This window comes from Colossoma macropomum, unplaced genomic scaffold (assembly GCF_904425465.1).
Source record: "Colossoma macropomum unplaced genomic scaffold, Colossoma_macropomum, whole genome shotgun sequence".
In the NCBI taxonomy this organism is placed as follows: domain Eukaryota; kingdom Metazoa; phylum Chordata; class Actinopteri; order Characiformes; family Serrasalmidae; genus Colossoma; species Colossoma macropomum.
In genome coordinates this window covers 4,858,689-4,980,584 of record NW_023494802.1, presented here as the reverse complement: position 1 = coordinate 4,980,584, position 121,896 = coordinate 4,858,689, and the positions used below count along the sequence as shown (strand labels likewise).

The 121,896-nt window shown below is 38.6% G+C and overlaps 4 protein-coding genes and 1 non-coding gene across 7 annotated transcripts; 1 reads left to right on the top strand and 4 right to left on the bottom strand.

Annotated features, from left to right (window-relative positions):
• Positions 1–10,041: 10,041 nt before the first annotated feature.
• On the top strand, positions 10,042–34,448 carry LOC118822722 (solute carrier family 41 member 1). Of its 3 annotated transcripts, none has more exons than XM_036591963.1 (11): positions 10,042–10,140; positions 12,494–12,803; positions 20,779–20,886; positions 21,636–21,707; positions 23,347–23,491; positions 24,969–25,115; positions 27,331–27,475; positions 28,599–28,678; positions 30,396–30,530; positions 31,508–31,656; positions 32,981–34,448. In XM_036591963.1, exons 2-11 carry the CDS (start codon positions 12,504–12,506, stop codon positions 33,152–33,154), a joined length of 1,455 nt encoding a protein of 484 aa, XP_036447856.1. In that variant the 5' UTR covers positions 10,042–10,140; positions 12,494–12,503; the 3' UTR covers positions 33,155–34,448. The 3 variants fall into 3 exon arrangements, with proteins under 3 accessions (XP_036447856.1, XP_036447857.1, XP_036447858.1); XM_036591964.1 differs by lacking the exon at positions 10,042–10,140 and adding an exon at positions 10,912–11,030; XM_036591965.1 differs by lacking the exons at positions 10,042–10,140; positions 12,494–12,803 and adding an exon at positions 16,204–16,413.
• A 1,822-nt stretch (positions 34,449–36,270) lies between these two features.
• On the bottom strand, positions 36,271–79,477 carry si:ch211-236h17.3 (carbohydrate sulfotransferase 11). Its single transcript, XM_036591550.1, has 3 exons — positions 78,923–79,477; positions 47,630–47,712; positions 36,271–41,292 (listed from the first exon to the last, which is right to left on the bottom strand). The coding sequence occupies exons 1-3, from the start codon at positions 79,014–79,016 to the stop codon at positions 40,447–40,449; spliced, it is 1,023 nt and encodes a 340-aa protein (XP_036447443.1). The 5' UTR covers positions 79,017–79,477; the 3' UTR covers positions 36,271–40,446.
• A 23,967-nt stretch (positions 79,478–103,444) lies between these two features.
• Positions 103,445–112,129, bottom strand: ndnl2 (necdin-like 2). Its single transcript, XM_036592307.1, has 10 exons — positions 111,770–112,129; positions 110,942–111,061; positions 110,611–110,674; positions 108,753–108,832; positions 108,572–108,666; positions 108,398–108,477; positions 108,099–108,141; positions 107,947–108,009; positions 106,692–106,806; positions 103,445–104,124 (listed from the first exon to the last, which is right to left on the bottom strand). The coding sequence occupies exons 1-10, from the start codon at positions 111,821–111,823 to the stop codon at positions 104,050–104,052; spliced, it is 789 nt and encodes a 262-aa protein (XP_036448200.1). The 5' UTR covers positions 111,824–112,129; the 3' UTR covers positions 103,445–104,049.
• On the bottom strand, positions 107,404–107,526 carry LOC118823133. The gene has a single exon (XR_005008511.1). It is a non-coding gene; the product is annotated as a small nucleolar RNA SNORA11 (small nucleolar RNA).
• Positions 112,130–115,917: 3,788 nt separating the features above from the next.
• Positions 115,918–117,179, bottom strand: LOC118822704 (DNA-binding protein inhibitor ID-1-like). The gene is made up of 2 exons (XM_036591926.1): positions 116,764–117,179; positions 115,918–116,273 (listed from the first exon to the last, which is right to left on the bottom strand). The coding sequence occupies exons 1-2, from the start codon at positions 117,100–117,102 to the stop codon at positions 116,238–116,240; spliced, it is 375 nt and encodes a 124-aa protein (XP_036447819.1). The 5' UTR covers positions 117,103–117,179; the 3' UTR covers positions 115,918–116,237.
• Between the last annotated feature and the right edge of the window lie 4,717 nt (positions 117,180–121,896).

The window sequence follows — 121,896 nt, the reverse complement described above, 5'->3', positions numbered from 1 at the left end:
CATGGAAGCAGTTTGAGGCCTACCTGAAGGGGGCTCTTATCAGGTAACATGAAGGGAGGATCCACATCCACACAATGCAGACTCTCCACTGGTGTCCTACAAGGGTCCTCTACTCTTTTCTCTTTACACATTGTCTCAAGGTGATGTAATATCTGCTCATGACTTCTCCTACCACTGCCATGCTGATAACACTCAACCTGTCCTTTCCTTCCCTCCATAGACTGGAGTCTGTCTCCCTCCATCAATACGCTGCACTGTTAGTATGATGCCATGCTGAGCCATTTCCTAAACTCAGTGTAGTACTAATGTTCTGTTTGGGCTCCAGTTTAGTATCTGTTCTTTTGTTTGGGTTCTTGGGTCAAAACGTTTAAGAGCCCCTGCTCCATACCTGCTCTTTAAAAAGACTTCCCCAGACATGAATGTCCATACCAAGAGTGATTTAAGATTGTACCTGGTCATTGTATTGTTATTGTTTAAAGAGGGTCAGGGGGATGGACGTTTTGCTTAGAGTAATCTCTGCAACATTATCCCCTACTGTCTGTCGGTCTTTAGGAATGACTTCAGTGTTTGACTGAGATTTGAGTGTTGTATGTTTTTGGCGTTTGTCTGACACTGAGGAACCAATGAGCGTCAGAGTCTGCAGTCAGAAATGATGTGTAAAGAGTGGAGGCTTAGGCACGGCTCAGGGACGGCTTTAGTGTGATCATTACGGGATTCCTTTAGCAAAAGATGATTTTATCCCAGTTCAGTGACTGCTGATAGTACATTCTGCTAGACCAGCAGTCTGTGTGTGAAGAATAAATGGCATTTGTACATTTTTCAGTTAAGGCACGCTGTCATTATGTCATCTGTCATCATTGCCTTTTCTGAAGCGTTTTCTGCTGTTTTGCCCATAGGATTTGTATAAAAGTAGTAGAGAGAGAGAGAGAGAGAGAGAGCGCAAGAGAGAGAAACACAGACTAAGAAAGAGTAAACAGATACATAGCCGGAACTAGCTATGAGGACATCAAGGTCCGAACCTCGATAGTTTTAGAAGGGTTTTTCACTTCATTCATGAGGTTAAACGTAGAAACAGCGGCATTATGATAATACATAATAATTATTATGCTGCATTTCTGGGATGATGAAGTTTGATCTGTTTTCTGTGAGCGCTCTCACTGTATTATAGCCAATTAAAATCTGCCAAGCTCTGCATTATTTCTTCAACCCTCCAGTCACTGCTTAGTAACCACTGCTATACGCAACTGCTTCAGTACTTTAGCAGCACCTGTCATGTTTGTGACTAGTGTTCAGACACCAAGCTCCTCAGAAGTTTCTGAAGGGTTTTATTAGACTCATTGTGGAAAAAGCAACAAAACTACACAGTGAGTAGTGAGAGGTTCTCAGCTGACCTCAGAACAGCTGTGTTTTGGCCTTAGACTGAACTGCCCACTCTGTATATTACGCAATTAGGCAAAAAATGAAAACTGTATTTTGTTACCTATACATAACATACAGCCAGCATGAGAAAGTTCACTGTTAACTAGCATATTGATGGTATAGTATCATGTAGCTATACATTATTAAGAAACCAGCAGGTAAATGTAGAAAGTTAGAGAGAAAATAAAGAAAATGGGCAGAGAGATAGTGTGTGTGGGAGAAAGAAAAAAAGCACAGCGGGAAAGACAGCAAAGAGAGAGAGAGAGAGAGAGACTAAGAGAGTAAATAAAGAGAGCAGAGAGTGAGAGACTACAAAAGAGAAAATAAAGAGAGCAGAGAGAGGAAGATGGCATGAAAGAGTAAGAAAAGAGAGAGTACAGTGTATGAAAGAATAAGTAGAGAGAAGAGAGAGAAAGTATGAAAGAGCAAGAGAGAGAGAAAAAGAAATATATATATATATATACATAGAGAGAGAGAGAGAGAGAGAGGGAGAGAGAGAGAGAGAGAGAGAGAGAGAGAAAGAAAGAAAGAAAGCAAAGACAGAGTTAGAAAGTACAGAGTGAGAGAGAGCAGACAAAGTGAGGGAGCTGAGAGACAGAAGCCAAATTGAAAGCAGTGAAAGAGAGCGAGTTCAGCAAAAGGAGTACGAGAGAAAGAGAGAGCGAGAGAGCAAGAATGACAAAGCGGAGAAAGAGAAAAAAGAAAAAGAGTGAGAGAAAGTGAGAGAATGTGGGAAGCAAGAAGAGAGAGCAAAAAGAGGGAGTGAGAAAGAAAATGTGAGAGAGTGTAGAATGAGAGAGAGAGCAAACAGAGTGAGACAAAAAAAGGTAAAACAAGTGAGAGTGAGAGAAAGAGTGAGAGAGCAGAGAGAGAGTGAGAGAGAAAATGAGAGAATGTAGAGAACCTGAAGCTTATGAGAGAGAAAGTGAGAGAATGTAGAGAATGAGAGACGGAGTGAGAGAGAAAGTGCGGGTTGTATTGTGTGAGAGAGAGAGCTGTTGGCAGAGGAGCTGTGTAAGTTGAGCTGGTCATCAATCACTCTCAGTAATGTTATGTAATACAGTGAGTGCACGACTGGAGAACGACGAGGAGGCCCACATGAGCAGCTGCTACTTCTGAGCAGCTCCGTCAGCGACAGCACTGTTGTGGATAAACTGTGCACTGAAAAACAGTGATGCGTCAAATGTACTTATTTCAAACGTGGACATCATTTCCACACAAATAAAGCAAACTATGACCATGGCTAAAAGAGACACTGTGGGCCCTGGTCCTATCATCACCACTACTGTAAAGCAATCTGCAGTTTTTACATCAAACCATTCTCAGTTTACATTTTAATGAGTGAATTATGTAGAAATTTTTGAGAATAATGGTGAAATTCCCCTTTAAGAAATCCACTCCAACAGAGTTTCTTACAGGACAATAAATACAAAGATAATTTTCACTTGTAAACACATTCTCTCTGACCACACGCTCGCCACAAGACAGACACTGTATTTTTTCCAGTGAGAAGGCGTCGTTACAGTATAAACAGACTTAACGTGATCCAAGTGGGTTTCTATATCAAGCTTTGGCATCTACCATTATGAACTGTTGCAGCAAAACAAGCCTTTACAGACCCAGGCCATGTCCTGTGTGGGAGATGATTTGACAGCAGCACTTATGTGATCTTTATTCACAGTCTGCTGTGGTGCTTGTTCAGACAGGGATTTCCTTTTGCAATGTGCGTCTCGCTGTCAGGACACAGCACAGCAAAAACAGCACAACGTACAGTACAGCTCTTTCTAATACTGTAGACTGCTGGGATCAATAGAGTGCTCTCTTTTAAAGGGATTTTCTCTATTATCTTTTGCAAAGGCAGCTGTGAAGAGCATAGCCCAGCGGTCAGCAACCCAAATGTTAAGAAGAGCCATTTTGTCGTTTCAACAAAAATCAAACCACCATGGGAGCCACAACATTTTATGTCCACTTTACCATCTTGGATGTAAATATGTCTCAGTATGTGCTAATGTACTAGTGCAGGCTAAGAAATATAAGTAATATAAAGTAATATAAACGAAAACGTAGAGCTACTTTACTCTGCTTTAAGCTTTAGCACAGCTTTTCTCGCATCTCTGGCAGGAAACTTTTCTGCAAAACTAGAGTAGTTTCTTGCAAAATGTCTCTTAATGTTCCATTTTTTACGAGGCTGAAGTCAGCTTCTCATTCACCAGTTTCTTGTTTGCTTTTCCAGTTCCACGTTAAATGGTGCCTTCGGCGCCAGAATGTACCATTTAAGGTGGAACAGAAAAATTCATACAAGAAGCTGACTTCTTTTAAGTGTTTGACAGTTTCTCGTTCCAGCTTAAACATATCAGGAAACCAGCTGAGTGCTTATAAATGAAACTAAGTCAATTCATCTTAAAGTTATCGATGTTTCTTTTTTGTCTTTTCGTTAGCTACTAGCTAACAAGAAAAAGTCATATAGAGTAGTTTGGGGCAAAATGTTCACAGCAGTAGTGATAAAAACCAGACGTCTTAAGAGAATAAGGCCTCAAAAAGCTCCCTCCCAGGAAGTTAAATACATTAAATGGTTATGGATACTCAGCCTGATGTCTGAAACATTGTTTTGCAGTAGTTTTGAGATACAGTTTTGGCCTAAAACATATTTTAATCAATTTATTCTAATCTGTTCATGGTGGAGGAATACATTAAGGGTGTTCTAAGGCAAAATAGTTTCAATATATCAAATGTTGAAACTGAGAAATTTTATTGTTTTTTGAAAAATATATGCCCATTTTGAATTTGATGCCAACAACATGTTCCCAAAAAGTTGGGACGGGGGCAACAAAAGGCTGGTTAAATTGTGTAATGCTAAAAACATCTGGTGGTTAATTGACAACAGGTCAACAGAGTCTTTCAGAAGTAAAGAAGAGGAGGGGTTCACCACTCTGTGAAAGCCTGCACGATCAAATAGTGCAACAATTCAAGAATAAAATTTCTCAACATAAAACAGCAAAGAACTTTTGCTTTTTATCATTTATGGTATATAATTACATTAAAAGGTTCAGAGAATCTGGAGAAACCTCTGTATGTAAGGCACAAGGCCAAAAAACAGTATTTGCTGGCCGTGATCTTTGGGCCCTCAGGAGGCAGTGCATCAAGAACAGACATGATTCTGTAATGGAAATCACTGCATGGGCTCAGAAACACTTCTGAAAACCACTGTCTGTGAACACAGTTCATTATTGCATCCACAAATGCAAGTTAAAACTCTAAAATGCAAAGAAGAAACCATAAATAAACAGATCCCAGAAACGCTGCCACCTTCTCTGGGCCTGAGCTCATTTAAAATGGACTGAGGGTAAGTGAAAAAGTGTCCTGTGGTCTGACAAATCAAAATTTGAAATTCTTTTTGGAAATCATGGACACTGTGTCCTCCAGGCTAAAGACCACTCAGTTGAAATCCAGCTGAAATCCTACATCAAACCAGAATGGAAAACATTTCACTTTCAAAACTACAGCAATTGGTCTCCTTAGTTCCCAAACGCTTACAGAGTGTTGTTAAAAGTAGAGGTGAGGATACACAGTGGAAAATATGCCCCCGTATTTTTTGGAATATGTTGTTGGCATTAAATTCAAAATGGGCATTTATTTTTCAAAAACAAAAAAATTCTCAGTTTCAACATTTGATGTGTTGTCTTTGTAGTATTTCCCTTTGAAAATATGATATACATGATTTGCATATTATTGCATTCTATTTTTACTTACATTCTGCACAGCGTCCCAAATTTTTTGGAAATGGGGTTGTAATTTTCTAAGTAAAAATAAGTTAACACATCGTCTATATAGAACACACTTCCGTAGGTTTTAATTCACAATTACTGTTTATTTGGTGAATTTAACATTTTTTTCAAAAACACATAAAATGTGACCTGTGCAAAAGTTATGGCATAGTTTGTGTTTTATTATTTCTTTTCTCCAATATGTTAAAATCAGAAAATAAACAGAAATTCGGCATCTAAATTAGCAGAAAATAACATATTTAAGTGTGTTCCCTTATTTTCACTTAGTAAATCAACAAAGCAAATCATTTGACTGGGGTGTTCATATGATTGTGATTCATATGATGTGTGTTTTGCATATGATTGTGTCTTCAGAAACTACCCTGGTTGCACAAAAAGACATAAGTGCAAGTACATGACATTTTAACACATGCAGGATTATTTTTCATATAAGTGCTTTTTAAAGAGATAAGTTGGTATTTGACAACAGAGAGGGACTCCAGACAACCAGTGGAGTCTTTTTGTCATTTGACATTGTGTGTAATTTGCTTGCTTATTTGCTATTGCTAAGATTTTACCAAGTTAAAGGTGTAATGTAAGCAAATGCCTGAAGCACATTATTAAGTTATAAAGAGTTGTAGGTGTGAAATTGCACAAGTACCGATAAAAGAAATCAATAAAGATAGTAAGGGCATCATCACCATGCCCAGCCTCTCCCAACGCTACAGGCCCCGGTGCGATTTTACTGTCAGTAGTTGTGCCATAAACGAGAGTCATGGGTTTATCTTTCCATACCTTAAGCAAATTTTGGATTTACGTCAAAAGAGACCAGTAGCTTGACTCAGAACACAGCAAGTTGTTCCTGGAGCTTATGGCAACAACCCGAGCTAAGCTGTGTTGTCTGGTACTTGTTAACAACACACATTTTTGTTGTGCTTAAATCTATAACTTTGTTTGATGTGACAGTTTTATTAGGTACCCCAGAGCTGATGTGCACGGTGGAAGCAATTAGCCATAAGACCCTCTCCAAAAAACACACAATAACAAGATGATTTTGCCTTGCAGTTGGGTAATAAGACACTAGTCAGCTTCTGCATCTCTGTCTTTGATGAGGTTTTGCACCCTTAGAAGTATGTATCCCAATGACGTGATTGCAATGTGTTAGCCTTTAAATAATGTTGCATGGTAAGAAAATGAGAGGCAGCAAGGACGCTCGCATGAGATTCTCATGACGTTTGTTCAGCTTTCTAAGCTTTGAAAAACCTGCAGATATAAAGAGGTCTGCTGTGCACATTTTAGGCAATCCCTCCAGTTCCTCATTGGCCATCTTTGTTCATTAAAGGTAAGGACTGGCAAACCAGTAGGAGAAATGTTATTAAAAGTAAGTTTCACTGCTCAAGAGGGGCTTTATATCCCTCTAGCCTCTGCCTTGGGCATGACTCTGTTAGCAGGGCCTTTCTTGGCTTTAGTTTGCATGCCTGCTTTCTACTATCTCTTCCTTGTCTTTCCAACCTTCTGTGTGATTCCTAAAGAGAACAGAGATTTTGACTGCAGTGTCCAACCACATTCCCAAAAGATCAACTATCCAATGAACAAATCTATTTCGAGCCTTGCAGCGCTGTCTGCATGCTGTTTCCTCCACACAAAACTTTGGCTTCCTGGAAGTGAACCATGCCTTATATGCTGCTTTGCTGTTCGTAATAAGACACCTTCCTCAATGACACTTCTATGGCTCGTTCTGTGGTATAGACTTAACACATCCTGTTGTGTAATACTGCCATCTAGTGGAGCACTCGAACACATACACCACAGACATGTCTGATCCTCATTTGATATGCATGTCTGAAAGAAGGCTTGAAGTGTAATTCCACCTATTTTTCAGAATTTCTGCACAATTCAGTGGTTGAGATGTAAGCAGAGTAATTCAAAGTGGTCTGATGTGAAATTTATATTGTAGTGTGTATTGTAGACTCTGATTTCTATACAGTGGTGGTGAAAGGAACCAGGGTCATTGTCTACAACACAAATATAGCCATTTTAATTACTATCCAAAATGACCAGAGATCCGATATATGTCTTCTGAGTTTTTATATGTAATGTTGATAATAGTAAAACAGTGGTAAATCTGAAAAATATGTTCTAGGGCCTTGTTATCCCTTTGTGTCCCATTGCAGCACTACTTAATGACCTTTCCTCACATTCAGCACTCAATAACCTCAAATCCGATACATTAATATAATTTACCATTGCCAAAAAAGTTATACTGCTGAACTGGAAGAAACAGAACCAAAATTTCAATAAAGCACTGGCTTAACCTCCTCACAGATCACTGCAACTGTGTAAAAAATAATACAAAACCATTCAAGGAAATCTGGTCACAATTTTTGTTGTTGTATGTCTGTCCTGTCTTGACCAGTTTGTCCATTGTCTATTTTATTGTCTTTCTCCTTCTTTTTCTGCCTTGTCTCTCAGCTATCTCTGTCTTTCCTTTTATTTAAAGGGCTGGGATAGGTGTGCAGAGGGGCTATGGTGGGAGAGGGAGTGACTGTAGGTGGAGGGGGATTGGGTGGTTATGGTACATGTTTTATCCGTATGATTATTATTAAACAATGAGTTGTGACATTAAAAGTGAAGCAAAAAAGAAAAATTAATGTACCTGTAAAACTTGAAATTAAAAACACATGCGATGAATTGGTGTAAAATGTTTTTTAAGCCAAAACCTTCACATATCTGACATAAAACAATGTTTCAGACATCAGCCAGTATATTCATAACCATTTTATGTAACTCTCTGTAAGGGAGTTTTTAGAGGCATTAAGTGCCTGAGACGTCTGGTTACCATCACCACCACTGAACAATTCTGACTAGGTAAACAGCTGTAGAATAGAGCATTTTACATCCAACCACTCAGAATGACATTGCTTACAACGTAAGTAATCTGCAGAATTTCACAGACAGATAGAAAGATACATAGATACCTGTTCATCCCACATCTCCTTCACACCTTGAAATTGAACAGTGCACAAATATTTTTAAATGTAAGATAAATACATACACAGGACTGAAATTCATGTCTTTTTTGTGTCACAACTAAGAATGGGAAGGTAACCCCTTCTAATGATATGCCACAATATTAAACTTAATGTAGGGCTGAAAGATTAATCGTTTTTATATCGAAATCACAATTTGAAAGAGTGCAATTTTCAAATCAGAAGAGCTGCAATTTTATTTATAGTCTACATTATCAACAAGTTTAAAGTGAGGAGGTTTAACCTCATAACACAGAGCTTCTCAACTGCTTTTAGATGAGATAGACCAATCAGAAGCAACCAAACACTCCTGGTGCTGTGACATCACAACCACAACAAGCCAAAAATAGTGGAAATGTTAGTGGTTTTGGAAAGGATGGACATCAATTCATAGAAAACAATCGGAATACTGGTCAGAAAAAACACAATTAGATTTTGCCCAAATTTTTCAGCCCTAACTGAATAAAAATTTTTACTGTTTCAAATTTCTGCCAAGCACACTTTATAACAATATAATATTAATAATAAGTTACTTTTATACAGTGCCTTTCACAATCCCAAAGTTACTTTACATACAAAAAAAAAACTCTAGGAGTGAAGGAGTAAGAGAAATGCTCCTGAAAAAGAAAAGTCTTGAAATCAGATTTGAAGGTAGAGAAAAAAGAGCAGTCATAGAGCAATTGATGAAGAGAGTTCCAGAGTTTGGGGGCCATGGCACTGAAGGACCTAGCTCCTGAAGTGGAAATACTAACAATGGGATTAAATGACCTACTGCTACAGTTTTTCCTGCAAAGTACCAGGACAACACATATCATGATAGTTTTTTTATACCCACACACATTCCTAGTCATGACAAACATAAGTTTGCGTTTCTGAAACGATTAACTGTCACTTCACCCTCTTAAAGAATACTTTAGAAAAGAAAGAGAAAAAGTCAAGAGACCACCCATCATTTAACTTCTAGTCAAAACAGCTAGTAATTACAAGTAATTCATTTTTCAGTGTTCTGTTAAATACATATTTATCAGAAAATTACACAAAAGCCTCAACAACCAAATATAACATCAAAGTGTTTAGTATTTATTATGTCCTCTCTACCTTTATTACAGCTTCCATTCTTTTTTAGTGTACTCACTTTCAGTTTTTCAAAGAAATCTGCAGGAATGTTTTTCCACACCTCTAAAGTTTAGTCTCAGAATTTGGTTGAATTTTCTGCTTCTCATAAAATTCTGTAGTGCAAATGTTCTTTCATTCTAGTCTACCTCCTTTTTTCAGCGACAACTATACATCCTTTCAGACCCATAGCGCTGAGTTGTCTTCTCACAGTGGAAGGATGGTCAGAACAGACAGAGCTTGATTTTCTCCTCTCCCTTTTAAATTATGAAAGCTCTATTTGCTCTTTATCTGATGGGGACAGTTTTGGTGGACTTGCATGGTTGTTACGAGTACCATTGTCTCTGTAGATGTTAATACATATTTAAACTCCAGTTTTAGAAACTTTTCACATATTCTTTTACTTTCCCCTTTCTTATGCAGGTGGATTATCTTACATCTAATCTCCTAATAATTATCTCCTGAAAGATGAATGAATTAATGGCCATTCTGACTGGAATTTAAATAAATGAAGGGTGGTCTCTGACTATTGCACAGCACTGTAAAGCATGGTCAGCGTAAAACGCTTACATGAACGCATGGACTACAGTGACTGCTGTCGACACCACTCCTCTGGAGACTGTTTGTGGCAGGCAGGCCAGGGGTGTCCTGCCAATCTGCCAACGGGTTGAAATTTAAGAACCCAGACTCCCTCCCTTTTTCTCTTATCCCCTCTCTCACTCCTGCACACTTCACTCAGATCAGTTATTCTGGGCGTCTGCTAAGATTTATGCCACACGCTTGAATCTGTGCTCAAGCCTGAGACAGCTGGATAGGTAAGGAGCTTGAGTGTGGCCTTTGCATGGAGTGGATATGATGAAACCTCAACTTTCAATGTGTTTAAATGTCATTTTTATAGTAGTTTTGGTGTATGTGGAAAAAAGCCTGGTCTGAGAGATGCATGGTGAGCATGCTCCTGAATTAATTCAAAGTGCCCCTATAAGTCAAGTCTAAAGTACTTGAATATGCAGCTGTAGTAACAAATATGTACCACCACCTAAATAACTGTATTGGTGGACTAAATCTTAACTTCAATCTTTTTGACCTGCAAGATAAAAAATAGAAACTCTGGTGCTGCAAATAGCAAATCTGGAGCAACTAAAAGTGCCAGGTAGCTTGCAAAAGTGCTTACATAACAGTAATACTGAAATGTGATATCAGATAAACCGTAACAGAGCTTATAATGTGGGACTTGAAGGCATTAGTTTAGTTAAATTGAGCTTAAAATAGAGTAAAATATATTAGATTTGTCTGCACATGCACTCCGGTCAGACCCACGTGGAAACCCTTCGGGCAGGACATGCTGACGACAGTAGTAGATCACATGGCGCATGCGCAGACGCAGGCCTGCGCCCTGGCACAAAAAGCAAAAAGTGGCTGTGTAGTAAGGAAAACCCAGGCACAGACTTGCATCCTGAAGACTTTTAACACCTGCAGTGTGCCCTGTGTTTGGTAAATACCCCTCTGCCCCGTAAAGCATGACAAAAGCAGATCAGTCCTCGGCAGTGCACGCGGAAGCTCGCGCCACAGCCTGGCTTTCACTTTCCGTGATTTACGCCGATTTCGGATGATCACCTGATTGTGAGCTCGTCTGTGATCTCCACCCACAACGCAGACGCACGCAAACATCTCAGTGCAAACACAAAAGAGTCTCTAATGCAGAACGGTAGGCTCCCTCTCTGTGCGTTTGTGTGCATGCTGGTGCAGAAACACGGGGGATGGCTGGATGCAGCTCTCATCCCCTCCACTGCTCTCCTGTCTGTGCTTAATGGCAGATGCTTTTCGGCGCATTGCTAATCCGCTAAACGCTACATCGCCGTTTGTAGTTTTGAAGGCTGTAGAAGTTACAAGTAATGCTAAAACCGTTAGAGAAATCTTAAATATTAGTTGGTAAAGAGCGCTTTGAGGACGTTGGCTGGCCCTTGACTGCACTAACCTGTTGACTGCACTGACCTTTAGTCTGGTTGACCGTTTGTCCATAAGCCAAAGGTATTACTCTTAAGTTTAAAGCAGTGCAAAACATCAATGATGCTGGAGGCTGACAGCCCACTGCCTCCTTCAGGTGCAAAGCGAGTTGTACCAATATGTTGGTTAAAGGGGAACTCCACCGATTATTAAAATTTTCTGCTTAATTAAATAATTAAGATGTAAACAGTGTCTTTTTGACTGGTTTGATGTGAATCTGAATGCTCATTTCTAACACAATGAAGAGTATAATGCCTCTAAAAGCTACATTACAGAAAGCTGTTACAGCCTGAGGGCTGAGACGAAATTTCTAGATAATTCAGTTTGAAACAGTCATTCAGAGTTTGATGTGAAATGAGGTTGGTGGTTCATTGTAGAGACATTTTCCAGGTTTCTTTACAGTGTTGGTGATAGGAACCAGGGGTCATAATGTCTACAACGCAAATATAGCCATTTTATTTACCATCCAAAATGATTAGGGAACCTACGTGTGTCTTCTGAGTTCTGACACATAGTGCTGATAATGGAAAAATAGTGGTAAATTTGAAAAAATAGTAAAAACTGAATGTATCCGTCCACCGTAAATGCATTTTACAAAAAACAATGTCTCAGACAGCAGGCAATATATTTATATCAACGTCTTATAATAACTTTCTCTGAGGTAGCTTTTAGAGCCATTAAACACTTCTTAAAGAAACGTCTGGTTCTTGTCATCACAGATGGCTTGGTAGGTTTCTCTAGAATGGAAAGCAACCTGAATGATTTTGCTTACATCTTAACTATACAATTCTACAATTTTAAAATTTGGTGGAATTTCCCTATCAAGTCAACATGACTCTATAACAAATTGTGAGTGAGTCACGGTATCAGGGTTTCTAAGCCCGCTGAGTGTTTTTTCTTTATGATAGGTAGGGTTGGTGGGAGGGGGAGGTAAGCCATGATATTATTGGTGAATATTCTTTCCCGTCGACTGGTGCCTGGTGATTTAATCAAAACTCACAAGACATTTTATAGGCAGCCAAAACATTTTGAAACAAGAATTTGGTCTTTTATATGATTCCAGGTTGACTTCTAATGCTTAGACCATATGTACTGTACTGAATCTGTAGCTCTGTGCATGACAAGTGAACCAAGGTGACGTGTTTGGTGTTCTGTTTCTGGCAGAGACTTCACCATGCCCGCAGACGAGGTCCGCCAGAGGAAGGGAGGAGGTCGGAAGAAGTCCAAGAAGGGCAAGGGGAAAGGGCAGGGTGGCAGTGCCAATGAGCGGAGCAGCAGTTTAAATGGACATGATGAAGCGCCGCTGCTTCCTCCCATTGTGCCACCCAAGAAACCTGTGGAGGAGAAGAAAAGGACCGTTCAGGCCAAGACTGAGGAGGAGTCATCCATGGCCATCTGCCTGCAGGTGCTCTTCCCCTACCTGCTGGCTGGGATGGGGATGGTAATGGCAGGCATGGTGCTGGACAGCGTGCAGGTAGGACCCTTTCTGATGCTACTGCTGCTTGAATTTTATACTGATAGTGAATATATCGTTGCCGCCACAGCAAAACCTCATGGTCCCAGCTTTGAATTGAAGTTAATTGAACAAGATTTTTTTTCCAAGTCAGGATGGATCATTGTATTGAAGTTTCAACACAATATAAAGGGCAGCTAAAAACATTTTTGTTCCAACAGCAACTATGTAATATAAATAAACAGAATGTCGTTTGACTAGAGGTGCACAGTTTTTTTTTGCATATGACTGTATATGCAGGTCTACAAGAGGAGACAATACTGAAATAACTGAGGTTTTTCTGACTCAATTTTTTTTTGTTTTTAGTTCAAACCACACTTGGATGCATGTTGCATGTGTTTGCACAAAAACAGGAATTCTGTTTAACCCTTTAAGCTTTTAAAATTGATAATACATATAAAGATAATGATAACAATAGCTTTATTTAGATAGCACCTTTCGATACATCTCAAAGTTCTTTACAAAGAATAGAGCTACAATAAAAATCCTATACAAGAGGACAGCAGAAAATAAAAGCACAGAAACTCAGTGGGCCCATATGTGCTCAAACTTCAGTACCTAACTGTATTAGTTAGTTACTAATTACTTTAGAATCCATAATAACTAGTGTGTCTTATAATAATGAGTCTTACAAGCCATTTAGGAAACTTGTACAGGGAAGTGTTGCCCTCTCGCTCATGCAAAAGCCAGTGCAATGAGTTCAGTGAGAACCTTTTAGGCCAGATGTCACTGGGTTCGGCGCAGTGGAGTGGACAGAGGTTGTTATAGACTGATGTGGATGTATAATAGATGAGAGCGGAAGTGGTGGGGTGGTAGAAGGACATATGAGGATTGGATGGAGAGTTTGCTGCGTCACTGTTCTGTCCCAGGGCTCCCTCTGTGGAGCTGAATCATGTCTTTCTCTTTCTCTCTTTTTTTCCTCTTCCTTTCTGTCTTTCCCCTTTCTTCTTTTTCTCTGCCCTGTGTTTTTTATTTCTCTTACCGACACTTTCTCTCTTCTTTTTTTCTCCTTTTTCTATCTCCTCTTTTTCTCTCTCTCTCTCCCTCATTCTCTCTTTCACTCTTCCTTTCTCTGTCCTTTTTCTGTCTCCTCTTTTTCTCTCTCTCTCTCCCCCTCACTCTCTCTTTCTCTCTTCCTTTCTCTGTTTGCTCTCTCTGCTTTCTTTCTGTCCTTTTTTGCCTCCTCTTTCTTTTTTCTCTTTCTTGTCTTTTCTCTCTCTCTCTCTCCCTCACTCTCTCTTTCTCTCTTCCTTTCTCTGTTTGCTCTCTCTGCTTTCTTTCTGTCCTTTTTTGCCTCCTCTTTCTTTTTTCTCTTTCTTGTCTTTTCTCTCTTCCTCACTCTCACTTTTTCTCTCTTTCCTTTCTCTCTTCCTCGCTCTCCTTTCTTTCTCTCTCCTATTTCCGTCACCTCTTTCTCTGTATGTCCTCTCTTTCTCTCTCTCTTGCTCTTATTCTATCTCTCACTCTTCCTGTCTGTCTGTCTCTCACCCCTTTTGTGGTCTCTCACTCACTCTCTCTCTCTTCTCTGTCTGCCAGTAATCAGCCCGTTTACTGCCGATAAGACAGAAGTGCAGGCAGAGCGGCACGTCAGCCCGAGCTGACACTAGCACGGCTAGTAAGCTAACAGTGAGCTAATGCTGAACTAATACTGAGCTAATACTGAGCTAACACAGGACCAGTGGTAGGGGACAGTGAGGAAGGACAACAGCACAGACTGAGATGGCTATCGAGTACAGAAAGCGGTAATAGAGAAGGAGGGAGGAGGAAAAAGATGGGAGGAGAGGAGTGATTGGTTGGGGATGGAGGGGGCAGAACGGCTCACAGAATGGAGAAAAGAAAAGAAGATCTCAACATGTGTTTCTGTCAGCTGCTGAAGCTGCTGGACTTCTGAGCAGAGAACTGAACTACAGTGGGCGCATGTGAAGAGCTGAAATGGAGTGTCTGATGTGGAAACAGTGAGTCACGACAGCAGTGACGAAGTGAGGATGCCACATGCGGCACACAAGCACACGCGCATCTACCTCAAGACTGGTGTGCTCACACGGATGGTCGTGCCAGCTTGATGTTCTAGCAGCAGTCTGGGACTCTGAGGGAGCATCTCTGGGCACAGTTGTGTCCAAAAGACACGGAATTCAGTTCTTCACAGTTCTTTAAGGCTTGAATTCTTCACACGTGGAACTGTCAGCGTGGCATTTGACATCTGAGGGGAAATGGTCACGAACCAAAACTCAGGAGGACTAACAGACACACAGTGACTTACAGTAGCAGCTGTTCAAGAAGAGACTTTGGAAGCTAATGCTAGCAGCTATCAAGGCTTGATATGTTTTTGCTCGTTTTTGTAAAGTGAAAAGCTAAGGATTGTGAAAAAAGTAGCTTTACTTTTTTGTCCAGTGACAGCATAAGACATTTGAAGGGAAACTGTCAAAACTGGAAACCCAGGCTACTGACTTTGGGAGCTAGCATTAGCAATTTTCACTTGTATTTTGTAATGTGAAGAACTAAATGTTGTGAAAAAGTATGACATTTGAAGAGAAATTGTCATGAATGGAAACTAAGGGGGACTAACTGACTCACTGACTTTAGTTAGAATTTAATGAAAAGAGTTAGACGGCTAATGTTAGCAGCTAATAAAGCTGTTTATGTTTTCACTTGTACTTCGTAATGTGAAAAACTAAAAATCTGTGAAAAGTATGATATTTGAAAGGAAATTTCAAAAAAAAATCAGGAGTGGAAACTTGGGAGTGACTACTGACTCATTGACTTGCTAGCTGATTGAGAAGGACTTTGGAGGCTAACGCTAGCAGCTAGGAAGACTGCACACATTACAGTTTAGAATTGTCACTATAAGCTCATTAAGAGGGACTTTGGAGGCTAAAACTAGCACCTAAGAAGGCAAGGTAATTTTTTACTTTGTTGAAAACAGGATTGTAAAAGGAGCTTTTTCCCTTTCATTAGTCAACAAGTCAGCGTTACGTCGTGCATGGCTTTAGTGCGTGATAGAGACAGGAATGACCTTTAAATGCCTTAGTGGACGCAGCCCTCCTCATACCATCATCTGACTTTTTTGGGCCCTGTTCTGCCGATTGTACACTGTGGAGAAGAGGAGAAGGAACTGCTTCGTTTCATCACTCTCGGAACATTGTGTTATTTCATGGGAACACTGAAATCGTCTATTGGCTTTGCAGGAGTGACGCTGTCCGGTGTTAGCTTCTGCAGTTAGCTCACAGCTGTCATCAAAGTTTCTCCTGGTCAAGTGGGGGCTGAGCTACACTGCTTTTAGTTCTGAGTGTTCTGACCAGTTCCTCGAACCACAGCAAATCTTCTCTGAGCTTTCAGACCCCTGAGAGTCGTCTGTGCTGGGGATGGGGTAGCAGCGATGGTGGTTACACAGTTGGAACTGGAGCTGTGCTACCAGGGGAAGAAGCTGCGAGGCTTCACCTGTAAACTGACCCGGTCAGCTCATGGCTTCCTGCCGGAAAGCTCCTACCTCATCGCTGCCCAGGTCATCCTGCCCTATCTGGTCTCTGGGCTGGGCATGGTGGCGGCCGGACTCGTCATGGACGTTGTTCAAGTAGGGCTATTTTACAGTGTTTGGTGTAGTTTTTGACTCTAGTTGGAATGTCAGTACTGTAGTGCATCAGTTCTGGAGTAGCTCTGTCCTGTATTTTATGGTGTTTTATCTGTTTTAATACACCTGAGCCAAATAATCAGCTCATTAACGAGCCCTTTCAGCAGATAGATGTAGATGATAAGCGGGCAGGAACCAATTATACATTGTAGTTTTACATTTTTTGCCTTGGTAATGATCTTAGTAACTTACACATTATAACTGTACTGTACTTTTCAGTGTCAGGCCTGTCACAATAATTACATAATTGTCTGATTACAACTTTTTGAGGAGATCGCAATTATTTCCCACAGTTGTTGGCTTTCATAGTTATATGTTTACATTGCAACAAACATAATGTGAATTGGGTGCGTTTTTAGCTGTTACCAAAAAACATGTGAATTAGTAATGTTTGTTTACTTGATGACACCTTTAAAGGGTGGAAGTGAGTAATGTTTGTTTACTTGATATTTGTTAATAACACCTTTAGAGAGCAGCAGTGAGTAATGTTTGTTTATTTGATGTTTGTTAATAACACATTTAGAGGGCGGCGGTGAGTAATGTTTGTTAATAACACATTTAGAGGGCGGCGGTGAGTAATGTCTGTTTATTTGATGTTTGTTAATAACACCTTCAGAGGGCGGCGGTGAGTAATGTCTGTTTATTTGATGTTTTTTTAATATACCTTTAGAGGGAGAATAATGTTTATTAGAACTTGAGCTGTTTCTCTTGTCAGTTGGGAACTATTTAGTGTCCACAGCTGGGAAGCAGGAGATCTAATCAACCAATTTGGCTGCTTTAGGTTTGTAATTTAATAGTGTCATACAACAAATTAAAAGCAGACAATTAACTTATTAGTAATCTGTCAGTTATTTATTCAGTTATTTATATGACAGTTGATCCTCTGCTAAAATTGTATTAGCATTACATTAAATTTCTGTTTGTATATCCACTGATATACAAGCTTGTTGTCAACAGAAATGATTTTCTGCTCACCTCGTGCTTGGTGCAGTAAGCTTTTTGGAGCTGTTGAGGTTTGGCCTCCATACTGCTCATGAACAGTGTTGTTGTGTTTACATTGTATACCCAATCAGCTATTTTAATATATTTAAATCGAGTCAGTGGCTTTTTGGCTTTTAATTAAGCAATGTTTGTTTTCTGCTATATTGTGTTTTACAAGAGTGTGTATATAAGTTTGCTATATATAGATATATAGTTATGCACTGTGCAAGAGTCAGATAAAAGATTACATAAGAAAGGGAAAAGTTCAAAATGATATAGAGAAAATAGGCCTCCTATCAACCTGGTAGCTTTGATTTTTGAGAGAGAGGAGAAAATCAAGCTGCTTCAGATCTGAAAAAATCCACAGGTTTTTCTGTCCATCTTTACACTGTGAGAAGACAACTCAGCGCTATGGGTCTGAAAGAATGTGTAGCTGTCAAGAAGTTTCACTGAGAAAAGGAAATAGATAAAATATAAGAAATCAAACAAAGAAGGTGCTGGTGTTCTCAGAACAATGGACTGACCACCCCAGAGTCCAGCAGCCAACTTCAGATAAACCCCATCAGATAAATAGTACTTAAAGCTTTCATCTTTGAAAGCAGGAGACAATCAAGCTGCTTCAGATTTGAAAACCTCTACAGGTGTTTCTGTCCATCCTTCCAGTGTGAGAGGATGACTCAATGCTATTGGTGGACTGTCAGAAGCACAAAAAAGCAACCAACTTCTAAGACTGTACTTTGTAGGTGTGGAAAAATATCCCTGAATATTTCTTTGAAAAACTGAAAGCAAATCTCCCAAAAAGACTGGAAGAAAGACAAAGAGTGGACTCAATAAATACTGAAATTATTTATATTATTGTTAGTTTTGAGGCTTCAGTGTAATTTTCTGTAATGTTTTCTGATGCTGAATAATCAGTGGCTTCTACTTAATGGCTGTTTTGATTGAACATGTGATAAATGAAGGGTGGTCTCTGATTTTTGCACAGTGCTGTATATATAACTATGGGCCAAGTTAAAATGACGCGATATAACCTAATAATACAACAGTGTTCTAACAGCGTTAGGCTAGACTGGACGCTAGCCTTCGATCTCATTACAGTCCTAACAAGCTCGAGGTGAGGGTTTGTCTTTTGTGCCTGTTGTTTATGATGTGTGCGTGTGTGAGAGGAGGCAGGTGGTCTGGGCACCGCTCTAAGCCTGGTAATTGAATTGGGAGTGAGAGAGAAGAGAGGGAGAGTGTGGCCTGCGTGAGGAGTAGAGATGGGGGAAGTGCTGGCTCCCTGAATGAGGCTGGACGACGATGACGTTTCAGCAGCCTCATTATCAGTCCAGGACGCTGAGTGGGTTATAAATACCCACACGCTGACTGAGTGGCACCACATCCCTTATCTGTTTATTTAAACATCAGGGTTATTTTTAGAGGCTAGATTGTGGAACAGAGAACACTCAGCTCACTGACTCACACCTGCCAAAACAGTCAGAGCAATTTGGAGCAGACAGTTTAACATTTATTTACTCTTTGGACTGTAATTTTTTTGTCTAATGTGCGGTAGTGCTCTTCTGTGGACCACAGACAACACCATTAAGGTTTCAACAGCTGTTTAACAGATGTGTTTTTTCTGATTTGCACAGCCAGCTGTTGAACATCTATCTGAATATTGTGTATTGTGTGACATATGAGATCCTGTATGAGGTACTGTGCAGAAGTCAGACACCACTCTTCATGTGTTTAATTTTCCGGTCTAAATGGGCATTACTTTATTATTTATTCAGGAGTTAATTAAGGAAAATAAGCACATTTCTAAACCTGGAGTTCAAAAAATGTTTAAACGATTACTGAGAAAATGGGACTCCTAACCATGCAAGACGTGGTGGACCTCCAAACCTGTCCCCATCAGATAAACAGCACTGAAAGCTTTCATTTTTTAGAGAGAGAAGAAAATCAAGCTCCACTCTTGCTTCAGATCTGAAAACATCCGCAGGTGTTTCTATCTGTCCTTCCACTGTGTGACTGAAGACAACGCAATGCTATTGGTGGATCGTGAAAAGCACAAAAAAGGAACCAACTTCTAAGACTGAACTTTGGAGATGGAAAAAATATCCCTGCAGATTTCTTTGGAAAACTGAAAGCAAGTCTCCTGAAAAGAATGGAAGAAAGACAAATAGTGGACACAATAAATACTTAAAATATGATATTATATTTAGTTTTTGAAGCTTCGGTGTAATTTTCTATTATGTTTTCTGGTGCTGAATAATGAATGACTTCTACTTAATGGCTCTTTTGATTGAAAATATAATAAATGAAGGGTGGTCTATGATTTTTGCTAAAACCAAAAACAAGTACCCGGAAAAAAGTGGAAGCTGTAATAAAGGCAAAGAGTGGACACACTAAATACTAAATAAAGCTAGTTTTTCTGGCTTCTTGGAAATGTTATAGTATTTATGTTTTCTATTTTTTCTGACACTAAAAAATACTTAACAGCTGTTTTTGACTGGAAATTATATAAATGAAGGGTGGTCTCTGACTGACAGTACTGTATATTTTGGACATATACCCCATATATAATACCTCATATATTTGTGTATGAGGTGTATTATAGAAAATCTCCATTGCTATCATCTTTAATGTATATTACTAAATTGAGAGACCTGGTGCAAAAGCCAGGATGAACACTTGGCTTTAAAATGTCATAAAACATTGAGTTCAAGAGTTTCAAGAGTTTCAAGTAGTGTTCGACGATATAGCACAAATATAATGCAGTACTTGATGATACACGACCCAATATGCATGAAGATATTTAGCTTTACTAAGGTTTGATAAGTTGGAAAAGACTTATGAACTATGAATACAAAGATTTTTACTCAACATTTTGCATACAATTACACAGGACTAAATGTGTTCTGTTTGTCATGAAATATGCAGTTGGTCAGTGATCTTTATTACTGATCCACTGTGTTCTCTAAAAGGGATATAATTTGACAAATTTGTGATGTAATTTATACTAATGATAAATGGTAATTTTTACTAATGATAGTAAAAATATCATCATATTGTCCAGCCATAGTTTCACTCTGTATATTGCATGTTCCACAATGCGCAATGCTTCCATAGAAACAAAGGGGAGTTTTTGTCCTGCTTTTAATTTTAAGACGTTTTAAGTTTTAAATATATGAAGGCTACAAACAAGCCAGTGAAATTTATCCTTATTTTAGAGATGTGAAAGCATAATATTAGAATGATATATAACACACTCAGTATTGCTGAATTGACAGGACATTATATGCACCATTTTCCTCATGAATATTGTTGTGTGTATATGTTTTTCAGCACTGGGATGTGTTTAAAGTCATCACTGAGGTGTTCATCCTTGTGCCTGCTCTGGTTGGCCTGAAGGGGAATCTGGAGATGACCCTGGCCTCTCGTCTCTCCACTGCTGTAAGCTCTTTTAAAACTGTTCAGGTTTTAATTGTTTTTTTTATTTTGTCCTTGTTTTCGTTTTGACTCCCCAGTAGAAATAAATAAATTAATTAAAAATAAGCTGTAAAAACAGAGGGTTTGGGATTCATAATGGTTGTGATGTTACAAACATGAACACCTTTACATATAACAATCTGTTCAGCCTTCTTTCTCAGAAAATGGTATTAAACCGTCACTGGGGTGGTACCCTCAGGGATACATCTTCAGTGCATTTAGTTAGGGACAATAATTGTGCCATATTCCATTGCAGTTTATTTTTTCAAGATATATTTATACTGTGCACACTGTCTTGTCTCCAGGCTTTTAATTTTATCATACAGGTATGTACCCTTCCCCTGGGAAAAAAACTTGGAAGTACACGATTGGACCTTTGCTGTACCATTGAGAATATATTTACATGGTTTACCATTGACAGCATACAGTTATTCATGTTGAAGTTATTAGGAGTGCTTTAGCCCAGACTGCTTTTTGGACGACCAATACAGGGCTGAACAGGGGTCATACACATATATCAGTCTTAGAGACACAGTAACAAGAACAGCCTGTTTTATTCAAGGATTAAGGAGAGATTGGAAAATGGTCATAAAACTAAAAATAAAATAAATAAATAAATAAAATGCAGGAAAGATTCTGAATATTGGTCCTTTCACTCTCAAATCCCTTTTTACCTGCTGATGTTTTGTCTGTTCCTTTGTCCATCTGCATAGGCGAACACTGGACAGATGGATGATCCTAAGCAGCAGTGGTTAATGGTGTCCAGCAACCTGGCCCTCATACAGGTAAGTTTAGTTCCACAATAGTCAAGTCTTTATCTGCGTACAGCCACAGTGCTATTCATATAAAAGCAAGCACTACATCCTGCTGAGTGAAAGTGAGTGCAGCAATAGAAAGTAATCCAGAAAGCACTGAACTGCATGGCTGAGATTAGTTGTTCCATACTAATTGCCAAGTTACTGCAGATTTAGAAGAGTCCAGGTTTATTACAGCGCAGAGCTGCGTATGCTCGAGAACAGACGTTTTCAAAGCAGTGACATCGTGCAAGATTAAAAGAGATGATGGAGTACATCACACAGCATAATTTTAGATCCTGCACCCAAAATAATATCAGGAATGCTTTTGATGGTCCACTGTAAGTGCTTTAAATACCGTTGTATGCAAAGATTTGAACACATCTGGTGAAATTAAATGTTTTATTAAGTGAACACATCCTGTACAGAGGACAAATGTGTATGGACCAAATTTTCATTTATTCATATGGATCCTAAATTTCAACAACTTTACATTGTTTATTTAATTTAATTTTTAAAGAACTTTTTATTGTCTTGTAAATGGAGTTGAAAGATTTAGATTGATCATTATTTCAATTTTTAAATAAAAGAAAGTGCTGTTTCAAATTTTCATGTCACTACCGAAACACAAAAAGTTTTAGTGTGTAGGCGGAGCCTTATTTTAGCCACGCCCCTGTATTTTAGAGCAGGAAGTGAGGCTGCATCCCTGTCCCTCATGGCCACATGGTGAAGAGTTAGATCCCATTATTTCAAAGTAAATGTGTCCCAAAGTCTGAAAATCAGTGTGGCACATTCAAAATTTTAACTCTCGAAACACATATTTTCTGCAGTTAAATAAACCTTTTTGTGTTTCACCAAAAAACAAAAAAACTGTAACGATTTTTGTGTACATCTGTTCAAAGCTGTGTTTGCAGGTCATGTACTGGCTAATGTTTTGCTGAAAATGAGCTAAAATTGTCACTACTGAATATCACTGCTATTACTGGAACACTTGGTAAAGTTTTGGTCGTGTTATGATTGTTTTAGTAGTGACAAAATGAAATGTATAATCATTTGTTTTTTTATAGTTGATGACTCAAAGCAAAAGGGTTTTAGTCTAAAGTCCAAGTCAGTTAAAAGTCTGAAATGTGTTTTGAACTCTTTAAACTAACTCAGTAGCATGATTCAAACATGGAATTCTTCTGCAAATTATTGTGCAAAAGTGCAAAGAACTTCACTTAGAAAATTGACAAAGCATCAGGTGTGTTCTTCTGCACATGGCTGTATATGCTCACCCTGTTTTTAGCAGATGTGTAACTAAATGTCTGTTAAATTCACTTTACTTTTATATAACCCTAAAGCTAACACTCACTCTACACCTAACTTTACCCGCAATCCAAAGCCTAAACCTAGTCCTGCTCCTAACGCTAAGGTTGACTTACAGCTGACAGTTTTGATAGTGAGATTTTAAGCTCTGGGGGACCAACAGCATGAAGTGTGAGATGGAACAGGAGCCTCTTTTTCTGCCGAAGGGCAGAACGAACCAACTAAAAGCTCAGTCATGAGTCTAAAAGAACACTGTATGGTCATTAGTGGTCAGAACCCCTCTCTGGTGTTGAATGGTAATTTAATGACCTGCTCTGTCCTGCAGGTGCAGGCCACTGTGGTGGGCTTTCTGGCAGCACTGGCGGCCGTGGCTCTGGGAGCAGTGTCCAGGGGAGGAGTCGAACTAGACCAGGCTGCTGTTCTCTGTGCCAGCAGTGTGACCACTGCCTTTATTGCTGCGCTCTCGTTAGGTACTGTAACAATTACTACTGTACTCACTGTATCCACAAATATTTGAAATAAAAAAAATCTGCCAGAGGAAAGGCAGTTTTACCTGATAACAAATAAAAAATATAGAAACAGGTTAATTAATTTTACAGTATTCTTTGAACTTCTCTAATAATCAGAAGTATTAATCGTGAACTTGATTTAAGATCATTTCACACTTGCAATGTGATGTTTACATAAATGTCCAACAGAATAAATAATAAACACATTAATACAGAGCACAGCCACAAAGGGAATACCTATACCCAGCATTTTCAGGTTAGAGGAGAAGAAAAAATAAAACGTGTGAAATGTCTACTCTCTATGTGTGGTTTTATTAGTAATTATTATTATTTTAACAGTACTGTGATGCACTCAATGGCTGAAAAGACAAATCTGACATTAAAGGGGAATTTCATTGATTTTTTCAAAATATATGCATGATTTATTCGTTGAAATGTAAACAAAGTCATTCCGAGTGGTTTGAAGTAAAATGGTTAATTGTAGAAATACTAACTCAGATTTCTTTACAGTGGTGGTGATAGGAACCAGGGGTCACATTGTATACACACATATAGCCATTTTATTTTATTTTATTCATCCAAAACCACGGCTCGTCTTGTGTCTTCTGAGTTTTTTTATATACCGTGCTGGTAAAATAATAATAAATCTAAAAATAGTTCTTTTGGGAACTAATTTGCTTTACTACACCCTGCATGTACCTGTCCAACATTAATGCATAAAAAAAAACAAAACAAAAAAAAACAAAACCAAAGGTTTAGACCAAAACCTTTCTTACAATGAGTGTGTTTACATGTATTCAATAATCCAATCATGATCGGATCGGATTTGTGCAGATATCTGATTATTCAAATGGTCATGTAAACAGCATACTCCAGCATACTATGTGTTTGATCGGAGTGATGTCTAGAAATCTGATTAAGAGAGCTGAATTTTAGCTCAGTACTGAGATTTTCTAGATGATGTATGTTTAGATTTTCAGCTAAAGTGGCTCGATGCAGCATTAGGTTTGAGTTTTACATTACGTTTACGTCAGGTCTTAATCTGTGAGTTTATTGGCTGGTTGCAAAGCAGAAATCTGATTACTGTTCTGACTCATGTAGTTTGCCATTATCCGATTACTCAAGTGTATGTAAACACGTTGATCAGATTACTGACAAAATCTGATTTCCTGCAGTTATCAGATTATTAAGTGCATGTAAACACACTCAATGTCTCAGGCATAAGGCAGTGCCTTCATAACAACTTAGGTTTCTCTAGAATGTAGCATTTCACATCAAACCACTCTGAATGACTTTGGTTACATCTTAACTATTTAATTACGCAGGAAATTCCCTTTAAATTCAAGCTCTTGTGAATCACTCATTGTAATATCCAGTATAATTGTTCATAATGTCTTTATTATTCTATTGGTGTTATGTAACACTGCTGTCTCTGCAGGGCTGGTAATGATTGGTGTAATCATTGGCTCCAGGAAAGTGGGCATTAACCCAGATAACGTGGCCACCCCGATTGCTGCCAGTCTGGGAGACCTCATCACCCTCTCTCTGCTGGCCGGGGTCAGCAGCACCCTCTTTCACTACAGAGGTAAACAAATGCATTACTTAACTCAAAACAGCTGCATTCAGTGTTGAAGTGGCATAAACATGATTTTTTTTTTTACTTGAAATGTGAGATTTTTTTTCAGGGCCACCAAAAACAAATCTTTTCCAATCAGACTTGAACTATTTTCATATATGCTACTAGAACAGATTGATGAATTCATACAAGGCCATGTGAACATAATGAGAATAATCAAATTTGAATTCTTTTGTCGACCAATTGCTTTTACTTCATTTTGAAACATAGAATCGTCTTATGTACTGGAAAAAGTACAAATATAAAAATAAAGAACAACAAGACAAATAGTATTAATAATTCGACCAATTTCACTAAGTTTCTGAAGAATTAAATCATTAAAGTACAAACAAATCATTCAGAGTGGGTTGATGTAAAATGCTTTTTCTATAGAAATTTACTGAGGCAGAATTTTTCACGGTGATGGTGTTAGGAACCAGACGTCTGTAGAGTATATAATCCCTCTTAAAGCTCCCTCACAGAAAGGAGAAACATTAAAAGGTTATGAATACGCTGCCAGATTCCTGAGACATTGCTATACTTCTGGTTTGCAATACTTCAGATCTCTGGTTCCTATCACCACCACTGTAAAGAAACCTGAGTTCCTAGGTTTCTCTACAGTGAAAACCATTTCACACCAGAGCACTCAGAATGACCTTGTTTACGCCTGAGCCATTGAGTTATAGGTAAGTACAGAAGATAAGAAAAATATGCTTCCTTTAATTCTTTCCTCTTTGCGCACTTCACTGCCCATGTGCTTATCACCGTGGTCATCATCTTCTGTGGGCAGCGTGTCAGCAGTGGCTAACTTGATGATAAAATATGCTGTGCGGGTCCTCTAAGGGCATCAGTGGCAGATATGAGTCACTCACATGGGTTCACGTCTGTGAACTGTCAAGGGAGAAAGATCAGATCTAGGTTTAAAAAGGGAAGCTTGAAATGTGTATTTAGCAAGTGGGTTCTTATTGTAGTGACAGCAAGGCTCCAGTAGAGGGCAGTAGACACATATGTAGGTTGACCATGACCATGGTCCAGTGTGGGACTGATGGGTTACACTAATGTAATTACATTTATTAGACTATATATTTTCAATCTAAAAGGTTTTATCTTTCCTTCACAGAAAGAAGCTGCATACACCCTTTCATTTTACGCATGATAAGTCAATCACCTATGATTCCGTTCTACATTCCAGTCCCAGAAACACTTTCCTCAATTTTTTTTTTTAAGTGAAGAAAATTTATTTTTCAATAATCTTTTTTTTTTTCAATAATCTAATCCAGTGATTATCCACATTTTTGGGAATGTTAGAATTTTACTTTCAGCACAAAAATCCTTATTCTGAGCAAAGTGTCAGCAGCACTGCTTAATAAGCTGAAATACAGGACACATTAAATGGTCTGGTTCGTGCAGTTTGAACATAAACAGGGCTGTCTAGCCCTACTATTGACATGTTTCAGTTTCTTATCAGTGGTCTGATATCTATATTTCAGATTCATTTCTGGCTAATTCCACGTTGTTTAGGTGTTCTTCCATCACAGCTGCTGACTGAAAAGCTTGCTCAGTGGTAATGACAGTTTGGGAATTTAGTGTAGTCTCATCTTCAAAGTCTGACTAAATCACAATAACATCACGGTTATAACACTTCTCAACCAATCAGCTTAATAATTTCTAAGAGGATGAGAGAGAGGACATGACAGGATGGGAGAGCAATGCCACCTGAAGATAAAGAAACTGCAGCAGCAGTATAGAAAAGTAGTACATTGGCAACAAAATGAATATGTTCATTTTTCTCCATTCAAACAGAAAAGGCTTTCAGACGCATACTTTTCAACAAACCAATCAATGTCGAGTATAGGGAGATGCAGCTCACATAGGTGTTGATGACACAACGTAGATTTGCCTTGCAATTTTTTTACTGCGCTTGCAAAATTGCAATGTGAAGCCAAAACTATCTGGCTCAGTTGTATACAGTGTTAGAACAACATGAACCTTGGTTTGGACCTTGGTGTGGACTTTCAGGTGTTAAAACACAGTAAGATTCAGCCTTAGATTGATATTTTTATATACTGAATTCTTTCACGACAGTGTACTGTGTTTGAGTCATCCATGTTTAAAAGGGATTCTAAAAGTTTGTGATTGTTAAGAGTGTAGATTTGTATTACTGTCTGTATGTGTTTTGCTGTAGATATCTGGTACCTGTCTCCGTTGGTGTGTGTGTTCTTCCTCGTGCTGATCCCACTGTGGGTCGTGATTGCTCGGCGGAGCCTTCAGATCAGAGAGGTGCTGCGGTCCGGCTGGCAGCCTGTTATAGTGGCCATGTCCATCAGCAGGTATACAGTAGTATTTTATTTAGTTCCATATAAAAGAGAATGTAGTCAGTGTCCAAGGTATCCAAACATACATTGTTGCTGTCAAATCAAAATGTGATTACTTTTTTTACACCTTGTGAGCCAAGAGAAATTATCATAAATGCCTTACAATAATATGTTGTTACATGAATTTACATTAAAGTTAAGAATGTTTTTTCGCTCTCCTGTGAAGTTACTATCTTGAATATACACGGTTTGTTACAACAGACTTTATATGAGAAGAGAATAATCAAATTGTCATTTGATTCATTTGGTGTATAAAAAGAGGACATATATTTCATCTCATGGGTGAAGAAAGCACACACTCATGCAAAACATTGTTGAAAATAAACTATACATTCTCTACAGAGAACACACCTCTGCACATTTTAAAGTACAATTACTGTTTACTTGCAGAATTTAACATACTGGAAAAAAAAAACATAAAATGCGACTTGCGCAAAAATTGTATTATGTCTTTTATATGTTATTCTAATAATTAGAAATTGTGAACCACAGTTTGCAGAAAAATGCCGTATTTCAGTTAAATATATGAGCCCAGCCCAGCTCGCTGTTTTTCCTGTTCTTACTCTCCAACTAAACCAGACTGATAACTACGCAGGAACCCAGGACCAGAGTTACCCATCTTTCCCTGCATAGTGCACAACACAGGTCTTAAAATAATGGCTCAGTTTTACAGCGATTTCAGTAAAGAGTCCTGACACAGAGCTGCCGCTCTTTTCGATTTCTAACAACTAGCTGAAACCTGGTTAGACTACAGCTTGTGTTCACAGTCAGTGACGTATCTAGAACTCTCAGAAGGCCTAGAGTGACGTTTTTTCTTGGTCCCACCCACTACAGTAGAATGCCATTTTTAAATTTGTTTCCTCTGGAGAATGTTGAATTATATTTGACCAGGGGTGTTCAAACTTTTGTATGCATACACAAACATTCATCTAAAGTCTCAATCCCTGAAAGGCTGAAAGCTTTGAATTTGCCACACTGTTTTGTGTTTTATGGCATTATTCCACTAGAATAGGCCATAGTTTACTTTTTAATATCACTGTGACTCACCACATGTTTTTCTCACTTGGTTTCTTTCCAGCTTTGGTGGCCTGATACTCGACAAAACGGTCAGTGATCCCAACTTTGAGGGCATGGCTGTCTTTACACCCGTCATAAACGGTGAGTGGGTGTCAAAATATAAATGATTGTTTTAGATATTCACTTGTGGCTGCACATATAATACAGTGATGCTTAAAAGTTTTCTAAGCCGCTTATCCTTCAGGGTCGTGGAGGGAGCTGGAGCCTATCCCAGCGGTCATTGGGTGGAAGGCAGAAAATGCCCTAGACAGGTTGCCAGTCCATCGCAGAGCATACAGAAAACCAGTGTATATTTATGCAGAAATATAAAAAATTTTCACAAACTTTCAAGCACCAAAGTGTAAGCTTATTGGAAACTATGACACGCTATTTCTGTGAGTCCTTTGTTCTTGCTATATCTGCATCATACAGCCTGTACTTCTCTTTAGATGTGTGCCATATCTAGATAATGTCCAGATAGGATTTATTTACATTCTGTTTGTATCTGCACACATAAATGCCTCTCTGTTAGAAGTCTGTTTTGCATGTGCGGTCCCACGATACATGCAAATCCAAGGAATTCTCTTCTCTGAGCTCTGTATACACTACTGATGCAGTTCTGTTTGGAAGGGGTGTAGATTATGGACCTGAATAAACATGGCATCGCTGTTTTAACAAAACCTCTATATCCTAAATGCAAACTGTATAGAAGAAGGAAAGAGTGTTCCTAACGTTAATGTATGTCAATGTCACGAGATCTTATTCCAAGTAATTTTGGTCTGAGTGACAGCAAGTTTCTGTTTTGGCCAAAATGAACGGCCCTATACTTTGAAACCCTGCAATAAAGTGTCCTCAAATGTGCAAATTTCAATTGTCTGTAGAATGTAGCTCTTATTTTTAGAAGTAGTCCAAAAGCTGGCATGAAACACAACCAAAAAGATGCTGTTTAACGCAGTGGCCAGATGTTTTCTGGCCCAGGCTGTAGAGTCATGCTCCGCTGCAGGCTGCCTAGGGCTTACAGGGGTTTCAGTGATATATGAGTTGTGGTGAATGTTTGGAGTCAACAGTCTGGTTTAGATTTCCCTTCCCTGCTCGACTGCGTCTCTCCTCTGCCACACTCTCCAGCGCTGAGGCAGAGTGACGCAACGTTATCACTGTGGAGATTTCATGCTTTTTAGAGAACAGCAAAACAGGCGGGTAATGGCAGGCGATAACGCGGATGATGAAGACAATGATGTCTTTTATTCTTATTATCTTGATTTATATATTTTGACTTACGTTTGTTGAATTCATCTTCTTGTTTGTTGATTTAAAATTTTTTATTTACTGTTTTAGATTTTGTGAAGGTGCAGAAGGTTTTTGTTTTGCACTTTGCTTTAGACAGATAGTTTTTCCAGCTCATTTATAAAAGACAAACATTCTTCACAAACATAAGGAAAGTGAAGTGATGATGATTGAATAAGGCATTGATTTGATACCTCATTAATGGCTTTTGTGCTCGCTGAGAGAATGCACCGCCTACTGCTGCCAGCTTCACTTCGGCTGAATCAAAACACAGAAAAGCTATAAATCTTTAATTTCATACTTTGGTGGTGATGAAGAATGTGGAAAAATGTGTAAATGAATAATTATATCCTCCATAATCCCATGAAATTGCTTGCTTTGGATTTTGCAAACACAGTCGTGTGTTTTATTGCCATCATTAAGAAAACCTAATTGACTGTCTCTGAAAACTTTTATAGGAGAAGAGAGCAATGCCCTAAACTTAATCTGTTAATACATTCTGTTGTTTAAAAAATGTGTTTTCCATGCCTCTCAGGTGTTGGTGGGAACCTGGTGGCCATCCAAGCGAGCAGGATCTCCACCTACTTGCACTTCTGGAGCATGCCAGGAGTTCTACCCTACAAGATGAGGCAGCACTGGCCAAACCCCTGCGTGACCTTCTTTTCTGCAGGTCAGTCTCTCTATCAGTCAATTGGTGCAAAACTGAATGCCAAGAGAAGCTAATGTGTTCTACTCTGAATCCTCCAGGGTCAGATTTAAACCTGTTTAAACGAGATTTTCTTCACATCCAGACAATATTTCATTACATAGTGCTGTTTTCTTTTTAATTATCTGACATTATTTCATTACACAATCCTGTTTTCAAACAGTCAGACAATATTTCATTAAGAGTGCTGCTCCTTAAATTTCATATAACAAAATCTTGTTTTTTGTTTTTTTTTTAAAGATTAAAACTACATATTTTGTTGATTTTTTGAAAATAAATTAACACATACTGTACAGAGAACATGCTTAAATATGGCATTTTCTGCAAATTTAAGTTCACAGTTTCTATTCATTTCCTGATTTTAACATCTTGGGGGAAAAAAAACATATGTGTTTCAGTTTTTCACAGGGCACATTTTATGGTGTATTTTTCCCGCTGATATGTTAAATTCAGGAGATATTGTTAATCAACAAAACATTTGACCAGGGGCATCCAAACTTTTGCATTGGACTGTATAGAACCATAACAATTTAAAGAACCATTTAAATGTTGAAACTGATGTATATGGTTCTTTAAAAAACCTTTTACAGTGTAGCACCACTGTTGTTACAAGTCAGAGATTAGGTGTATTTATACAGCTATTACAGGGATCACCTGCCTGGTCCTGGAGGGCAGAGGTCAAGCACTGTTCTGTGATTTCTCTGCTCAGACACATTCGCTAAACTTCTTAAGCACTAAAACTGAGTACCTCTGGAGGAGCATTATTTTATATATGTTTGTATGCGTGTTTGCTTTTATGATGCTCAGGCGTAGTTCATTGACAAAGGTCCCATCAGGGACAATAAAGTATATTCAATTCAGTTTTAATCAAATTTAATTGTGGTTTTGGACAAAGAGGGACAGTTATGTGTTTAGCAGTGTATTTTCCTGCCTTTTCTCAGGAGTGAACGCAAAGTCAGCGCGAGTACTTTTCCTGCTGGTGGTGCCGGGACACCTCGTCTTTCTTTTTGCCATTAAAATGCTGCAAGGTGGCCACACTGCTATCACACTGGCCTTCACCTGCTGCTACCTGTGTGCTGCTCTTCTCCAGGTCAGTCCAAATGCACACACATAAACACATTAGAGCTGGAATAAATAGCTGCATTGACAGTTATGAGAAAGTGTGGCATTTTATTGTCAACATTGTATGAGGAGAAATACATTTGCATCATTTATTTTTAGCACTTTTTACGACAGGAGTTGCACCTTCAGAGCTCTTATAGAGTTGGGGGTAGGAGCTATTTTGGCAACACGTGGGGACCAACAGCAAATTAGGCAGGTGGTCGTAATATTTTGGCTTATCCGTGTAAAAAATGGCAGTGGTGCGATGGGGCAACGTGAGAGGAAACGGCAGAAGGTGTGATAGATTAGTTGAGTAATCATTAAGATTCAGTGATTATAGAAATAATCGTTGCTTGCAGCCCTCACACACACATATTCTTGCACTCTGTACCAGTATGTCACAATGATCCATCTAATTATGCAATTCAGTTTGGCTTTAAGCTGTGGAGTCTGGACTTTTAACATGCTCCGAAAACAATTCCTTGACATTATTAAAGTGAAAAAATGTGCCCTGTGGTTGTGTTCCTCATTATTTTGCACCACTGAGATGTGAGTGAGGTCCAAGGCTTTGTAATAAATATGTTGATGCAGCTGTTGAAGATGTAGCAGAGAACAGATAACCCTGGTGCTAGGAGAGAAGTGCTCTAACGTTCAGAAGTTTGGAATCACGGTTCAGTAGTTTAGAATCAGTATACTTTTAATCATATGAACTAATTCGGTTGCAGATAAAGGAATAAAATGATTATATATGCTCATCCTGTTCAGAGGTTTCATGTAATCAGTAGGGCATTAGAAGCTGTAAATATAAAAGACAAAATATTAGATGTGTCCAGAATGATGAACAGAACTGTAGAAGATTCTAGTGACAGAGAAAGCTGCAGAACATCAAGAATTACATTTTAATATCATATTTCAAAAGTGAAGCTCTAATCTCAAGGCAAATAACTTGACTAAATGAATGTAAATAGATAAATACAGTATATTACATATCATTTTATTTACTTTTGTCTTTGAAATATTGATTAAACATCTGTAAAAACATCTAAAACAAAAAGACCTTTTAGCAATTTATTATATTTAAATCCACTTTGTATGAGTAACTATTGTATATATAAAAAAACCTTGATATTATAGCATCTTATTCCAATTTTTTGAATACTATGCCAAAGAAGAAGGACTTTAGATTCTGTTTCAACTGAGAGTTCTTTAAGGAACCCAAAGTGATTCTTCTTCTGCATTACATCAAAGAAAACTTTCTGGCACCTTTATTTCAATTAGTGGAGTATGATTGATTGATCGATTACCATCCTCAGGTGGGCATCCTGCTCTATGTGGCTGACCTGATCGTCCGGCTGATGTGGAGGAAAGGCCTGGACCCGGACAACTTCTCCATTCCCTACCTGACTGCTTTGGGAGATTTGCTGGGCACTGGATTCTTGGCCCTGTGCTTCCGCCTGGTCATGCTAGTGGAGGGGCTGGGCCTATGAAAGGTAGCCCATCACCCCCAGGCCTTTAGTTGTACTCCATTAAAGCAACATCTTGTGGGCTAGCACCGGTGGTCACTGGGAGGTCAAATACGGGGGGCCAGATAAGAAAGGACAAAGACCACTGTTCTTGTGGGCTAGCCGGTTGTAGATAAATTTTCCTTGGGGACATTTGAAGGTAAACTTTGACTGACAGAGCGACTGTCTGTGTTAAACTTATACTGTAATAACTGTTCTGTGGATGTCGTCCTGTGGCCTTTGATGTTGCCTTCACACATACATCCACCTACAAACGTTGCAGGGCTTTTTAATCTAAAGGACTACAATAGACTATAGGGACTGTATCTGGGTCGTCCACTCATTCACTGTGCCACGTGTTAACTGAGCATAGTAGTGTTTAAAGTTGTGAGGACTTCAAAGGATTTACAGATTTCCATGAGTTGAAGGGTTGATGGCCATCAGGTCTGCCATCGCTCTCTCTGTTTTGGATAGTTTCCGTGATGGAAGGGATACTTAACCGTTAACTGAAGAGTGAAGAACGTTAAATGATTCAGAGCTGTACTGAAGCTCATTCCAGTGCTGGATTGAATTACAGAACAAAATAAGATTATTTCTCAAAGGGACCTGACTGGATGGGGGAGATTTGAGGTTTTGCTGCTAAAAATGTCACCATGAAGACTAAATATTCAAGTTTTTAGATTTCTTGAATATTCCACCATGAAGATGAATATTTTGAGTGTTCTTGACTTGCCTTTCAGTGAATTTATCTCACTATTTTTGCACAACTGAGAACTTCTATAAATTGTGACTGTCAGTCATTCAGGTTTTAAAGGAATGATTCACCAAATTCAAATATACACAGTTGTCAACTTTCCCCAGAGGTAGTCCACCAGCCAGGACGTGTCCAAGTTTTGCTTGTTTTGTGCTGAAGCTGCAAAGTTAGCATTGCCAGCAAGCACTAGAAGTCAGTAGTCACCCAAATCTTTTCTGTAGATACATCCCCAAATCTTCTCTCAAACCGCATCCAACTCCTTATTAAGGTTATGCAGACTTGTCAGTATGGTTTAAGAGACAGTACGACTTACTGCAAACTACAAAAATGAACAAAACTTTGTGTAGGCAGGTGTTGTGTCAATTTGACTCTCAGAATCAGTGACTCCAACACATGCATGCACATGGGCACTAAATTATGTTTGTGATTTATGTTTATATTTAACTTTAACATCCAAGATCAAACACACACACACACACACACACACACCATCTAAACTGCTTATCCTTCTGGGTCGCAGTAGAGTGCTGGAGCCTATCCCAGCTGTCATTGAGCGGAAGGCAGGATACACCCTGGACAGGTCGCCAGTCCATCGCAGGGCAGACAGACAGACATACACATTCACACACAGGGGCGATTTAGCACATCCAGTTGGCCTGACTGCATGTCTTTGGACTGTGGGAGGAAACCAGAGGAAAACCATGCAGACACAGGGAGAACAAGCAAACTCCACACAGAAAGGACCCTGGTCGCCTGGCCGGGAATCGAATCCAGGCCCCTCTTGCTGTGAGGTGACAGCGCTACCCACTAGCCACTAAGAGCAAACAGTTATTCATAAAAAGAAAACTCGAATCACGTACGTTATCTGTGGCATCCACATACCTGTGTACACACAAAGGGGATGTTTGGATTTTCAGTTTTGTCCATCGTTCACAGTAAATCATCATGTGAACCAAATACACCTTACAAATAAGTCCAATCGACCTTAATGAAGACCTGGATGCAGTTTGAGTGAGTTGAGAGAAGTTTTGGGGATGTATGTATGGAAAAAAATTGGGTGACTATTGACTTCAAGTGTTAGCAACATTAGCCTCGTAGCTCCAGTTTAGAACTAAAGAAGCAAAATTTGGACACAATGCCTTGGCTGATCAGCTACATCTGGGGTAAGTGGAAATTGTGTTTATTTAATTTTTTTCCCTAATTATTCCTTTAATTTTTACTAGAACAATAAACTGACAAATGCTTAGGGTAGATATGGCAGTTTTATTTCAAACACCTTAACTTGAATTGAAGTACAGGTAACCTCATTTGCATGCTTTTGTACAGTTTTATTGCTGCCTTCCAGTAAGGTTTTAATAATTTCACTGTTTAACTTATGTCTGTACAAAAAGTATTACATTTCACAAACTGAAATGACTTAGAAAGGATCACTCTAACACAGCGTCTGACAGTGTTCCCTCCAGTCCTTATAAACTGCGATGAAATAAAGAAAAGCTCTAAACAAAATCCAGATGGTTGATTTCTTCACTTTAGCCACATTTCAAAATAGGCTTACTGATAACACAAATCAAGATAACTACTATTTTGTGCTGGCTAGTGCACACAGCCATTCAGTTAATATTTCAGCTCTCATAATGTGTGCAAAATGTGCAATTTCTGTTAATAATGGTTTGTATTATTGCTCCAGCACAGCTCCAACTATCAGTGAGATCATGCCATTTAAGTGAGCATTTCTGTGACATCAGCCCTGCGAGTTGTTTGAAACAAATCCTAACTAATGACGTTTTTTTCTCTGTGGAATTGGTCAGGTAGCTTTCCTCCTCAGCTGGAAGAATTATGTGCTGACTGTGAGTCACGGTTGTAAATTTACGGCAAGAAAACAAGCCAAAAGTGCTTACGAAGCCCAGTTGGTACTGCACCTGCCAGGCTACAAGCACCCCACGTTCTAAAACATGGTACCGGCTGTTAGGCAAGGTTATCCATTTAATTTCATCATTTTGAAGACTTGTACAAACTTGGATATAAAGAATTAACCCTGCATCCCATGCAGAGTAACTGGACAAGGGATGGGCCAAAAAACTCCAAAGTTGATCTAAAAATGAAAATTTTCCAGTATTATTTGCAGTATTGTTAAAATATATAGGGAAAAAGCTGTAATACACATAAAAATCATTTCACCATGTGTATTTTATTGTTTTTTTAATGGACCTCTTGAGATGTAAAGAAAGTCATTCAGAGTGGCTTGATGTGAAATCATGTGAACCATGAGTCACAATGTCTACAACACAAATATAGCCATTTTATTTACTGTCCAAAACCACCAGTGAACCTACACGTTTTCTATAGTTTTATATGTAATATTGACGATGGTAAAATAGTAATTAAAAAAAAAACACACACACACACTTGCTTACAATGCCCTCTATGTAGCCCTCCTCCTTAAATGGCTTTTTAAAAAATGCATTTTAGGTCAAAATCTTATCGTTACACTAGCATAAACCGATGTTTCAGGCATCAGCCTGCATATTCATAATTATTTCATGTAGTAACTTTCTGTGTAGGAACTTTTAGAGGCATTAAACTCTTCAGACATCTGGTTCCTATCACCACCACTGCTATCAATAATGACTCCTTAAGTTTCACTACATTAGAGCATTTTACATCAGACATCTGTGAGTGACTTTGTTTATATCTTAATGATTTAATTATGCAGAAATTAAGAAAAATCAGTGGAATTCCCTTTTAATATCAGTCAATTTAAATAAATATAACTATCACCACCACTACTACTGTTTACTGTAAACATGCATCATGCTGGCATGTGTTTCACAAGGACACTGTAGAAGTATTTATTTCCGCATTTATTACCACTTTGCAAAAAGACAGTAATTGTACACCATTATTATTAAAATTTGAAACTCATACCACGAAATATAAAACTGATAAGTATTTTATCGCTAGAGTCAAAAGAAGATGACTGACCGCACCGACCGTCACTTTGTGCTCTCACTCTCTGGATTATAAGTATTAGGTTGCATTTTGACCTCTAAAGCAGGTCTTTAGGAGTAGTTGACAATGGATGTCAGTGGATTTGTGCACTAAAAAGTGATGCACTGAATTTACTTGATTTAAATGTGTGCATTTGCACATGAATGATATATATTACATCAACACAGTTCTGTTTTTCATTTCACTTTTGGTAATAATTGTGCTAATGTAATATATTTTATTCATGTGGAAATAGTTTGAAGTAAATTCAGTGCATCACATTTTTGAAAGAAAAAACAAGACTAAACTCTTCATAATGTCTTGCTTACACCCACTAATTCTTCTGTTCAGTTACGTTTTTAAAAAGGCAGCTTTTGAAGAAACGTGTTTCTTTCTGACCTGTAGTGGCCGGTAGCTGGCTTGCACCTTGGCCTGGACGCCGTAGCTTAACAAGGAGGGCACTGACAAGGGTCTCTGCTCACCCTGACCACAGCTATGCACTGTTTACCCAGCCTGATGCGTGCTAAATGAAGAGGTGACTCTGTGAGAAAGCCAGCTTTTACCGTTTTTAATTCCAGAGATGATGGACTGCCTGAGCAATGCTCGCCAGCTTACTTCACAGAAAAAGCAGTCTGAACTTATACTTCAACAACAAAAGTATCTGAAAGCAGATTATATTACAGATGGTTGTGGTTGTGAACTTGCACTGAAAAAAGTGATGCAATGAATTTGATTTAAATGTTTAGTTAATTTCCATGTGAATAAAATCTGTTTAACAGTTTTGTCTTTAAAGGGACACTTTGGCCAAAATAAAAATTGCTACAGCTGTTGTAAACATGCCTTCTCGCGTCTTACAGCTGAGCCTCAGTAGCCTCTAAAGTGAGATTTCCTGGTTTAAAAATTAAGAAAACCACATTTTGATGACGTATCTTGAAAGGATATTTTGAAACTTTGTGGGGGACACTTAAAATAAATTATTATTTTAACAAAGAAAAAAGTTTAACTTATAAGTGAGTGGTTAGTTCTGTGTCACACGCTGGATGTCTGTGAACAGTATTTTGTTAGTAGCTTGCTAACTGGGGCTGGAATGTCCCGAAACTGTGGGTTTTTTGTGGTATTTCAAATTTCCGCCTCAGGTTCTCTGCCCACCACAGACTTTCTGATGTAAACTGGACGCTAAAATTACTGCAGCTCTGAGTCTCACCTTTCACAGAGAATTTAAACTGGCCCCGGCTATCCATTCTTCTGGGCACTGGTTTATCAGTCTGATGGGAAACAAATGTTTATCAAGCTAAATGCTAGTAGCCATCGATATGCTAGTTACAAGACTGTATTTCAGTGCTGTCTTACGCAGCTTTTAGTAAAACTTAATCTTGTGTAGTATTTCCACACTAATAAAATAGTCTGGGCTTTGTGTTCAGCACAAAGCATATTTCTATTTTCTTCCTCCTGCTTATTTATTTTATTATTTTTAGCACCGCTGCATTTCAGACACTGTCCACAACTAGTCAGCTTCTGCCCATAGCACTGACAACTTGATTTATCAGTCAACTAGTCTACGTAACCTCCATAGATGTATTTATTAGCTTCTAGATCAGTGGCTAGCAGTCAGGATCTGTTGGGCACCCTAGGGTAGAGTTAGGTGGTACAATGGTCATATGGTTATACCAGGGTATTTAAAAAAGATATCTGAACTGCCAAATACACACATTCCATCCATTTCTAATTTAGAGCTCACTGATAGAAAGAGAGAACCAGGAAAAACCTTTAAAAAATGAATCATAATAGTGGCTCAGCGATGGCTACGAGCTACACACACCACAGAACGTGTTCAGCTTTCAGTCACTTGACTTCGTGCTTGCAGAAATCCTCTAAAGAGCTGCCATTTTAGCATCAGTTAGCTGGAAGCTAACTTGTGCTGTGGTGTATGCTACGCTTGGCCTGCTAAATAATCTATTGTTAGCTTAGCTACATTTCCAACCACCACAGAACAGGTTTGATTTCGGCTTTCTGTCACTCCAACACCAATCACTTGACTTTTGCTCTCACGAACATTAGTTTTTATCATCAGCAGAGCAGCAGTTAGTCAGAATTAAACCTGTACTGTGGTCCGTGGCCCTGTTTGGGTCTGTAGCCTGCTTGCTAAGCTAATGTTGAGTTAGCCCATCAGGCTACAGATCCAAACACCACAGAACAGGTTTAATTTTGCCTTTTTGTCCCTTCAGCGCCAGCTGCTCAACATCACTCCCTCAGATTTGAATCATTATTATCTAAACTTGTATCTGTGCTTTAGTTAGCCGGAATTTTACGTTCTGTGGTGAGCAGAGCTGTTGTCATGCTAGCTAAGCTAATGCTAACCAGATCTGTCTCAGTTTGCAGCACAGTTTAACATTTAGTAGTTGTTAGATGGGTTGACATTTATTGAATGATGGCTTGAAAATCTGGCTCTCGTCCCCATGAAAGCAAACTAAAATACATTTTTTTTAAATATTTGGAGGTAACATTTGGAGATGATTTAACAGTATGAAACAAGTGGATAGTGCCCAACTCTATTGTAGGAATTCCAAATGGTTTTATGATGTATTTGTGTAATGCATGCCTGATACTGTAGTGAAAGAAAACAAGAAAACAAAACTGATGACAGAATATTTCATAACAGCAAATAACACTGAATTGTATTTTTTGGCTGGAATGCCCCTTTAAGTTCAAGTTACCCTTTAGCAATAACTGTTTTGGTTTGTTTTTGATTGAATGAAATATTCATTTGTATCAAATAAATTCATTTCATCACTTTTTTCAGTGTTCTACTCAGCTTCTGGAAGGAGACGCAAAAAGATTTAGAAGGTGAACTGTTGTTAGTCAAGATTTTTTTAAAGAATGGATTCACAGCCTTGAGTAAAATCTCTGCTGACTTCAGTTCAGGAGCAATTTACAATGTTTACAATAAATATTTCAGCAAAACCTTAAATATAAAACATGGGACTGGACATTAAAAAGTGAGGGGGAAAAGCTCTGCATTCGTGAGCTAATGAAGAATCCCGCTTCAATTAGTCAACTTTCAGAGTCAAAGGCACATAGTTGGGCGTTCAGTCAGTACCTAACACGGCCAGAGGTACTGTGGGAAAGGCTTGGGTGGATGCAGCACCTTGCCATTAGTAATCTGTTCTCGGCTATGCATTTTCACCCTCAGGGAGAACCATGGCTTATTCAGGGCCCGTCCCCTCCGAGCCCCTGTCCAGCAGCACAATCCACTCAGGAACGCACACGAGTGGAATTTAAACACCAGCACATGCTCAATGTGATGTGCATATGAGCACACAGTCTGGAAACGACCCACTCGCAGTGAAATAAGAGATGCATTGGGACTGCTAGGTTCAAATAAATCATTTTTACATGAGTGGAATATCTCAACACAATTTTATCCTTACTTTGTGTTGTTTTATATTTCATTCATGTAAAAATGATGGATCAAGTCGATTAAATGCAACACTTTTTCTGCACACATCAGCACATGGCTGCAAACTCAAAATCCATCTCATTTCAACTTCAAGTAGGCTGGTGTGGAGTAGTTAAAAAGCAGGAAATCCATTCTGTAAAGGTTGAAGAGTTTCTTCTGATAGAAGGGGCTGATGTTGTCGAAAAATTTGGCCGCCATGTCTCCAGTGGTCCTTGTGCTTTTGGAGAAGACTGGAAACTGCACCTCCTGGTCAGCGCCGGCCAGTTTAAGCAGGTACTGGGAGTCCTGCTCTAGAGTTTCATACTTTCCCACCACGTCATAGTGGATTAGGCAGGGATGACACAGTGAGTGAACCCTCTCCCAGTGCTCATTAAATGGCTCCTCCTTTTGAGTCCGTGGGTCCACCAGGTAGTACACAAACTCCTCAAATGTAACGTCATTGCCTTTCTCCTGCGCCTCTGGCTGGGGGTTGACCCGGTGCCTCCGGATTATCTTTGTCCCGTAGCGCTTATGGAAGGCTACATTGTAGTTGCGGGTGAATTTGTTCCGGTATGCGGACACCAACCTCTCGAAGGGTTCCCGGACGAAGACAAATTTGAGGTAGGTGCGCAGACGTAGGTTGATCTCAGCCTTGGTGTACTCGGAGAGCGAGCGCAGGCGGCCTGGCACGTGCGCCTCGTTAGCCGGGATGGCCAGCGGCTCGCGGTACCGTCCGTCGCCCGTCAGCACCATCATCACCCGCTTCCAGTTGGTGCAGGCCACCTTGGGCACGTAGCAGTAGAGCAGGTTGTGCTTGTCGTCCACTATGAGGTGCCGCAGGTCCTCAGGGGTCAGCAGGCGGCGTTTCCGGGTGTGTGAACGACACGCCTGCTCCAGAAGCTCCCGCCGACCCTGCAGCACCGATGCCACCGCAGACTGATCCAACTGTGGAGAGAAGACAACAATGATTATAAACAGAGCAGTAATATTGTGAATAATACAGTATAAATGTTCCAAGGCTTATTTCAGTGGACTGGTTTTTCTCATTTCTGGTTTTCTGTATTTCTCACTTTCTGGCTCTTTGTTATTCCCCAGTTTTACCCCACTGAGCCCATTTACAGTCAGTGTGGGCTATTTGGCAAAAACATAATATAAGGATACTACAAGGCATTTTCATTATACACGATATGCGGCAAAATATTTCATTTTTTGAATCAAGTCTATTTAAAAAAAGGGAGGAAAATTTTAGTTACCCTTGATTTGGGCCCTGTAAGTACTAATGATATCCATGTTATGCTCAAAAAAGCATATTGTCAAGTAATGTCACATTATTTACAATGACAACGACAAGTATCGTTGCCAACTCCTATTTACAGTACTGTCATACTGTACCAGTTAGGCACCTTAGGGCAGCATTCTTAATCGGATTATAGCTATTTTCACAGGATCTTTCATATATTAAAATGCAGGCCAGGTAAATACAACAGTAAATCAGTGTAAATAAAATGGAAGAAAATACTGAAAGTACAGAAGCGAATATGTTTTCAGCTGCTTCTGAAAACCAGTGGTACCTGACAAATATGAATAGGTGAAGAAAATGACAGTGGTAAAGTCAGCAAATTGGAGTGGCAGAACCACTCTGAGAGCACAAATGTTGTTCAGATTGTGCCTCCAAGTAATATATAATGGAACAGATGTAAACAAGCCCTGCTTTCTCTGGGAAAAACTGCTGTGTCTGCGAGCAGCAGCACAAACCAGAATGCAAGGACAGATGGTTCAAGCCAGGACTGGGATATAACAATGAATTTAATATCTTGCTTTCCGAGCTGTTTCAGCTTGTTTTTATCTGTTTATGTTTATCTGCATTATCATAATTAGTGCTTGTTGTACCAGACCTTCAAAATCTGTTTATTTGTATCAAAGGGGAAGACAGAAATGAAGAAGTCAAGATCCTGACTAACAATGACATTTCCCATAAACTGGCTCTGCCAGCTTTACAGGAACTTTGACACAGGCATTACAACACAAAGAAAAACACATGTGGCCTGTTTAGCTTGTATGAACCGTACTTTGCACAGGGAAATTTTTTTTGAAAAACAGATCTGAGAGTGAACTTGCTACAGATGCTTCTCATGGGAACAGGTCTGATTCTGGCACAGAAAAATAACAGAGCAAGAAATGAGGGATAGGAGGATACAGGAACGGTGGTATGTTGCATGTGTTTACCACCAGGCAGAGATGGAGACTCAAGTCACATTCAAGTTGCGTGCTGGCTCGTGATGTGACTCTGAATCTGCCTTAACAGTGTATTTTGCAACAATTAGCAACTCTTGCTATTAGACACAAAGATGAAATCTGCTATCCACAAAAAAAAACTGCTAGAAAATTACAAAATTGTTGTTGCCGTTTTATAAAAGCAATAGCCTCTCAAGGCTGTGTGTTACAGGACATTGGTATATGTCATGGCAGCCCACAGCCTCAAGCTGCTTGTTGCTTTTATAAGATAAAGATAACCTACACTATTTGGCCAAAAGTATGTGGACACCCAACCAGCACACCTATATGACCTTGCTGAACATCCCATTCCAAAATCATGGGCATTAATAAGGAGCTGGCCACCACCATGCAACAATTTTTGTCCGAGGTCAGACACTGATGTTGGACGAGAAGGCGTGGCTCACAATCAGCGTTCCAATTCATTCCAAAGGTGTTAAGTGGGGATGAGGTCAAGGCTCTGTGCAGGCCACTGGAGTTCCTCCACACCAAACCCATCAAACCATGCCTTTTTGCAGCTCGCTTTGTGCACAGGGGCACATGGTCATGCTGGAATAGGAAAGGGCCTTCCCCAAAACTGCCCCAAAACTGCCAAAACATTACTCTTCACTGGAATTAAGAGGTCCAAATCCTAAAAACCAGCCCCAGCCCATTATCCCTCCTCCACCAAACTTTACTGTTGGCATATGCATTCCGGTAGGTAACGTTCTCCTGGCATTCGCCAAACCCAGATTCGTCCATCAGACTGCTATGGAAACCCATTTCTTGAAGCTCCTGACATTGTGCTGATGTTACTTCCAGAGACAGTGTGAAACTCTGTAGTGAGTGATACAACAGAGGATAGGTGCTACGTGCATCAGCACTCGGCAGCCCCGCTCTGTGTGTTTGTGTATTGTGCCACTTTGTGACTGAGCTGTTGTCGCCCCTAGACACTTCCATTTCACAATAATAGCACTTACAGTTGACCAGGGTAGACGAAGCAGAGCAGAAACCTCACAAACTAACTTGTGGCAAAGATGGCGTCTGATGACTTTGTCTCATTTAGTCACTGAGCTCTTCAGTACGACCCGTTCTACTGCCAGTGTTTGTCTATGGAGACTGCAAAGCTATGTGCTTGATTTTATTCACCTGTTAGCAATGAGTGTGGCTGAAACACCTGAACTCAGTAATCAGGAGGGGCATCCACAAATATTTGGTCATATAATGTACAATAAAACACACAAATCTTCATTAATCCCTGAAATGGCCACGTCCAAAATTTTACTACACACTTCTGTGAAATAAGAATAGCTCAGGCAGTTGCACTGTAGTCAAAGTATTTACTGAATAATAAGCCTTAGTATGTAATAATACAGGGATTTTAAGAAGTTAAATCTTTTAATTTCTTATTATTGGGGACGCAAATTTTCTTTTAGCTAATAACTAACGTTTGTCAGTGATTTACTGTCAACTGATAAACCTAAAAACACAGAGACAATCCATGAAGACATCAAACACAGCACTGTGTTTCATATAAAAATGATTTTAGGCTTTATAGAATAAAAAAAACACAGTCTGATGTTTAACAGATAAGACAGCAACATAATGCAGTCTACTCACATTTACCACGTATTATTAGCTCAAGTTAACGAACATGTATGACCTGACTGGGGCTGGCACAAAGTTTACATGAATAGTTCAAACAACAGGTAAAATAAAGTTGTTAGCTCGCAGCTTTTAAGCATTTTTTGTCATGAGGCTAACTACATAGGCCAAGCGTTAGCTAACAAACATGGCTACACTCAACAGAAACAACGTTTAAAAGTCAGTTGTAGCCTAACTTAGTACTGTATCACGTGGCTAAATGACGTGATACGGTTGTAAACTATATTTAGGACAGTTCAACCTCTGCTGTATCCCTTTATCAACAGCTCTGGCGCTAAGGGTTAAAATTAAGTGGAGCCGAGGAGTTGAGAACGTCAACCCGGAGTTCTGGATCACTAAGTAAGGCTATTGGGACAAGCTGCACTGCTGCACCCTCATCCGTACAACTCAATAACAGCTCTCAAGTTGAGTGAATAACCTGCATATTTAAATATCAACTGTGAAATCAAACAACCTTTTTAACAGAAAGCATTGGTCAAACATGTATGTTTGGGGTCATTCTCCATTTAGAGTGGGAAACCATGTCCAACAGATCTTAAAAAGATGCTTAAAATATTTGGCACAGCTCCAAAAGTCAGTGTGTACATTTACACAGTTGACTTAAGATTAAATAACTAATTTCCCTTATGATTTTTTTTTTTTTAAAAATTATCTTTTTTAATTCTGTTTCATATTCGCTCTGCATATGTACAACAGCTCATCACAAAACCAATTTTCAACATTTGAGAAACTATTTTTAATATAAAACACTATTTTTAAGAGGTTTCATTTAGGAATTTGTATAAAATACATTCATATTTACTTTATATATCATTAATGTTATATTACATTTAAAAAAATATGTTTTTTATATTAGAAATTCTGAAAACTGAGATTTTGGTCACTAGTGTTCAGGACTCTTATGTTACATTTTAACACAGTATTTTAACTCTTAAACCACTTTTTTTGGGTCAATGGTCATCAGAGAGGAAGCACCTCAAGGCATAAGAAGGCGAGTCCATACATGCTCACTATATTTCATTAATTTGTTAATAATTTTATTTATCAGGCAGCACATAACGTGTCACTGGTGTTATGTGCTTTAATGGCTTGATAAAATAATAATGCCATATATTTTTATTACTGATTTTAAATAGTTGCACAAGGTCATCTGATCGCCAATGAGTCAGCCAATTTACAAAATCCTCAATTTTAACCAGAATGTCACATGGACTGTCACAGTCACTGGCGTTACACCATATTCATATAACACCAGTGACGTGTTGTGACACCAGTGACTAATGTTAATGTCATGAATGATCAGAACACTTGAAAAACTAGTTAATACAGAATTTTTATCTTTATCTATATTTAGGCCCATTGGTGCTTATTTTGTTAGTTTCTACTTCGGGGGGAGTTCAGCCAAACAGAGGCAGAGGCCGTGTAGACAACGTACAGGTTCAGGTAAAGCTGGTTGCTTGGCAAAAAAAAAACAAAAACTTACCCTTTTCAGTCCTGAGACTGGACAGTTTAAAAACAAATAAAGTTTTGTTATGAAACATGTTCTCTGCTTAATTTTTCTGTTTATTGGGAAACATATTTAGTGTCCAGTATACGGCACATTTGGATGAAATGTAAGAGATTTTGAAAAAATAACGTTTATAATCATCAGCATAACAAGACACAAAGCAAGCACATAATTTTTTGTGTTTACTGTATGTATATTTGTGTGAAAAAGTTTCTGAACTCTTGGAACCACTAGACTTCTGCATGAACAGCTCCTAAAATATTAAACACGTTTCACTGGTGTTAGGTTTGTTATGATAAGGTGTTCTTTTTGGTTAAATATTGACTGTATTAAGAGTAACTTACCTGAAATGTTAGAATATTAGAATAGAATATTTCAGTAGTTCAAATTTCATGTTTATAATACAATGATTTAATAATTCTTTTTACAGAATAGTATATCACTGTTGTCAGAAGAAAACCTTGTATCTCTAAAATGGTAACTTCACAGGAAAAGAAAAAAAAAACCTACTTTATTTTTAAAGTAAGTTAATGGAACCAGATTTTTTTCCAAGTAATTTTGGGCCATTTCTTTTGGTCCATTCATCATGAAATTTACATACAATGTAAAGGGCAACAGGCACTTTTGAATAATGTCAAAATCTGAAAGGCAAAAATAGAGATACAAGGTTTTCTTCCCACAGCAGCGATATGGAGGTATGTTAAAATAAAACATCTGTATTTTTAATTTTTTGTGTATAAAAGAGCTTTGGTAACATGATTATTCAAATTGAATTTCTTCAATAAATACAGCCACATTAAATGTAAATGAAAAATAAATGCATTTAAGACAAAAAGAATGCCTGATTAAGGGGTAACACCAGTGACAAATTAACAACTTAACCAAAATACATTTGGAATTAAGCTCTCCTTTTTGCCTGTATGACAATAAGAGATGTTAATGGACATATTAAGATTGTTTAGAGATGAAAGAAACTGATTTTGTAAAAATGTATCCACCTGAATTCCCACTCCAAATGGAGAATGACCCATTTGTCGGTTAATGATTAAGCATCCCTAATCACTACAGTGCAGCTGGAAAGAAAATTCATCATTTGTAGACCAACTTTCTGTCTTACAGTCACACTGAGCTAAAGAAAGAGCTTTGCCCTTTTGCTGAGAAACGTTATTGAACGTAAATATATGCAGCCCCTGAGAGTTCTCTTGTAAGAACACTGAGCTTAAAGAGAACCACACGTGGCATGTTCTTGCATCAGTTCTTGTGAGTTTCTAACGGTCTGAGTTCACCCAGCGGATGACGCTGCTTTCCTCCAGTGGTATGGGGTTAGAGATGGTGGGCAGGGGGTTGAGAGGGTGGTCCTTCTGGAATGTATGGGGGCTTGGGGTTTTATTTTCTTAAGAAACTCAACTTTCCCCTGTCCTGAAGACAGTCCCTTCATAAGCTGAGCCTGAGGAATGTGTCCTCAGAGCTTAGCTTAAAACCAGAGATCCCCCCCAAGGCAACTCAAAACCATTAAAACAGGGAGAGAAAGCAAGAGGTTTATGACTGAGATTACAGCTCTATTTGCATTCCTGAGCATGTTAACCTCATCATGGAGCGTGATTTAGGCAAGCACAATGCTAAATGGTGGGGTAGAAGCTTCTACTACTTGTTAGCTACATCAGCCCTGTAGCAGCAGTGCAAATCTAAAGAAGCAAACCAAACTACATTTTGAGTAAGTGGGGAACAAAAAGCTTTGTCCAAATGCTAACAAGTGGAATACAATCCTTCAGAGCTGACATTAACTCAGAATTCAAATTTACTGTATCTGACAAAGCTGGCAATGCTGACATCTTGCTGACAGAGTAAAATAATCACCTGATCACTGTCGTAGAGCGTCTGCAGGGGGCTTCTTCTAGACTTTTCTGGCAAGTTGGTCCTTCCCAAAATCTGCTCTGTAGCTACGAACACACAAAAATACAGGAAAACACATTGAGAAATAAATAAGAAATGAAAGATCAATTCTAAAGACTATGACCTTAAGATTGAAGAAGTAAACAGAAATCTGGTACTGCTGTTAGTGAAGGTCTGATCACCTGTTTTCCACACATATTTTGTTGCATTTCGCCAACTTTGGCAAGAGCACAAAGACGGCAACAGGAGCTATATATGTATGTATACATGGGATGCATGTTGGTTAATTCAGCTCACTGCAGTCATTATGCTAAACATTTGATTCACATGATTTCCTTTATTATATGTAATTACATAGATCCATGATGAATTGTGTTTACATTCTGTTTATAACATTCTTCTGTTATAACATTCGTTATAATTTGTTATAATTTCCAATTTTTTGGTATTTAGTTTTTTTTTCCTAGACTGTATACAACGAAAACTTACATTCACTTCAAATCATAATAAAACATCCCCTCTTTTCCTTAAAACACAAATTTGATTTATTGAAAGTTTAAAATCTTCACTTTTGAAAAGATTTCCCCCACTTTTTTAAATTCAGTACGATTTAGAAATCATATTTGCCATTTTTATCAGGTTCATTCAAGTTGCCTAAGAAGAGTGCAGATTTAACTGTCTTTAATGACAAACTAACTACTTTGCGTCCGATTTATGAAACTTTCATACAACGTGGAAACAAGTAGAGATTGAGTGCAAACGATGAATCAGCTTCAGTGTGTGAAATCAAGTGCCAGCCTATCAGCATATCATTTACATGATACATACCCCAATTCATGCAGATGTTTGGCAGGGAGCCAAAAAAAACAACAGGATTTAACAGCTCGAGAGCCAATGGTTGTGCTCATAGGTGGACTGTGAGGTCAAGCAGTGAGGGCACTGATGTCCTACTGACCAAACTTTAGTGTTAAATTTACAATGACTGGAAAGAATAAAATGTTTTTTAGGATGCTGGAATGATGTGACTGTGTAGTGAGATTATTTTCCTAAAATGACATATTTAAGTGCTGTATTACTGCAGGGTATGAGATGCTTCTGCACTTTTTTTGCTTTTCTATTTATAATATTCCTATTGTTAATTATGTGAAGCTTATCTTATCTGCGTTTTGTAATGTTTATTTTGTGGGTGGAGTCAGTGGTATAAAACAAAAGCATAGTGTAATATGCCTGGATATGAATATGCAGCAATTGTTTATACTAATCTGTATGTAAAATAAGTTCATCCTCTTTTGTACTGAATTGCCATGAGCACAAATTATTCGTTTTATTGTTATTTTCTAGTTTTATACATATTGTGAATATTATAGACTATATTAAAAATGGTTTTGCTTTGATACTTAAAGGTGCTTTAAGGCACATATGCCATGTGAGAGGATCAAGGAGAGTTAATGAAGTGTTTCTTTTTTCGAATGTATATAATTTACAGTCTTGTTTAAAGTGCAGATGACAGAGGGACAGTCTACATGACAAGGCTATTATTGGCACAAAGTTGAGGTTAGTGCTGTTAAACCGTTACTCAATCTAATGATTACAAAATGTATGTTAGTTTTGAAATAGTCACTAAATAAGTCACTCACTGGAGCTGCTGAATAGTAAGTCTTGAGATCAAATAAATGGCTGTTGTAAAAAAATCACATAATTTACAGTTTTCCTCTTACCCCAGTGTAGTCAATTAGTGCACAAAATGTGCTTCTTTTATTTTAAACTAGAGCTATATGACTACTGTTGTTTCTCCTCCCTTTCATATGCATGCATTTAACACAGACATTTGGATGCTACAGATTATGTTCAATATTTCTGTTGTTTCCTTTTATAAATACCTTATAACAACAGAAATAAACAGAAACAACAGAAATCATGAATGTAATCGGGCGTCCAATCCAGGAAGCAGAATTCACCACAACACCTGTTGTCTAAATTAGCCTGCAGCGTCCAGCTACGCTGTGACGTTTTGTTTTTATTTACATTTTTATGAGCCTAAGTAACATTGACAACATTCAATCGTACGACTACTTACTTCTTGTGCTTGTTAGCAATGTTAGGCTTGTAACTCCAGAACTAAAGTAAAGAAGTAAACCTTGGACGTGTCTTGGCTGATTAGCAATATCTGGGATAAGTGGCAAGTTGTGTAAATTGTAAACTTCACAGAACCTTTACTTTAATAACTGAATAACCAGCTGACGGCTGAACGGGTTAAAGCAGGGCAGCCTGAAAGCTGCAGGGTTTCAGCCCAGTTCAGTACAGCCACCATGGAGATCAGCCATAAACTTCCCTCTTTAAAGTGACATGCACTATAGGAACACTGTGTTCTCTCCAGCAGTCCAAGTGTTTCCCCCTCACTCCCCTTCTCTCCCACCGCTCATACACACTACTCACTACTGGCCTATTGGCTACAGACAGGTCTGCGCTGGGGCCCACGCTGACTGCACAAGTGATTGGTTTTGCACATGTGCCAACAAAGTCAAATGGGGGGAGGGGGGGCAGAGAGAGAGAGAGAGAGAGAGAGAGACAGAGAGAGAGAGAGACAGAGAGAGAACAACAGAAAGAGAAAGAGTAGGCATAGAGAGAGGGACAAATGGAGAAAGAGGGGAAAAGAAAAGCAAAAGCAAAGAAAATAGATGGAGAGAGACAGAAACAGAGAGAGGGAAAGAGAGATCAAAGAGAGAAAGAGAGCGGGGGGAGTAAGAGAGAAAGCAGAGAGAGGGAGAGGGGAGAGAAAGAAAGAAAGATGGCAAAGAAAGAGAAAATGATGGAGAGACAGAGATGGGGGAGAGCAAGAAAGACAGAAACAGGGAACGGGATCCAAGGGGGAATGACATATATATGTAAAGAGAGAGGGAGAGAGAGAGAGGACAGCAGTAGAGGAAAAGAAAGCAGAGTAAGAGAGAAAGAGGGAAAGCGAGAGGAAACAGAGAGAGAGATGAAGAGCAAGAGAAAGATAGAAGGAGAAAGAGTTAGCAGAGAGGGAGAGAGAGAGAGAAAGAGAGAGAGAGAGAGAGAGAGAGAGCAGTATAGAGAGGGGAGGGAGAGAAAAAGAAAGATGGAGAGAACCAGAGAAAGACATCAAAGAGAGACAAAGATAAAGAGAGACACAGAAAGAGAGAGGGGAAGAACAAGAAAGACAAGCAGAGAAAGAGAACAAAGAGAGAGAGAGAGGGAGTGAGAAAGAGAGAACAGTAATGTAAACGGGAAAGATGAGAGAAACTAGGGTAAAGTTAAAGTTAAAGACGGAGGGTAGGTGGACGTGTTGGAAAAAAGCCCACGTTGACAGAATAAGGGCGAAGAACAGTAATGAGATAAAGAAGTGAAGGGGACGAAGGGGGACGGACGCAGCTGTAGATGTGGACCATATGCTCTGGTGCAGAACGTATAGAGAGCAGCACAGGCGGCCCATGTGGCCCAGGCTGCAGTGCTGCAGTGCCCTCCTCCATATGCTTCCATAGAGTTCATGCAGCCAGACAGAAAGGCCACAGGAAACCAACAAGCAGATGCTGGCTGATATATAGACTGAGGGGGGGGTCACAGTATAGGTTTATGTGGACTGAGGCGTTTTTCCCAAATGTTTTCAGTGAGATAAGATGCCACATCCTTTGTGCGGAGCGCTCTGGAGGTGAAAAAGATTAACTCAAAATTTTGAAGTAACCTACGTCATAAGTGTTTTTTCAGTGCTGACCAATCCAGTCAAAGTGCAGGCCTTCAGTGACGGTTGTGGAGGAATTGGTGGCTGCAACTGCAGAGTACCCTAAACTGCATTAATTAATGTATATAACTATCATGATGAATAAAGTTTAGCTTGTTTTTCTAGCACCACACGAAATGTCCTAAAAGAACAAGCTTTTTGTCTGTACATATTGAAATGATAGCTAGCAGCTCAAAGACAGTCATGACGCTAACATTATATAGCAACATCCAGAAATAGCCCTGAAAAATCATAAAACAAGAAAAAAAGATGCTTCACATTTTTCAACCTTTAGACAAAATGTAATGTGAACTCCCCCAAACAAATTTATAGATTCATTCTTTACAAAAAGGCTATTTTTTTAAAAAGCTAATATTCAGCAAAGTCTAATTTACACAATTTTCCTCTTATACCAAATGTAGCTAATCACACAAGACATGTTTGGTGTCTGAAGTCTGCTTCTTTAGGTTTGTACTGAATCCACACGGCTAATTTAGCTAACAATAACTGAAGCTTATATGCTACCAGTTACCACTGTTCAATTAGCAATTAGCTTATCTAGTTATGAAAACAGAATACTGCATAAAAATTGCAGTAGCCTGAATTTGATCTACATTTTGCACATAACCAAGTTCATTTTAGATTACTTAACCACTCAGCACAGTTTGGTGATTTAAATGTGCAGTTAGCACCACGCTATATGCTAAGTTATAAGCTTCTAGTGCTAACTACATTAGCCTTGTAGCTCCAGCACAAAACTCAAGAAGGAAACTTCAGACACTAAGTGTATCTTGACTAACTGATATGGCAGAACCTGATTAAATGTTAAATTCTGTTGAACTGTTGGTTTATATCCTCAAGCTGTGATGAAAGCAGATGACAACAGGTTTGGGTTTGGGTTTGGTTGCAGAATTTTTCTAGCTCAGACCAAAAGATTTCAATACAGGGGCCAAACTGAGGGATCCAAACATGACTCACTTTTGTGTTTCTCCATATTAGCACACTCCTTCATTCAGCTCTAAGAAATGGAAACAGATAACAACTCAAAATCTGAACCTAAATAAAAAATCATGATTATTGAATAAATTTACTGCATGTCATGCTACACGTCTGGCCTTATCTTAATGAGTTTGCGCAAGATTGCGTATGTTAAAGGCTGTGCAGCAGTATGCAGAAGAGGAAATGGCTTTGGTCGGGTTTCACAACCACGACACGGCACCAGTGGCAAGCTTCCTTTTTCACAGTGCAGAGTTTGTCACAGGATACACTTGAAAGAAGCAGCGGAACAAAATCTCTATCCAGATCACAGTGAAAAAAGTCACTGGGTGATGCATGAAGGGCTGCAGCAATAGTTCAGCCAAATATTTCCAGTTTTCTGATTATTCCAAATGTATCTCATCAGCCATGCCAGGTTTGGTGTCTGACGATTACTTCCTTAGTTTTGCCCTAGAACTACGGGGCTAATGTCCGTTAGCTATGTACAAACTGTGTGCCTAATAGGGCTGTGTGTTCTGACTAATTTTGAAACCTGAATATCCATAAAAGTTAAACGGATTCAAAAGTAGCAGAGAGAAATTGGTAGGTCTTCCTGTTGGATGAGTAATGGAGGCTGCCTCGTCAGATGAGCTAATAAGCTAAGACTAAAGCTAACCGGTGCGACTTTGAATGCTCGTCATCTACACTAGGTATTTTCTCCTCAGTGGATGATGTGCCAACATGTTAGTCCAAGAAATATCTTTTTGTTGTTCCTGGACAGAGCAAACTTCGGCTAGGGAAGTTGGCCACAAAGTTAGCAAAAAAGCAATGCCAGTGCCATCTGCCTTTTCAGTGACGTCCAAATTAACGCGTCCTTGGTCACGCGCTCACATAGTTATCAAGTGTTTCATGTAGCAAATATATACTTTGCAAAGTTTCAAAAAAAATATAGACCAACTTTTGTTTATTTCATTTCCAGTTTAGATGAAGTTATTCATTTTTTTAGTGTCAGAAAAAAGCAGAAAACTTATATTTGGCAAAAAATAACTCAGAAGCCTCAACAACTATATATAATGTCCACCCAGCTTCTATTCTTTTCAGGAGACTTGTTTTCAGTTCCTCAGTGAAATCTATGGATATTTTTCTACACCTCTCAAGTTCAGTCTTAAAAGTTGGTTGCATTTTCTGCTTACTATCCAAACAATCCCAAACACATTCAATGATGTTGAGGTCTGGACTCTGGGGTGGTCAGTCCGTTGTTCTTTTTGCACCAGCAGCTACTGTTTTGTCCATCTCCTTTTTCTCAGTAATTCCTGACTTCTCTTGCTTCTTGACAGCTACACATCCTTTCAGACCTACAGCTCTGAGTTGTCTTCTCTCAGTGGAAGGATGGACAGAAATACCTGTGGATGTTTTCAGCTCGAAGCAACTTGATTTTCTCCTCTCTTTTAAAGATTAAAGTGCTGTTTATCTGATGGGGATGGTTTTGGTGGACCCCATCAGATACACAGGTGGTTTCAGGTGGTTGTTAGGAGTCCCATTTTCTGAGTAGCTTTTAATCACTTTTTTGACTCCAGTTTTCGAAACTCCTGTTTCTTTCAGTTATTTTTCTTTGAGCCATGCATGTGAATTATCTTATATCTGATTTCCTCAGAAATATTTACTGAAAAAATAAATAACTTGTACTTAACGGCATAACATTTTGCCCAAAAATTAAACAGAGGTGGTTTTGCAAAACTTTCCAGTCCTTTTAAAATCCAAATTCACTGAACTGTTAGCCTGTATATTTTCTCTCTGTCAGTGATGGAAGACAACAAATAACCAAATAGTGATTTCAGTATTTCAAGTGAGCGCTCAAGCACTCTTGCACATCCTGAGTGCCTCATTCATCACCCACTTGCCTCACACCATGTGAGTTGTTTGGTGTTATAAATAGACTTGCGAGATGTAGCACTACACGACATGCTGTTACTCAGTGTGCAAATTCTTACTGGTATTCTTGGGGTCCCATGTTGACTGGCTACTGCAGCGTTGGCTGGATGCTAACTCACTCGCCATAGCTTGCCAACTGCCAACAAAATGTTTGGATTAGCAGTTCTTCTTCTGGAAATGCTCTTCCACACATTAACTGCGCTCTTCCACACATTAACTATGATCTTACACATCTGCTCTTTTGTCTTGGTTTTAAGAAATGAGTAACAATTCACTCTTTGTACCAAACATTTGGAAAACTTAAAGATTTAAAATACACTGTGGCATACCCTAAAGTTTTTCAGAGGTATCCCGGCCACAGTTACAGTTGCCTGGCTATAAAGGACCAACTGGGTGAACCAGTTTGCTACAGCACCACGCGTAGGCAGACCAGGGCTGCAGCTCTAGCTAGGTAAGAGTATTAAACATAGAGTTACCCATTCATAGTTTAAGCAGCTAAACAATGAGCTTTCCCTGAATTTGTATTGAGCATCTATTTTATAATTTAGTCCTAGATGTTGAGACATTTAGGGGGTCCAAGAGGTAAAATAGGAGGTTCAGGACCCCCCAGGATCCCCTATGTTTCGCACCTTGCTGTTACTTGTGTCCTCACCTGGTTTGAGGCAATAGTATTATGATTTATGCACACATTATGATGAAAATTGGAGTCTATGAGTTTCCATCGTTTGTTAGCTACATTAGCCAAGTAGCTTAAGTGCAGGACTGGCAACTGTAGTGAGGTGACTACAGAGTGAGATTCATTCATTTTGCATGCACACACACTGCTATTCTGCTTAAAACACTAATCTGAACCACAGCTCAGTTAATCTCTCTCTCCTCTTAGTCATTAGAATGTACGCCCATGGTTCTCAAACCAGTCTTCAGGCACCACCAGCTGGCCCACATTTTTGCTCTAACTCAATCCAAACACACCTGCACCCAGCTATTAAGGACAATGTATACTTGGTACAGACATTTGGCTATTTATTTCTAAATAAAGCAAAGTGTTTTCCCTTGTACTTTCCTGTTTGTACAGATTTGCACAAGTTTTAAAGACTAATGAGTAGAGAAGTTACTTTTTCCATTGAGTAATAAATAATCCCATTACAGGCTGAAGGACGTGACTAATAATCTGTAATGAACTACTGTTTACTCCAATGTTTTTTGGCAGCAGATGATGAGGAAATAAAGTTAAATCAAACAGGAACTGAGCAGCTGAGCTGAGGAACTTAGTAGATGTTCTGCTCATGGGGTGGAGAGAGAGGAGGATGGGGGGTGGGATGGGATAGAGAGAGATCAGAGAGAACCTCGATGTTCCAGCTTTCCAAAGCCGCTCCTCACTCCAAGCAGAAATGCTCTACTCTGTTTTTGTGCTAGCAATATAAAAAAAGGTGGAGCTGCAGGAGAAACAGCTAATATCCTCTCAACATGCTACAATATAACCCAATCAGATGCCATCAGGCTGAAAGAACATAAACTAGTAGTGATGCAAGTTTGTTCTGAGCGTGTAGGTTGGGTGGCTTGCGATTTCATGTGCAGCGTCAGAGCCAAAGACCCAAGATTTTAAGTTTAATGCCAAATCCGTGAGAGTTGGCAACCCCACAAGTGCTAAACTCATGAAGCAAACTCCAGACACCACACAAGTCCTGGCTGATGGACTATATTTAGGGTAAGCTGGTCTTTATTAGAGAACAGTTTATTAGTTTGGGAAAACTCTGCTTGCAGATAAAATTACATAATAGCTCTTACGGGTGTAGATGTTTTGAAATTACAGTTGTATGCAAAAGTCTGAGTGCCCTGGTTAAATTACATGTTTTATTGATTTTCCAAGTGTATATATATATATAAATATGTGCGTGTGTGTCTGTATGACATTATATGTTTTTATATGTTTTTAAATGCATATGCTATATTTTAAATATTTTAAATTATGTTAAATTCAGCAAATAAACAGCAATTGTGCATTAAAAGGTGCAGTGTGTTCTCTGTACAGCAGGGATGCTCAGTCCTTGTACTCCTTATCTACCAACCTGTAGAGTTCAGATCCAACACACCTGGTGCTAATATTCAAGCCCAATCCCATTTCACCCCTTGCCTCTACCACTAAGCCCTTACCCCTCCATTTTGCGAGTTCACAGGGTAGGGTGTCCCGATTTTGTTGAGACAGAGGGGTAGGGCGAAGTGTTAGGGCTACATGGACCTCAAGCAAAGGTTTTTCAGAAGCACACTCCAAACAGTGTTATGAGAAAGCGAGCTATCAAAGAAACCCACAAATGTGAGCATTTTCTCCATTAAAACATTCTGATAACTAATGTATTATCTTAGTTTAGTGTCATTTCAATTTATTATGGTCCTTTTCTTCATAACAAGTAGAGGAAATTGCTAGTAGTTTGCTGATGCCTTGGTAGCTAGCTAGCTAAACTTCCCGTTCCACCTTAAATGGTGCAGCAGTTACATTCTGGCACCTCAGGCATTAGAAATACTGCACCATTTAAGGTGGAACAGGAAAATTCAAACAAGAAGATGGGGAAGAGCTGACTTCAGCTTCATATCACTGAAGAATTAGGGGTAGGTGATACTAAATAATCGTCGCATCCCGCTCTTCGAAGTTTTGAAGGAATTTAACTAAAGCCCAGCAGTGACTTTGCTGAACTTTACCCTCCTCCGCTATCACTGCAGACTGGCAGCGTCGCCTACAGAGCACCGCTAGTAGCCTGTTAATGAAGTAATGTTCTTTTTTATTTAAGGGTCCCATTTCAAAGGGGAAGATTTCAGCCACTACCCCTTGTAACTCCTTGTAAGTTCCAAGAGGTAAGGTGACACTGAGGGATTGGGCCTCAGATTCCCCTGAAGGCCTTCATCACCTGGATCAGGTGTGTTAGATTAGGGTTGGAGCTAAACTCAGCAGGGTCCTAGAGGACCCACTGCCCTGCACATTTTTGTGTTGCCCTGCTCTCGACACACCCGATCCAAATAATTAACAAGCCCTTCCTGAGTTGAAGTGGGTGTGTTTCAGCAGGAAAATACAAAAATTTGCAGGGGTGGGGGTCCTCCAGGACAAACTTTATGTGACTGAACTTGGCATTTGACCAGCAGCACCCAAACCTTTGCATACCACTGTCCACCCAATGAACACAGCAGAGTATCAAAAAAAAATCTGAGGCGATGCCAGCACACGGTCACTTTGGAGGCTATTCCAGGAGAAGCCTGCAGCTTTTGAAGGTGCCCGAACAATGGAGGCCTTTTTAGACCTCATTGGTATGCACAATGAACGAGGTTTCCCAAGTCAACTGAGGCCAGGCGGCAGCAACAAAGGCTGCTTGCCGGAATGTTGCAGAGGCTTGTGGCCATTTATGTTGGCCTGCGATGGCTTAGAGAGGACAGCACACAAATCAGCAGGCTTTTATCTAATGCTTTAAACCGCACGACAGACAGGAATACCTCCTGCGGTGCAGAAACAGCTCACTTTCTAATCTCCAGCCTCCCGCTGCTCACACATCGCTTGCGACTGTGTGTATACGTGTGTGTTTGTGTGTGGGTTTCTTCCTTCCGTCAAAAATCCAAAAACCATCCATCCCATTGATCGCAATTGCTCTCAATGTCCTTTGCAGGATATTATATACAGTCCCCTCCATAATTATTGGCTATTAGAAATGCACCTTTTGGTCATTTTGCTTAATCTCTGAAAAAGCTGAGAAAAATCCAACCTTTAATTGAAGTAATTTTATTCTGAGAAAAAAATCCCTCATCAAGAAATAACTATTTTTAACAAAGCCACATGTGCTACGATTACTGGCACTCCTGCATTACTTTGTACAACCTCCCTTTGCCAACGAAACAGCACTTAGTCTTCTCCTATAACATCTTACAAGGTTGGAGAATACAGAGCAGGGAATTTGAGACCATTCCTCTTTACAGAATCTCTCCAGACTGTCAAGCGTCCTAGGTCCTCTCTTGTGCACTCTTGTCTTTAGCTCACCTCTCAGGTTTCCTATGGGGTTTAGATGAGGGGACTGAGATGACATGGCACAAGCCTGACTTTGTGTTCAGTAAATCATTTTTGTGTTGATGTGGACATATGTTTTGGATGTTTTGCCCTAGAAGTTTCTTGGCAGAGGCTAACAGATTTTGATTTAAAATGTCCTGGTTGGCATGTACCCTAATGAGGTTCCCAGGGTCTTTGGAGAAAAAAGCCTTAACGATGGGCATCATGTTATTTTCATTGTGGTCATCCTTTTTTGATGCCAAACCACTCAAATCTTGAGTGTCTATTGCCAAAAAGCTCAATTTTCATTTCAATCTGACCATAGAGTATTGTCCCTGTCAGAGTCCTAGTTGGCTCCAGGTGGTTACATTTGTGGTTGGATAACAGGAAAGACTTTCTCCTAGAATGCCTTTCTAATAATCTGATGGTGTGGAGGTGGCGTCTGATGGTAGTTTTGGAGACTGGGTGACCTCAAGATACTGAGTGTGGGGGCAAAAGAACTTGGGTCCCCTTTCAGGCAAGTTTGTCACAGTTCCAATTGATTGGAACTTTTTAACTGTTGTCTTAACTGTAGATGTGGGCATTTTCAGGCGAGTAGTTATCTTCTATGGCCATTCCCGGACTTATGAAGGTCAAAACACTTTTTCCTTATTTGTATTGTCTTTCCCATGTTGAAGAATAACTAAGGGAGTTTGACCTCTGTGTTGCCTCATATTTAGACCCCAGTGAAACAGAAAGTCACGGATTCCTGCTTGAAAGGTAAAATATTCAAGTACAATATTAATGGAAAATCTTCAGTTGCATTTTGTTTCTGAGAATTTCTAGGGTTGCCAATAATCATGGTACATGTGGTTTTGTGAAGCATTTCTTTATGAGGGATTTTTTTATCTCAGAATAAATTTACTTCAATTTAAGGTTGCATTTTTTTAGTGTGAGATTAAGCTAATACACCAAAATGTGAATTCATATTATAACTCTTTTTACTCCACTTTACCAGGGTTGCCAATAATTGTGGAGGGGACTATTGACTATCTGGCATGTGTTCAACACAGTCAAATGCAACAAAGTCATTTAAAAATCAATAAAATCAATGAAAGCATTTAACTTTGTTAGGGCTGTCCTTCAAATGTTCACAGTGCCGCCATACTTCACACTTCTTGGGAGACATGATTATAGCTAGCCTAGTTTACTGACCACTCCACCTCAAGTTTCAGCTTCTCTCATCAGTTAACCACCAACGCATGTCACACAGATTTTAACAAGTGCCAGAATATAAAATTCTAAAAAGCTAGAATATAAAAATATACGTATGATTCTCCTTACTTATAATTCCTCATTGAAATGGTATCCTTGTGCATTTTTGTCTGTTTTCTTGGTATTGTAATGAACACTGAATGACCAAAAAACAAAACAAAACAAAACAAAAAAAAACGCTATTTGACTTGAAGAATCTCGGTCGACTCCCAGATGATTTGACTCGTCGACTCTCAGGGGGCAGCCCTAGAAAAAACAATAAAGGCGCGTGTAGTGTTCACACTTCCTGCACATCGCTGACGTATTGAAACTGTGTACCGAAATCTTCTTAAGGAAACCAGACTGATTCAGACATCAATGACCTAAACGGAACTTAAAGCTGCTCGTTTGAGGTTTGCAGCAGTCAGGTAGGAGTGCACAGCCTACGTGTATGTATTCAAGTGCAGAGACATGGGTTTCTTCAGTGCTTTCCTGGAAAATGAAGTCATCAAAAGCTTTACTGTAACTCAACTCTTAAGTCCATCAGGCTTAAGATCAGAAACTGAAACTTTGATAAGAGCTGAAGAATCGAAAGAGGAATGACTAATAATTTTCTATATCTGTTCTCCTCCTGAAGCAGATAACAGTCTTAATTTCACCGTAAACCTTAGAAGTCTAGTTGCTAAACACTTAATTTACATTTACAGAACACAGAAACTACATCACTTTGTAGTTGGCATCATGCCCAAATAAGGAGCTCTATAGTAAAATGAATGGTCTTATTCTGTGATAAATAAAAATGTCCCAAAGCTGATAAGTTATGTTCTATGCACATCAACCTCCCTGCCACATTTATCACTGGATCTTTTGAGTTATGAGGTCTCTTAATCATTCAAATATGAAAAAAAACTGCTGCCAGCAAGTTAAGACTATGGATGTTTTCACACCACATTTCATAAAGCTTGGGATTTGTGTGGAGTATATTGATGAGGTTGACAGTCTTATGATGTTAAATCAGTATGAAGCCATATCAGCTTGCATGTATTTTGATGCATTTTAAGCTGGGCCTACAATACATGATTTTCAGCCTGATTTAGAATTCTGACCAATTTTAATAACCTAAAGGGATTTTCCAGGTCCGGTGCTCAATCAGAAGAGACTGATGGTGCAGGCGATCTGGCAGTGTGAAAGTCAATCTTGCTCATTGAATGATCTGAGCCAATCAATGATCTGAGGCCTTTTCCAAAATTCCCGAGTCCCGTGGTGTGAGATGGTCAGCGACAAAATTGAAGAAACTGACAGCTTATTTAATTATTTCTTATTTTAAAAAGTCTTATTTGTGGCTGTAACATGCTTCTACTTCTGTTTTAAAGGACTATTTCAGTGTAAACTCCAATTAACACATTTTTCCAATTACCCTAAATGCATTCAATCAGCCAAGACATGTATGGTGTCAAAATTATGCCTTTTTTTTTAGTTTTGAACTGGAGCTGCTAGGCAAACGCTGCTAACAAACACTGAAAGTCTATAGTCACCCAAATCTTTTCCATAAATACAAACCAAAACTTCGTTCGATCAGCTCAAACCACATCCACGGCTTGTGGTTCAGAACACAGTATGACTCACTGTGTGGCTAAAAAAAGGGGGCAGTCATTAAGGATAACTGGAATCATTTCTTTTCTGACCACAATTTGGTATCATTCTGCACAAGATCACCAAAGACGGGGCTAAGAGAATTCACAACACTGGCACACTGTAGAGTAACATAAAGAGAGAAGCTAAGTGAGCGAACTCCATGGTACAATGTACAAATCTGCGGACCACAGTTTTCTAAGTGTCTACCGTTTGAACCTAAATATATACATGAAGACAAGCTTCAGTCGGATGCTGAACCCACCACTGACTCCCAGACCCATGTGTAAGTACTTGAAAGAAACCTGGTGGGGCACTTGTGGCAAGTGACAGGCGATGTCAACTAAAGCAGCGTGTTCACTCTGTTCCTCATTTTTGTAGGTATATCATTATGCAGCTTCTAACACTCTTAAAGCCACCGCACACTGGATATGCAGTGCAGCATCACATAGCGTTACATAAGTTCCAAGCCCCATGCGATCTACTGCGGCTTTCTGTGGTCTCAATGTGGCCTAAATTGAATCTAGTTAAGGCAAAATTCTGCGTGGCATGTCACGACAAGCTGCTCAAAGGTGCTCAGAATCATGGAGTGCCGGTGCACGTACCTCCATTAAATATTATGGTTTAGATTTTTTGGACACTGCATGATGCAATGCAGCACGTCCAGTGTGCGTTGGCCTTTACTGTAAGTAAGCTTTAGGTATTGTGCTAACACTGTGTACCTGCATAGTGACATTTTACCAAAACACTCCTGCACTACGTCCTCTGAGGGGTGCAAGGTGGAATAGTGCTGGAAGGCAGGAAGTTATGTGTAGTTCCAATTTTAACTTAAATGTGTAAATAAACTCTATTTATGCCATTTTACTAGCTTTTTTTATACAAGTAGCTTATCAACATCATTTAAAACAAACGTGAAGATTTTGGTATGTGTTTGTAGTCTGGGTGACTACTGACTTCCAGTGTTTGTTAACAATGTTAGCCTAGCAGTTCCGGTTGTAAAATAAAGAAGAATGTCTTGTCTGATCAACTGCATTTGGGCCAAGTGGACAATCATGTACACTTTTCTCCAAACTATTACTTTAAAAAAGCCATACTGAAAGTGAGACCTTGGGTTTATTCCCAGTTAAAAATGTTAATAACTTCATGAAAACGTCATCCTCCCAATGTTCTGAAGATATAGAGGGGAATTTGGGGAGTTTCTTTGGAGAATCAGGAGAAAGGTCAGTCTGAACGTGTCGCATCATTCTGATGTCACCCTAGAACTCTGTGACAAGTGGTGTGGTATGAAAGCGGCTTTAGTGTTACACATAAATCAGCACACAGTGGACTGTTCTTAATCAGAGATCTGGATAGCATTACTTCAGCTCTAAACCAGCACAGCCTGCTCTGTCTACAGTTCAGTCTGTACCTTCTCTCCCAGCCGAAATGGTAATAATCTGCATATTACGTGTTCATAGAGAACGGCCTGCTGATGTAACAGAAATGATGGTGACACTGTTCCTCAAATCCTCCACAGTGAAATCCAGGCCAAACAAACCACAGCGCTTGTTCGTCATCACCAGGGCCAATTTGGTATCAATCTCTCATTCGACAAAAGGACACAGTGTCTTTCTTTCTTTTCCCCGTCCAGGGGTGTAAGATGAGTGGGTTTCAGAAACAAATGGAGAAAAAAAATACTAACCAAAAAAGCTTGAAGGATGAAACAAAGAAACAAATCTACTGTCCAGTTTTCAAACTTAGTCACTTTTCAATATAAACTCTTCAAATGTTCAAGTGGTTTAATGTGAAAAGGTCCAGACCAAGAAACTGGCTTGGAATTGTTCACAGTGGTGGTGATGGGAACCAGACATCCGAAAAGTTCAAAGCCTCTAAAAAGCCCCCTCACAGAAAGTTATTACAGGAAATAGTTATGATGACACTGCCTGATGTCTGAGACATTGTTTTACTATAGCTCTGAGATAAGTCTTTGGTCTGAAACATATTTTTTAAAAATCCATTCGCGTTATGAGCCAAAACAGTCCCCAAAGATTTCAGATTAGATCAGATTTAACACTATTTCATCCTTATCAGCATTACATATAAAACTCAGAGGACACATGCAGGTTCACTGGATAGTATATAAATTATCTATATTTGTGTTGTAGACATTGCAACCTATTTCCTGAGAGGCTTTTTGGATACCTGGTCCCACCACTGTTAAGAAAACGGAGTTGGTTATTTTTTCTACAACAAACCATTTCGGATCAAACCCTTCTGAATGACTTTGGCCCAATCCAATTTCTTATCTTTACCCCTACCCCTTGTTCTCGAGCATCACTTTGCCCCTTGGAACAGAGTTATAAAATGGGACAACCCTCAAATAAAAAGAACATTACTTCATTAACAGGCTACTAGCGGTGCCCTGTAGGCGACCCTGCAGGTCTGCAGTGATAGCAGAGGAGGGAGTTCAATAACCTCACTGCTGGTCTACATTTAGGGAATCATATGTCTTCAAAGAGGGGGGATGCGACAATTATTTATTATTGCCCACCCCTAATTCTTCGGTGATATGAAGCTGAAGTCAGACATTCGCCAGCTTGTTGTTTGAAATTTCTCGTTCCATCTTAAATGGAGCAGCAGTTCTGACACCTGAAGCACCAGAATGTAACTGCTGGATTATTTAAGGTGGAACGGGAAATTTAGCTAGCTAGCTACCGAGACATTAGCAAACTATTAGCGATTTGTTTAAGCTTGTTATGAATAAAAGACCATAAAACATTGAAACGACATTAAACTAAGATAATACAGTGTTTATCGTCATTTTTTAACAGAGAAAATAATCACGTTTGTGGGTTTCTTTGGTCACTTGCACAGCAATCTTGCTGTTTTTTTTCTCATAACACTCTGTTTGGACTGTGCCTCTGAAAAACCTACTATACAAGTTAATGTATCTTTGCCCTTCCAAGTCACATTAGCATTTTGATTCATATACAGGTGCAATATAACGTCGAGTTTAGCTTTGGTGAAATCACTGTAACACAAGGCTGCAGGTTGCTTAATGTCTTTATGAAATGCAGTGGAATACAATTACATTACAGTACATTACAGTATGTAATATGTTCATTTTAATGAAGGATTTTAAATGATTTAAGTAAAGAACCTGAAATACATAAAGTTACAGCACTGAATAGTTTACCATGTTGTAGCCCTGAACTATCAATGCACTGTGCAACACTAGTGTGTGCTTGGCAAATCTGACATCTCCACTGTCATTTTAGATTTATTCTATGGAAAAGCTGAGTCAGCTGGACCTCAGACTGTCTCGCATGTATTTCCATCCAGTCATCTCTCTGATTGAGTTTCACAGGCTATATGATATCCAATTTCGTCCCACAGTGACTCATAACGCACTGGCCTACCTAGAGTTATAGCAACCATTTCAGTCTGATTCAGTGTGGAGAGCAGCAAACAGCAGACATCAGGAGTTAAACGAGGTGAAGGAAAATGACTGCATCAAACTACATCCTCCTAAACTTTCCATTAATACATGTGCTCCTTAGAAAGAACCATCAAACTCTATGTTCATTATTCAGTTAATAACTATTCAATAATTCAGAAACTGCTATGAATTATTCTGTAACTACTATGGAAGTTTAGGAATCTTTAAATGTAAGGGAGAAAGAAAAAAGAGAGCAAGAAAGAAGGAAAAAGAGGCAACAGTTCCTATTTGAATGGGGGGTTATTATTCCATTTGATGAAGATTTATATGCATGACAGGCAGCTGGTTCTGCTAGATGGGCTGACTAAAAAAATGAAGTGCAGCTAAAAACAATGGTGTTTGAGACCACGTTTCTAGAGAACAACAGCACAACTACAACAATGTACCATATCAAAAGCAAACATCCAAACTGTGATGCTGGTGAGGAAATCACACCCAATGTTAGAGTGCACATTAATAGAGAACATGGTGGACAGTGATGGCTTTTGAGAGCTACTGAGGTACATTTACGTTCATTTTAGGGCTAGTAATAAGAAGTAAATATGACTTCAGAACTTATAGAATATAGAACTTCGAGTAGACCATCACTGTATATTCCAGTCACTTCATATACCTAATATATAAGTCTAATATTTTTGTCTCATTTGTTTCTCTTTATGTACTTTTATGAGAAAATCTGATGACCTTTTTGGTCAAATTTAAGCAGAAATATAGGAAATTCTAAAGGGTTCACAAACTTTCAAGCCCCACTGTAACTATGAATATATAGTTGTCAAACCACAACTGGCTTCTCATGTAGGGTATGTTTAATATGGTCTTAGGTCATTTACTTCATACACAAGCTGATGTCTGGCCCACTTGGCAGTACTGAATTCCACACTTTTTAAATCTCGTTGCATTAATACATAATTTAGGTGATGTTTTTGCTCATAAGTGTGTGTACGTGGATCATTCTACCGAAAGCTGCAATAAGTGCTGAAGTTCTTAAATGCTGCTGCTGTACAAAGCGGTGTGCAGCGCACATTTTCCACAATGATGTGAACACATCTTAATAGTTTAAAAGGTTAAGCCTAAGCCTGATAGTTTTGAATTAAAGGGATAATTATGTCAAATTTTGTGGTCATGAGGATCAAAGACTGATCAGAGTGATCAGAGCCTTCGTATAATAGTTACCATGCTTTCCTTTAGATCATCTGTCTGATCGTCACTGCCAAGCTGACGTGCTGAAAACCTGCTGTTTTATTAAGACGCAGCTGCTCTGTGACTACGCGATCCTTCCGAACACCACAAACAGCGAATCACTCACCAAACCACAAATGACTTTACCAGAGCTGAAGTCTGGGTCAGTCTGCAACACATGTTTTTGGCAGCACTCTGCTACAGTTACTGCAGCATGTGGGAGGTCCAGGGTAGTGCATGCTGGAGTTTCACTGCAGTTTTGCAGAGATGTCTGCACTTGTTGTTACAGGGCACATCATGTAATACTAATTTAATTTTTAGTGATTTTTTTTCTTTTAGTGATTTTTTTTTAAATAAAAGTTTGATGCAGTACGTAAACACTTTCAATCACTCCCCAGTCCGTCTTGTCCATACATGGCAGTAAAGCTGTAAAAACAGCCGATTTGAATTCACTGTTTTTATGTTGTCATGACCACATTTGCATATATCCACCTTTTCAGCCCACAACCAGGCCCAGCCGACAAGGAGAATACAATGTTTTCTTTAACTCTGGCTGACATTTCAGGTCTGACTTTGGAAATGGGCAACCTCTATCTGTCGGGGTGTAAGTTCTAAATTTTACACATCCTCCTGACCCATCTTTTGAATATCTTTAGCCTCACATTTAAAGTACATCCGGGCTCCTGAGTGGCGCAACCGTCTAAGCGTTGGCCCTATCATCAGGTGACTGTGAGTTTGATCCCTGGTGATGCTACAGCCAACCCGTAGCCGGGAGTCCTAGAGAGCAGAATTGGCCTCGCTCTCTGGGTGGGTAGGATGGCCCCCCCTCTCCCCCATCACTTAATGCGATGCTAGTCAGCGCAGGCGTCTGTTAGCCGACGGAACAGAGCTGGTGGTTGGCGCTTTCCTCCGAGCGCGTTCAGCTGTCCAATGACATTGCGTGAGCGGCAGTTCGAAAAGAAGTGGTGGCGCTTCACAGGTCTCGCAGGAAGCCTGATGATCCAGTGCCTTCCTACAGCAGTATAGCTTCACTCATTCACACTGAGGTTATACGTAATGTTCTACTAATTTTCTCTGAACTGCTTTTTGAATGAGGCCTATAAGCTGTTATATTCTAAGCTGGGGTTATACTGTGAAACTTCCGTGCAACTTCAGTTGCTTAGAACCTACGTGAAACTAAGCAGCCCTTGATTTGCGTAATGCAAAGCATCAAAAGGATGATAACACATTACATGATCACATCAAACGGCATACTTAAAAAAGGACTGATTTCACCGGATCAATGGACAAAAAAATGACACCGAAGATGGTTGATAGTTGTGTACTGTAACTGTGCAGCTGGCTTTACAACGTGAAACTTTCACTCAAAAAAAATTGCATACATGTTGTAAGCGGCATTCAACCTCACTTCTGTGCCACTTCAGCAATCAAAGTTGCATGCAACACATTAAAATAATATGCTAGTTATGCAAAATAACAACTCATATGCACAACACATTGCATTGTTCTTGCTGTAAAGTCATCCGTGACTTTACCTATCTGCAGCATTTTAATTGATTTGGGGTTTTTTTGTCCACTGAGACAGTGAAGCAAGTTGTTTAAAATGTTGCCATTTGATGTGATCACATGCTGCATTATCAGCGTTTTGATTGGCTGTTTCATGAAAATTGTTCCATGAAGTTGAGACTTTTGCAAGTATTGTGGCAGAGTTTCAAATGAGTTGCAGGATGCTTCAAATTCTGCAACTCATGAGCAATTGAGCAACTAAAGCTCTGTTAAAGTTTACCATGTAAAGCCAGCCTAACATTATTAGAAAAATACCTGAAAACATTCATTTTCAAAGGCTTAATATACACAACAGATTTAAAAAAAACTCATATCTAATGAAGAATCCTGGATAGACAGATAAAAGACAGACAATAACAGGTGGAAAAAACATGCTGCCAGTCTGTCAATTACACCTTGTGGATGACTTCATAGTGAGAATGATATGAACTATCAAAAAATGTGAACTGCTGTGTGCAACTGCTGGCATCCAAGTTTCACGAGCCTACAGGATAAAGGGCCAGCCTAAGAGATAAAGGGCCAGTCGAAGGGATAAAGAAAGGTCGAAAATATTCATCCAGAAATAAATGTTTTCAGTACATATACATAGGTAAACCTCATGAGTAGAATGTAGGTTAAAAAATAAAATAGGACACGTTGCATATGGCCCCTTTAAGACTGTCATTCAGCCATATTTAAATGCTGAAATGCTGAAATGTGCAGACAAAGAATTTTTAGCTACCAACCCCTGGAGTATTTGATAAATATGCCTACAGCCTCGATGGAACAAAGCATAAATAGAACATAAGTTCAACTAAATAGATTAGCCTTTTTTAGCCTTAAATGTAGCTTAGTCAGCAGGTCACTGTAAAAAAGTGACTGTGGTGATTCACTGTGCGCCTCTGTAAAAACACATTTAGTTTCAGGGAGTTGTTTTTCAGTTGTTTTCGGTGCTGCCTGGAACCGAACGGCTTGGCAAAGGAACTACACGTCCAATTGCAGGTAGTGAGTGCATGAAAGGACACAGTCATTCTGAGACGTGGTCCCCGTGTTCCAAACCTCACCTCAACTCTGCTTAGTCAGAAGTGTGAATTTACCTCCTGTGAGGGAACACCACGCTCACTTTACTGGTTCAGACCAACACACTGCTCATCTCATACACACAAACATCCAGACATGGGCAGAGAAGCCTACTTAAATGAAACTGTTACTTAAATGAAAAAATGACTGCAGCAAAAGTAGCAAAAAACAGCCTTAGTAAAAAAGTATCAGGTTCAAAAAACTGAGTACAGAGTTCTATACAGAACTTGTTAGTACACACACACACACACACACACACATCATCTAAACCGCTTATCCTTCTGGGTCGTGGTGGGGTGCTGGAGCCTATCCCAGCTGTTTGTTAGTACAGTGTGATGCAAAAATATCGATTTCAAAATGATTTATTTCACTTGTAAATCATTACAGAACAATGCAGTAAATTGTAAATGGTTTGAGCATGAAGTTTATTATGTAATTTTACAAGTGCTCAATATGAACCTCCTCCAGCTGTACGGACAACATCAACGCAATAGTCAAATTCATCCCATACTCGATTGAGCATGTCAGGTGTTACTTTAACTCACGGCTCTTTCAATGCGATTTCGGAGATCTTCCAGTGTTGTGGAACCAACGACGAACGCCCTGAGCTGTTGGAGGTTCACTGCCCACGAAAATCACTTTGGACAGTTTTATGACGGATTTACTCTTATTGAAGTGGAGAACGCAAAACGCTTTCTGCTCAGGAGTCGCCATCTCCTCTCAGACTGAAGGGAGCCATCTTCCGGTGATAGTCAGAAACTCAATGACCCCCTCTTTCAATTGGTATGTGATTGGTTCCTAGGCTCCTCACGGTCGTAAAAATATGCCGCTTTGAAATCGGATGAATCTTTTTGAATCACCCTGTATATTGAACATCTCTCAGCATAGGAAGTGAAGTTTATTAAGCTTTATTTTTCTCTGTTTGGTACTTTTTGGTCTAAAATAAAGAACTAAAGCTCCTAAGTGAGACATATGGGCAAAAAAGCATGTTTTATTTCAAATTTTAGCCTCCAAACATCTAAAAAGTAAGCCTACAGTTTTTAACCGATTTTGGCGAAATTTGTTTTTTTTTGTTGTTGTTCAATTTTTCTTCTCTGCAGTTAAACCAATATCCATTCATTAACATCAAAATAATATTTACTAAATATAAAATTTGGATAAAAGGCAATTAATATCAGAATGTATCAGAATGCATATTCATATGTCCTTCCTCTGCAGATATCACTTCGGAGGGAGACAGAGAACACTTAACAGAGAAAGAAGAATGCACTCTCATGCGTGAGTCCCATATGGATTTTATGAACGTTTTTTTTTGGTTTCTGAGGTCGTATGTGTGCATGTGTCTGAGAGAGAGATGTAGGAGAGGAGTACATATGTTTTTTATGATCTATATTAAAATTTTATTGGTTGTAGCATGTCTTCTGCATGCCTTTCATGTTCTGTTTGATGTCTGAGTCTCTCAAAGTGAAAAAGATTCATATCAGTAAAGTGAAGAGGAAAGAACGCCAACCACAAGAGACACCCTCCCCCTGCTACTTTGCTATTTTGTGAAAAGGTTTCACAGCCTGTGAAAATTTTAAATGAAACAAATGGAAATAAAAATACAAAAGGAAATGATAAACTCATCTTTCTTCTTAATGTGACAAGAAAAGATGAACACGCCTAAAAAACATACTATATCAAGAGTCACATGTTTACTAACATATCACACAGTGGCAATGTATTTATGTCTCACTGCCTCCGGATTTTAGCCAGTACAGTCTAAGTCTTTCAGTCTAAACACGAGCAGATGTTAGACCTTATGTTAAAATTGCTTATTGTGGTTAGTAGAATAAACCATCTGTATCCTACTAACTGGATACAGGGGGTAGTGAGGGGTTCGCTCAGGCAAGCTTTGCTTCAGAACAGCACATTTTAGACCAGCAGGCACAAAGCCTGAAGTGTTTCTCGCATTGCTGTTCCATATGAACGTCAGATCTCCACTAGGTCTTATTTCTCAAACATTACAGTTCACTTCTACAGAAATAATCAATAACCCGATCATAATCGGATTTCTGCAGTTCTCAGATTATTCAAATGGTGATGTAAACAGCACACTCTGATTTCCTAGATCGGAGTAAGGTCTAGAAATCTGATGAAGAAAACCAAAAACAGAGAGAGAGAGAGCTCAGTAACTCAGTCATCAGATCGGATTATTAAGTGCAGGTAAACGCACTCAATCACTTGCAGCCTCTTGATTTGCTTACTCAGCTTTGCTCCAAGGACCACAGTACTGTCCAGTATTTCCACAGTTCATCAGAACTTGTGATTTTACCTATTTAAATTTCTGTCACTGTTAAGGTGAGCTCATAATGAATGCAGCAGAGTCAACCTGGCTTTTAGTCTATATGCACACACACTGCAGACTTTAACAGACAAAGCACCCCCAGCCACACAGAGAGTCCCACATCAGGCAGGAGAGGCATATGTTTAAATACCAGTATTGATATATAATTGTTATTTTTAATTAAGACTTAGGTTACATTCAGGCTGCAGGTAAAGTGGCCCATATCCAATTTCTTGCCCACTCTACTGGCCTTTAAAAGACAAGTTAACATTATCTTTTAAATGTGGCTGTTATCTGACTACGGTTGGAACATATCACACTCCTAAACCAACTCATAAGCACAAAAGAACCCCGACCCACCCACCACGCTCATCCAACAAACACAAGCTGTCTTCTTTATTCTTTTTTAAGATTAACAGACTCCTTTCACATGACGTCAAACTTTAACATGTGCGGACTGATACTTTAAACTTGAAGGACAAACAGCAGACACTAAAACAGCCACACTGGACAAGGTTTACAGAGAAAAAAAAGTCAAATTATGTGCTTATCTCCATTGTCAAAGCTCAGAAAGAGGAAGCTCAGTTTCTTTGTTTAACTGCCGTGAAGTAGAATGCTAGTAAACGGATGCAAACACAGTGCCAAAATGCCAGTACAACAAACTAAATAAAGAGACTTGACCCATGTGAGGCTCCTTTAACCCCTTTGTCGGATTAAATGTGATTTTGAATAGCTGCTAGTTCTCGTTTGTAAGCACACTGTTTGCTTGTTTACATTGCTCGTTCTTATCTCACAGGTTCTCCAAAAAGAAAGACGTGACCGAGGCACAGTGCAGGGCGGCCACAGTAAAAGCACAGTAATAAAAATTGCCTGTTTAAGGAAAGGCCATGTAGAAATGAATCACGACTGTACTTAGTACATAAACCACACAAATGTCAGGGGAGAAAATTGTAGAAAAAGGGCCTTTTAAGCAGCAGATCCCCTCATGAGCAAAGCAAAGAGAGTGTCACATGATTTCTGAGTGTGTTCTTGAGCTACTTCTTCAGGCAATGTGGCTGAAGTGGTGCTCAGAATTGTGTACTGCTCTGTACAACATGGTGCCATAAAGCATTTCCTCTGTACTGACAAGTCCAAGCAAGCACAGTTCAAAATGATTACGCCTAGACAGAGGAAGGGGCCTGGCCAACACACTGGAGAAAGTTGCCTTCAAGTGTCTATGACCAGCACGTCCTCCTTGTATTCTTGGCTGCACCACAGCGGAAAAGGGTCAAGCTAATAATAAATCATTAGCTGGGAACAAAGTTTGCCAGAGTTTTTGCTCTTTGGTTTGCATTGTTTTACAAACCAACAATTGAAGGAACAAGTGTTCAGGCCTCTGAAAGACAGCAGGTTGCAGTGCATGCAATGTGGACAAAACAGCACACTGCAATTATATTGCTACACACTGTGATCATATTACGCCTTGCAATAACTATATTAAAACCACACCGGTGAATGCTTGTGATGTGGTTAAAGGCCAGCTTGCATTGACCAAAATGGTTTACATTTGTTGGATCACATAAATATTTGGATCAATTAAAACATTCAGAAACATCTGTAATTGGTCAACATGCTCACAGAACAAAGTAAGACATTCAGTGATTGTTTGGAGGCTCTTTTGTACATCATGTTTGCACATTAATTGATAGAAGTAGCAATGCTGAGTCAGGAGGAAGGCTAAAATATGGTGTGTGCACTGTCTGGAGTTGCCCTGTACAGCCTGAAATTGATGAATTGGATTTTGCGGGTTTTTCAGACCACATCATACATCTTTATGTATTAATGTCTCACGCACAGGGTCAAAACGAAGGTCCGGCTCGATGGTTAGATCTGAGATACAAAATTAACGTTATAGTGATGAAAATATGACAGCAATAGTAGATCATTCACTCACATCCTCGGAAGACACATCTTTTACTAAGTTTGACTGAGTTCTCTTTGAATTCTCTTTCAATGCACTCGAATCATCAGATTCATCTGCACGTTGCCAAAATGAACATAACGTGGCGTTAACTTTCTAAACTTTTCCTCGCCAACTTCGAGTCATTACTCACGTCACATGAGTGATCACATGAGCAACAGGGGAGGAGGAGCCAGCGGGCAATGGATTTATCGTCCGGCTAATTAGCTAGCCATGCAAACTTTTTTGAAAAGTCTAAACTTAAGCTTTGTTCACACAGCAGGTAAAAGTGACCCAAATCCGATCTTTTTCTTCATGTGTGACCCAGATGTGTCATCTGTGTGGCAGTATGAACAGCAAAAAACATAATGAATCTGACATTTTCAATTCTGATTTGAGACGCATTCATATGTGGTACCGAAATCTGATACGTATCCGATCTGCGGCAATGCGACTCAATCTGAACAGCCAACCTTTACCTCGATCCAACTCCACATTCGTCATAATTTTGCACTGCTGAGACTCATAAACATTTAGGCTGATGTTTCTGTACCAAAAAATTAAAAGTGACTTATCCAAAATCGCTCCGTGCTCAAATAGATTTCGAAAGAAATGGCTGAACGCAGCCGTAGGACAGCGAGGCTGCAGCATCAAAGAACAGTTAACAAGTCGGAAAAGCAAAGTTTAAAGAATCTGAGGACAAGAACCAAAGAAGTGACCGAGCTCTTTTTACGCTGAGCTCGAACACATTCTGGGTGATGAGCCCAGCTGTAAGTCAATGAAGCTTCATGATGGCTTCTGTGACGCTGGTGAAGATGAAACTGAAAGCTCCGGGAGCGACGGGTGTTCATTGGCAGTCATGATTGTTTACCTCTGGACGAGCGCTCCATGTGAAGCAACGTGAAGCATTGTTCTTTTGTGCATGCGGGTCAGATTTAAAAGATACTGTGAACAGCCAAACGAAAGCAAGATTTGGGCCACTTTTACCTGCTGTGTAAACAAAGCCATAATGTACTTACATGTGTGTATTATCGCCTTGTCTGGCTATATGCTTTGATTTAGAACCATGTTTTAGTGCCTTTATTTTTGTTTTTTCTAGCTGTCTAGTAGACTTTAAGACCAAGTCGACAAGGGTATATTATAAATGGTACTAAAACAAGCGGCATGTTACTATTTCTGGCCTTCCTTCTTTTTTAGGTGACCTTTCTACATGATTTATATAACAGCCAGGGTCACATACCAGATGTTCACCAGAGAGGACGACTTGTACAGACATCATGTATCATGACTCTCATGGTTGTAAATAGAACCACTGCCTTCACTGAAAAGCCCTGAAGTTGTTCAGTTTCTCTAGACTGGAGGAATTCACATCAAATCTCTTTTTGTTTTTACACTTCATCCATTGAACTACAGAGAAATGTTAAAAATCAGTGGAATTGTCCTTTAGGCTGCCAGTGTAGGTTAAGATGTGTGTAAGGATAAACTGAAGACATAACAATCTGTTGCCACAAAGCAACAGTTGGAGTGTGTCTGCATTTTGGCCAACAGGTTATTAGGAAACATGATCTTTGGAAAGAAACGAACAAGACCTCTTCAGTTTATCCATACTGTTCAACGGTCAGACAGTTAGACATACGTGGCCAACATGAGCCACAGATAAATTAGGCCATGCAAGCAAACCTGTCCTACTCAAAGAACGAAAGGTCTGTGTAAAACAAGACAATCTCTTCTCCTCTTTTCCAGATCCATATATTACAGTACATAATAAAACATGTTTCACAGTGAACATTAAACATAAAGAGCTATATGGCTGGATTCAATTCAGCATTACAACCACTCAAACACTACACTCATGTTGTCAAACAGACTCAGGGCATATCTCAAAAGAAAAGGTCAAAGTCACAACCCCACTCTCTACATGCTCTGCGTGCTCTCTCCTCATCCCTCAAACGCTACCACCCTCAGGCTAATCCACACTCCTCTCCAAGCCAGTCACTGGCAGCCAGGGAAAAACTCACTTTAAAGGCTTTAGGAATTCACCATGATCGCCTAGTGGGGGGCTTTCCAAACATGCCCGAGTCACTTTCTTTCTTCTGCCTTTGTTCCACATTTGATTTTGCAGAGTTCTGATGTCTGGTTTATCCTAGCGGTTGCTTTACACAGGAATTAGACACTACATACACGCTGTGGGACGACTTAAGGCTGATTTACTTTCACTTCTGGTGTTAATTATGTAACATAATTAGCTTGGCTTATTATCTTGGCTTGAACCCTAGTAAGGGAAGAGTGTGTGGCCCAGAATTCAGTTCCTCACTCTCACAACTATGTAACTAATATATTAGTTTCATTGTAGTTACCGAGTAATGCATAATAGTCTGAAGGGCAACTCCACAGATCTTTCAAAATTTCAGCTCAACTAAATCATGAATCACTAATTCTAGAGACAATGAATTAGAACCGTTAACAGTGGTGATAATAGGAACCAAACATCTGAAGCTACTATACATAAAGCTTAGCTATGGATACACCGTCTGATGTCTGAAACATTGCTTTACAACAGTTCTGAGATCAGGTTTTGGCCTAAAACATGACATTTTGAAATCTATTCATGGTGGAGAGATACATGCATTGCATTCTAAGGCAAAATAGTCCCCAAATAAATAGTCCACCTTTTCAGATTTACCACTATATTACATATAACCATTACCATTACATATAAAAACACAGTAGAAGTCAATAGTCAATGTAAATAGTAAATATATATGTGGTTTTAAATATCACATCACTTGGTTTGTATCTTCACCACTGTAACGAAATCTTATAACGAAAGTTATAACGGACGTTTCTCTAAAATGAACCACTTCATATTGAATTACTTATTTGTTTACATCTCAACATCTAAATTTCACAAGAATTGTGAAAAAACACTGTACTTTCCCTTAAATAACTTAACAATAAGCTGACGGTTCACAGGGTTAAACTTGCATGAACATATTCAAACTGTGTACTTGTTAGTAATTAAATGATGAGCTTAATCAGGTATGTTTTAATAGGAAGACTGCTGGAAATCAACTGGAAATTAGTGCATTAAACTGCCAAACTGTGTTGGACTCAGACCCTCCAACTAGAGTCGGGCTGCCCTGCTCTAACTATCAAGAGGAAAAAGTCCAACTATGTTACTGTAAAATACAGAAGAAACAATAATGTTATTGTAAAAAGTAGAAAAAAGGCCACAACTCTGATTAATGCTATACAGCAGGGTGCAAAGGAAACCCCTAAAATGAGCAGGACTCAGGCTCTCCAGGGCCGCAGTTGGACACCTCAGCTGTAAAGTGAGCTATGACTTTATTTATTTTTCTTACAGATGCATTATAATTACAGTACAAGGGTCATGCTTTACTTGGCTAAATTAGAAATTATTTCAATTAGAAATTTCACTATGGTCGACTTTCCCTTATGGCTGGATTCCAGCACATTTTGGCAGTTTTCCTCACCTGAATATGCTCAGTGGTTAATTTACTGTGTTAGAGACTGGAAATTACCAAACCCTGAAGAACTGGTTGGATAACTCCTGCTACAAAGTGCCCTACCGAGCACCTGTCGCACTGCTGTCCTGTCTTTTGCAGCGACTTCTGGATTTCTTATGGCCATAATCACAAAGAGAGTAAAGATGGTATGAAACTACTTTTTCTTTTCTGACACTCACATTGAAACCTTAAGGACTGGCCAATGTCAATCCAGAATTAATTAAAAAAAAAAACCCTGAGTTTTCAAATGAGCTATTTTAATAAATGAAGCACCTCACTTATGACGAGTATCTAAAAGTAGTCTATCATACTGAAACTACTCAATCACTCTACTACCTCACAGGAAGAGCTACACAGACAACCTTACATCACATACTGTGAGTGAGTGCTGTTTCAGGATAGATTTGTTACAGGATTGGATCACATTCATTCTTTTTTCCCTCTGATATTCAATCCAGCACTTTCCACTGATACCAGCCCGATACTGATGTCCAGTATCGGTTACGTTTCATCTCTACTAGAAGGCAAGAGTTAAAGGGGAATGCTGCCGACTTCACAAACTTTCTGCATAATTAAATGGTTAAAATGTAGACAAAGTTCTTCAGAGTGGTTTGATGCCAAATGCTTTGTTCTACATTCTTCATTACTGAGTCAGAATTGTTCACAGCGGTGCTGACAAGAACCAGGCATCTTTGTGGAATGCCATAGAAGATGCCATAAAGAACCTTTCAGTAGATGGTTCTTTAGAGAACTGTTTTGTAAAGGAGATGTGTGAGTGTTAATTTCTTTTTTAAAGTTTAAAGAACCTCCAAATGTACATGTAAAGGTTCTAGCAAGAACCTTTAAATTGGTAAAAAAATGATATTTTGTCAAGGGGTTCTAAAAGCCTTCTTCCCATTCATAAGTCTCTTTCCTCAAACATGGTTCTTTAAGGAACAAAAAGCAGTTCTTCAATGGCATCGCTCAAATGACCCACAGAAAGCAGCTACAAGATCTTAGCCACACTGTTTTCATAGTAGTTTTAAAAAAGGTTTTGGTCTTTGGTACCCAAAACATACTGTTTTCAGTTTTACCACTATTTTACCATTACCAGGATTATATATATTACTATATAAAACTGTGGGAACAAAACTTCATATCTCCAAAATGATAACTTTAAAGGAGAAGGAAAGACCATAATTTTTTTAAATGTAAATCAACGTAACTAGACTTTTTTCCACATAATTTTGGGCCGTTTCTTTTGGTCCATTCGTCATGACATTTACACATAAAGAGCAATAGGCATTTTCAAATTATGTCAAAACATTTAAATGGAGTTTTGCACTTTAAACACTTAAAAAAGATGGTTCTGATGGCTTTGATAATGGTTCTATATATAGCCAGTAAGTGTTCTTCTACTGTCACAATGTCAAGATTATAACAATATAAGGATCCTTCTTGCTGCAGTATAGAACCATATGCAACACATTCTCCATCAACCTGAAGAACCATTTCACCATGCAGAGAACCCTTTCAATGTGAAATGGTTCTATATAGAACTCATGGTTGTAAATAGAATCACTGCCTTCATTGAAGACCCCTTGAAAAATCATCTTTTTTAGTGTGACATCACAATTCATGGTTGCTGTCCCTTCCTCTGTAACGAAATCTGAGTTGTCTAGTTTCCCTAGACTGGAGCATCTGATTTACCTAACAGCCACGGTCACATGCCAGACGTTCACCAGAGGGGACGACTTGTACACACATCATGTACCATGAAATGGTTCTATAGAACTCATGGTTGTAAATAGAACCACTGCCTTCACTGAAAAACCCTTTAAGAATCATCATCATCAAGTGTGACATCACAACCCATGGTTCTTATCCATGACCACTATAATGAAATCTGAGTTGTTCCGTTTCTCTAGACTAGTTTCTCTCTTTTTTTTTGTTTACATCTCATCCATTGAACTACAGAGAAATGTTAAAAATCAGTGGAATTGTCCTTTAGGCTGCCAGTGTAGGTAAAGATGTGTGTAAGGATAAACTGAAGACATAACAATCTGTTGCCACAAAGCAACAGTTGGAGTGTGTCTGCATTTTGGCCAACAGGTTATTAGGAAACATGATCTTTGGAAAGAAACGAACAAGACCTCTTCAGTTTATCCATACTGTTCAATGGTCAGACAGTTAGACATACGTGGCCAACATGAGCCACAGATAAATAAAGCCATTCAAGCAAAGCCTTCTTACTGATTTCCAGATCCAGTTTTTCCACATTTTACAGTACATAATACAATATGTTGCACAGTGACCATTAAACATAAAGAGCTATATGACTAGATTCAGCTCAGCACTACAACCACTCGAGCACTAATACTACACCATATGCTTAAATGGTTCATTGCATGGTAACATCGTTCCTCAGATTGATGGAGAATGTATTGTATATCTAGAACCTTTTTCGAAAATGGTTCTATATAGCACAAATAAGGGTTCTTCTGCTGTGATGTCAAGCCTGAAACAATGAAAGGACCCTTTTTTTCTGGTGCTATACAGAACTATACACACAAGTTCTTACAGTAAGTAATAACCACATAATAATTAGAACAACCATAATATAAGTTTTTATAATTTAACTGATCCCTGCAAAAAACTTCAGAACTCACCGGATCTCGGGTTGTTCTGGAAATACAGAATCAGGATGAAGAAGGAAAAAACGCATGTGGCCAGAAACATCCGACCGACTCTGGGCTTTCTCATCGTGCCTCTCCTGGCCGGAGCTCATGCGAGCAGGCTTCTCGGCTCCGTCCCAAACGCAGACTCTCCAAAGAGGGTTAACGAGGTTAAATTCGGGCTCCGTCCCGGAGGTGAGAAGACATACGTTCCCATTAGTAAAGCAGGCTCAGCTCGACGCCTCGAGAAACCAGCCAAAGCGCCAGCATTGGTGGCACTGGCGGCGGCGTTAAAGTTGATCACTGTCGTCGGGAGTAGCCTTTATTCTACATGCAGCCTCAGCGTCCACATCTGCCTCAGTCAGCGCTGCCTCAAACTTCTGCCGCACGGCTTCACTCACAAACCCCATTGAGGGCTTCTACATGTCGTCCTTCCTCATATATAGCAGCCCTGCGCGGTGGGTGTGAAGCTCTCGTGTGATTTCACTCGAAAACATGGAGGGCTTTGTACCAAAAAGTTTCGGCCGTGGCGTCACGACCACCCATGACGTAATCAGTCGATGGAAAAGCGGCGATCGAAACGCGCATGCGTAGAACGCTCTTCGCGTCAGCCAAAACGAGAAAAAGAAAGTTGCCCACTTATTATACCCTCAGGGTTAAAATAGGATCATAAGCGTGTGATCTCAGTTGCCAGTCACTGATAGCTCCGGGCATGACGTCACGACGCTGGAACTAAAACAGCACTGGCGATGTTCATTTGATTTATATCATAATCAATTCATTTACGGGGAAGGGGAAAAAAGGCTGTGCCACCACTGTGGCATTAGTGACATCTGGTGGCCTTGGCTGCTCACACGATCTCCACTGTGAACCTGCTGTAACAGCAGGTGCAGCATCTCTGCATCTGATGAAATATTAAAAGAGAATTACACTGATATTTCTGCATAATTTGATCACTGAGATGTAAAGTCACTCTAAGTGGTTTGATGTGAGATGCTTTATGTAGAGAGACTTACTGACTCTTCTTTACATTTCTTTACAGTGGTGGTGATAAGAACCAGGGGTCACAACGTCTACAATACTATTTTAGATACTATAAGCTCAATCAATGACCTGAAACCTGGAAATGAACAACAAAAGATCCTCAGAAATTTGGAAATTAAAAAAAAAGTTCAGCAAAATGAAGAAGAAATATATTAATATGTCTATTTACATTTAAGCAAATTTGTAATATTTACCATATGAATTGCTTTATACAAAAAAGGAAAAAAGAATTTCTTTTAGTCTTAACCCTTAGACTTAAGCATGCATGACTCTCAAGAGGGTACAGTTTTTGCACAAACTTGTGGAGCTCAAGTGCACACTGTCATTAACCCCTTACCAAGCCATCACCGAGCTTTATTACACACTTCCATTACCTAAGAAAAGCTCCATTAGTTTGCATTAGGTTGCCTTAGTATGTAATAAGCCTGGAATGTTAAGGGGTTAAAGCAAAGAAGTGGCATTGGCATGCTGTATTAAATACAGAAATGCTGCCAAAATTTCAAAGATTCGACATTTTTACTTAAACTGTTATGCTGAAAATATGATTTATAAAGAAAAAACTTTTGAATGAAATTAGAAACAAATGCAAAATATAAGCATTTTCAGTAGTGTTCTCAGAGTTTTGGACCTCACTGTATGTAATGTTGATAATGGTAAAATAGTAAGTCAGAAAAAATAAGTTTTCATTGAGGACTATTTTGCCCTACAACATAATGCATGTACCTCGTAAACCACCATTGTAAAACAATGTCTCAGACATCAGGCAATGTTTTTGTAACCATTTCAATAATAACAGTAATAACTTTCTGTGATGTAGCTTTTAGAGGCATTAAACTCTTCAAATTTCTGGTCTCTGTCTCCACCACTGTCATTAATTCTGATTCTATAAGAACAGTCCGAATGACATGTTGAATGAATGACATGACTATTTAAGCATGAAATCACTCAAGCATGAAATCATTCCATATAGAACTTATGGTAGAGAGAAATGTTAAAAAATTTAATGTTAAAGAATTGTCCTTTAAGCTGCTAGTGTAGGTTAAGATTTGTGTAAGAAAAAAAATGAATACATAATAATCTGTTGCCACAAAGCAACAGTTGGAGTGTGTCTGCATTTTGGCCAACAGGTTATTAGGAAACAAGATCTTTGGAAAGAAACGAACAAGACCTCTTCAGTTTATCCATACTGTTCAATGGTCAGACAGTTAGACATACGTGGCCAACATGAGCCAAGAGTAAATTAAGCCATTCAAGCAAACCCATCCTACTCAATCAAAGAATAAAGAGTCTGTGTAAAATGAGACAATCGGTTTTCCACTTTTCCAGATCCAGTTTCTCCATATCGCTGTTTTCGGAAGAAAACTTCATATCTCCAAAATGACAAATTTAGAGGAAAACTAAAAAACCTACTTTATTTTTTAATGTAAGTCAATGGAACCAGATTTTTGTCTAATTCATTCTGGGCCATTTCTTTTGGTCCATTCTTCATGAAATTTACAAACAATGTAAAGGACAACAGGCATTTTCAAAATGTCAAAAACTGAAAAGCAAGCAGCCTCAAGAACAAAAAGTGGGTGGGGCATTTCAGGCTAAACTCAGAAAAAAACGTTGTCAGTCGCCTCACTGGATGAAGAAGATACATCTCGGTAAGATAGTTGCGCTAGCAAGCTAGCTAGCTAATGCTAACATTAAAATATTTATTTCAATAATTGATAGATTATTCGACTATCAAAATAGTCATTTGTTGCAGTCCTAAAAGACAATGATTCTACTTAGAACCTTGAACACTCAAATAACCATTTAATGCTTTTTTACACACACACACACACACACACACACACATAAATATATACTTCATACATATACACATACATTTTTAATCATACAGAGATTTTGAAAAATCTGTGGAATTCCTCTTTGTATATGAATGTCTATATATTTGCATATTATAGCCTTTTGCACGTTGTGCAGACAAAATCAGCTGCAGTATTGATAAAATCTCTTCACAGTAAATAGAAACAAGTTGAATAGCAAGTCAAAGAAACCTGGGATTGATTGTGTTTACTTATGCCATGTCAGACTGAGCAGTAGGCATTGTTTACTCAGTGAGAGGGCTGAGGATGGCTGCCTTTGCAGAAAGTGCTCTGTAATGGAGGGGGAAGCGCTCTCTCAGAAGCCGTTTCTCCAGCTGGGACAGGGGGCACTGGACCATTTTAGAACGAGTCAGAGTCAACATGTAGTGCCTGGATAACCAAAGCAGGAGGGTGATAAATTCAGGTCTAAAACAAGGCTCAAGGACAGTCTGTATAAGGATAAACAGAATCATGTTCTACCATGTGTGCACTGACTGTTCTGTAGTTCTGTAGTTCTCCACAGTTCTGATCAAACAGTTAAGGGATCATTAATCTCATAAACTACAGGATTAGCATTCAGTTATTAACCTTTAAGGTGAATTCCACTGACTCCACTGAAATTTCTGCATACTTAAACCAGAAAGTAACTCTTCAAAACTGTTCACAGTGTTGCTGATAGGAACCAGATGTCAAACCTCCTTGGGAGCCACAACATTTTATGTTCATTTTGCCATCTCTGCTGTAAAAAGTAACAGTATGTGCTAATATACTAGTGTAAGCTAACAAATTTAATATAAATGAAAACGCAGACTTACGTTGCTCTGCTTTAAGCTTTAGCTCAGCTATAGCAGCTTTGCTCACATCTCTGGCAGGAAACTTTTCCAAAAGTGGAATACTTATTTGTAAAATGTCTCTTAACGTTTGATTTTTTTATGAGGCTGAAGTTTTAGTGTTTGACAATTTTTCACTGCAGATTAAACACATCAGTAAACCAGCTGGAGTGATTATAAATGCCTCGGCAGCTACTAGCTAGGTGAGATTATTGTCTATGTTGCTATGGTGACCAGCACTCTGTGTGCCAACCTTCAGGGTTAAAGGGTGAATTAGCAGATATAGACTACATTAACTTCAGCGTTTAAGACCATTTATTGTTAAAACTGTGTTAGAACGATCAGCAGAGCTTTATTTTACTGCAAAGGAGGATTATTTTATTTTTACCTAAAGATCTAATTCTGCTGTGGAGCTGCAACAGGACAGTAAAAGAGCCGTATGCAGCTCCAGAGCCGCATGTTGCCGACCCCTGCTCTAAAAGCTACATCACAGAAAGTTATTACATGAAATGGCTATCCCCCATTAAGACTTGTTATTCAGTAACTACTATAAAAATAATTTGTAAATTATTAAAAAGTATTAAAAATATTACCAAGGTTGTTATATGTTTACCTTTACTCACAAATGACTTACTGCATTAACCACACTAACGTATTCCACAAAAATGTTTAACCTATAAGGCTGCTCCATGTCCGTGAGCCAGGCCAGTGGGAGCTCTCTGAAGGAGCTGACCAGAGAGGCTTTGGGGGGTAGAAATGTTAGAGGTCTTAGACTCTGGTTCTCCAGCTTTGAGGGGCCTGTTTGGGGTCTCCTTACAGCATCATGCAAAGCAAAGGCTTCAACATCAAAAGGTGGCATCTCTGAAAGTATGAGAGAACCATAAAAGAAAGGTAAAGAAAAAAGACAGCTCACAAGACTCTGTGTAGAACCTAATATCATTTTAGCATGTTTTAGTACCGAATGCTGGTCTTAACCTTATCATATCCATCTTTCTGGCAGTATTAAAAGAGAGTTTGTTTTTGCCTTTTTTTTAACTTAAATCTGCATCCACAGTTATTGTGGATTTTCACATGGGTCATAGTAAAAGTGATCCGCATGTAGAAATGGAGGTTCCTGTGTGCTTCATTCTTAAAAAAGATGATTTCTTTAGCAAAGAAAATGGTTCTATATAGAACCATGAACACTCAAAGAACGTTTTGCATGATTAAAGATTTCTTTGCTTGGTGAAATCGTTCTTCAGATTGATGGATAATATTCTGTAGATGGTTCTCTATAGAACCTTTTTGAAAATGGTTCTATATAGCCCATAAAAGAGTTCTTCTATTGTTACGATGTCAAGCTTGTAACAACAGAAGAACCATTTTGGGTGCTATATAGAACTCTTTTCAAAAAGGTTCTAAATAGAACTATCTATAGCACATTTATGCACATTTTCCCTCAATCCCAAGAACCCTTTCATGATGCAAAGAACCCTTTAATTATGCAAAGGGTTCTTTGAGTGTTCATGGTTCTATATAGAACCATTTTCTTTGCTAAAACCCTTGAAGAACCATCTTTTTTTTAAGAGTGCACTGTGTTTTCTATTTGTATTGTATTCTGTACTGTAAATGAAGCTCCATGATGTCTTTATTGTTGGTAAGAAATTACACTTTGAATAAGCTATTTCTCTGAGCAGTCTGTTTTTGTTTTTTAAACAAGAAATTCTCGTTACTTTTTCATGTTAATGTTTCGTGCATTAACACTTCTTCTAATGTAGTGTGGTGTTTTCAAAGACAAAAACAATTTGTTTAGGTAAGACTTTTGCACAGGACTGTATGTTTCTAGTCATTTTGTGTCCATTTTATTGAAGTAACGTTTTAACATCTTGGCTGTAAATATGTCTCAGTATGTGCTTATCAGGATTTGTCCTAGTATGAGCTAAAAATATAATATAAACAAAAAACACAGACTTTCTTTGCTCTGCTTGAAGCTTTAGACAGGCTATAGCTGCTTTTCTCACATCTCCAGCAGGAAACATTTCCTCAAAAGTAGAATAGTTTCTTGTAAAATGTCTCTCAACTTTTGATTTTTTACAAAGCTGAAGTCAGCTTCTCATTTGCCAGCGTCTTGTTCTAATTTTCCGTTCCACCTTAAATGTGCCTGTGGCACCAGAATGTAACTGCTGCACAATTTAAGGTAGAACGGGACAATTCCAACAAGAAGCTGGTGAATGAGAAGCTGACTTCAACCTTGTGACTTATTCGTTAGCTACTAGCTAGGCAAGATTGCAAGACTGCGTTGCTATGGTGTCCAGCAGTCTGCACACTAATCTTCAGGGTTAAAGGGTGAATTAGCAGTTATACATGTATACTGTGTTAGAACGACCAGCAGAGCTTCATTTTAGTGCAAAGGAGGATTATTTTATTTTTACCTAAAAATCAAATTCTGCTGTGGAGCCACAACAGAGCAGTCAAAGAGGTGCATGTTGCCGACCCCTGGGCTAGAGTGTGGCTTTAGTGCTGGACAGCTTTTGCTTACTCGAATCAATCAATATCAATAGAGATACAGCAGTCAAGAAATATGACACAGGCTGGTACTCGGCAGAACGTTTGAAGCTCTTTTCAAGGAGCTTGAAAAGAGCTTCAAATGCAATGATGTGTCTCTACAAACAAAGAACAGAGTGTGGTCTTTTTTGTAGTTCTTTATGGATGTGAACGCTGCACAATAAAACATGGTACAGATGCTTTTAAACTTTGGCTCTCGCGAATGCTTTTGAGTGTACCTTGGACAGCAAAGAAAACAAATAGATTTTTGACCAAATCAAACCTCACCTCTTACTTGAAGCCATGGTAAACAAACTGAAGCTCTTACTTTGGGACATATTCTGAGAAGAACCAATTTATTTCAAATGACGAATATAATTGTAACAGTAGAAGGTAAAAGAGGAAGAGGATGAGCAGCTTAAAGAAGCTTAAAGACTCAAACACAAGACAGGATGTCCTGGAGCAACACTATCCATATGTTGGCTAGGAGTCTGAATCTCCTTGACGGCACTTAATAATAGCAGTTTTTAACAGTGCACCAGCACGATGGATCTACATGGTGTCTAATCAAGTGGCCAGTATATGAAAATTGTTGTTGTCGTTGGTGTTAAGCAGGAAGGACAGGCTTATGTGATCTCTGAGGCTAGACATTTCTGCAGTGTACGTGTCAGGGCTGAAGAACCCAGTGCTGGATTCTGTTCAGCTCCAAATCTTTTCTCCTCTGCTGAGCCAAACGCATCCTCTCCCTCCTCACTGCCTGCAGATATTCATGACTGCAACAAAAACAGAGAGGGAAAGAGGAAAAGACAGCAAGACGAGAACATCTAATACCCCAGAGAACATTTTTAGTGGGGATTTGCTTTAGTATGTATGTACTCTCGCATACCTCAGCAACCATATATACACAAACCACTGCAGCTCTTCTTCCATCCAGTTGTTAGCACTCTGAGCTCTTCTCCTCTTCATTTTTCTACCGGTCTTTGATCTGATCAGGACAATGACTTGGCAGTTGTTTATTATTTACTTTGCCAATTATTATACATTCACTGGCCACTTTATTAGGTATGCAACACTCAATCTATCAGGTTTATTTACTATACAGATGCACTGTCTATTACACATTGCAGTACATCTGTTTTTGTGCCACCCCTCTTTATCCCATTCATCAATGGTCAGGACCCCCACAGGACCACCACAGAACAGTGTTATGTGTGTTGTGCTGGTACAAATCGATCAGACACAGCAGTGCTGCTGGAGCTTTTAAACACCTCAGTGTCACTGCTGGACTGAGAACCAAAAATATCTAGCCAAGAGCGTCCTGTGGGCAGCATCGTGGAACCACTGAGGACTAGAGGATGACCAACACAAACTGTGCAACATTAGATGAACTATCATTAATAACTTTACATCTACAAGGTGGACCAACAAGATAGGAGTGTCTAATAGAGTGGACAGTGAGTGGACACAGTGTTTAAAAACTCCAGCTGCACTGTTGTTTCTGATCCACTCCACACCACCACCACATCAGTAAAACTGCAGTGCTGAGAATTATCCACAACCCAAATAATACCTGCTCTGTGGTGGTCCTGACCATTGAAGAACGGGTTGAAAGGGGGCTAACAAAGTATGCAGAGAAACAGATGGACTAAAGTCTGTAATTATAGAGCTACAAAATGCACCTATATGGTAAGTGGACCTGATAAAATGGACAAAGAGTGTAGATGCAAGGTAGGTCTATTTAATAAAGTAGCCGGTTGGTGTAAATTTTGATTTAAAGGTTCCAATAAAACTGCTCGTTATATCGAAACATACCTTTTTATTGATTTTGCTTCTTTAGAATGAGTCTGAGGATTGAGAGAATGAAAAACTTTACTTGCTGATTTGCAACTTTCTGCTACAATTATTAGACAAAGTTATACCTGTATTTACTCCTGATACACTGTGTTTACTCTATATGAACTCTAATAAGCAATGACAAAATCTTACCATGTCTGTTTCAGCCTGTGCCTGATCACAGTGTGCTTCTCGACCAGCTATTGGGACCAGGAGAAGGCAGATTAATGAGGCATGCTTAATGATTCTCAGAGCAGTTGAGTGAACAATATTGAAATTATACTGGAGGATGTCTTTATGGATATTTATTATTCTTTTGTGAGACAACTATGAGATCTAAACTGGCATTTAACAGTTTGGAACAATATTAATAATTGCTGTTATTTTTTTCCATTAATTTTAACTAATACAGTGTAGATTATAATATTATAAGCTGGATGCCAGAAGATGTTTCAAGTTTTTGAAACTTTCTTAAGTTTTCCGCCTGAGATTTGATCGCTATGTTTTAAATATGAGGCACTCTGGATGTTAATTTTATTAAAAATTCTTTCTCGATGTTATTCAGCTTTCTTCATCATTATGGAATCATCTACTAGACTGAAAAAATGGTTCATGATTTACTTTGTGAAGTGGTTGCATACAAAGTATGATACATCAACACAAATGCTTTCTTTAAGTTCATTTATTTTAGCAATTAACACTTTGTGTAATACATTTTATTCATGTGTATCCGTTTGAAACATTTTAATCATGTCCATTCCAAAAGTGCCATTTTTTTCAGGGTAACCGAAATCTGTGGAGTTCTAGAGCAGTGGCATCATAATAGAATTATTTAATGCATTTATCTGCAACATGTTCTTAAATTATTGTAAACAAACTTTTGACTGTACATGAAGCACCTTTGTTGCTACACTCTTAAAGAAGGTAGTTCTACATAAAACATGAACACTCAAAGAACGCTTTGTATGATTAAAGGGTTCTTCGCATCATGAAAGGGTTCTTCAGATTGATGGGGAATGTGTTGTAAATGAAAGTTTTTCAAAATGGTTCTATATAGCACCTAAAAGCGTTCTTCTATTGTTACAATATACCCCTTTTTGATACTATATGGAACCATCTACAACACTGTGCTCAATCTGAAGAACTCTTTTATGATGTGAAGAACCATTTAATCATGCAAAGGGTTTTCAGAGTGTCTGTGATTCTATATAGAACTGTTCTCTATACTAAAGAACCCTTGGAGAACCATCTTTTTTATTAATGTATGTTATAGGTGAATAAGTTGGAGTGATACCTAAAGAAACGTTCCAAATGCAGTCAGAGTGCTGGTATCAGGAGATACTAAGTGTGGTATAACAACATTACTGCACATTGTATTACATTACATCTTACCTGTACATGTGAGGGAAAGCTGAGAATGCCTTTGAGCTCTGGCTCAAAGTATAATGGAAGCTGTGGTCATATAAAACAGTCACGCACTGATTTTTTAGTGTTTTCTTCTGTCACCGTTCACTGCTGCATTACTATAATAATCACTCACATCTGTCTCACTCAAAGGATCACCAGCCTTCATCTCTCCACCTGCATGAAACATTCCATCCACGTATGCCTTCCTTTCTGTCTGCCTCTGATCAGCTCTGAGAAGACAGAACTGGCCCATTTGTCTTTTGTCATCAAGAGGAGTCTCGTGTTTATTCCCAAAGGGATGCTCATTCTTCTTTTTCCATTCCACCTCTCCTCCCAAACCTTCCAGCTCCTCCACACTGTCTCCTTGCTCCTCACTCATGACCTCTTTCTCTGGAAAACTCTCCCTCAGCCATTCATCACATTCTTTCTCATTTGTCCTCTCCTCCACAAACTCCTTCACCCATTCATCTTTCGCTTTTCTCTCTTTCCTGCTCCACCTTTGCTGGCCTGTTTCTGCACAGAGAGAACGGCTTTAGATGTCTCCTTCGTGTGGTCTATGGGTTTTCTCCTTATTGTGGGCTTCTGAACAGTATCATGCAAAATCCTCTTCCTTGTGCTCAACTCTGTGCAAGACAGACTGTAGGAACAGCATGATAATACATATTATCTCATCAACCATTAAGCAAGAAACTTAACTCTTGAATGCACTGGGTGTTTTTTTCCCCAACCGTGTAAATCATACGGTTCAATTATGTATTCACAATTTTTTTAGCCATGGTCAAATTCATCCCCTAGTTAGCCTCCTATCACACTGCCATCAAACTGGGAGAGTAAAGGCTAGCATGAGTTTCTGAGAAAAGTGAACTGCCACATCTTTTCAAACTGCCGCTAATGTAATGTCTTTGGACAAATCAACACGCTTTGAGGAGAACACTAACTGCCAGTTCTATTACATCAGCTAACAAAATGCTCACACTGAGTAGCGTCACGCTAAGCGACCAACCCAGAGAGAGACAATTATGCTCTATTTTTAGTATCACTGGGAAGTGGATTTGACAACCACCTTTCAAATATGAGGGATTCTGGATGTTCATTTAAAACTTCATTCTAAATGTTCTGGACACACCTCATATTTCTTAATTTGCTTTCCTTAATTTTTCAGCTTCCTAGCATCATAATAATTACATGAAAGCTATGAAGTTTCACAGAACTGAATTCATTTCATGTATTTATAAATTGGTTTTATATTATTGAAAACATTGATTGCAAATGTTCAAACTGCGGTATATATAAAATACAGAATGATAAACAAACCCAATTCCAAATAAGTTGGGACAGTACATAAAATGCAAATAAAACCAGAAAGCTGTGATGTTTAAATCTACCTTGACTTTTATTTGAAAAAAAATGCACAAAGACAAGATATGTAATATTTTATATAAACTCCATTGCTTTTTTGTAAATATATGCTCATTCTGAAAGCAATGCCTGCAACATGAGCCAAAAGGTTGGGGCATAAGCAATTTAAGATTAGAAACATTATGAAATGTTCAAAAAACATCTTAAACAGGTATAGTACAATACAATATGGGTATAAAAACAGCATCCAGGCTGAGTCCTTTATGATCAAGGAGGGGTTGAGGCTCACCAATTTGTCAAAAAAACTTGCATTAAAAACCAGCATGTATCTGTGACAGATATCACCACATGGGCTCATGAATACGCCGTTGTCAATAAACACAAATGCAAGTTGAGACTGTACTATGCACAAAGGAAGTCAAATGTCAAAAGCATCCAGAAATACTGTCGACTTCTCAGGACTCACTAATGCACAGTGGAAACGTGGATTGTGGTCTGATGAGTCAGCCTTTCAGAGTGTTTATGGAAATAATGGGCATTGTGTTCTCTGGGCAAAGGAAGACGAGGCACATCCAGATTGTTACTGGCATAAAGTTCAAAATCCAGCGTCTGTCATGGTATTAGGGGGTATTAGTGGGTAACCTGCACATCTGTGAAAACAAAACTTATGATGCCTTCTAGACACTGTCTTTTTCAAAGACACCCATTTCAACATGACAACACCGAACCATATTCTGCACATGATACAACAGCATTGCTTCATAATAAGAGTGTGCAGACTTTCACTGAAAACATGTTTCTTATTAAGCTCAAAATATGAAAACCAAGACCCTGCATGGTTACAGAACAAATTTAATAATAGAAAAAAGGCAAAAAATTATGCTTTCAAAACTGGAAGGTTTGTGTCTTTAGTCCCCAAACGATTATTAAGTACTTATAAAAGGACAGGTGATATAACACAGAGTTCATAAGATAAAACACAAAATATTGCGGCTTTGTACCATTTTCAATATAACTCAGGTCAAACAGAATCACTGCTTTCTGTTTTTATTAGCATTTCACATACTGTCCCAAACTTTTTGGAACTGAGGTTGTACAAATTGCCTTCAGAGCAGAAAATCGTCAACAATAACAAACTAAGAAATGGATTTTGTTAGATTTTTGTATTTTATTTGGCTTTTGTCTGAAAAATGCATGAATTAAAGAGAGAGATGCATTTAAGGGTTAACCCAAAGTCAAAAGTCTATGAAACTACTCACCAAGCTGAAAATATTTCTGTTCGTTGGTATTAGATTGTTGGTACATTTTGGTTATTGGGAACAGACTGGTGTAGGTACTACCTGTATCAACATGTCCAGTGTCAAGAATGGGCTGGGGCTTTTGTCTGGGAATAAACCTTTTGGTATATTAGGGCCGACTCTGAGGAACACTCTTTCCTTTCCCCGCTCTCCTTTTTATCTGATGCAATATGTGTGACAATTGATAAGGTTAATAATCTCTAATAATAAAACAAACCACATGTATTTATTTACATAAACATTGTGCATAGGCATCAGTGCAAAAACACAATGTGTAAAAAGTGTATAATACAGAACGAACTGAAGACTTCACATAAGGTAATGTGCATATAAATAGCAACCAAATTGAGGGACACACCACTGAGCACAGAAACTGTGAAAATATCAAGCTGTATAATTTTTTTATTTTTAGAAGCTAAAGGTTAGCAGCAGTTGTTACTTGTGGTTAACAGTTAGTGATAGCAGTGGTTGTTTTCCACCAAAGTATCTTTCAAAACATCACTGAACAAAGAATCAACCCAATCTCCTCTGCGTAGAGAAATAAAACTCATGACGCTGGTGTTTTCTCTGGCTTTGTTTTGATTGGATTGGCAGGGTTTAAGGTGTCTCAGCCTCAATACAGCTGCCTTGACAGCAGGCAGATCCTCTTCATGCAGACCGCTACTTGAACCCCTTTTATCTCTGTTGTGCAGTACTTACTGCATGCAAACACTGTAACCAGAGATAGAGCGTTACCTTTTGACCTTTGCCCTGGTACCACTGACCTCTTTCTGAGGTTCTTGAGATAGATGTTTGGTTCAAGTCACTTTAGAATGCACACTTGCCCTTCCTTTGGCCTGACCTCTGGAGTCAGCAAAATGGGCCAGCGACTCACTAGAGAGTCAGTCACTGCAGGTCAGGCTCACAGAGAAGCAATACGCTCCATGAGCCTGACCTGGCATACAGTTAATATAAATGGCACACAGTTAATATAAAGGCATTGCGTATGATCAGATGTCAATTCAACTGTTGATGTTGGCAGATTTCCTCAATGTTTAATATTTATGCATGATTATATCATTTGCAATAGTTTTGACATAACGTTTCAGCCTAAAATATATATTTTTTGAAATACATTTATGGTGGAAAAGTACATGCATTAGGTTGTAAGGCAAAATAATAGTACCCAAAGAAAGCTTATTTTTTAGGACTGAGCATTCTCAGCATTATTTCTTTAAATTTTAGATATCTCACTGGTCATTTTAGCTATAAAATACATTATAGAATGTCTGCATTTGTGTTGTAGACATGGTGAGCCCTCGTTCCTATCACCACCACTGTAAAGAAATCAGAGTCAGTAAGTTTCTCTACATTAAACCATTTCACATCAGACCACTCTGAATGACTTTGTTTACATCTCAGTGAAAGAACTGTGAAGATATACTGAAAAATGGCAGAATTTGCTTCAAATGAAGAGCTGTGAAATATTTAGTTCTGCCAGTGGGTGTACAAGTATTGGATATAATTATATTCGAATATTGAATATTGTGCCTTTTACTGGGTACAAAAAAAAAAACTTTTCAGAAATTACTGAGGTGTTTTTAGGAAAGTCCTTCCAGTTAAGCAAATGCAACTATGTTACCAGTGAGTTTAAATAGGTTTAAGATTAGATACAAGTGTTGGGGCAGTGGATGAGGTCAACTTGGAGACGGAAACACTGGATGAGAAACACATGGCTCCTGCTCCTCAGTCCCAGATGGAGGTAGGGCAGCTACTGCACAAAAAAAAATCACTTTTTTGTGAACAACTTTTATTTTTAATACTAAACAGAAAACAAGGTGTACAATGACAACACAAATACAAATAAATCCTTTCCCCTCCTGAACTCCTTTCCTCCCACCACCCCCACACTCACACCCGCGCTCAGTTGGAAAACCGACACAACAAAATGAACAGAATCAGAAGCTACTGTGAATTAAAGGTAAACAGTGGTAAACTGTAGAGGCTTCTTTCATCCATTCTGTAACAATGCAACTGATATAAAAACTTCTCTAGAGGAATAGATATTCACAGAGAGGCTGTGTGGTCTTTTACCAATTTCCTCTGCGGGGCTGGGAAGAACAGTGTGAACACTGGCAAAGCTTGAAGTGAACACTGGCTCGTCAACTCTGTTTTCTGTTGGGGGTACCTGCTGAGAATTTTGAGTTACTGTGTAAATACAGATCCAACAGCAACAGCAGTGTGATGCCATACCATGTTTGTTTGTAGGTTTATCAACTGTATAATATTATTATCATTTTAAAAATGATTCTGTCCCAAGTCAAGTGAACACATTAGACGTTACAGTTACAGGGGAATCAAAATGATTTAAAAAAAAAAATTCTGCATAATTACATTGTGAATGCATTACAGAGTGGTTTGATGTGAAATATGCCTCTCTATTATAAGAATTGTTCACAGTTATGATTATAGGAACCAGACAACACAAAGTTACTTCATAAAATGGTTGCGAATATGCTGCCCAATGCCTGAGACATCGTTTTACAATAGTTTTGAGATCAGCTTTCGGCCGAAAAACATATTCTTTAACTCCTTAAATGGCCAGAACCCACTGGCTGGCCAAAAGTTTTATTACACACTTCTATAACATAAGATGAGATAAGCCAGTTTTACTGTTCATTTTAGATATCCCATGCAACCCATGGTTACTATCACTACCACTGTAAAGAAGTCAGTCTGTAAGAGTCTCTACAATTAACCATTTCACATTAAACCACTTTGCATGACTACAACTCATTCAATGACAACAATAATGTACTATTCAACAATTCCCCTTTAAACCCTGCAAAAGAAAATATCCATGCCTTCTCTTGTGGTTTATAAGAGGGATATGTTTCTGTCTTCACTCTCTCTAACTGGACACTCCACTCAGCAGGTTGTTTTTGATTGCTGACCCAAGGCTCAGGGTGCATGGAGTCAGTTTCCAAGGCACTGCTTGCAGGTGGTGGAAACTCCTCTACAACCGGCTCTTCTGCTTCTACCAGGGAAATTTTTTTTACACAGACTCAATTCTTGCCGTAAGAGCATATGCAGTACTGAAGAAAACGACCCTAATACATTGAAGAGACATTAAACAAAGACAACATAATGATTATCGTAATTTTTAACATAGAAAAATACTCACATTTGTGGGTTTCTTTGGTCGCTTGTGCAGCCATCTTGCCCTACCCCTCTATCTCAACAAAAATCAAGACACCCTACCCCTAGAAGTGGTAGGGGCAAGGGGTGAAATGGGATTGGGCCTTACTGTGTATTCAAGACTGATATATGTAAAATATCTATGTTGCGATTTGCTGCCCTGTATTATGCCTTGTTCAGAAAGCAGTGCTTCAACTTCAGCACTTCTTATAACTTCAAAATGAATGGGTGGGGCTAAACCACTTCATGCTGAATATGCAGATATATGTAAATGCAATGTTTTTTTGTGAAAAATTTGTGATTCCAAAAATAATTAATTGAAAATGGGCTCTTTTTGCAGATTTGTTAGCTTATAGTTTCTTCATGTACGTCAAGACTTCTGCACAGTAATGTATGCTGAATCTAACAGATGCCCAAATGTGAGAATGCAGAGAATTCGTTTGCAAGAATGTTTTCATTTGTCATTAACTAGGCTGACAAAAAGCAGAGGCTTTGAAATGTTCAGTATGTCATTAAGGATCAGAGATGATTCTTCTGTTGCAAACTCAGACTCAAATATTCAAGCTGGCTGTCTTTATACCTGGATTAAGTATAAACCCTTATCGTGAGATCCCTGTTTTTTGCTTTCATCATTGTTCTTTATTGAGTTGCCAGTTAAAGCCTCAGTCAGACGTCTGCAACTCTCCAGCTTTTAGCACTGCAACAACAAAGGCTTTTGAATAATGAGTTAAAACCGCCCTCCTAAAACACACATTTAGCATGCTCTCTGGTAGTAAAGTCAGACTTAATCATGGAGCTTTAGATGAAAAGACTATTTTCAAGCACCTTGAGCTTGATAGCAGCCTTGCATTAAGGGTTCCTCATTGTGCAGCCCACTAAGCTTGAGTTGACGGCTCCTGTGGTAGTTAATAAACAATGGATAATTGTCTGGCTTACAGCATAATGGAGCCACAACACAAACAGTGCAGCCAAACATTCAAAACAGCAGCTTATTCATGGTTAAAGCTCTGTCCCACAATGGAAATGTACCTTTTGAAATCCAATTAAAAACCTCTAACTCTAACCGTGAGGCCACCAATCAAGCAGACATAAGGCTTTTCCACAAAAAGAGAGCTTTTTGTGAGCTTATTAAATTTCTATTCAATTCTATTCAGCCTTTAAGTGCAATTCATTCATTTTTCAGGAGATATTTCTGAGGAGATTAGATACAAGACAAGCATAAGAAAGGGAAAGTCAAGGGAAAATAAGTGAAAAAACTGGAGTTATAAAAATTGCTAAAAGAATAGAGAAAATAGGGCTCCTAACCATGAAAGACCTGGTAGACATCAAAACTGTCCCCATCAGATAAACAGCACTTAAAGCTTTCATCTTTGAGAGAGAGGAGAAAATCAAGCTGCTTCTTCTAAGACTGGACTTTGGAGGTGTGGAAAAATATCCCTTCAGATTTCTTTTAAAACTAGGACAAAAAGAATGAAAAGAATGGAAGCTGTAATAAAGGTAAAGAGTGAATACTAAATACTGAAAAAAATATATTTTGATGTTGAGGTTGTTGTGCGATTTTTTTTGTTAAATATATGATTATTATATGATAAATACTCTGCATTTTTCCTGACACTGACAAATGAACAATTAGTACTCAATCACTGTTTTTACTGGAAATTAAATACATTAAAACTCAATCTCTTACTTTTGCCCAGTAACGTCCATGCATATAAATCAGCATTCTCCACCATCAGCACTTTAAACATATGGTGATAGGGATGGGATGGGATGAGAATTTTCTATTATGATATCAATGATCAAAATCATCACAGATTTCTCTATTATTGTTGTTTTATAAACTAATATTCAGTGAATTAATTTCATCATCTATCAAATCTTTTTCATTGAACCTCTCAGATTTCTTTGTAACACAAAAAATCAAATATATATATACACTTGTGTAAACATGTGCTGTCCTTGTGCATTTTCTGCAGAGACTGTAGCAGTAGGGCATTTACTTCCACCATCACCCTTTTAAAAAGACTATAATGATGCCCAGTTATCAAAATTACTAGCATTTGAAATAGGTTTATATAGTGAGGGTTCATTAAACTGACTACACTGACTGGATGTGAATGTAGCTCTCCTGCTGATTTTCTCCTGAAAGTATGGTTCTTTTAGAAATTAAAAGACAATGAGGATACCTAATATAAAGCATCTTTCACCTTGTAAATGGCTGAGGTCCGTGCTGGAGTGCCCAGGTTTGACGTGGAGCTCTCTAATGGACAGGGTTGAGAGGGAGGATACAGGACTGGGCAGAGATTGATAGGTCAGAGAGGGTGCATGAGGGATTTCTTCATCACCACTTCTAGACTGCAGCTCCTAACACAGTTCAGGTAAAATACACTGGAAATCGTGAATTGGGTCAAAGGGAACTAAAGAAGGCTGATTAACTACATTTGAAATATTTTTTTTTTGGCTGAGCCTTTAAAGCAGTGTTCTAAAACATTGCTGTAAGGTGCTAACTCTGACAGACAGATGTGCAGATTAGATGATCCAGGATAATAAACCTATAAATATTGTCCTTCTTACCTTTTCTTCCTCTTCTCCCACTCTCTCTACTGAGAAGCTAAAAAGGCCAGTAAAGTCCAGTCCTCTATAAGGCTCCTGCAGTGTGCAACAGACTCAGACACAAGTGCATGAAATTTGCAACATATTTTAATATTATTTATTTATTTATTATTATTCATTTTTCAGATAGGTCCAGAGTTCCCTAAAAGCACTACTAAAATCATCTTAAATATTAGAGACATCATTCAAAAAATAACCAACCCTCAAGAATAGAATTAAATGTTTACAATAATCTTAAATTCCACTTCCAATACTTCCACTTATTTTTTAGCATTTCTGCATAATTCAGTTGTTAGGATGTAAACAAATTACTTCAGAGTGGTTTTTCTTCACAGCGGTAGTTACAGGAACCAGGCATCCAAATTGCCTTTCAAAGATTCCCTACAGAAAGCAATTACACAAAATGATGACCTTTTGGCCTAACATATTTTTATTTATTCATGGGCAAACAGTTACTTGTAGGGCATTGCAAGGCAAAAGAGTAACCGAGCAAAACAACTTATCTATATTTTACCATTATCAACATGACACATAAAAAAATCACTGGCTTTTTGAATGGTAAATAAAATGGCTATATTTGTGTTGTAGTCATCACAACCCCTACCACAGTCACTACCACTGTAAAGAAAGAGTCGTAAGTTTATCTACAATGTATCATTTCAAATGAAACCACTCTGAAGTACTTTACTTTCTAAACTGGAGAAATTTTGGCAAATTGGTGGAATTTCCCATTTAAGATTAATAACTTGATAATAAGCCTAGCATTTAAGGGGTTAAACTTGTACAAACATATTGAAGCAGTGTATGTGTTTCCTAATAAGGGGAGCCTAACTGGTCTTGCAGGGCTGATGTCCAGAACTGCTGGAATTCCATTTTAATTCTAATGCTAACTCAAAATAATTCTGATTCTGAACCTCAGCTAACTAATTTATTTAGAGTAGGGCAGTCAGCACTGACTATTTAACTAATGAAGTACTCTTTCAGTTATTTTGACAATTAAACAAATAATCAGAGACTTTAAAAAAGAAAGTAAAGAAAGCCAAACAATTAAAATAGACTTAACTGAAAAATTACAAACCATGCAATTTTTTCAAAGATTCCAAAAGACAGTTTTGGAAAAAGATACATTAGGAAGCCTTTTTAAGAAGACTTCATTAAATAAAAAAAAAGTAAAACATTATATCACAAAAGTTGTATATAAGTGATCCAACAACCTCCAGCTCCTACCAGTGATAGAGGTCTGTGATGTTGAGATGGTGTCCAGAGATGATGAGGAGAAGAGATGAAGGTGTGAGAGCTTGTAGAGGTTCATGCAGAAGCCCAGCAGCAGGTCACCGTGTGGGCTAAGAAACTCAGCTCAGCGTGGAGTCCAGCACCACCTCCAACAGCAGATGGCACTGTGTGTCCCACAGCTTCACCACTGAATCTGCACTTAATACACCAGAATAAGCACACAGCACTGGGTTATAATTTACTTTCTTCATTATATAATTAATTTATTCTTTTTTTTCTTTCTGTTCTTTTGATAATTATCATTATATTATATCATTATTTTATGATAACTGAAGAGAACCTTGGAAAATAATTAGATTTAAAAGATTATTAATAGATATATAAATGATTAGAATGAGCTTTGGAGGTTTTGGTTCTTCTCTTTATATCCTGTTCTGTTATCTGATTATCTCATGAAATGGCCTGGTTATCTTATGTGTCGAGCCCACTGACCCAATGTTCTCCAAAGAACACCAAAAAATACACGTCGGGTTGGTTTGCCATAACTATGAATGATTGGTTGCAAACTCTAAAATGTTCTCCTCCATTTACACACACACACACGCACACACGGTCTAAGCCGCTTATCCTCCTGAGTTGCGGGGTTGCTGGAGCCTATTCTATATTAACATAAGACAGATTTTCAGGCACTCTTTCTGGCACTCTTTGCTTTGTGGAAATATGCATTAAATTGAGACAACACCATATTGTAATGAACTGCATTAAGAATTTTGTAAATTGTCACATCTCTAATTACACTCCTTCCTGTTTGATATGCTATACGGGTTTAAAATACCCCTAAATATGGGACAGGTTATATATATGTAAAAATGGTGAAGATGATGGAGGACACAAAAATGTGGACTATCGGGGATTCTCCAAGGATTGGATTCGGGAAAACCTGATTAAACAAGAACACTGTATTTAAGCTATCTTGATACTAAGCATCAGCATCCGAGCTGGCAGATACTAATCTGACTGACCTGGCAATGTAGACCCATATCTCACTGGCACTGAGGAGGAGGATGATGAGGCCGCTGGTGCGATCGTAAACAGTCAGGCAGCTCCCTTAGAGAGGAGAGGAGGCAACATACACAACTTCTTCCCATCCACACAGAAGAATACGTGCAGACTCTGGACAGAGAGAAGACTCACTCCACTCAAAGCAGAGTACAATAGTAAGAGAGTAGAGAACTCCCCCAGTAAAACCAATAAATGAATGAGCATTTCTACAAATAGTCTTATATACATCCAGTCTACAAACTTCCATGATATTGTAAAGCCATAAAAAATGACTGACAATAATAAAAAATAAATAGTTATTTTATTACTGTCATAAGAATTATTTTTTTTAAATGATGTTCATAGGACGAATGAATGTAACTAAATTTTATTGAAGTAATATACAGTGCTGTGCAAAAGCAAATTTTTAAAACCATTTATCTGGACAGTTAGTGTGTTTTGCCACTAGAAACTATGTGACATTAGAATAAATACAAGTAAACATAAATAAAGCAAAAATGGTTATTTGTATTAGAGATTTTCTAAACAATGTTCATGTAATTTAAATGGAAACACTGGGTTTTTCAAATGCTGTAATAAAAACATAGAAGTAAGAGGTTTTGATGTGACAGCAATGATTGAAGGGTTAAAGAATTAGAATTAAGTGGTCTTGAATATAGCATATAAGTGCACGAGTGATGCAGCACTAATAGTATTGAAGCAGAGACCTGTTGCCCTCCCTGAGAGTAAGCAGCTAGGTGGTCTTGCCCAGAGCTCTGCAGAGACTAAAGGCCACAGCTAGATAATGCAGGTGACCCCAGAAGTCTAGGAAGTGGTTCAGGTGGTAGAGATGCACACTACGTGCAGACCACAAGTAGAGCAAGTTCTCCTCAGTCAAACCTAAGCCCGACACACGTTCTGTACATGTGATGCTGAGAGAGACCCAGCTGTGCTCATCTGTTTTGTATATACACCAAGGGTGCACAACTCTTAGAGGCATTAAATGCTTCAGATGTCTGGTTCCTTTCAGCTGAATCATGGGTGGTGAAATTGACAAATCTCTTTCTGCTTTGAGGAGAAATCAAAACTTTCCTCTTCTGATCAGCTCACAATATAGCAGTATTTTTTTACTGAAAACACTTTTAAAAAAATCACATTTATTTATATTTTTTGTAATATTATATAGTGCTTTTACAAGCAAAGGACTTCACCCAGATAATCAGCTTTCCAGTTTTCTTGGCTGGCCTTTTGTACTCTACTGTACATAATGATGGAAGTTGTTTTGCACTGATGATAAGACAAATTGAGCTGATGAAACATTAAGCAGCAGAACTTCATCTTTGTTTCTTTGTGTTGGCTTTGTGTGGTGGGCTGAGCTCACTCTTGTGGTCCACTGCCGCTGTGCGGAACATCATGGCGTAGAGGCTGAAGACTGAGGCCAGGACCATACTGTCCTGTGTGATGTTCAGCTTGGTCACCAGCGAGCAGGCTGTGGTCAGTGAAGCAGAAGAGTCTCTGCTGGGCCACGTCCAGCTCCATGCATAAACAGCCAGCTCCTGCTAGCTTAAACTCCTGCCTACAAATCAGCGCAGAACGCTTAGACCCAGGGTTCACACAGATCCTGGAGAGCCAGTAAACCGCACAAATTAGTTTTTAGCGTTCTGGTTCTGAATCATTCAACTTGTCAGCTAATTATCAAGTCTTCATAAGTGTAACCAGCTGTCGGGGAGCAGCACAACTGAGCACTGTGCTGTGGATTTCTAGAACTAGTAAATCCACCATTCTATAATATATCAAAACTTTAATAACGTCCTCCCTTGTAAAAGAAAAATGTAACTACTTAAGTGTACTTTTTAAAGGTGTATTCAATATAAAAAGTGCATACCTTTAATGTTTACACTTTAAAAGTAGGAAGGAAGTAATGAATTACAACTATGGGATCATTTTCGACGTTTTCGTGTCTGTTAGACTTGCCGTATTTAATCTGGGTTCTCTTGTTTACTAAACTTCCTCAGCGGCCGCGGTCCAAATCTCAGCGGCCCGAAGGCCCTGCCGCCGCCGTCCAGGGAGCTCGGCAAGCGGGGATGGCTGGACAGATGTTTGGGGTCACTTTGCATGTTCTCACTGTTTCAGGAATCATATATTTAGGCTATCTTTTAGATTATTTAGACAGAACAGTCTTTAAATTTCGTCTTGTCTGAGCTTATAACGCCAGAAAAATCAGTGCACGCAGTCGTTAGCTAGCTAACGCTAGCTAGTTAGCGCTAGCTGTTTGCTAAAAAACATTGAACCCCTAAATCTGGAGCTGTTTCTTAGTAACCAATCGGCGTGTCTAACCTACGTGACGTAGCGTCGAAATGTTTATTAAAAAGAAATTCATTCAATTTGAATGCGAACATACAAATATGATAAGACAGGCGTATATCAAATATACTTCTGTATTACTTCATTGTAATAATAAAACTTAAATTTAAGACTTTTTTAACAGTGCTTGTACTTCGCAATCCTTTCGTCTTATTCCAGTATTATTTTGTTTTTATTCCTATTTTTAACAATGTTTAGATATTTTAGAATAAATACTCTATAAAATAATTAGCCTAATATTCTACTTTTTATTCATTTTTATTTTGTAGTTTTATTGCCTTAATTATTTGTTTTTAATTGATGTGTTCTCTTTTTCACCTTTACCTGATTATAGATTTGTTTTATCTTCTTGTTACTTTCGTTCTGTTTTCTGGGCCTTTGTCTGTAGGTTAATCTGTAAAGCACTTTGAATCCCAACTGCTTGTCGGAAAGGTGCCATATAAATACAGCTTTGATTGGTTGATTGACTGACTGACAATACTATTTTTACTTTAGTGTGACTTTAAGGTCCTCTACCAACTTTGATAATCAGTTTAGCAGAAGTAAAAGTAACGTAAGTAAAAGTTCAGGAAGGTGAACGGGCTGTTACAAAATCAAATGTGGTCATGTTAACAACAGAAGTGGATAGCTAGATAGTGTGTATCATAAAATGTAAGCATAGAGATATGTGGGCGTGTCAAAAGGCCATACTCCATCTTTATGTCCAATTTTCCATTACTGATTATCTATTTCAGCCCTAGGTTTTGCAGATGGACTGAAATATAGTTATTTAATAAATAAATAAAGCAACAGTCTATCCGTAAACATTACACACCTACTACATTTCTACATCAATACAATTTCACTACAGGGGCAACATTCATCAGGAGTGCTGACTGGAGGCCCTAAGCAACATGCAAAGAAATGAAAATGAAAAGTTTACAAAACTAGAAATATTTAATTAAAGTATAAATATGCTAAATGGTTCTTAAGTACAGGACAGTACAGTGAAGTGTCTCACTCCACCCCTGTATAACACCACACATCTTATGATGGTAGCAGTATAGTTTTTCATAATTCATTCGTAATTCATTTACTAGTCAGTAAAACTGAGCAGGTTCACATTTTAGATGAATGAAGCTGAAAATAAAGGTCAGACTCAGCAAACAGCAAAGAGTGTAGTACAGTCTCTGGCCACAAGAAGGCGGTCATACAACAAATATTACATAAAAAGCAAACTCAGTAGATGCTGGAATAATCTACTGTAATACTACTACTAATAATAATAATAAAATCATAATAATAATACCAATAATACTTATACAAAAGCTATGAAAAGCTTTTAGGAGCAAGGACTTTTACACAAGGTACTGTACACATTCTATGTTTAATCTGTCACTATTTTGTACTGATATATTTCTGTACATGTGCAGCATAAATAATTGCACCTGTTGGACATTTTTAGAGTAAAAACGATACATTTTCTGAAACTTTTTCTCTCTACTCCCCAAAATCACTTAGATCTTTAAAGGGCCCATATTTTAAAAAACATTTTATGTAAGTTTCAATACGTACCATTCACTCTCCAGTCGATATATGGCAGTTAAGCTGCAATGTAGCCAGTTTTCAATTATTTATGAGGTCACAAAAAACATTTACATATATCTGCTGCCTCAGCCTAAAGCTGTTTACCCCTACCCATTAACCTTGAAATTATAAGACATGTTTCAGCCCAGCTTGTTTTTTTAATCAAGAACAATATAAGGCAGAATAAAGGTAAATCAACAATTGTCAGTCTTAAAAGCTTGTTAAAAAGCCTGACTGATCAGATTAATAAGCTAAAGAGAGGCTGGAAAATGTTCAGGGAAAAACATAAGAGAAATGGGCTTCTGGTTTTCTGAGTATCTAAAATCCAAGTTATACACAAATGCAAAATGAAATGAAACATCATAAACACAATACTACAAAGAGAAGATAGCTTTATTTTTGTTGAATAAGTTAATAAAATACAGGATCTTTCATTACCGTGGAAACTGCTGGTATAAAAAAGTAACCTCAAAATATGTGAACTTTAATTTTTTTAACTTCTTTTTGTCCCCCTGGCATCTGTAGCTAAGAGGTTTTGCTTATAATTTTATGACATTAATATCACATTAATTCTATTGCAGCACAAAAGAAAAATAACACAAGAACGTTTAAGCATTTTACACACTAACATGGCTGTCAGAACAAAACCAGTTACCTCCTAAATGGTACTTTTACAGGACAAGGAAACCTGGTCTCAGCTTCAAAGTAAGTGCATTTAACAAGCACAATTTCTGTTGGTTCATTAGTCATGAATTGTTCACACGATGTAAAGAAAACTGGTGTTTTCAAATGGTATATAAAAAAACTTAAACCTGAAAAATTGACTAACTTTCTGAACCAGATTTTGCTCAATAAGTAGTTATTCTACTTGACAAAATCAGAGTTGAACAGCTTTAAAGTGGTTTGTATATCCCAATAGTATCATTCTTATACAGACAGACACACACACGCCTCCGCCCTGAGTCTCTTGTTCTGTTCTGTTATCTCTGGCTGCTTTCTGCAGAAGTGGCCTCCCTGTATTGCTGAGTCCAGGACTGAGGCTCTTGGTTGTGTAGCTGGGAATAGAACAGAAAAAACACATATGAAACACATATAAAGCATATAAAAGATATAAAAGACATTCTTCAATACTTATTTTTCCAAGTCTGGACACTAATTGCAGTACTTAAGTACTGTTCAGAAAAGACGCATGCACCAAACATAAAATCCTCATATGTCTCTACATAGGGATGTGGGATACGATGATCACATGAATATCATGTTTTTCATGATATTGTGAGTACTTCCATAACACTAAAATTAATTAAAAACAGACCCCCCAGTGTGGCGTAGCTGTTTTATGTATTTACTATTATAACACATCAGTTTCTAAATGTTTATTGACACATTGGTCTTTTTTGTACCTGCTTGATTATTGCAATGCATTTTTCACAGGATTTCCTACAACCACAACAAATAAACTACAACTCAAAATGCAAAAGTAAAAATATTAACAAGCGCTAAAAACGAGATCCTTTTAGACCAGTTTTAGCATCACTCCATTGGCTGCCTGTTTCCTTTAGAATTGACTATAAAATTTAATCAGTAGTTTTTAAATCTCTTAATGATGCAGCACCTTCATATATCTATGATAGTTTGTCAAGCCATGTTCCATATCATGCCTTAAGATCATCCAGTGCTTGCTCTCTCCACATTTAATGTATTAAACTTTGTCATGAATTTAAAAAAAAAACAAAAAAAAAACATCTTTTTTCCATTTTAGCCTTTAAATCACCTTTATTTTTTCTGACGTTAACATTCTTTTTCAAGTTGTTTTAATAACTGGACTTAATTGTTGTTATTTTGTCACTGCTTTTATTTGTTTTATCTTGTTTGAAGATTTCACTTGATTACCTCTTGTTTCTTTTCTTTTTCTGTTGTTTTAGTTCAAACTAGCCACATTTACAAGCAGCCTGAGAATTCGTTAATAATCTGACTAATAGCTCAATCGGAATAGAATACGTCCTTGTATACTAATCGGAATAGACTAGTCCGAATGAGACCATTCGGAATACAATTCCTATCCGATTGAATGAGGCTGGTAATCCTGTAAATAATCCGTAAATCGAATAATAACCATGTAAACGCTTGTATCTGATTACATTCCCAATCAGAAAATGTAAGTACGTTCTGCACATTTGCGTCACGTCATAGCGAGGAGACCAAGTTTATGCTTTGAACTTTAAAAGACGGCGGTGGGACGGGCATCCAGCTTATGAGTCTCAGAACATGACGTCTTCTTTAATAAGTACATGTGCAGAACCTAAAAGTAATCAAACACACAAGCGATGCTTACTGCTGCTCATCGCACTCTGATTGGCTGACATGATGCTCGTTGTCATGGTAATGTCTACACCAAGTGGTTCTCTATGCACGCGCATAATTTTGGATCGGATTGCTTGTAGTCTGCATATAAACGAAGATTTCCATCAGACTGTTGAGCAGAGTGAGCATATAAACACCTCAGTCTTAATCTATAATCGGAAGGTATTTAATCGGATTGGCAAAAGCCTTGCATGCAAACGTAGCCACTGTAAAGCACTTTCAGCTGCATTATAAAAGTACAAAAGGGTCTATATAAATAAAGTTGATAATTATTTGTCAATCAAATGCCGCTAAGCTGTACACCCGGCATTTAAAAAACATTTAAACTCTTTCTAATGCTGCCTTCACAGTGAACGTGTTACATGCTCGCCATTCTGGTGCAGAAGTGGCCAACACTCCCTATGGGGTGAATGAAAAAACTTTGTGTTTAGCTGTAGCTAAACCACTAAAACTTACACTGCACTGAAAAGACCATTCTCATTATGCCAAGTTCACCTTCTTCAATACTTAAACACAACACACTGGTTGTATGTACTGGTTAGGTGGAGATATAACTACCTTGCAACTTTATGTCTACTTTGCTAGCCTAAAAGCTAATAACTACAAACCCGGAAGACTGACATGAGCCAATACCTGCTTCTATGATTTATGTATTGTGAAAGGTAAATTATTTTGGATACGGCTTAAATTAGACATCGACAATTTTTTAAAAACAAAATATACAATAAAATAATAAAACACCATGAATCATGAAGATGTCTTGAAGTAAGATGATGATATATATTTTCCATACTGCCACTCCTGTGTAGTTGGTTTTGCTTTAATTAAAGCAGTGTTTATTAATCCTGCTCATGAATCCTGGATCAGGTTTGCAGACAATACATTTACATTTAGGATACTTGGCAGAAAATCTTATCCAGAGTAACTTACAGTTTAATCATGTTACAGAGATGTAGAGTCAGGAGTCTTGCCCAAGGACTCTTATTAGCATAGCATGGTGTGCTTGCCTGGGCGAGGAATCAAACCCCAGTTTGCCACATGGGGAAATGTTTCACTATACAATGCTATACAAACCATTGATTCCCGACGCTAATCTGCTGCAGTGCGAGGTGCACAGTTCAAACTGTGCAGGACTATCAAACGCTGGATTAAAGTCAGTAAAGTGATTAAAAGACTTTTTCACATTGTGCTATTATCTTCAAAGACAGTAAACATGCTATGTTACACAGGTGGAAAATGGTAAAATGGATCAACTGACCTCCCCGATGAATTCGAGCATTTTCATCTTGGACACCTCCTTCTCAGCCCTCTGGCCCCAGCGAAACTCAAACTCCAGCGGATCAGTGTGGGGGATTCGCACGTACTCCAGGTATCTAACAAAAAAAAAACACAGCAAATACAAAATTTACTAGGCTACCTCAAATCAGAGTTATTTCACTGTTTTTATACAGTTTTTTTTTTTATTTCACTGTTTTTATACTGTTTTTCTGTTTTTTTGTTTTTGCAGACAATAAGATGTTGGATATCACTTACAAGAAACTTACAAGAATGTTTGAGCAGTAGCTTACTTTAAGACAAACAAGTAATTAATCAGGATATTTAACTGCTTGTTTGTCTTAAAGAAGGAAGAAAATCTAGTTTTAACGGGGTCATAAAAACGGTTTACAACTATTTATCTCACAAAAAAGTTCACTAACTTTACTTAATAGATAAATAAAATATATTACATTAACAACACATTCTTTTCTTTTCTTCTAGAAGGAACCGAGTTGATGTAGTATAGTTTACTCACATGGAACCTATGTATGCTTTTAAATCAAGAAAAGTCAGCATACTTTTTTTCTTTTTAAAATAAATACAAACTAACACATATACAGTGTGTTTAGACCAAGACTGTAGTTTAATGCTGACTCATTATTAATAAAAGAATGACTTTGTTTTGTTTTCACAATGCCGGAGTTTGTTTGGAGCCATTTGAAGCTTAGACTGATTGTCTTTGTAAATCTAACTCTCTTCAGTGCTCCACTGTACTCTTTGGTGTGGTATAAACCAGCTGTCCATGGTCTGAGGGACACCAGCTCTGAACACACCAACAGCCTCAACTGGGATTTGAACCTACAACCTTTTGGGTTTCCCTCAACTGCTGTAACCTCCTGAGCTACCTGAATAACAGGCCTGGAAAAGGTGAGAAAGGTGGAAATGGAGGGATACTGTGCCCAAAAAGGACAGAGTAATAACAGAGAGATAATGGCAGTGAGGTGTGATGATGCCACATTCATTTGACCTTTTCATCAATACAACAACTGAAAAGGTCCGCATAACAAAGCACAAATAAGAGTGATCAGACTTTTTCAAATCTGCAATTGTCATTGGTCAAAAGAATTTGCTAAAAGTCACATCATGTAGAACTGTAGATGTATTAGTACTCAATTTACTCCACGTTGCTGAACAAACATAAATAAATAAATAATAATAAAAGAAATAAATAAGTTAGTCATTGTTAATGTACTTACTTTTGTCGCACAAACTCATCGATGATCACTTTCTTCACATCACCAAAGTCCTCATGCTTCTCCCTGTGTGGAGAATTTATATACAGCTGTCAGACACAGTTTTATAGAAACTAATCAAAATGTTTCAATATTATTTTTAATAGGTATCTCACCCAACGTCCACTCTCAGCTTCTTCAGGGTGTTCCACACCACATCTAGCAACAGACATCAAGATGGTTAAATGCTTGTGTTGATTTCTAGTTTGACATAATTCATAGTTATTATATCTTTCAGATTTACTGTATTACATATAGTCGCTATAGAAACAAAACCTCACATCTCTGAGAAGGAAGAAGTGCTATTAACTTTGATGGACATTAACATTAGATTTCAAGCATATTCACGATGAAACATGTGATATAAAAGAATATTAATAATGTAGAATTCAAGAATGCAAATACTAAAACTCACTTTCTTTGACGGTTCCTCCCTTCATGAAAATAATACTGAGAATGACAAACAGCAGTCCTGTCTTCGGGTTTCCAGGACACCTGACAAACAGCGCATAGGATACAGTTATACATCGCTTTTTTTTTTTTAAGCAACATTTACTAAACTCAAATCAGTGTTGTCACTGCTACTTACATGCTGATTGGCTCCCCAGGCACAGGCTGCAGCTTGTTGACTAAGATGTAAATATGATTCTTGGAGTCTATCTCTACAAGCTTTAGTCCAAAAACCTGTTTGGGGAGGGGGACATCATTATGTCACCACAAGATAAAATTACCACCTGCGGTACCAAAACAGAATAACGGACGAAGCATACCTGCTCAAATGTGCGGTCAGCTCTCTTCATAATGTCTTGGTATAAGGCTTTGTACTCCTTTATTACATGTTTGGCAATATCTGCCGGAGGGGGACAAACAATTACAAGTGTTGAAGTATGTTCATTACAGACATATTTTATGAAACACAGTAAGAGCAGTGATCTTTTAGTCTTTGTTCCAAATATTTCTATCTAGCCCAGGGGTCAGCAACATGTGGCTCTGGAGCCGCATGCGGCCCTTTTACTGTCCTGTTGCAGCTCCACAGCAAAATTAGGTTTTTAGGTAAAAATAAAATAATCCTCCTTTGCAGTAAAATAAAGCTCTGCTGATTGTTCTAACAGTTTTAACAATAAATTGTCAAACACTGGTGTTTATGTAAAACTGCTAATTCACCCTTTAGCCCTGAAGGCTGGCGTGCAGACTGCTGGTCACCACAGCAACACAGATAACAGTCTTGCCTAGCTAGTAGCTAACGAAAAGGCAAAGAGAAAGGTTTAAGACGAACATCGGTAATTTGGAGACGAATGCACTTATTTGCATTTATAATCACTCTGGCGAATGAGAAGCTGACTTCAACCTAATAAAAAGTTGAATGTTAAGAGACATTTTACAATAAACCATTCTATTTTTATGGAAAAGTTTCCTGCCACAGATGCGAGAAAAGCAGCTATAGCTGAGCTAAAACTTAAAACAGAGCAAAGCCTGGATTTTTGTTTCTATTGTATTTTTTAGCCGATACAAGTATATTAGCACCAACTGTGACATATTTACAGCCAAGATGGTGGAACGTTAGTTCAATAAAATAGACATGAAATGTTGTGGCTCCCAAGGTGGTTAGATTTTTGTTTAAACTTGACAAAATGCCTCTTCTTAACATACGAGGTTGCAGACCCCTAAGCTAGCCTTACCAATACCAAATGTTATGAAATGAGACCTTTCCTTGGAACATGAGTCAGTTAAGAATACACTACTACTTGTATTCTGCTTACATATCAAACTATGTTTAGAATATAAACAAATATTTAATACTATAAGTCTTGAATGTGCAAATGTGTAGATCTCTATTGCACACTCCACTTTTTCTGGGGAATTCACACAACCAAAATGCACCACACTTTAAAATACTACTCAGACAGGATGGGGAGGTGGGGTAACCACACCAAACTACAGTTCATTTTATAGCATGGGATTAATATATCCTTGCACTATTACTACTGTTCATTTCATAGCATGAAATGAATATAACCTGATGTTATCTCTATAGCTCATCTTACATCTTATCTAATGTAACCTGGGGTTATTTCTACAGCTCATTTCATTGCATAGGATTAACATGACCTGGGGTTCTCTCTACAGCTTGTCTTATAGCATGGGCTTAATATAACCTGGGGCTTTTCCTAAAGTTTTTTTTATAGTACAGGATTAATATAGCCTGTGGTTATTGCTACAGTTAATTTTACAGTAAATGATTATAGCATGGAATTACCACAACCTGGGGTTACTTTTACAGCTTTTACTTATATCATGGGATTATTATAACCTGGAATTATTTCTACTACTTGTTTTATAGCAGACAAAGGTTGCCAGAATCTTTACTGACATAAGGGATGTGCAGTCTGGTAAAAACAAGTTATGTGGCAGATTTACACATGACCAAAATTAAGAAATGCCAGAATAAATTACACCATCCACTTAACCATGTAGAAGTAATCCCCTTCTGAATAGTACTCTCCCTGTCCAACTGTTATCATGTTCATTTTTACTATACTACTATATACAATGCCTATTTATACTTTATGTCCTGTGCCCTGTGTAAAATGCTCTGCCAAAGGTATTTATTAGAGGAGCTCCACTAACCTGCTCTGCGGATGGGTATTTTCTTCTGGTCCTTTATCAGGATGAATTGCACCACTTCAGCAACCTTCCGATTAAAAGACACAAATGAGTTGACAAACAGCACAGCAACTTCAACATTTTATACTAAATTCATGATTGAGTGTGATGCCTATGTAAATATATTCTGTAAAAAAATTAAATGGGGGCCTGGAGTCTACAGAAGGGGGCTAATACTGAAACAGATCTCATGATAAACAGAAAAATCTTGACTCTCATCTACACGTTGTGAAAATGTATATTAACATATTCATGTCTAAACAGACTGTTTATAAGTTTAATGAACTTGAATCACCTTACGATCCACCTGAACAGGTGTGAAGTTCTCCCTGGCCTTTTGGACCTGTGATGAAGTTGGCTGCGTTAAGGACATGTCAACGTCATCATCCTCATCCAGGACAACCTGCTGTGACCGCTGTGAAGGTCCAAAATGACACAGAACAGCAAGTGTTCTTAAGTATAGCAGCAACTCTTTTTCTTTACTTTAACATAGAGGTGGGCAATAAAGCTATATTTTAATAATTACAAGCTTAAATCGTTCTTTGCATGGTGACATTGTTCTTCAGATTGATGGACAATGTGTTGTATATAGTTTTACATAGAACCCTTGGAAAATTATTCTATATAGCACTAAATTGGTTCTGCTATTCTTGACATCTGTTACGATGTCCAGCTTGTAACAATAGAAGAACCCTTGTTTGGTGCTATATAGAACCATTTTCAAATAAGTTCTATATAGAACCATCTACAACACACTAACCATTAAAATGAAGAACATTTCACAATGCAAAAAATCATTAAAGCATGAAATGGTTCTATATGGACCTGTGATGTATGACGTGGATGAAAATCAGCCCTTGATGTAAAATGCATATCAATAATGTGAGCTAACTTTACAGTCATAGTAAAGTACTTATGCAACAGCTAGCAAACTAAAACCAAAGAAAACGAAGCTGAGGTTGGCTTCTTGTTCGAACTCACCGTTCCACCTTAAATGGTGCTGCAATAACGATTTAGCGCCTCAGTCGCCACAATGTAACTAGCATCATTTAAGGTGGAACGGGAAATTCGAATAATAAGCCAACTTTAGACTTAGAAGAAGAAAGCCTTCTATCGTCCTTACCCTTAAATTTTTGTTCTGGGAGCCCACAGCCGCGACTCTCTTCCTCTGAGACATCTTTATTCAGATTTTTTAAAATCCAGAGTTTGTGAAATGAACGGTAAGTTAGCTCATCCTGTTCAGTTGACGTTACAGTACAACAGAGTGGCAGCTAACAAGCTAATCTTATCAAATGTAGACGCTTAACGTCGATTAAAGGAGCGGAGCGTCTCACTTTTAGTAGAAGACCGTGAAAATTATCATTACTCGTAATTAGTGCTAATATAACAGACAAATAAGACAATATAATCGCATATTTTGCTTTTAAAACGAAAGCACACGCTGCAGTTGTCGTCTCCCCAGTCACGTGCTACCAATGGACTCATCTGATTGGTGGAACTGTGACATGGTTTTATTTTATCCCACCTTTTTCCGACAAGTCCCGCGTTATTTGTTCACACCCGCATTCCGACACGTCCCATTGTGATTGGCTACTGATATTCCGCCAAGCCAATCACAGCTCAGTAGGGCGGTGCTTGTCGGAAAACAGGTTGAAGTAAAATTAACTCTACACGCTGCTTGGTAAACTCTTTTTTCTTCCTTTTACTAGATCTTACCTTTTTGTCTTTGACTTTTTTATACTTTACTACAACTCCAATTTGTTGTTTAATGTTTATTAAAATGTTATTTATTTCTATTACAATATTTGTATTAGATTAATATATATATATATATATATATATATATATATATATATATATATATATATATATATATATATATGTATGTAATGTTCAATATTTCATTTTTTATGTTATTTTTTAAATTCAATATTTTTATTGGTTTTGGTTCTCTCATACTAGTTTTTTATTTTCTCCTTTATAAAATCTTTGTTAAAAAAAAAACAGTGTCTACTCCACGTATGGACACTGGGTGGCAGTGTAATACTTAGGTTGTGAAGTATGGTCAGTTTACACTGGACTCTTGTTGACATTTGCAAGCAATCAAGATTAGACTAATGAAACAAAGTGTGTAAAATATCTTGATTTTTATATTTTCATATATGTAGTTAAATTTCTCTGCCTAGGGTTTTATCTGCCTCTAATCAGTTTGTTTAAGTTAGCCATGGCCTTCTCAGGAAAATAAGTACACTATGGTCTACAAAGAGAGTGAAAAAAAAATCTAATTCCTATTTTTTTGTTCCTCAACAAGCTGTCTGCATTAATATTTACCTCTAATCAATCTGTTTTAGTTGTCCATGACTGCTGATTAGGCTGTATGTTTCGAACAGATCCTAGACTATTCAGTTAAGCCATTCTTAAAGGTGAAGTACAAATTTCTTTACAGTGGTGGTGATAGGAACCAGTGGTCATGATACATTTAACCCAAACATTTTATTTACTATTTAAAACCACCAGTGAACCTACATGTACCTTCTTTATATAAGTAATGTTGATAGTGGGTACTGTTTTGGGGACTTTTATGCCTTACAACCCCCTTTTGCCCCTAAGACAAAAAGAGTGAGCCCCCCCAGTTAAGAGGTATTAAACAGATGCAAGAGATCTATCACCACTGTGAACAATTCTGACTCTGTAAGTTTCTCTAGAATGGAGCTTTCACCCCAAACCACTATGAATGATTTTTAACTGTGCATCAATTTTGAAAATTTGGTGGAATTCCCCTTTAACTGAACTGTGTAAGAAGTGCTAGTAACTGCTTAAGGGGAAATCCAGCAAATTTTAAAATTTTCTGTATAATTGCATGGTTAAAATGTAAACAAAGTCATTTGGAGTGGTTTGATGTAAAACACTCCGCACAAGAGAAACTTACTGAGATATTCTTTAGAGTGGTGGTGAAAGGAGCCAGGAATCTTAATATCTAAATGCAAGTAAATGTCATAGTCACTTTATTTACCATCCAGTTTTATATGCAATGTTAATGATGATAAAATTGTGGTAAATCTAGAAAATAAGTTTCCATTTGGTACTTTTCTGCCTTCTCTCACCAACAATGACTTACAAAAATACATTTTAGCCCAAAAGTTTAACACTATCTCAAACGCTCAAAACTGTAATCAAACACTGTCCCAGACATCATACAGCATATTCGAACCATTTCATTAGTTTTCTGCAAGGGAGCTTCAAGAGGCATTAAACTCTTCAGTTGCTGGCTCCCATCACCACCACTAAGAACAACTCTCGCTCTATAATGAAGCATCTCACATCAAAAGACTCTAAATGACTTTGTTTGCACATTGCACATTTGTTTACACACAATTGCATTACTGCAAAATTTTGAAAAATTGGTGGAATTCTCCTTTAAGATGTAAAATTATTTTTAAAAAAGGTGCCATGTGTTATGGTTAAATGCTTCATTTATGGCATATGTTAGGCTAGTATTAATACAACAATGCGTTTTGTAGGCAGCCCTAGGCCCTTTTAAATCTCAACATTTCAGCTAGACAGATGAGCTTGAAAATCTTTTACAAGCAAACACATTTCGGCAACAGCGAGGTTAATTTCACTCCCCATAAATTACAGCAGTTCAGTTTCTCTTCCCCCTCCTAATGCAGTGTTGTTCCAACCCCCCCACCTCCCTCCCTCCTGTCAGCACGCTGCACACACACAGCTGGGGGAGAGTCGGATTTGTGTGTGTGAGTGTGTTTGTGTGATAGCATTGTGCCAAGGGCAGGGAAGGGCAGGCGGGCCCAGACTGAGTGGCGCCGGCGCACACCTGGGGAAGTTCAGGTTAAATAGCTCCACATTCCTCGGCGCACAGCTGATTGAAACATTAACAAACAGTAATCCGTGAGCCAAGCTGCAGATGGGCCGGGACCGCAGCCAAGGGGGAAAAAAAAACGGCTCACTGGACTGTGGTGTGTGTGTGGTGCTGATCACTGCTCTCTCTCTCTCTCAGCTTAGTTCCAGTGCATACATTTTTATACACAGGCTAATCGAAACACTTGTGTGTCATGTGCAGATAGATGATGTGCTATATTCATATTATTTCCCTCGGGCCTTCAGCTGCACTGACCATGTAGGAATTAAAGCAGGAATTGGACTATTTACATGGTTTCAGATGACGTGTTTAAATAATGATCTGTATTTTTCAGTAGCTTGTATGCAGAGCAAATAAAACTGATATGAGGTCTTGCATAGCCTTCCATTATTTGCCAACTTTACTCAGCATTGATAAGGCTATAAAGCCCAATTTTGACAGATTACATAAATCTATATAGACATTTATAAAAGACTTTTTCCAACAACCTTCATTAGGTGAAACAGCCTCATAATGGACAAACACAGCCTTTTATGGCACATGACACTTATTGTGAGCCTTTATAGGTGTATGTCAATTATGCAGTAAAGTGTTATTCATTAATCTAAGGCTTTTGCTTTACGCTACTCCTTTTGTTGGCAATTTATGCCTTGTGCTTATGCATCGTTTTTGCTCAAGTATATTTGCAAGCAACAGATTCTACTTTCTGTTTCATTATATTATTATTACGTCTGCAGGTCTAATATTGCAGAATTTTATTCTCTTTGACATCCTAACATTTGGTCATGTTTCCTGAACTTGTTTTATGATTTGTTTATGTAATGCAATATCATTCCGTTGAGTTCAGCTATAAGACAAATTGAAAAATTGTGAAGAAACAATGTTTTGGCCTATTAATTTCTTTCTGCCCAAACCACATATCCACTGATTCATTAAACCTTAAGAAAGGCAAGTAAACCATGGTCAACTTTAGCAGACTCAGAAAGAAAATGATACAAAAAAAAACACTTTTTTTCCAAAATACTATCTGTATTAATAAAAACACAATTCAGATACATTGTAATAAAACAATACGATGACATCATAAGGCATTGTAATATACAATACAAATATAGCTCAGAAATCTGAGAAGCTGGATTTTTTCTTTCATTCTTTCTTTTTTTGTACAAAATATAAGTTTCTCTATGTGTACATTTTACAAAATACAAAAGAGAACAGGAACGTATAAGGCAGGAGTGTCCAGCGCCGGTCTCGGGTGACCGGAGTCCGGCACGATTTTGGGGATTCGCTGCTCAGACACATTAGGTTTGACTCAGTAGTTGAACTACGGAGCTTAGAAAGTATCAGAGCAGATCACCAAAGTTAGCAGGACTGTGGCCATCCAGGTCCAGCACTGGTCTCCCCTGATTTAAGGCATGGTCTTTTTTTTTTTTTTCAATGACATCTAATACAGACAACATATTTACTTATGAAGCTCAGTCACGGACTCCAGGGCAAACTGGTGGAACTAAACCACACATTACACACACGCCGTGGAGCTCTACTCGCCGACTCTGACACTTCAGGCAAAGAAGCAGTCCCAGTTTTTTTGTTTTTTGGTGCGTAGTGCGCGACGGCGCTGCACGGACGCTGGCTGGTTCTCTTTGCATCCTCTGCTGGAACAGCACCGGCTGAATACGTCAATCAGGTCAATTTACTGGCGACCTTCTCAACCTCAGCGGCACAGAATCCTGTCGTCCGAGCAACCGTTCTGGAGAAAGACATAAAAACAAAACGTCAGACACAAAATTCATTGGACTCTGATTTTAAAAGCCTCAAATACAAACACAGATAGAAAAACCCAATGCTGGATGAAAACAGCCAATAAATTTGAATGGGAACAAAGTGCAATGATGCTGCTGAAAGGACATAAAGCATATACAGCAGGCAAATTGCTGGTCCAATCATAAGTTTTGGCACCCATAGCCAATTTGGCAACCATGGCCACCATCATAAAATGTCTTTTTAGTAAGCTTTAGCACCTTATAACATTCGTATCACCATTGTATCCCTAACATAAGTTTTTGGCCCCTGTGGCAAAAGTTCTGTTAATGCATTTGTTTTGTTTGCCACCTATGTACCCCTGTGTCAGGTTTTTGCCCCCCACCCCCCACAGCATCAGTCATCCAGCATAGGTTTTTGTGGCACTCATGGTCCTTTTCTGTTATCACTGATGCATCGCTATAAGCACCCAAGCTTACCTCCACAGAGATGCTGCTAAGCTCGGCGTTCAGGGTGGTGAGGGGAGTGCGTGTCCCTGCTGTCCCCGGCTGCCGGTGACCACCAGGGCCGTCCAGCTCCACCTGCAGATCCCAGATGTAGTCGATAACGTGCTGCAGGATCTCCACCTTGCTGTGCTTCTTGTTGGCGGGCAGCGTGGGCACCAGCTCCTTCAGCTTGCTGTAGCAGCTGTTCATGTCCTGCAGAAAGGCGCTCATCTGCTCGTCCAGCAGAGGCAGCTTGCACTTGGAAATGGCCAGGCTCTGCTCGGACAGACCAACCTTGCTCTTCAGTGCGCACGTGGCTCCGACCACTTTCATTTTTGCCTCGAAGTACGAAAGATAAGCGCGCAGCAGCGGCTCCTAAAGCGATTCTTCCAGCGGTAGCGGACTGCGTGAGTGAGTAGCTGCAGCGCGAGAGCGTCCCTTTATTTTGGTGTGGAGCGTGTGGGCGGGGCGTGACGCGGGGAAAATTCGAAAGGCCGAGAGCCAATCAGAATCGAGCCCTCTGGGAATAGGGCCGGCTGTCCGCCAATGAGGAAGCGCTGGGGGGGAGGGGGGGCGGTTTCTAGCCTATCAGGCTTTACAATCAGGGAGGGACGGTGGTAGAAAGTGGAAACAAATGTGTGTGTGTCTGTTAGAGTAGGTTTTTAGCTCTTCGTGGGGACCGAAGGGCCCCAGGATAATGGGAAGCATGAACGTTTTGAACATTCTGGGGACTTTTAGCTGATTCCCATGCAATAAATGAATGTGTAAATAAATAAATACATAAATAAAACTTAATTTGAAAAAGGAAAATGATTTACCATGGTACTATTAAGCTACAATCATACAGAATGAGTAGAAATACCCCACAAAGGCAGCAATGCATACTAATGTGTGTGTGTGTGTGTGTGTGTGTGTGTGTGTTTCCCTTGCTTCAGTGTGGGAATCCAGCTGCCCGCCGCCCGGGGACTCCGCAGGTGTAGTGATGGCCCACGGGTGTGTTATAAAGAATGCTGCAATTACTCTGGATGAATAGGCTTTTAATTAGTGTCTTTACAGCAGCATAACTATTGCGAGCTTCTCTTGACAGCTTAAAAAGAAACAAGCTGCAATAGAAGCTGTTGGGCCGCCCTGCTAGGATTCACTTTCTACGCTTTTATTATTGGAAACAGTGAGATCAAGCTTCGGAATAAGAATATGGGCTAATGCAGTGACAGCAGATGTGTAGCCTGCACTGGTCTTGTATGGTAAATATTCAGCTTCAGCAGCGTGCTTTTAGACTGATTTATCTAATTATTTAATCAGTCGTTTCACCAACATGCTATTCCCACAGGGATAATGCTTCTTCAATATGAGTCTAATGTTTCACTCATCAGTCTATAGTCAGATCTGCGCAGTTAAATTCAGTCAGTTATGAGCACATTTTTTCATGCATTTGCACTTTATTATTATTCCTCACTTATTTCAGCCCATTTAGTTGTTAATTCTCTTTATTTCATTGTGTAGAGCTTGGTCAGCTCTTGGGCTCTTTTGCTGTGGCTCACATCTTTTATTTTTAAACTTTAGTATTTTATTTTTAACTAAAAGTTTCCCCCCAAAAAAGAATGGCTCCTGATATGCTACTAGATGCTGGACAAACTAAAAAGTTTGACTGCAGTTCTGTGGTTAGGGGGAAATGCTGGAGAAGCAGATGCCTTAGCTTTTGGTAGCAAGTTTTTAGTTGATTGAAGTTATTAAGTGTTTTGTTCTATTGCATTAAAGAGCCACAATGGAAATAAGCCTAATGGGCTTTATTGTGTTTTTATTCTTAATAATTTGAAATGTTTGCAAGCTCTGTATCAAATGTAGTCTTATACGTATGTGATATAAATGTCAAAGAAATCTATCAATCTAAAAAAATACATTCACTTCAGTGTTGGCATAGGTTCCTGTGGGTCATGAAGTCTTAATTAAAGTGATCACAGTCGCAGTCATGCTTTAGCATTAATCTCAGGTTATGGTGCACATCTGCTGTGCAGCCTGTGACAGCTTGGGCTAAATTCCAGAGCATGTAGCCTTTTGCATGGCTTTCAGTAAAACAAATCACATATTTTACCCCCCTCCTCCTCCTCCTCCTGCTTTTGAATAAAGCACACTGAATAGACTTACAGATTCTTTCACATGATGTTCCCACTGTGTGTTCTGCGCTGCATATGTGTGTGTGTGTGTGTGTGTGTGTGTGTGTGTGTGTGTGTGTGTGTGTGTGAAATCTTCCCCAGATTGTCCAAACAAGCCGAAGCAGACTGGCAGGCGCCAGCGCCGTGACGTCACCCATTCATAGAACCCCGTGACGCCTGTCAGCCTGGCGCCGCGCGGGCGGTAACTATGGAGACCGCAAACAACGGAGTTAGCGCTCGCTCCACCTGCAGAGAACACACACACACACACACACATACACTCAAACACGTGCGCGCGCGAAATTCACACAATTTTTCTTTAACTTTTTTTTACCTTTTCGTTTTAAAGCTGTAGTTTTTTTTAAAAAAACTCCCTCATTTTTTCTCTCGCGAGAGCAGACAAAGTCCCCACAATGTCGCCGTGTTCAGGTTTCTCCACTCCTCCTGCAGACATCTGGTCCCCACAAAGCAATAAATACACACACACACACACGCACACAAACAAGCTCTTCGTTCATTTATCACGCTAAAGCGAGGAGATTAGTGGCCCGCACACCTGCGAAAAAGTGCCATTGTGGCTCACTGTGCTCGATCGACTTCCAAAGAGCGGCGAGAGAAAAGAACAGAGGGAGAAAAAGGAGGAAGGAGGAGGAGGAGGAGGGAAGGAGGGAGGAGGCTGTGAATGAGAGCGATAGTGCTCGAGCCCCGTGGCCTCATTCTCAAGGCAAATTCCTCCACTCAGTACTTTATATGGACTCACTTTTGCAGAATGCTGGCTGTTTTATTAAAGGGGAATTCCACCACTTTTTCCAAATTTCTGACCAATTCAGTCTTTAAGATCTTAACATAGTCATTCACAGAGGTTTGATGTGAAGTGGTTCATTGTAGAGAAACGTACTGATTCACATTTCTTTACAGTGGTGGTGATAGGAACCAGGGGTCACAATGTCTACAACACAACCATTTTATTTAGTATCCAAAACCACCAGTGCACCTACATGTGTCTTCTGAGTTTTTATATGCATTCATATATGTATATGTAAATGTATTATTATATTGTATATCTATTGTGCGTCAATCGCCTGCATGTATCCCTCCACCATGCATTAAAAATATATATATATATGTTTTAAGCCAAAAGATTTTCACAAAGCAATCATAACAATGTCTCAGACATCAGGCTGCATATTCATAATAATTTCATGTAATAACTTTATGTGAAGGAGCTTTTAGAGGCATTAAACTCTTCAGATGTCTGGTTCCTATCAGAACGGCTGTGAATAATTCTGACTAATGCTGTTTCTCTAGAACGAATCATTTCACACCAAAACTATTTTGAATGATTATGTTTACATTGGACTCTGCAAAAGTTTAGAAAAATTGGTGGAATTTCCCTTTAATGTACTTGCACTTTATTTCATTTATTGCACATTTTTAACTGTAAATGCTGCATACTGTAAATAAAAAGCAACTGTATACTTCACATTCAAGATGTAATGATAAATATGACAAGTCATTTTATCAGACCTATAAATATTAATATAAAACAATATAGATGATTAACATATAAAAATATATACTCACCATATTTTGCACTATATATTCAAATACCAATAACAATAACATTTTTGTCAACACCCAAGTGTTCCAGCATAAAACTTTCAAAGTCTTTAAAACAATGATCAGAATAAAAAAACACTTTAAATTTTTATACCTTTTAAGTAAAATAACTTTTCTTTTGGGATTATTTTGCCTCACAACACCCTGCATGTACCTCTCTACATTCATAAGGTTTTAGACCAAAACCTTATCATAAAGCCATCGTAAAACAATGTCTCAGCATCAGGCAGCGAATTCATAACCATTTCATGGAATAACTTTCAGTGAGAGAGCTTTTAATAGCATAAAACTCTTTGGAAGTCTGGTTCATATCATCACCAAAGTAAACAATTCTGACTCAGCTTCAAGTTTCTCTGGAACTGAGCATTTCACATCAAAACACTGAATGACTTTATTTAGATTTGAGCCATTTAACTGTTCAGAATTTTTTACCCTTTAAGCTGCGTTGAGTTGTTAAACAGTATCAAATAGATTTGCTTATGTGGTTTCTGACACTATGACATTCTGTTATCTTTAAAAATAAACAGAAGTATGCAAAAGCTTAAACAACACCGGTCAAATTACATGTTTTGTTGATTGTCTACATGAAAATAAGTTCACATCATCTGCAGAGAACAAACTTAAATATGCCATTTTCAGCAAATTTTAGTGCACAATTTCTATTTATTTGCTAAGTTTATTATTTAAAAAAACTCATTATGAAATGTGCCATAACTTTTGCACAGGCCACAATTTAGGTTGTATTTTTTTTTGCTTTAATGTTCAGTTCAATAAATAAACAATAGTTGTGCATTTAAATGTGCAGAAGTGTATTGTCTGTAGAGGAGATGTTCACTTATTTTCACTTAGAAAATCAAGAAAAGTTTTTTACCAGGGTGCCTAAACTTTTGCATATGACTGTATAATGACATTTTTTACTTTACAACTCTTTACATGAACTATTACAGCCCTGTATAAAATATGTAAAATATAACAGAGCAGAACTAAAGAAGAAAACTTTTCTAGCCAAATTATCAATATAACCCTGTAACTTTTAATCAGTCATTAATTCACTGCATTTTAAAAATGTTATGAATGATGCATTAAGTGCATAAACAGTGGAGGAATTTCCATACTAAACTAGTGCACAGTCACCGGCCCCCACCACCTGAATCTGAGGGTACTCAGGGTCTCCCTCTTTTGGGTGACATCCTCAGGCTGAGAGTGTGCTGTTTCAGGTCATGGTAGCGGTGGATGTGGGTGAGCGAGCAAGCGAGCGAGAGAGAGAGAGAGAGGGAGGAGGGTGAGGGGGGTGTCCCGGCCTGAAACAATGAGACTGCAGAGTCCAGCCTGTGGGAGAGAATCTCGACTGGAG

Coding starts and splice junctions, on each gene's coding strand:
- LOC118822722 (XM_036591963.1), top strand. CDS start 12,504: ATGCCCGCAGACGAGGTCCGCCAGAGGAAGGGAGGAGGTCGGAAGAAG. Junction 23,492..24,968: donor TATTGCTGCGCTCTCGTTAG/GTACTGTAACAA, acceptor CTGTCTCTGCAG/GGCTGGTAATGATTGGTGTA. Junction 31,657..32,980: donor TGTGTGCTGCTCTTCTCCAG/GTCAGTCCAAAT, acceptor TACCATCCTCAG/GTGGGCATCCTGCTCTATGT.
- si:ch211-236h17.3 (XM_036591550.1), bottom strand. CDS start 79,016: ATGAGAAAGCCCAGAGTCGGTCGGATGTTTCTGGCCACATGCGTTTTT. Junction 47,713..78,922: donor CCAGAACAACCCGAGATCCG/GTGAGTTCTGAA, acceptor GTGTGTTCGTAG/CTACAGAGCAGATTTTGGGA. Junction 41,293..47,629: donor CGCTCTACGACAGTGATCAG/GTGATTATTTTA, acceptor TTCTCTCCACAG/TTGGATCAGTCTGCGGTGGC.
- ndnl2 (XM_036592307.1), bottom strand. CDS start 111,823: ATGTCTCAGAGGAAGAGAGTCGCGGCTGTGGGCTCCCAGAACAAAAAT. Junction 108,833..110,610: donor AATACCCATCCGCAGAGCAG/GTTAGTGGAGCT, acceptor CCCCTCCGGCAG/ATATTGCCAAACATGTAATA. Junction 104,125..106,691: donor TGCTCGAATTCATCGGGGAG/GTCAGTTGATCC, acceptor TTCTATTCCCAG/CTACACAACCAAGAGCCTCA.
- LOC118822704 (XM_036591926.1), bottom strand. CDS start 117,102: ATGAAAGTGGTCGGAGCCACGTGCGCACTGAAGAGCAAGGTTGGTCTG. Junction 116,274..116,763: donor TTAGCAGCATCTCTGTGGAG/GTAAGCTTGGGT, acceptor GTCTTTCTCCAG/AACGGTTGCTCGGACGACAG.